Source organism: Adiantum capillus-veneris, chromosome 5 (assembly GCF_014529385.1).
Source record: "Adiantum capillus-veneris isolate H3 chromosome 5, ASM1452938v2, whole genome shotgun sequence".
Classification (NCBI taxonomy): Eukaryota; Viridiplantae; Streptophyta; class Polypodiopsida; order Polypodiales; family Pteridaceae; genus Adiantum; species Adiantum capillus-veneris.
Genome location: NC_140935.1, coordinates 133,471,863 through 133,616,041, shown reverse-complemented (window position 1 = coordinate 133,616,041; position 144,179 = coordinate 133,471,863). Strand labels below are relative to the sequence as shown.

At 43.1% G+C, this 144,179-nt stretch overlaps 3 protein-coding genes, 1 long non-coding RNA gene and 1 pseudogene across 5 annotated transcripts in view; 1 reads left to right on the top strand and 4 right to left on the bottom strand.

Annotated features, from left to right (window-relative positions):
- The window catches only part of LOC147458139 (uncharacterized), a 5,520-nt gene extending 897 nt beyond the window's left edge, over positions 1–4,623 (bottom strand). The window contains exon 1 of the mRNA XM_086511765.1: positions 1–4,623. This exon is cut by the window's left edge and continues 897 nt beyond it. Coding sequence (XP_086367891.1) covers positions 1,710–3,383 — 1,674 coding nt within the window. The 5' untranslated portion in view covers positions 3,384–4,623 and the 3' untranslated portion in view covers positions 1–1,709.
- The window catches only part of LOC147458138 (uncharacterized), a 27,326-nt gene extending 1,373 nt beyond the window's left edge, over positions 1–25,953 (top strand). The window contains exon 2 of the long non-coding RNA XR_015188201.1: positions 24,318–25,953. This is a non-coding gene — a long non-coding RNA (uncharacterized LOC147458138). The remainder of the gene's footprint in view (positions 1–24,317) is intronic.
- A 12,789-nt stretch (positions 25,954–38,742) lies between these two features.
- On the bottom strand, positions 38,743–41,632 carry LOC147458137 (uncharacterized). Its single transcript, XM_086511764.1, has one exon. It carries the CDS (start codon positions 39,538–39,540, stop codon positions 38,743–38,745), a length of 798 nt encoding a protein of 265 aa, XP_086367890.1. The 5' UTR covers positions 39,541–41,632.
- Positions 41,633–50,892: 9,260 nt separating this feature from the next.
- On the bottom strand, positions 50,893–51,859 carry LOC147458136 (uncharacterized; annotated as a pseudogene).
- Positions 51,860–54,291: 2,432 nt separating this feature from the next.
- LOC147458135 (uncharacterized) lies at positions 54,292–110,598 on the bottom strand. 2 transcript variants are annotated; one of them, XR_015188200.1, is made up of 11 exons: positions 110,377–110,598; positions 97,544–97,673; positions 97,342–97,437; positions 96,364–96,448; positions 96,140–96,261; positions 95,971–95,995; positions 95,761–95,844; positions 95,637–95,666; positions 61,539–61,644; positions 54,918–55,027; positions 54,292–54,598 (listed from the first exon to the last, which is right to left on the bottom strand). XR_015188200.1 is itself a non-coding variant. In XM_086512875.1 (10 exons), the coding sequence occupies exons 2-10, from the start codon at positions 97,631–97,633 to the stop codon at positions 54,532–54,534; spliced, it is 705 nt and encodes a 234-aa protein (XP_086369001.1). In that variant the 5' UTR covers positions 97,634–97,673; positions 110,377–110,593; the 3' UTR covers positions 54,292–54,531. The 2 variants fall into 2 exon arrangements, 1 of the variants encoding a protein (XP_086369001.1); XM_086512875.1 differs by lacking the exon at positions 54,918–55,027 and having other exon boundaries at positions 110,377–110,593.
- Positions 110,599–144,179: the final 33,581 nt, after the last annotated feature.

Here is a 144,179-nt window from a genome sequence, read left to right as displayed (position 1 = left end):
CACGTAACTTACCACCAACGATGTTGAACAACTCAAGGGGCCTTGCCCACGCACTACCATCCATAAACCATCTTCTCAGAAGACGCGAATTCCGCACTATTGGTTCCTTGTGGGTTACAAGTGCTCGAGGCCTCGAGAGTCGAAATCGCATCAAAGGGTTGAGAGTTAGTGGACGGTCTTGAGATGTCCTTTGAAAAGAAGACCCGTAACAGGCTATGAGCATCAAGAACCACACTACAAGGCTTTTGCATGCATAGCAATGGATGATACATGGTACTTAGAGGCTAAAGCTTTCGTCAAGGCAATCAAGCCAATCTACGAAGTTTTATGCATCACTGATATGTAGGGCAGCACTATGGGGTTGCTCTATGAGTACGTGGACAAGATTGGAGAGGCTTTTAACAACAATGTCTGTAACAGACTTGGACACTCCAAGTCAAGAATCAATCGTGACAACACCAAATAACCACTTCAAAACAATTCACAGATCACAATAGATTTGCATTGGCCTGGCGGAGTTCCGTGCCTAGAGATATTGGCCCCAAAGACTGGCGCCCCTTTCGGTATTTCTTTTTGTATTAATCAGTTCAAAGTATAAGAGAGTGGCTCGGGATTCACTCTCAGACTCTGCGTCCAGATGCTCTGAGAAGTGAGAGCCCAAGCCACTTATTTAAAGGTTTACAAGGGATGCCAAAAGCAGAGCCCCAAAAGCTTGAAAGCAAAAGCTCTTTTCCCTCTCTCACAAAGAGCTTCTTAAAGCAAAAGCAAATTCTCTCTCTCTCTCTCAATGAGAGCAAAAGCTGAGATTTGCGTCGCTAAAAAATATCCCATTTTTTTTTTTCACCTCCGCGATTTTCGAAAATTGGGGTTTTTGGCAGAAATTAGGGTTGGTAGGAATTTTAGGGTTTTTGACAAAAATTAGGGTTTCGTTGTCCGCCACGTCATCACTTTGTGACATACCCCCCTCTTGAAAGCATTGTAATCGATCGCAATTACGCCTGCAAAATCGACAAAAGCCATAAACCGTCTTAGCAGACACTGACTGTTAGTACCTACGTACTAGGGACACACATCTAGCACATGTATCAAATCGACAGTCACATCACACGACATCACAGGACATCACATGACATTCAATATTCATTCGGATCTTAGACCATGATTTATCGGCAATGTAGCTAGCAATCACATCTAGGTCCAATCGGGACCATAGTTTTTTCATGCGGCAACCATACGTCTCACTCGGGCGGGTATGGAAGCCCGATATAAGCCCGATTCAAACCCCCTGAAGATTCCATACGTGGAATACCATACGACACTAAAAAATTAGTGTATATATATATATATCTCATAACAAATAGCAATTAAAATTAAAACAGTAGACTCTAGAGAGTAGCCCAAAGCCACATAATGCATTAAAACATCATAGAAAATGTAAAATCTAGCTAACTCAAGGAGTCGGGAGCCGAGAAACAGATCAAGATCTCTGATCAATAGATACATCAATGAATCATGATCATACTAGATGGCAAAATATGGAGCCTCCAAAACCAACAAGACTGTGTACTGAGTACTCCAAAATTCAAATGACAAAACATAAATAGAGCCTAGAGGGTGGAGTCCAGCCGCTCGATGCTAAATAGTGAATCCAAAACATAAGTAGAGCTAAGAGGAGTCAGGACCGAGGCTAGAGCAAAATGCAATGAGCTCTAACTCTCATCAAAGGCCACCTCCTCATCATCACCTTCATTATCCTCATCCCAAGCCTCATCCTCAACAACGGAGCATGAAGTCCCAATATCACTGGGCATGCTAATTGGAAGAGACTCCATAACATCATCAGTGCTCTGTGCAATACCCTCCTGAATCTCCTGCAACTCAAGCAAGCGCTCCTCATCCTTCTCTTTGTTAAGCATCTCCAATGTCACCTCCATTCTCTCATAGCCGCGCTCTTTGATCTTGCATAAGAGCCTCAAGTTGGTGTGTATGTAGACAAGCTTCTCGGTATGAGCAGGAAGTAACCTATTTCTTCTCTTGGTGTGAATGAGAGAGAAGGTGCTCCAATTTCTCTCACATGGAGAGACACATGTCCCTTGAGAAAGCACCTTAAGTGCAAGAGTCTGCAATGTGGGCGTGCAAGCCCCAAAAGTCTCCCACCATTTTACACCCTCTTGCATTCTCTTTGGATCCTTTGCAATAGGATGAGCAAATGACTTTCTTTCAGTGAGGAAAGTGTCCAACTCATCAATGAGGGTACCCTGCATGGTCAAATCACCCTTGGTATACTTGTCCAAAAATGTCATCCACCCGTCATGAACCTCACTGTCATTGAATTGCCCTCTTCCTCGCCATATAGGATGCAACAAGTATCCCACAACATGCAATGGTGTGTGCATCATATTCCATCTATCAATGCATAGGTCCTTGATCTCTTGCATCCTTGCCGCATCAATACCTTGCATGTTTTGAATTTGCTCAACCATGCGATCCGTAAGCTCATACACAAGCCCCATGGTGGCTCCTTCCCTATCAACCAAACAAAGTATCTTCAAGATGGGAGCACAAATCTTCAAAATCAACTTGGCCTCTTGCCAAAAGGATGCATTAAACACAATGTCCGAGACCACTATGGCCTTTGCAGTCCTGGATGCCTTTATTTTCACAAATTTTGCATCAATCATAAGCCTACACACACCTTGCATACATCTCTCATCCACAAGACTAGCCAACATGATGAAGTAGTAGGCAAATCGAGTGGCCGATGGCTTCAACAATTCCTTCTTGCTAAGCATTCGAAACAATGCCAAGACAGTGGACTTCCTTGTGACAAATGTGACAACCTTTGTTGCATCTTCAAGAATTTTTGCAATCCAAGGGAGCTTCCCAATTTCCTCAAACAAGAGGTCCAAGCAATGGCATGCACACCTTGTGAAAAAAATGTGTTTCCATTTCTCTTCCACCATTTGCCCGGCCCCAACACGATTAGTTGCATTGTCCATGCATACATGCACAACATTGGAGGGTCCTACCCCAATAATCACATCCTTAAGCTGCTTGAAAATAAATTCTGATGTCTTTGTCTCCCCAGATGTGTCCACAGATTTCAAAAACACAGAACCATGTATAGAGCATGCAAGAAAGTTAATGATAGACCTGCGTCTAGTGTCAGACCATCCATCACACAATTGTGCATCCATGTTTTTTCCATTTCTCGCGCACACCCATGATCTCATGACCAATGCATTTGACCTCATCATGTAACTCTGTGGTGCGCAAAGCATTGTATGTGGGAGGCACATAAGATGGACCAATTTGTCCAATTGCCTTGACCATTTCCAAAAAGAAAGGACTCCACACTTTCCATTCAGGAATGTCCTCTGCATAGAAAAACCTGTGCAAGGCTTGATCTGCTTGCTTGCGTGCTTGCAAGCTAAATGCACTTGCCAAGGGCCCTTGTGCAACCTTCCTCTTCTTGCTCGAGGACCCCACGTTTGATTTGGAAGTCGAAGTCCCAGTGGCACTTACGTGAGCACTCCCTGATGCATGTGTACTCATTGAGCCTGAGGCAGAGGCATTAGCTCCGAAATCATCCACCAAGGCATCTACAAATGCATTTGGGTCCTTCCCATCATTCTGTACATCTACATGCAATCTTGTGACCACCTCTTTGACGTCCTCTGGCACCATGTCACATGGGCCTACACCATAGCCAGAGAGGGACAATAAATGTGCACGAACACGGGAGGGACCGCCGTCCCAAGTATGCCCACAATACTTGCATTTACATGTAAATTGCCCTTTCTTTTGAGGCTTCAATTGTTCTACATATTGCCATTCGGGACGCTTCACTCGGCCCATATGGATTCTGCAAACTTGCAAGGTGCACACTGCAAACCTTGACAAAGTGGAGGCCTCACGAGTAACGGACGGCGTAGGTGAAGAATCAGCCGCGCGCGGGAGAGTGTGTGGGCACTGGGTAGGGCTCTCGGCTCGCGGTCTCGAGTCCTCTCAACTCTCAAGCTTCGATGGGGACTCTATGCAGAAACAGGAACGCTGCAGGTTTTTAATAAATCGTGCAGAGGCGTTTTGGGCCACATTTGAGAAATTGGGGATTTTTTGCCAGCGCGTCAAAAACTGCCCCGCTCCTGTCCGAAAACAGCTACCATGCGGCAACCATGCGCGCACGCGTGAGGAAGCCCGATTGGGCAATCGGACGTGTCTGGAAAAAACTATGATCGGGACCTCATCGATGTCCGATTGACTAACCCCTATTGCAACCATGTCTATTCGAGATCAATCAGATCAAAATGCTGCAGTCATTTCGTCTATCAGTTCCTACACTCAAAAGAAGTCAAGAACAAATCAGTATCATTATCAGGAATTCCATTTCATAAAGTCATCCAGCAGAATACTGTCAGCTCTCAGTATCCCTGAAGCTCAAAGAGTCGAGGCATCTGTTGACAAAGGAGTGGAATAACTCCCCTCTTGTGCATCCTCACTACACCAGATCTCCGGCCAAGCTGAATTTTTGGGTTCCGCTTGGAGTAGACTATGCTAAACCGAAACATCGAGGTAAAGTTTCACAATCCGAGGAGTATCTGCTAGGTCCTCCTCCTCCATCCACTTCGCATCAAATGCAGGAAAGTTCTTGAACTTAACCAAGAACCGCCTTCGGACTTTACCTTTCTTCGTATCCTTATGTGCCAAAATCTGTTTAGGAACAAGGATCTCCTCGTTTTCTTCCACTTCGGGTTGCTCATCAGGCTCCCCATCATCAGATACATCACCCTTGACAGGTTTCAAGAGACTCACATGCAATGCATTGTGAATCCTCCAAGTATTTGGCAGTTTCAATCGGAAGGAGACATCATTTACCTTTTCAGTGATCTGGAAAGGTCCGTAGTATCGCATACTAAGCTTTGGAAAAAGCCTCTCGTTTCCCTTTTTCTTTCGTAGGCGTGCCTTCTCAAAACGTAAGAGAACCCAATCATCCTCCTTCAGTTTCAAGTCGCGATGATTGCGATCGGCTGCCTTTTTCTGTCGTTCTTGAGACTTCTGGAAAGTCTCGCGAACCTTGGCAAAAGCCGTATCCAAATCTTGCGAATATTTATCCGATTCAAATATCTAATCTTTCGTGCTTAGGAAGGATGGAACCTTCGTAGCACTTTCAACAATCTCAAATGGCGTCTTCCCCGTCGAAGAGTGTATCTTGTTATTGTAGGCAAATTCCACTACAGGTAAGTTCTTTTCCCAACTGAGTCTTCTGATCCAACATACAAGACTTAAATAAATCTAAAACCACTGAATTGGCAATCTCAGATTGCCCGTCAGTCTGCAAGTGGAACGATGGCGAGAACTGCAACCGCGTGCCAATGTTCTCCCAAATTGCCTTCCAAAAGAAACTCATAAATCTGGGGTCTCTGTCAGAGATAATCGTCTCGGACGTGCCATGTAATCGAAAAATCATCGTGATCATTCTGTGTTCTCGGGAGATCAAAATGAAATCCATTTCAATATTTTCCCAGGGGCGGGTGGGTATGGGTAAAGGTTGTAACAATTCGTGTGCCTTATGCTTGTCAAACTTGACTTCTGGCATACTGCGCACAAACTCTTCCACATCCTTTTTGAGTCTCGGCCAAAAGAAGTATCTCTCTACCCCTTCATGGTGGTAGCAATGCTACGGTGACCTGTAAAAGGTGGACAGTGGCATTCAGTCAAAACCTTTTCCCGCAATGGCTTTGTAACGCACAACATAGTCTTTCTCATCAAGTAGCCTTCTCGAAGGGAGTATCCAGCTACTGTCTCCCCATCCCGTATCCGTGTGAAAATATCTGCAAATTCTATATCCGTGGCATACTGATCGACCATATCCTCGAAGCTCCTATGATGTATCGCGGAAATAGCTAGAACCAACGGCTTCCGAGACAAAGCATCTGCCACCACATTCTTCTGTCCCTGCACATGGACAATTTGGAAGTGAAACTGTGACAAGATGTTTGCCCACCGCATGTGCTTTTCCGAAAGTTGCTTTTGTGACAAGAAGTAGTGCAAACTCTGATGGTCTGTAAAGACAATAAAATCCGCTCCGAGTAGGTAATGCCGCCAGTGAGTAAGAGCATGGATAACCGCCAAAAGCTCTTTCTCATATATCTGTGCTGTCATCTCCGGCCTAGAGAACAATCGGCTCTCATAAGCAATACATGGCCTTCTTGCATCAAGACCGCACCCAGACTACGACCACAAGTATCACAAAATACTTCAAATGACTTCTGCAAGTCCGGCAAAGTCAAATCTGGTCCCTGTTGCTGAGACAAAGTGTCCCAAAAAAATGTATCTCTGAAGCATATGATCTCTGTGTTCTGCTTCATTCTTGGAGAAAACAATGATATCATCAAAGAAAGTGCCAACAAATAGCATGTACTCTTGAAAAATCCTGTCCATCATCCGGTTAAATGTCGTAGGAGCATTGGTTAAGCCAAAAGGCATCACCAAAAACTCAAATAACCCAATAGTCGTCCGAAAGGCTGTCTTTTAGACGTCTCTCGGCGCGATTTGGATCTGATGATATCCACTCTTCAAGTCAATCCTAATAAGGAACGAGGATCCCTGTAACCTGTCGAGTATATCATCGATCCTAGGAATCGAAAATCTGTTCTTGATGGTGATTTTGTTGAGAGCGCTATAATCGATGCACATTCTCCAAGATCTGTCTTTCTTCAAATCCAACAACAGTGGAGAGCAATACGGTGAAGTACTATGTTGGACAAGACCCTTTTCCAAGAGGTCTTTCACTGGGTTCATAATCTTTTCATTCTGTACTCGGCTCACACGGTAAGGTGGCCGGTTCGGTGGCGTGCTTCCAGGTATCAGATCAATGGTTTGATCTTTAGGCCCTCTAAAAAGCAATCGGCATGAGTGTGGAGAAAAATCTTGGCGTTCTTTTGATCAGGTCAAAACATATTCAACCTTTATTCATCGTTCAGTTCGCTCCCAAAAGAATGAGTTAAGAAACTGAAGTTCATCAAGTACAATCTCTAAGCCCTTCATTTATCAAAGTTGCTTTCTCGGCCTGGTAGTCAACCACGGCGTAGTTCTTGTGGTACCAAGGGATCCTGAGTAGAACGTCGCTCGCGTGCCCTGAACACCCCTGTCATTGCAAACGAAGTTTGCCAATGCTCGGTGTAATGGCAACATCCCATCCGAGTGCTAGTTGAACTACCTCCGCCTGTGGCGTCAGTCTGTCGGGCGTAATTTCCAAATCGAGGCGCCAATTCCAAGTGAAAAGAAGTCGGCCTTGGCTCCTTCAAAAGAGCTTCCTAATCCTTCACTTTGCCCCAAAAGCGGCAAAGTTTGTACTTTCATTAATTAGATTCGGTGCAGGTCCCACGCCATGTGGTGCCAGTTCTGCTTTTCTATCTGCCTTTTCTGCCACGTTCCTCAGCTGCTCTCGAACTCTCAGGCCTGTCGTCGTCTTTATCATTCCGTTCTTTCTGTGTCTTTTTACGGCACTTCGGTGAGATATGTCCCTGTTCCGCGCATCCAAAACACTTCCCCTCTTTGATGAAGCGAGCTCTCTCCTCAGGAGTAAGCTTGGGTCGTGCATCCTTTTTCTCTGGGTTGCTCTTTTTCTTTCTACTTTCATTCCCAGAAGTCTGTTCGGCTCATTGTGTCATGGCCTCATCTGTGGGGTAGGTCAGACTGCCAGAGTGAATGGCAAAGCCCCGCTTCGCATGACTCATCAACTCCTGAATCGAAGCTGACTTCTGTTCCAAGCAGTGATCTCGGATCTCTGAAGGTAGACCCAAGGTGAACCGCTCAATTTGTTCTCTGAACGAGATCTTCTTGAATGAAGAGGCGGGTAGAAAAAGAGCTCCAGAATCTTTCACAATAAGCATTGATTGTATCTTTCTTGGTCATCCGAAGATGGTTCCAAGCAGCTCGTATATCTCGTTCATATTCTTGTGTCAACCAAGAAGAAATAAAAAGCTTTTTAAATTTCAGCCATTTAACTGGCGCAGTCTTGTTCAAAAGAAGCGTGGACCACCAAGTACGAGCATTCCCCTTAAGGTAAGAGGTAGCTCTCCGAATCTTGGAGTGCTCTGAATAGCATCCTCCCGTGAAAGCAATGTCAAACTGCTGTATAAAAGACAAAGCCTTCGAAGCATCTGAGTATCCTGAAAAAGTATCAAACTTGATCGAGTGGCCACCTTTCTTAAACTTTCGGACTTTCTTGCTTTTATCTTCGAGAAAGTCATACTGGTTGGCTTTGTAAAAATTCTTCTTGTTCGCATAGAAGTTTCCATCAGAATCTGAGCTGTCTGTAGACGAGTCCTCAGTAGAACTGTCAGGCTCTGGGCGAGATTTAGCCTTCTTTGCCTTTTTTCTTGCCCTTTCTGAAGCTTTGTTTCTTGCTTCGCTTTTTACCTTTTCTGTCTTCGTCGCTCGAATCTGAAGAGCTAGAAGAACTGTCAGAAGAAGAAGAAGAAGAACTAGGTACTCCTTCAAATCGAACACGCTTCTTCTGTTTCTTTGCCTTATCAAAAGTTGATTGACGACCCAAATATCCCGGGAAGTCAGTGCTTTTCTTCTGCTTTTTGGCTTTCTTTTGCGCGTCATAAGTTGGGCGATCCGTGCATCAACCACCTCTTCTAATTTCTTCTCTGAATATTTCTTGGGAGTAGAAGGTTTCTTGAGAGTGGGTTTCGGGGGTGGTGTAGTGGTTTTCTGCCACTGCTCATGCACTTCCTGAAAAGAAGTCTCGCTCATATATTTTGCAAATTTTGGGTCCTTCGCAAAATTTAAATTCATCTTCGTTGCATCGCCGATCAACTGGCGACGCTCCATCTCTTGCCGCTCCGCCTGAGTAGGCCGAGGCGGGCCATACTCTCTGCCGGATGCTTCGTTGTGATCCCTTCCCGCATCTCCAGATGCAGAGGGAGTCGACTGATGCTTGCGTGAAGCCATAGGTGCCGTGGAAAAAAAATTGGGGATTGGGTTTTCCGTAGAAGAGAAATCGGTCGTGCTTTGATACCACTGTAACAGACTTGGACACTCCAAGTTAAGAATCAATCGCGACAGCACCAAATAACCACTTCAAAACAATTCACAGATCACAGTAGATTTGCACTGGACCGGCGGAGTTCCGTGCCTAGAGATATTGGCCCCAAAGACTAGCGCCCCTTTCGGTATTTCTTTTTGTATTAATCAGTTCAAAGTACAAGAGAGTGGCTCGGGATTCACTCTCAGACTCTGAGTCCAGATGCTCTGAGAAGTGAGGGCCCAAGCCACTTATTTAAAGGTTTACAAGGGATGCCAAAAGCAGAGCCCCAAAAGCTTGAAAGCAAAAGCTCTTTTCACTCTCTCACAGAGAGCTTCTGAAAGCAAAAGCAAATTCTCTCTCTCTCTCAATGAGAGCAAAAGCCGAGATTTGTGTCGCTCAAAAATATCCTTTTTTTTTTTTTCCATCTCCGCGATTTCTAGAAATTAGGGTTTTTGGTAGAAATTAGGGTTTGCAGGAATTTTAGGGTTTCTGGCAGAAATTAGGGTTTCTGCTGTTCGCCACGTCATCACTTTGTGACTATGTCTCCCTTCCTCACTAAAAGTAAGCGACTTTTAAAGTTTATGGTCGTTGATTATAATTTATGTATAGCTTATGGGCACTAACGATATTAGTGGGGATGCCGTGGTATTTAGTCAATACTATGCATGATGAACTGATGGTTATATTGTCTTGTGGGTGGCTACCATGTGTCTATACCCTTGCGCTTTTCTTTAAGGGTGAATCTAGGCTTATCTCGAGGGTCTTTTGCTCTCAGACTTTGCATCTAGATGTTCTGCAGAGAGGTCCCAAGGGTTCTTTATAAACAGTACAAGGGTTGCCTAAAAGTAGAGCCTCAAAAGCACTTTCCCAAGAGCACTAAACCCCAAAAGCTTCAGGTTCAAAGCACTTAATCCCCAAAAGCATTTTCTCAAAAGCTAGCGCTAGAAATTGCAAAAGCAGCGAGTAAAGTTGGTCATGTCACATCATCACTCTTGTGACATTCCCCCCTCTTGAAAGAATTGTAATTGCCTTTAATTATGCCTGCAAAAATAGTCAAAGGACCGAAACTCTCTTTAGTAGATACTGACTCTACATACTCATGCACCAAACTCCACCAATCCAACACTTATACAAAGACATCAGTCACTAATCAATTGCATTTTTGTCGAGGGTCTCAAATACAAATCCTGATCATTAACCGTTTAGCAATCACATCCAGACCGCACTGATTTCTCTCACGGATGTCTTGATCTACTAAATCTTGTTACTATCAGGTTCATATCTTTTCATTTCACATTGCAACCAAGCAAACCATGCCCATGACCATCCCCAGAAGACAGTACATCCACATAGCATGCAATGCACAAAAATCGCGCACTTAGTTCATAATGAACACCATGCTTCAATCATTAAATCTAGCCATCTCATTTTGTCCAAAACTCTTGATACACCTAGATCATTGTGCAACCATCTCATCCTTCCGGAACTCTTGATGCACTCACACTAGTATCCAGTCATCTCATCCAGATCGACATTTTGATGTACTTCAATTCACATTCAGTTCTCATCCACTTAGCCATCACATCCAGACCTCATGGATCTCTAATAAACATCTAGATGCACTAAGTTGAAATCATTCATGAGACAAAATGCTGCAGACATTTCATCTTTCTCTACATGTCTCTGTTGCTAAATGGACTATTTTCTTATGTTCTCGAGTAATTTCTTTTTACTGAAATTAGGATATTTAGAGATGTGCACATGAACCGTAAGGTTAGGAATTGTAGATCTAGTGGAATTATTAAAAGCCATCAGGAATGGAAAACTCTGATGCGTCATATGATGGGTGACATTAAGCATCACGAAGGGGTTTTTCCGTTAGTTCGGTAGGAGAGACCGGGAAACGAATATTCTTGATGCGTCACGTGATGGGGTGACGGGAGCATCGGAAAGGGAATATCTCGTTGGTTTGGCAAGAAATCCGAACTGGAAAGAGGAATACGTGTAAAGACGCAAGCACAAGAATAAAGATGGGTTCTGAGAAGTTTTTTAAGAGAAGCTTTTCTTAAAAAGCGGAATATTTTAACGAGTTTTCCGGGTAGAGAACACGCTTTCCCGCGAGGAATCTATGTCTGCTTTGCATTTGTGTATGTGATTGCATCCAAAAAGAGGAATACGCGTAAAGACGCAAGCACAAGAATAAAGATGGGTTCTGAGAAGCTTTTCTTAAAAAGCGGAATATTTTAACGAGTTTTCCGGGTAGAGAACACGCTTTCCCGCGAGGAATCTATGTCTGCATTGCATTTGTGTATGTGATTGCATCCAGGGACGCTTGGGAAGTGCTGTGACAAGCATTGTTTTTAACGTATAAGGTTTTATTGAGTTTTTGGGCAGGTTCAGACCAATTTTAAAATATGTCGGCCGCTCACTTAATAAGTGGGCAGCCACTTAGAAAATAAAGCAACAAAACCAGCCAGTGAATTCTCGCTGCCTATTTGGGGCAGAACAACAAAAAATAAAAATCCGTCACGATCTCTACGTGGGCAGCCTTTGCTCAGTTATTCTTGCCGTGGCCAGGGAGCTATAAAAGCATCCCATGCCCTCACTCAGAGGAAGGAGTTGCCAGCGCCAGCAAGAGAAGACTCTGCTGCCAGAAGATGCAAGAGATCGCGAGACTACGAAGCACAGAAGTCGCTTTTCCCGCACAAGAGCGACACTGGACAGGTATCTATTGTGGATTTGCCATACGAATTGTTGTCCTGTGTTTGTGTGTGTGTTTGCAAGTACTTCATCGCGAAGGAAAAGCGTGAAGGCTTTGGCCTACGCTTGGGAATTCCAGGAACGGAATTCGGAAATTGTCTACGGAGTCTTGACTCCGAGTACAGACGGAAAAAGGATTGAGAGCTCGCCTCTCGGATTTCCCTTACGGGAAGGAACGACCATCGAGTCAGAGAATTAGAACGGAGGGGTTTTCTCCGGTTCTTGTGCTTGTAAAAAGAGTCTCCCTAATAAAGGATTCTCTTTAAGGGGGTAAACCAGCCCATCTTCTTGTCCCAAATATCGTGTCGAACTTCTCCCTCAACTCTGTTTAGTTGAAAGATTATTTATTTTCATCTTGTTGATTATTTGTGTGCGCTCCCGTTTGTGACAGTGGTATCAGAGCTCAGATTCCTCTCTTTCTCTGCAAAGGATGATGATTCCGAGAAGGAACGGAAAGAACCATGACAAGTCTATCAATAACAAGTCAAGAACAAATCAGTTTCATATTATACGGAATTCCATTTCATAAAGTCATACATCAAAATACTATCAGCTCTCAGTATCCTTGAAGCTCAAAGAGACATCTGTGACTCTAGCCTCAAAAATCGAGGCATCTGTTGACAAAGGAGCGGAGTAACTCCCCTCTTGTGCATACCCAGTGCACCAGATATCAGGCCAAGCTGAATTCGGGGCTCCATTGGAATAGACTCTGCTAAACCAAAAGCTTCAAGGTAAAGTTTCACAATCTGAGGAGTATCTGCTAGGTCCTCCTCCTCCATCCACTTCGCATCCAATGCAGGATACTTCTTGAATTTAACAAAGAACCGCCTTCTCACTTTACCCTTGATCTTTCTGTCCTTATGTGCCAATATCTGTTCTCGAACAAGGATCTCCTCGTTTTCTTCCACTTCGGGTTGCTCATCAGGCTCCCCATCTTCAGACACATCACCTTTAAAAGGCTTTAGGAGACTGACATGAAAAGAATTGTGAATTCTCCAAGTTTCGGGCAGCTTCAGTCGGAAGGAGACATTGTTTATCTTTTCGAAGATTTGGAAAGGTTCGTAGTACCGCATACTAAGCTTTGGAAAAAGCCTCTCCTTCCCCTTTTTCTTTCTCAGGTGTGCCTTCTCAAAACGTAAGAGAACCCAATCATTCTCCTTCAATTTCAAATCGCGACGATGACGATTTGTTGCCTTTTTCTGTCTTTCTTGAGATTTTTGCAAAGCCTCGCGGACCTTGGAAAAAGCCGTGTCCAAGTCGTGCGTGTACTCATCGCCTTCAAAAATCTTATCTTTCGTGCTTAGGAAGGGTGGAACCTTCGTAGCACCTTCAATAATCTCAAATGGCGCCTTCCCCATCGAAGAGTGTATGGTGTTATTGTAAGCAAATTTCACCAAAGGTAGATACTTTTCCCATTGAGTCTTCTGATCCGAGATGTAAGACCTCAATAAATTAAAAACCACTGAATTGGCAATCTCAGATTGTCCGTCAGTCTGCGGGTGGAAAGATGACGAGAACTGCAACCGCGTGCCAATGTTCTCCCGAATAGCCATCCAAAACAAACTCGTGAATTTGGGGTCCTTGTCGGAGACAATTGTCTCGGGCATGCCATGTAATTTGAAGATCTGGGCCACAAACAGTCTCGCTAAGTGATCTTCACTGGAATGAAATGAGCCTGCTTGCTAAATATGTCAATAACAGTCCAGATACCATCGTGACTACTTTGTGTTCTGTGGAGATCAAAAATGAAATCCATTGCAATACTTTCCCAGGGTCTGGTGGGTATGGGCAAAGGCTGTAACAATTTTTGTGCTTTATGCCTGTCAAACTTGACCTTCTGGCATACCAAGCAACTGCGCACAAACTCGTCTACATCCTTCTTGAGTCTCGGCCAAAAGAAGTATCTCTCTACCCCTTTCAAGGTGGTAGCAATGCGGCGGTGACCCGTAAAAAGGCGGACAGTGGCATTCGGTCATAACCTTTTCCCTCAACGGCTGTGTAACGCACAACATGGTTTTCCTCATCAAGTAGCCATCCTGAATGGAACATCCTGCCACTGTCTCCCCATCCCGTATTCGTGTGAAAATGTCTGCAAAATCCGTATTTGTGGCATACTCATCGAAGCTCCTATGATGTATCGCGGAAATAGCCAAAACCAACGGGTTTCGAGACAAAGCATCTGCCACCAAATTCTTCTATCCTTGCACACGGACAATCTGGAAGTGAAAGTGTGACAAGATATTTGCCCACCGCATCTGCTTTTCCGATAGCTGCTTCTGCGACAAGAAGTAGCTTAAACTGTGATAGTCTGTGAAGATAGTCAAATCCGGTCCGAGTAGGTAATGCCACCACTAAGTAAGAGCATGGATAACCGCCAAAAGTTCTCTCTCATAAATCTGTGTTGTCAATTCTGGCCTTGAACAATTGGCTCTCTTAGGCAATGACATGGCCTTCTTGCATTAAGACCGCACCTAGACTACGACCACAAGCATCATAATATACTTCAAATGACTTCTGCAAGTCTCGCAAAGTCAAAACTAGTCCCGTAGTCAATTTCTCTTTAATGTCTGAAAGGCAGTCAGCTGTGGGTCCCCACGAGAAAGGGACTCCTTTCTGTGTCAAGATATGCAAAGGGGAAGCAACCTCTCCAAACTTTCTAATGAACCGTCTGTAGTACGAACACAAGCACAAGAAGCTTCTAACTTCATGGACATTCTTCAAATCAGGCCAATCACGAATAGTCTCTATCTTGGCCGGGTTCATTTTCACTCCTGTTGGTGAGACAATGTGTCCCAAAAAGTGTATCTCTGGTAGGAAAAATTCACTTTTCTTCGCATTAATCACCAACTTGTGATCTCGTAATGCCTGAAAGACCTGAAGCAGATGTTCTCTATATTCTGCCTCATCCTTGGAGAAAACAATGATGTCATCAAAGAAAGTGCCAACAAATAGTCTGTACTCTTGAAAAATCTTCTCCATCATCCGATTAAATGTCCTAGGAGCGTTGGTTAGGCCAAAAGGCATCACCAAAAACTCAAATAATCCAAAAGTCGTCCGAAAGGCTGTCTTGTAGACATCTCTCGGATGTGATCATATCCACTTTTCAAGTCGATCCTGCTAAAGCACGAGGATCCCTGAAGTCGGTCAAGTATATCATCTATTCTAGGAATCGAAAATCTGTTCCTGATGGTGATTTTGTTGAGAGCTCTATAATTGATAATTGATACACATTCTCCAAGATCCGTCTCTCTTCAAAACCAACAACACAGGAGAGGAGTACGGTGAAGTACTAGGCTGGACAAGACTTTTCCAAGAGGTTTTTCACTTGGTTCATAATTTCTTCATTCTGGGCTCGGCTCACACGGTAAGGTGGCCGGTTCAGTGGTGTGCTTCCAGGTATCAGATCAATAGTATGATCTTCTGGACGAGCGGGTGGTAACTTGCCTGGTAGGCCCTCTGAGAAGCAATCGACATGAGTGTGGAGAAAATCTTGGCGTTCTTTATCAAGTTCATACATATTTGTCCTATTCTCATCATTCATCTCTCTCAAGAAGATCGAGTAAACAAACAGACTGGATTTCATTAATTTTGAAATGGACGAAGCTGATAGAATAGGGACAAACTGGCCCTTAAGTTTTACATCTAGTACAATGGTTATGCCCTTCTGTGTAGTCAAAGTCGCTTTTCTCGCTTGATAGTCGACCACAACGTTGTTCTTGTGGTACCAGGGAATTCCCAAGAGGACATCACAACCTTCCAAAGGCATTATGTAGAGGTCCTCATGCCCCAAATACCCCTGACAATGCAACCGAAGTTTGCCATTGACAGGTGTAATGGCTACGTCCCTGCCGTGTGCCGCTAGAATTGCCTCTGCTATTGGTCCCATCTGATCGGGTGTGATCTCGAGCCGCGCCGCCAATTTAGGTGAAATGAAGTTGGCCTTAGCTTCTCCATCAAAGAAGATCAGGGCTTCTTGGCCTTTTACTTTGCCCCAAGCTCGGCAAAGTTCTGTACTCTCGTCTATCGTGCTTGGTCCAATACCCACACAATCTGAACCAGTCCTGTTTTCATCTTGTCTTTTCGTCCACGTTCCTCAGCTGCTTTCGAACTCTCAGGCCCTTCTTCGTCCTTGTCGTTCTGTTCTTTTGGTGCCTTTCTAGGGCACTTCGCGGAGATATGCCCAGTTTCCCCGCATCCAAAGCACTTCCCCTCTTTGATGTAAAGAGCCCTCTCCTGAAGAGTGAGTTTGGGTCGTGCATCATTTTCTTTCTTTTTTGGGTTGCTCTTCCTCTTTCTACTTTTATTTTTCGAAGTCTGTTTGGCCCTTGCATCATGATTTCATCCGTGGGGTAGGTCATACTGCCTGAGTGAATGGCAAAACCCCGTTTCGCATGACTCATCAACTCCTGAACGGAAGCTGACTTTTGTTCTAAGCAGTGATCTCGGATCTCTATAGGAAGACCCACGGTAAACCGCTCAATTTGTTCTTTGAACGAGATCTTCTTAAATGAAGAGGCTTGGTAGAAAAGAGCTCCAGAATCTCTCGCAATAAGCATCCACTGTGTCCTTGTTGGTCATCCGAAGATGGTTCCAAGCAGTTCGTATGTCGCGTTCTTACTCTCGAGTCAGCCAAGAAGAAATAAAAATCCTTTTGAGTTTCAACCATTTAACCGGCATTGTCTTGTTTAATAGAAGCGTGGACCACCAAGTTCGAGCATTTGCCTAAGAGTAAGAGCCAACCCTCCGAATCTTGGAGTGCTCTGAGTAACGCCCTCCTGAGAAAGCTATGTTAAACTGTTGTATAAAAGACAAAGCCTTCGAAGCATCTCTATAACTGGAAAATGTGTCAAATTTAATTGACTGTCCACCTTCCTTAAACTCTCATACTTTCTTGCTTTTATCTTCCAGAAAGTCATACTGGTTGGCTTTATTAACATTCTTCTTCTTTGAATAAAAGCTGTTGTCGTCAGAGTCCGAACTATATGAAGACGAGTCCTCTGTAGAACTGTCAACCACGTGGCGAGATTTAGGCTTCTTTGTCTTTTCTAGCCCTTTTGGAAGCTTTGCTTTTTGTTTTGCTTTTTGCCTTCTTCGCCTGAGTCAGAGGAGCTAGAAGAACTGTCAGAAGAAGAAGAACTGGGTACTCCTTCAAATCGAACATGCTTCTTCGCTGTCTTGCTGATGAATATGTAGACCGACGACCCAAATAACCCGGCAAGTCAGCGCCTTTCTCTGCTTTTTGTCGTGCTTTTCTGCTTTGTTTTGCGCGTCAAAAAGCAGAGCAATTCGTGCATCAACCACCTCTTCTAATTCTTGCTCTGTATACATCCTTGGAGTAGGAGGTTTCTTCAGGGCCAGTTTGAAGGGTGGTTCTGTGGTCTGCCGCCACTGAGCATGCACCTTGTCGAAGGAGGTCTGGCTCATAAATTTTGCAAATTTCAAGTCCTTCGCAAAATTTAGCATTATCTTTGTTGCATCGCTGATCAATCGTCAATGCTCCATCTCTTTGATCTCCGCCTGAGTAGGACGAGGCGGGCCGTACTCCTCGCATGAATCTTCGTTGTGATCTCTTCCCGCATCTCCGGATGCACAAGAAGTCGACTTATTTCTGTCTGAAGCCATAAGTGTTGCGTAAAAAGGATCAGATTTCTCGTAGAAGAGAAATCGGCCGTGCTCTTATACCGGTGTAACAGACCTGGACACTCCAAGTCGAGATTCTACACGACACCACAAGAATACACTTCAAAACAGTTCATAGTTCACAATTTATTCACTGGCCCAACGGAGTTCCGTGCCTAGAGATATTGGCCCCAAAGACTGGCGCCCCTTTCGGTATTTCTTTTTGGATTAATCTGCAACTCAAAGTACAAGCGAGTGGAAGGCTCTCACTCTCAGACTCTGCGTCCAGATGCTCTGAGAAGTGGGAGGCTTGCCCACTTATTTAAAGGTTTACAAGGGATGCCAAAAGCAGAGCCCCAAAAGCTGAGAATTAAAAGCTTTTAAAATAAAGCATATTCTCTCACAAGCCTTGGGAAGAAATAGAACAAAGCTTTAAATAAATAAAGCTCCTTCTCTCTCAAGCATGGTGTAGATTCTACGTAACCAAAAGCTGCCAGCGAATTTCTGTAAAAAGCGCCGCAAAAAGCGGACGTCCGTACAGCCTACCTCGTGTCAGCAGTTCCCCGTTTTCCGGGGGTTGCCATACAGCCTTGCCAGTCAGCATTTCAGCGTCCGTACAAGGCAGCCACATCATCACTCCTTCCTGCAACCGAGAGTCCTTGCCAGTGGGGGTGTGTGTGTACTGGGCAGCCACATCACCGAGTTGTGACAAGACGTCACCGCAAGATGCGGATTTTCAAATCTTGTGACAAGGACGTGAAGTTTGATAACTACACAGGATGGAGAGATATCTCCAAGACACCGTCTTTCATGAGGCAGGTTTAAGTTGCTTTTGCCAACGGAAACTTCACTGAAAAATCCAAGTTGCGTCATGTTGGGATGCATCTCAAGGAGATTGCGAGCAACTGCTGGCTAGCCAAAATTCTGGAAGGTACTCAAGCCAGAACTTGGGCTCAATTCAAAGCTGAATATTATGAACAATTTCTTCCACTTGATTTCGAGAAGGACATTTGGAAGGAATGGGACTGGCTCGCCCAAAAGGAACAAGAGAAAGCCACGGCTTATGTTGACAAGTTTTGGTCGGTTCTTCTGAAAGTTATGCCTTTTATGAAGATTTTCGACGAGGAAAAGATGCGAAAGTTTGAAGCAGGTTTTAAACCACCACTTCGGAAGAGCATGAAGGTGTACCCACGCGACACCCTTCAGCAGATGATGGAGTCGGCAATCATTGCCGAGGATTTACATTCCACTGGTACCTCCAGACGGATGGAACATAGCACATATCGTGCAAGGCAAAGAGCGCTCAGCGGTCTATGATGACCATGGCAACCAAGGCAAAAAGCGTTCCACAGAGGACCCAGATGAGCCTAAGAAGCCAGAGGGTACCGGAAAATGGCTTAAGTATCTCACACCGAACCAAGTACAAACCTTCAAAGAACAAGGAAGGTGTTTCTATTGTGGTGAAAAAGGACATATGAAGCCCGATTGCCCTGTTCGGTAACAACGGCAGGAACAAGCATCTTCGAAGAAGGAACAATCGAAGAAGGAACCCGCTCCATCGAGCTTGAATTCCATTCCTGATATGCAAGGGAATACAGAAACCGAGAAAGGGAAGTGCCAGCTCCTTAAAGGCTGGGGATCTGTGAATAACCAGTGGGTGTTGATCCTCTACGACCCTAGATCGACGGACAACTTCATCTCACTTGAAACTGTAGAACGCTTGGGCCTTACACCGGCTCAACTTGGAACTCCGGTCACTTCCTGATTGGCATTTGAGGGGTTGACCACCAATGTAACTCCAGTGCAAGGACAACTCAATCCTCAGATTGGTGAATACAAGGATAACAAATGCTTTTTGATGGCACCTATTGAGGGATGTGATATCATCTTGGGTATGCCATGGCATTACCATATCCAACCGGTCCAAGATTATGTAGAAAAGACCCTCGCTTTTGAGCATGAGGGCAAGAACATTAAAATTTTTGATGATGTAGGGGATATCTCCATTAAGAAGGAAATAAAGAAGTGCATTTCTGCTTACTTGATTTTCGCACGTGAAAGAGATAAAACTTATGAGGGTTCGCTCTCTAGTTTGGAAATTAAATGTTTTCAATTTCTTGAAAAGTATAAAGATTGTTTCACGGATACTCTACCAAACATGCTACCTCCGGAACATTCGGAAGATCATCGCATTGATCTCGTACCAGGTAGCTCTCCCGCAAACCTACCCCCTTATCGGGTTAGTCTTGCTTAACAAGAGGAAATTTTGAAGCAAGTCAATGAGCTTCTGGAAAAAGGTCTAGTACGACCAAGTACTTCGCCTTACTGCTCTCCAATTCTATTGGTATAGAAGACAGAGGGCACGTTTCGAATGTGCATAGATTATCGATCTCTAAACAAGATCACTATCAAGAATCGCTTTCCAATACCCCGGATTGATGATATTCTCGATAAGTTGCTCGAAGCAAGCATCTTTAGTCACATTGACTTAAAAAGCGGGTATCATCAGATACGCGTAGCCCCTGAAGATGTCCATAAGACTGCCTTTCGCACAACTTTTGGAATTTATGAATTTTTGGTAATGCGTTTGGCTTGACTAATGCTCCTGCCACATTCAATCGAATGATGGATCGAATTTTCAGCCCACACCGAGCTTTCACAGGAGTGTTCTTTGATGACGTACTCGTCTTTTCAAAGATTGAGGAGGAACATCGGAAGCACTTGGATATAGTGTTTCAGGAATTGCGAAAGCATGAGTTGCATGTGAATGCAAAGAAGAGTGAGTTCTTCCCGACTGAGATACACTATCTCGGCCATATAGTCTCACACAACCAAGTGAAAAAGGATCCAGCAAAGATCCAAGTCGTGCAAGATTGGCCAACTCTCACTACGATACATGATGTACAAAGTTTTTTGGGATTGTGTTCTTACTATCGGAGGTTTATCCGAGGCTTTGCTCAAGTAGCACGACCACTTCGTGACCTAACAAGGAAAAAGATCCCTTGTAGGTGGGGATCGAGACAACAAGGTGCCTTTGGTAGGCTAAAGTACCTATTAAGCCATGGACCTATTTTGATAGTGCCAGACTTAAGGAAACCATTCAAGGTTCATTGCGATGCTTCAGGTGATTGCATCGGTGCAATGCTTAACCAAGAAGCCCATGCAGTGGCTTATGAAAGTAGACGACTTAAGGATGGAGAATTGCATGCCTCGATCTACGAGAAGGAACTTATGGCTGTGATCCACGCCTTGTCTACCTGGGAGCATTATCTTCGAGGAGTGGATTTTGTGATCAAAACCGATCACCAGAGTGGAGTTCCGTGCCTAGAGATATTGGCCCCAAAGACTGGCGCCCCTTTTGGTATTTCTTTTTGTATTAATCAATCATCAAAGTACAAGAGAGCGGTCCCAAAGACTGGCGCCCCTTTCGGTATTTCTTTTTGTATTAATCTGCAACTCAAAGTACAAGCGAGTGGGAGGCTCTCACTCTACGTCTAGATGCTCTGAGAAGTGGGAGGCCTACCCACTTATTTAAAGGTTTACAAGGGATGCCAAAAGTAGAGCCCCAAAAGCTGAGAATTAAAAGCTTTTAAAATAAAGCATATTCTCTCACAAGCCTTGGGAAGAAATAGAACGAAGCTTTAAATAAATAAAGCTCCCTCTCTCAAGCATGGCGTAGATTCTAGTAGCCAAAAGCTGCCAGCGAATTTTCGTAAAAAGCGCCGCATAAAGCAGACGTCTGTACAGCCTGCCACGCGTCAGCAGTTCCACGTTTTCCGGGGGCTGTCGTACAGCCTTGCCACGTCAGCATTTCAGCATCCGTACAGGGCAGCCACGTCATCACTCCTGCCTGCCTGCCTGCAGCCGGGAGTCCTTGCTAGAGGGTGTGTGTGTGTGTGTGTGTACTGGGCAGCCACGTCACCGAGTTGTGACAACAGCTTTTGCCAAGGTCCGCGAGGCTTTACAGAAATCTCAAGAAAGACAGAAAAAGGCAGCAGATCGCCATTGTTGCGATTTGAAATTGAAGGAGACCAATTGGGTGCTCTTACGTCTTGGGAAGGCACGCATGAGAAAGAAAAAGGGAAAGGAGAGGCTTTTTAAAAAGCTTAGTATGCGATACTACGGATCTCTGAAAAGATAAATGATGTCTCCTTCCGACTGAAACTGCCCGACACCTGCAGGATTCACAACGCTTTTCATGTGAGCCTCCTGAAGCCTTTTAAAGGTGATGTCCCCGAAGTGGAAGAAAACGAGAAGATCCTTGTTCCAGAACAGATATTGGCACATAAGGACAGAAAGGTTAAGGGTAAAGTGAGAAGGCGGTTCTTGGTTAAATTCAAGAACTACCCTGCATTGGATGCGAAGTGGATGGAGGAGGAGGACCTAGCAGATACTCCTCAGATTGTGAAACTTTACCTTGAAGCTTTTGGTCGGAGATCTGGTGCAGTTGGTATGCACAAGAGGGGAGTTACTCCGCTCCTTTGTCAACAGATACCTCGACTTTTGAATACTAGAGTCACTGATGTCTCTTTGAGCTCAGGGATACTGAGAGCTGACAATATTCTGCTATATGACTTTATGAAATGGAATTCCAGATAATATGATACTGATTTGTCCTTGACTTGTTTAAGTGCAGTAACTGATAGTAGACGAAATGACTGCAGCATTTCGGTCTGAATGATCTCGATAGACATGGTTGCAACAGGGATTAGTTAATTGCGCATCTATGAGGTCCTGAGTGGATCTAGATGCGATTGCTAATTGCGTTGCCGATAAATCATGGTCTGAGATCCGAATGAATGTTGAATGTGATTTGTCATGTGATGTCCTGTGATGTCAAGTGATGTCCTATGATGTTGTGTGATGCGACTGTCGATTGGTACACGTGCTAGATGCGTGTTCCTAGTGTATTGGTATTAATAGTCAGTGTCTGTTAAGACATTTTATGGCTTCTGTCTGTTTTGCAGGCGTAATCGAGGGCTATTACAATGCTTTCAAGAGGGGGGTACGTCACAACTCAGTGACGTGGCTGCCCAATACACACACACACCCTCTGGCAAGGACTCCCAACTGCAGGTAGTGACGTGGCAGGCTCGTACAGACTGACCCGGAAATCACGGCGAAATTTGCAGTGCATTCGGCGGGATGCTGACATGGTAGCTGCGAACGGAAAAGCCCTGCTTTTTATCTACGGAAGGGCTGAACTCTCTTTACGCCGAGGCTTTTTGGGATTTGCTTTATTTCCACTAAGCTTGTGAGAGAGAGAACTTGCTTTTGATTTTGAAGCTTTTGGGCTCTTCTTTTGGCATCCCTTGAAAACCTTTAAATAAGTGGGCACGCCTCCCACTTCTTAGAGCATCTGGACGTAGAGTCTGAGAGTGAGAGCCTCCCACTCACTTGTACTTTTGCAACAAATTAATACAAAAAGAAATACCAAAAGGGGCGCTAGTCTTTGTGGTCAATATCTCTAGGCAGGGAACTTCACCGGGCCAGTGTCAAATCAATTGTGAACTGTGAACTGTTTTGAAGTGAATTCTTGTGGTGTCATGGTAGAATCTCGACTTGGAGTGTCCAAGTCTATTACACCTGCAAGGTGATACATTATGCTGGTATGGGTTGACGACATCATGGTTTCAGTTACATGGTTTCAGCATGGACGATTGCCTCCATTCCAGTACTCCTTGGACGCACCTCCCTATCTCTCACAGGGACAAAGATTACTCATACGTTAGGATTCGGTTCAGCTAGATACCAGGAGGACAAGGATACAACTGATACAGGAGTTGGGCACGAAGATATCTTTCTATAGAGAGCATCTTCTCCATCTCACGGAGGACAGATTTGTGACTAGGCCCCGATACATGGATACACACTTATCTCATGCGATACCGTGTGCTATTGGTGAGATACGCACATCCTTGCATCAGCTTCAAATCGAGACTGACAGATTTCGAGGAGTACCATAAGAGGTCAGAATATGTTGCTTATGCCATATAGAACAAGAGACAAAGCTGCACTACATATGTCATTGCCCGGTGTTCTATGAGATACGCTGCCGCTTTCATTGCCTGTTCAGAGAGGGTTTTGGACCACTTTATAGAGTCATGAGATACAGGATCAGAGATGTCTAGGACTGTTTTTATTCAAGCTGCATAGATATAGAGAGAGCTTGCTGAGGACACCAGGGGAGAGCTAGTCTCAGAGGCGGATCATAGATTTCTTCACACCAGCCATTGGGCAGCCAGAGGAACATTTGTCACAACAGAGTTCAGATCTCACCCACACCAAAGGTACGTTGATTGATCAAGCGATTGAGCTAGCGAGATCCCAAATGCCCACGACCTCCGGGGGCTTCACAGCATTGACGGAGGTTGCAGCAGAGGATCCAGATCACTCTAGCTTGACATGCGAGACGCCCAGTCAGAGTCTTGACCATGGAGGATATCGATGAGATTCGCCAGCGACCGATGAGGGATCTCTCTGATTTTGATCCACTTACCTTTGTTGATTTGTATCACTCATTGTATGAGCTCACCCATTCTCTCTCTCTCTCTCTCTCTCTCTCTCTCTCTCTCTCTCTCTCTCTCTCGCGGTCATTTTGGCCTTTTGAAGACGTTAATATAACATTTCATTTCATCCATCTCTCTCTCTCTCTCTCTCTCTCTCTCTCTCTCTCTCTCTCTCTCTCTCACACACACACACACACACACACACACAAAAGAAGGGGTACCACGTAATCAAAATTACAGGCCCGAAAGCATTACATGAGCCCATAGGCACACAAAATATAACAGATCTGATTTTTGTGCTTGTTTGAAAGTTGGTTTGGACTGATAATCTGTGCATACAAAGCTGAAGGTCTGGTTTTTTTAATTTATTGTATCTCTTGTCAATGAAGGATACGAATTTTGTTTTTTCCGTGATATGATGATCTCATTTCACGGAGAGTACATTCTAGTGACGCTGAGAAGTTTGCAGAGATCTGCCTCTGTCCATGCAACGGACTAATGTGGGCGTAGTGTGGTAGGTTGACTATCAATTTTTTGAATGCATTTTCGAAAATGGGAACTGGTTTGTCTCTTTATTGATTTGTATTTTCTTCTATTTTGCTTGTTTACTTCCGCTAGATCCACATAAGGAATGTGTTATTTATGCAAGAAAGAGTGATTAAATTCTGTCTGATATGAGGAGCTGTATGTTAATAATATGAATATACTTGGAAGTGATTTATTGCAAAATGTTCTGGCCCAAAAAAAAGTGTGATAAGGATTTTTTTGATGTTGATGTTATGTCTCGCCGAGGCCATTCTGCATATATGTAATTATGGAGAATTTGATCTTCATCAAAGCTTCCATAGTACTGGCACTCACGAGTGGATTTCGGATAATCAGTCACATCCTTACTGAAATGTCAAAAAAGTTTTTGGTGATGCCATTCGGGCTTATCAATGCTCTTGCAACGTTCAATAGGATGATGTACTGGATTTTTAGAGAGCACAAGCAGTATGTTGACGCATTCTTTGATGATACAATGTTTTCTACAAGTCCGAAGCAGACCATCAAGAGCATCTAGCATGGGTGTTTAGAGCCACAATGTCATCAGTGTAAAGAGAAATGAGTTCTTTATGAGGGAGATGCACCTGTTTGGGCATGCGTCGCCTGAGGGTGTATTGCCAAGGCAGTGAACGTGGTCTTTGAAAGAGCCCTTGAGACACATCAAGGTACTTGTGTGGTTGACCTCTGTGTGTGTGTGTGTTTGTGTGTGTGTGTGTGAGAGAGAGAGAGAGAGAGAGAGAGAGAGAGAGAGAGAGAGAGAGATGTTGATATTGGTAGTCTGGAGAAGAGCCTAAAAAGGTTTGGATAGCTATCGATTTGACGGAAGAGGAAGAGTCCTTAGATGTCTTATTGATCCACATTGGATATATCTATCCATCATATTCAAGGCGACACTGATCTTGTTGCAGTATTCTATGCCTTTTCGCATATTTTGCATGAAACATGCCATAGACGAGAAGGGAGAAAAGCATAAAATTTTCTGAGTGCCGCAGGGGAATGATCTCCTTTGCTTTGCTTTGCGCCTCTGTTTATTTTGGACTAGTGATCTTGGCATCATAATGCAACCCCCTTCTTAAAGGACATGTCCTTTGCAGAAAAATTAAGTGAAGTTAGCATAATCGTGTCTGCTCAACCCACAAATGTAGAACATTCTTTAGCAAAATTCTGGTTTCTTTTGCTCGCCGCACCGCACCGCACCGCACCTGGATGATGATGTCAGTGTCTGCTGATTGAGCTCGTGATTGCCATTCAAAAGGTACATAGATACAGAAGGGCAAGCAAGCTTGGATGATAGCAAAATATGCAGGACAAGTGGTGGGTGTGTTGGTTCAAATTGGCGGCAAAAGCTTCCTACCGATAAACATTTACTTCAAATGGGAAAACCCAGCTTCCACAATGTTTTGACGGAGTTGAGAACACAAGTCTCCACTATTTTGTATAATTGAATTGTACATTGTAATGTGATGAATTCATTCATGATTTTCAGAGTGCACTGGATCAAGGCACTCTGTTTTGGAGGTATTTCAACTTTTTCCATCTTCATGAATGGGGTTCATTTTTTGTCAGAAGGCCCTACATGCATTTGATATGCGCAAGGGTGAGGCCATTTTTAAAATCTTTTAGCGTGGGGAGAGAGAGAGAGAGAGAGAGAGAGAGAGAGAGAGAGAGAGAGAGAGCTTCCAACTCTCGGACAGATGACCCCATGTGGTTCTTTGTCAACTTTGTGGTCTCTTGGGAACTTCTTCTTTAGATTTTAAAGGTAGGGGCATTCATTATGCTTGAGAAATAACCAGTCCACAATTTTTTCAGAAGTAGGTAAAAAAGAATTGGGGACTGATGCACATATAGGGGCAAGTAGTTCCCATGCTTGTACTTTCTGTGATCGTAGTCCAAGGAGTTGCACACATCCAATTAAGGAGGATTTTGATGAGTGGATGCTTCACACTATGAGGTCAAACTCCTATGAATGCACTCCTAAATCCCTTGTTTTTTAAGGCTTTTTTAAGCAGGCCAATAAAGGATGCAAGTGCTCTACCATATCCATGCCCAATCTAGTAAGCTTGGTGGATGGACGATAAAATTGTTAGGTTGTGGTCTTCAGTTTTAAAAGAAAACTAATTTAACAACCAGTTGCAAGTTACTTATAGTGATTTATGACTAACACCCACATTGTGAACTTCAAAATTAAGGTTGAATTGAAATGATAATCTTTTCAATCTGATGGTTACAAAATGGGAGATTTGAGCATGTGTGGATTTCATTGTTGGTCATTTTGGTAGTGGGCCATGTTGATTGACTACTGTGCCGCTATCATCATTTTGTGGGTCCAATTAGAGAAATATCATCTTTGGGTGCATGAGGAAACCTCCTTCAACAATTTTTTGCTGCATGGTTTTGTAATGATAGCTATTTGCATTTTTCCTTGCACTACATAACTGAAAATGAACAATCAATATTGTGAAAGTTTCAAGAGAGATTACATTTAGCTTAGGGTGAATCAAGTGTTGCATCTCACAAAATTCTTTTTGCTTAGCTGAAATTGTAGGTAAAACCTAGGTTTTCAAAAACATGCTCTAGCAAATTTAAATGGTCTACAGTGAACTTGGAATGTGCTCTCTCTCTCTCTCTCTCTCTCTCTCTCTGTGTGTGTGTGTGTGTGTGTGTGTGTGTGTGTGTGTGTGGGTGCAAATCCCAAGCTTCTACCATCATGACATAGCCACTTGGTTACATTTTACACTCATATACATGCATGCATACTTAAGTACACATCCATTGAGTCATGGTTTTGTCGATTCCTTATACACAAGTTAAATACACATAATGTATACACTAAAATACACGAAAGGAAAGGATTTATCTTATACATGCCACTGTGATTACCCCCCACCCCACCCCACCCCACCTTAGATGGAAATTGAAAGAGAGAGAGAGAATGGAAAGTCAAAGGACACTAGTATTAGTTATATAAGCGGCTTTGGAATTTTATTTTTTCATTCATATTAAATCTTTAGACTTTTCTCTTTTTCCATTAGTTACAAAAATCTAGCAAGAGGTTGATTTTTCGGAGGGTTGATTAGTAAAAATCTTGGAAGATACCGCCTTGGTGATCAAATAGGAAAAGGAAAGGGTTGTCAAATGGTGCACGAGGGAGCCACGTGGCGCGCAAGAGTAGGCAGCATGTACATGCATGTGTCGGCCATGAGCGATCCATGCGACTGGATGAGGGGGAGGGTTGGGAGAGCACAAAAAAATTGGAATTTGTTTATATTGAATGCATTACAAAGTTGACAACAAGGTCATCATGGGTGGTTAGTTAGTGCAAAGGGCTTTAAATATTTTATGCAAACACCGGAGTTCAACTTCGATTGTTGCATAGTGGTTTTACTCCTTGCGTTGCCGCAAGTAGATGAAGCGAAGGACTCTGTGAAGGTTTCACATAATGGAAATGCAGAAAGGAGCAAGTATGTAGAGTATAGCAACTCTTATATGCATGCAATCGCATATATGGATGAATGTTTATTACACAATGAAAAGCCACTATGGCCTACATAAGAGGATGGGAAAGAGTGTGTGTGACTCACCCATGTCTTTGTTTGCCATATGGGATCATAGATCCCCATGCAAAGGTGCCTTGTCATTGAATAAGGGCTTGTTGATTAACAAAAACTCATCTTGGGAAAAATAAATCTTATGATGCTTATCCCTCCCGTAGTTGATATTGAAATTCGAGTGTGTGTGACTCACCCATGTCTTTGTTTGCCATATGGGATCATAGATCCCCATGCAAAGGTGCCTTGTCATTGAATAAGGGCTTGTTGATTAGCAAAAACTCATCTTGGGAAAAATAAATCTTATGATGCCTATCCCTCCCGTAGTTGAGATTGAAATTCCCATCACTAGGGTGAGAGGACAGCACGATAGCAAATTCGCCTAAGTATGTCATCTTGATCAAGATGTGACTTATCAGTTTAAAAATACTAATCTCAAGAACGGAGATGATGGCCTTGATCTTCTCAATATCCGAATTTTTCACAGTGTCCTAAATTTTACTTTTTCTCGCTATAAACGCACCTCAAGATTCAACAAATTTTATAAAGGTAGCATTGTTCAAGATCTTTTTTAGGTGATCAAAGTGATATCTCCCCACAAAGAAGAATAAGCAAAGAGGTCATTCATATAAACTTCTTAGAAAATTCTTGGGTATTCTTTGAAAGCATAACTCATGAGCGCTTGGAATCTAGCCAAAATTTTGATCAATTATTTTGTCTTTGACACAATCCTTTGTCATACAAGGAAATGAGTATTTAACTCTCATGGTAGGCATTGTGTGTGTTCTTGTTTTTAAAAACCTATTGTTTCTTTTTGTAATGCTTTTTTTAATTGCGTCATAAAAAATCAAAGAACTTTTTTTGCCATTTCTTGCTAGCAAGGGCGGTCTTGAGCATTGTGTTCTTGAATTGGAGCCACTAATAGTAATAAGATCCTCTTCTATCTCATGTGAAACATCATAAAAGGTAAATTCAACCTCTTCTTCTTGCCCATACAAGTCATTGATGGAAATTTGTTATTGTATCTTGAATGCAGATATATCCCTTTTCATGTTGGCTCTCAATGTATCACTGACACCATCTAAAGTGGGATCATATCATAACCTTCTCCATCGGAAAATGTAGTAGGAGTGGATTCACTCCCACATGTATCCATTATCGCCAAAATATGACTCCATTCAAAGGGATTGAATAGAATTTTTTGACACATCTATGAAAGGATGATCTTCTAAATTGAACATTGTGATTGATCCTACTTTTTTGAGGTATACATAATTATCCCAAGTTTTGAATTAGTTACAATTCTGTCATAATTTATTTTTCCAATATGACATCTTGATTGGATTTCTTTCCAAAATCCACAATTTCAAAAGTTTGCTAATAGTCAATGCCACAAGAATTGACTATACATCTTCTAGAAATCCTAGTCTTCTTTCCACTTTTCCATCTGCAAGTTGTAGCTTCATATGTGTCTTTCTAGTATTGGGTTTACCCCAACCTCCCTACACTTTCTTGGTGTCATGGCAATTCTAGCCCCCATTGGAACAAATTTTACAGTTTTTCTATTTAAGACTATTTTTGTTTTAGTTTCTCGACATGCTCTTGAGTTAGACCCTTGATTTCCATTTTATCAAAATTTTTATGTAAGTTGCTCCATAGGTTAGTTCTAAGATTTAGTAGTTCTCCCAGTGTTAACATGAACTTTATTTTTGTGGACATTATAGAATGCAAATTTCCAACATCCAAATTCTCCTTGGGTTTCATCACTTTGGTTGTTGTACAAACTAAATACTTTTCTTCAAGCTCACCTAGGAATGATGGTGGGGTTTTAAGAGTAAATTTTCTCTTGAATTTCTCGATTTTCCCAAACCCCAATCTCTATATAAATATCGCATGTCCACTTCCATGGGTGGATGTTCTAAACATAACTTTGCAAATGGTGTAGATCCTAAACTCTAGCTACAATTATTTGAGTCTCTCACTGCATCCTATAGAGGATTATGCCAATCTTCCACCATATCTAGCACAATAAGAGTTGGTTGTCTCATGAACTCAAGCTTTTTTTCTTGTACTTTGTCCGCATTTTCACTAGTTTTTGAGTTACTTCATTTTGTTTTGACTAGTGTAGATGCTCCTTTCTTTTGCATGTCCAAAAGCTTTTGGATAATTTGTTCCAACCTTTGATAAGCTTCAAGCTTATATTGATCTAGCTTGGGCTTTGGGTACTATTTCCGAATTTTGCTCAACTAGTAACCCTACTTGATATGCTTCTAGTGTAGCTTTTATAGGCTCAAATGCTTTGTCTACCCTTGCATGGTCAGTGCATTCCTCTTTCTTGCAAGGATTTGGGGCCATTAGGTATTTGACCTAGAGGGTGCACTCCCCCTTGGCAATGTGAAGCATGGAGAGGGGAGCTCTCCTTGGCTTGACTATGGTGAGCCTGTGCAGGCACTGCTCGCGGCGGCTGTGGTGGTTGTAGACTACGGAGTTGATGTAGGGCTTGGTCTTGTGAGGCCTCTAAATGACCCTCATTATTTTATTGAGGAGGACATGCATCCAAGGGGTTGTCACGGAACTGTGACATCCCCTCAGGGATCAAGAAGGTGATTCACATGTGGTATTGTGAGAGAGGGATGCCGAGGTGTCCAAGTGGTGCCATGAATGCTAAATGGGGACCACCAAGTGGATAAAAAGGATGCAAATTGCTAAGAGAAGCACTCTTGAGCTACACGAGCCAAGCAAACCCCATTTTTTGGTTTTTTTGAAGCGTAGCCTCCCTATAAGAGGGATTTCTGTGAAGTAATAAGGGCTTTTTGAAAGCCAAGGCCTTTGGCCATTTTTTGGTTTTGAACATGGTGAAGAAGGAGAGCAGGAGGAGAGTGCCGTGCACAATTCATGGAGTTCTTGTAATTAGGTTATGTTTGAGCTTGTTGAGGAGTGTGGCGGCTTGGAGCATGTTTTTGTATATGGTGTCGTTTGTTGGGAAGTGAAGCCATCATTGTTGTCATTTTGTGTCGATTCTCCCTTCTCTTCTCTGCTTGTATGCATGCGTTGCCATAGGTTTGTCCCCCTCGAGGTCTCGGTTGTGCAAAGAGGGACAGAAAGAGGTTGTGTGTGTGTGGAAGGCAACGAATTGAGATGTGCGGATAATGGTATGTTCGTGATTAAAGATGTGGAAGAGTTGCTTGGAAGTGGGTGAAGAGTATGTGCGGAGTCAAGATGATGTTCAAGCTTTTGTGGAGTAGCAAGAGGATGTGGATGCTAATACACAGTTGGCCCATGGTTATGATGATGAAGCTACAAGCTCGAGTTTTTTGGGATTAAAGCGAAGAGGATAGAGCGGATGAGTCCCCATCCTGTGGCAAGGAGTCAGAGTCTGATGAGATTGTGCTGGTAAGGGTTAAGGTACCTTATTGTTTATCTCATAGTATGGTAGTGGCCAATGTGAAGGACGTGCAAGTTGAAATGTCTAAACTTGTGGAGAAATACATGCAATCAAAGGTGCTATTCGGATCTATGTTGATGAATTTGTTGATGAAGGTAGAGTAAAAAGCGTGGTTGTAGTGAAAATGGTTCGAAGCTTATTAAAAAAAGATGAAGCCAAGTCTATGGACAACCAAGCAAGTCTACCAAGTCAACAAGAGGGAGATGATGAAGCAAAAACTTCTGATGCTCATGATGTGTTGGATGCTAACCAAAGGGAGGACCAGCTAGGTTTTTCTATGGATTGCACGAGTGATGCCTTGGGTATAGTTTCTTTTGGTTAGGTTTGCAATGCAAATGAAGTCAATTGGGGATTTGATGACCCATTAGGTGAAATGGATGAAGAGACACATGTGCTCATTGATAGAGCTTTGGCTAGGATACTTGTGATGCGAGGGTTTGCCCCTCTACCAATGAAGTTCTCTTTGGATGAGCAATTGACTGCTACTATGATTGTGTTGATAGAAGTAGCTCGGGGTGGGTGCATCACCATAGGAGTTTTGGGTGCACGTGCCGATAATAATTGCAGAGGCACAGACGTCGAAGATGTTGATGACTACGAGGTGTTGGAAGAAGAGAAACTACAGCCCCGAAGAGTATTGTCCAGGGCTCCGCCTTGCATGTACAAAGACAAATATGGATACTTTGTCAAGAGGATGGACCTTGAGGACGAGGACGATGAGAGGCCTAGAAACTTTTGGGTCAAAGAACAACCATGTCATCAGGCCAATTATGTGTGACCATTTGACACCGATAGATGAACCAAAGGACTTCAAAGACGGAGGCCTTGAAGTTTGATAATCGTGGTCATTTGTCTCGAGATTGAAAATCCAAAGACAAAGGCAAGAGCTCTGAAAAGAACAATGGCAAAGGCAAGCTTAATGAGGACAGCAATGACAGCGATTCTACCAACCTACACATCTTCATTACAACTAAAACAAGTCCTAAAATGAGTTTGGTAAGATTGGTCATATCGGCATCACTTTGTACTCTTGTCGACTCTGAAATCTCTGATTTTTGTTACCACTTGTATGTAGAGTTGTTTGGTCACTTTTGAAGCCATGGACGTGTCCGCTACAAAGTCCTAATGCTGCTCATCGAGTTTGGGCTCATTTGGGGTCAATTTGACTCCATATGTCAAAATTGACACATTGTAGTCTTCGAGTTGTTTCCTGTTGTTAGAGAGCTTGCCCTGACCGTTTTCTTGAAACCATCTAGGTACATTGTGTATAGACCTTGTCTATAAGCTGCCGGTGGAGTCAGAATTCAATTTTGGCATGTAGTAAAAACCTAGATTATTAACTTGTGGACCCCCTCGACCCATGCCAGATGGTCATATAATGATATGGAAGTGTTCTACTATCTATGAGCATGCTACAATTCAAGTCTTGTCCAATTCGATTGAGTTGACAGGCCGCTATGGTCGTTTTTGTGTCGTAGGACTCCGTTCACAGTTGGGATTCTAGGTTTTTTCTTGGGTCTAGACCTTTTACCGGACTGCATAGAAATGTTCTTTGATGAATTTAAAACTTACCCCTCATGTCTCGTGTGAAACGGTACTAAAAATGGGTGACTGTGTACTCCGAAAATCACGCACAAAGAAGGTAGAGCTCTCTTCTCCAAGAGTGACTAGTGGAAATGAGGTGATTTCGGGCTATCTTGGATATCTATACTCGGACTTTCTAAAGTACTTTTCCCGAGATGCCCCTGTTAGTCTTAATAGGCTTTGGCACACTGATTTCCTGAGCTGTAGGTATCAATGATGACGGCTGTTGAGATTTAACTCTCCATTGGTATTTTGGTTTTCCGTTCATGAATAGTTGTGGTGGAGGTTTTCGAAATTCAACTTTCCACTGATTTATCGGCTTTAAAGCTTGTGGAGAAGATAAATACTCCTTTGGTTTCCAAACCCATCTAGTGTTGTTTTCTCTTCTGAAAGATGTTTTTCTCTGAGTTGTTAGATGTGAAATTTCTTCAGTATGGTAGATGAGTTTTTGGGCACCCAAATTTGAGACCGATTGTCCTTGATTTGTGCTTTTGGTACCCAAATCTGTTTGACTCCTTGCATGCTACTTGTAGCAGTTTCTTGTCTAGAGGTTGACGTGAATCTATGATTCCCTTGTTTCTTTTGTGGGCGACCTTTTTTCCATTCCTCTTTGCTCAGTGCAATTGGAACTAAGAGTTGTCCTCCTTTAAGTGATAGCTTGAGTTGATTGGTGACCCAATCTGGTACTGCCTTGTATGTTGGCATCCATGAGATTCCAAGAATCATCGTTTCATTCATATGTTCATCTGGTATGCATACAAATTGATGGGGGCATGAAAATCCATTTACTATCACATTCAAGTTGACTACTCCCAATGCCGATATTGGGTTTTGTTGCATCCTTTGATAGCAGATATTTTCAATGCTAAGGACTGATTCGTATCTTTCTTGTAAATGGAATAACTGACTGCATTCATTCAAGTGCCGGTATCTACTAGTGCATTTGTGCTATGATTGTTCAATTGTATTGTGATGTGAAGGTCAATTCCATCTAATCATTCATCATCCGTTGATACTGCATCATTCTATGATTCCCATAGTCTTTCATCTGGTTCCAAAGTGTTGTTGGGAATAGGTACTTGTTGATTTCTGAAAGTAGCTTTCCTCTTGAGTACTTGAAGTTGAGCTTCCTCTTGAGCTTATCAATAACCTGTTGTCGTTTAATCTCTCTTTGCTTTGCTGCATGTATTTTCTCTAGCAAATCATAAGTTAGTGATAAATGGTAATTCTTTAAGCGGTATCCACTAATCAAGTTAGCCATTGGTTCACCATCTATAGTGGACAACTTAACTGCTCCACTTGGAGATACATCTTCAATGATAAACGATCCATTTTCCTTTTTCTTGAATTTGCAAATGTGTTGCTTCAGGAAATAAACTAAAACCAGGCCCCCTTTTTAAAAGATTTTCGTGACTAGATGTGAATCAAAAAATTGTTTTTGCTTCCGTTTTTATGCATAGTTGTGAGCTACAACTGTTAGCCTTTGTTCATCAAGCTTTTCTAAATCTTTAAACCTCTCTAACAATTCATGTCCGGTTCACTCAATATCTTTAGCTACCCTTAGTATTGGAAATAGAAATTCTATCGGTAGTATGGCATCAAGACCATAAACAAGGTTAAAGCGTGTAGCATTTAAAGCTTCTTGAATGAAACTCTATGAGCCCATAGAGCGGCATGTAGATTCATTTCCCAATGAGTTCGTCCTGAACTAACCACTTTAGGTCAATACCGAGCTAAGAATTTGATTCGTGTGCTCAACTTCTCCATTCGCTTGTGGATGATATGGAACGGATTTGTTATAGATAATCATAAATTTATTCAAAAGAATACTCACTTACCTCATTTAGGAAATGAGTTCCCCTATTACTAACAATTTTAATTGGAAGTTCATATCTTGTGAATACATTCTCATACAAGAATGCGGTTGTGGTTCTAGCATCATTCTTTTTGGTTGCCTTAGCCTCTGTCCACTTGGTCAAATAGTCATATAATCCACTGCACTAAGTATGTAGTGCTTCCCATTTCTAGTGCCTGGAAGAGGACCAATTACATCCACACCCCACTTCTCAAAAGGTCCATAGCTTACAATGTGTCTCAAAGGCTCAGGCATCAGATTTCTCTTTTGATATATTTGGCACTCGTGACAGCTTCTACACCAATGCACAACATCCCTATTCATACTTGGCCACATAAGTTGAGAATTCAATACTTTCCTTCTTGTAATTTCCACTCCAAAATGGCCTCCACATCCTTCCTCATGACATGCTTTTAAGCAATCAAAATTTCATCATGGTAGAGAACTCTTCTCATGACACCATCAGCCCCCTTGTGATACATTTTCTCTCCAATCAAGATATACCTCATAGCTCTTCGTGTGATTGCATGCCTTTGTTGAGAAGCCAATCCCTTTCTTGCAAAATCCGTTTGCAACACATGTTCTTCCTCATGGAGGGATTCCCTTCCAAGATACCTTGGCCCTTTAATTATCACCGCATGCACATCCTTTGTGAACACCTGTTCCGCCAACTCATGAGCCCTTACATTCATATTTCGTGGTACATGCCATATTTGAAAGGAAGTAAAAGACTTTAACAACTTCCTCACTTTGAAAAACCAGCCCTTCATGCCTTCTTGATTTACCTTCCAGGTACCTTGAACTTGCCGCACAATCAACATAGAATCACCTTTGATTAACAGCCTCCTTACATGTCTTTTGACACATTCTTCCAAGCCCAAACAGAGGCTTGCATACTCAGCCTCATTATTACTCTTTACATCCACTTCTTGGCTTCCAAACCAGCACTCAATGCCATTTTTATCCACAAATACATAACCAATAGTGCCCTTATTAATGCTCCTCTTGAAAGCCCCGTCAAAGTATAAGGTACCCTCTACATCCTGAAGCTCTGCATGCATAGTTGTGCTTGGTGCTATCGTCTTTTCCAAATCTTTCTTCAACTCACTCCTTGCATGAATCTCTTTAAAGTGAGCATATCCGCCATATTTGCTCTCACACTATCCTCCTTAGTAAAGCTCGTGTCAAATTGTTGCAAGCTAAGTATCCACTTTTGCAATTTAGGACTATCCCCAGGATACCTTAGTGCATGAGGCAATAAACTACATGATGTTAACACCACAAAAGGCTTACAAATAAGATAAGATTTCAGCCTTTTTGTTGCATATACCAATGCCCAAACCAATTGCTCGATCTCATGCCAAGATTTTTGTGCATCATTCTTCACTTTGCTTATGTAGTAAACCGGCCTCATATAAGATTGCTTTTTTCCTTTTTGCATCAATACTGCACCAATAGCATGCTCACCCACACTCAAGCTCAAGTAAAACATTTCATCCCAACAAGGAGGCATCATCAAAGGTAATGTAGATAGCTTTTCCTTGACGTCCTCAAAAGCTGTTTGCTCATGCTCAGTCCAAAGAAAAGGGTCTTTTTGTGTTGCTTCTTACAAAGGGTGCACATATTCAGCAAGCATACAAAAAGACCTTGACAAGTACCTTAGCTTTTGTACAAAACTCATCAATTCCTTTGTACTTTTAGGACTCTCCATCATAAGCAAACATTCCGCTTTTGCAGGATCTGGAGCTATCCCATTCTCACTTATCTCATGGCCAAGAAGTATCACTCTAGCTCTTGCAATTTTACATTTCAAAGGATTGAGTTGACTCCCATCATCATCAATCCTTTTAAACACCATATCAAGATTTTTCACATGAAGCATTCTATCACTGTAAACACAAAAATCATCCATAAAGACTTTTACAAAGCTTCCAAGGTAAGGCCCCAATACTTTGTCCATCCAACTTTGGAAGCTCGCATAAGAATTCATCAAGCCAAAGGGCATCACCCTATAGCAAAACACTCCCCATGGGGTCAAAAAGCTGGTCTTCTTTTGATCTTCATATGCAATCCCAATTTGAAAATACCCACTAAACCCATCACATACCGAATATCTCTCATGACCTGCAACAGTGTCCAAAATCTCATCCTGAAAGGGAAGGGGATAGTGATGCCGCTTTGTTGCCGCATTCAATGGCTTATAGTCCACACATATTCTCCATTTATTTCCCTTTTTTGGAACTATAACCACAGGGGAAACCCATTCTGCATCATCCACAAGGTAGATAAAACCAGCTTGCAAAAGCTTACTCACCTCTATCTCCAATACCTTTCGTTGAATGAATCTCCTTAGCTTTTGAGCAACAGGCTTTGCACCTTCTTTAAGCTTTATTTCATGAACAACACTCTTTGTTCCCCTCATTTGAGCATAATCTTTGGGAAAAAACTTAGGATACTTATCAAACAATGCATCATATGCTTCTCTCTCTCGACTAGTCAGGTCACCTGTAAGCATATCCATTAATTCAGCTTTTGGTACATTCGGCTCATGGTCAGCCCCGTGGTCATTTTTTGATCTCATAGCATTCCCTTTATCACAATTTTCATCATATACATGTATCCCATAAAGATCTACATCAAGATCAAGAAGACTTTGATCATAAACCTCATCGTCAGTACATGTAGAGGATGCACTAGAAGAACTGTCACACATGTCATAAGTGGATGGCGATAAATCTTGATGCACAGTTGGTTCATCATCAATTTCCAGCACCTTACATGTTTTCATATCATATCTAATCCTCTTCTCTTTACGCCTGTCCACAAAGAGGTCAATACATCTCCTGTACCAGTCCTGTCGTGACCTCATAGCAATCAACCAAGGTCTACCCAATATAACTGGATATGCCCCAAGCTTTGCAGGCATCACATGAATGTCCATGATAGCCCTTTGACCCAAAACATTAAGCTCCAAGTAATGAATAACTCCCAAGCATTTCACTCTACTACTATTTGCCATCTTCACACTGAATAAGGATTTTCCTGTGAGTTGCAATCCCAATTGCTGCATTGTTTCCTCTGTCATAATGCACACTTAGGCTCCACCATCCATGTATGCCTTATTCACCCTCCTTCCATGTATCCAAGCATCAACCACAGGCAAAACATCAGTAACTTTATGAAGCTGCACTACATGTGCATTGCGTGTCTTTACCTTCACCCTTCTAACACTAGCTAGTTTATGCCAGTGCCTTCTCATACTTGAGCTCAAATGCAAGAGTTGCCCATATGATATGTCGGCCCTCTTGTTCTTCAAGTCTTCTAAGAGATTGTATGCTGATTGACCCTTCCCAAGCTGAAAATCATCCATGCCTATCTTCCTTCTTCTTGCCCTTACCTTTGCGTGCTTACTACTTTCAGCCTCTTCCATAGGTGCCTTGCCTTTATCTACATCTCTCCTTGGCTTTGTCCTTGCTCTTTCCTCTTTGAAAAGGCCTTCACTCCCTGATTTTTGTGCCCTTGTTCTCTTATTTGCAAAGACATCAACCTCATCATCTTCATCTCCCTCCTCATCTGCCTCCAAAATTCCTACGTTAAATTATGGAGGTGCTTGAGCTTGATTTTGTCCCTGTTGTTGTGCAAGTCCTTGACCTTGGAGAGGTTGCACATTTCCATTTACATTGCCTTCATTACCTATTTGTCTTTGTATGATAGGATATATACCTTGCCTTCATTACCTATTTGTCTTTGTATGATAGGATATATACCTCCTGGCTCTCTCCTTGGTTGATTGCAATTGGGCGATATATGCCCTCTCTCCCCACAATTGTGACACATCACATTATCACCTCTATTCCTTTGAGGCTGTTCTCTTGAGGTCTTCTTACTTGCTGTTGGATAGTTTGCATAGCAAGGTTGAGGTTTCCTATTTGCTCTGTCAATCTTTGAATGTCTTGGTGAAAGGATTTCTGTCCTCTATTGTCCACTCTTGGAGCTTCTACATGGATTTCCCTTTCAACATGCATATTCAAGGGCAAAGGCTCGACCACATTATTTGTTGATACATAACCATCCCTTTGATGTACATTTGCTTCTCTTTTCCTATTTGCCATTTTATGCCTTCTCACCTTCTTTCTCCATTGTTCTCTAGCAACCTTTACTGCCTCATTGTAGGTCCTTGGGTCCTTGAGCTCCACCTTGTTTCTAATGCTTTGATGTAAGACAACCACAAACCTATCTTTCTTCAAAAAATCAGGGGACATTTGATTCTCTTCAAATCCCTTTATGATCTTTCTCCAACAAGCTTCAAACCTGTTTATGTGCACATTGATGTCTTCATGTTCTCCTTGTTGTAGCTTGCTTAGCTCTCTCCACAAATACTCAGGATCATCCTCCTTCTCAAACTCTTCTCTCAAGGCATGAGAAAGAAGATTCCAATCTCCCTTTACACCACCTTCAAGCCTATCTTCATACCATTCACGTGCTTCACCTTCAAGTAGCAAACTCACCAGACGTACCTTGAATGCATCATCGTCCCTATTGCTCTTCAATGCAATCAATTCGATCCTTCGGATGAACTTGTCCACATCTTCTCCTTTCCCACCCTTGAAGACTTCATACCCATCTCCCGCCATAGGCCTTGAGTTGATCTTCAAATGGATGTCAATCTGTAGATCAAAACCCTCTTAGAAGGATTCTCTTCTCCTCTGTGGGGGCACCAGTTTATGTGAAGGATTGGGGGGCTGGCCTCTACAACACTTCAAACCAACACTAAGAAAAGAGGATGAAGAGTATAGCTCTCTCGAGATAATATGGGCTGATCTTCTCTCACTAATTTTCTCAATTTCACACACACTCAACTTCGACTAGCTTCGACTAGCTCCGACTAGCTTCCCTCTACACCGCTACAACTCCCACTACACTCCATTGCACTCAAAGACATCAATGAAGCAATAAAATCAAGGAAAAAAGTGAGAAAAAAACCATGGAAATCTCTGCACTTTTGACAATAACTCAAAGAGCTTCACTTCTTTTCAAACGCCCTTCCATGTGCTAGTAGGGCTTCCACAGGCACTCCCATATATACACATAGCTTGACCAAAACCCACTCAAATCAAGATTAATTTGAAAACCCACAAAGTTCAGCAAAAAAAATCAAAAAATGATGGAAAACTTGGGGAAAACCTTGCCCTTTGATATATGTACAAGCAACGCATTGCAGCACATAGTTTACCCTCGACTAGCTGCACCACAAGGAGCTGCACACACCATAGCCACCATACCTCAAAACAAGATGAAGAGAGGTCAATATGCAGAGCTAAGCACCCATTTTCATCAACCCATTGAGGAGAGACACTCTCAACTCACCACATCGGGCCCTCGACTAGCAAGACAAGCTGCTCTACTCCCAAACGCCTCTATCCCTCGCGGCAATCAAGGCTTCTTGCTGCTAGATCTTCCTCTGTCCAATCCCCCACTCACTCACGACCTCAAGCTGATAAGAACTCAGTTTTGTTCATATTTTTCAAGTACTAAGTGACTCTTTCAAGTTTCGACACGTCTATGTACAAAAACAACAAAACTATGTACCCCGCACAATTGGCCCGCATGCGTAGAGACAACTGGCACACACCGCCTTTGTACAAGCATGCTTTATTTACATAATAGGGATCCAAAAGCATTAAAAAACCCTTTCCAAAGTCCTTGGGGTGGCTTGCATCATTCTGTAAAAACACGTCACAACATGAAGATGGCTTGCGAGTTCGATGAAGCTGGCCTGCGAAGTTAGAGCAGGTGATGAAGGCCTGCAAAGGGAAGAAGCAGCCCTTGGTGAGCAGCAGAAGCTGAAGGCGAACCACCCTCAATGAGCTGCAGAAGCTAAAGGTGGGCCGATTCGATGATGCTAGCCTACAAAGTTAGAGCAGGTGACGAAGGCCTGCAAAAGCGAGAAGATGCCCGGAAAGCTTCCCATAATTGCAGAGCAGGCTTGAGGCATGGCATGTAACAAGCTTGATGCATAGCATGTTTTAGCTCGATACAATATGCAAGACATTGTGTAAACAATAAGGTGTAAACAAGACAAGCTTTAAACCGGGTGGCAGGTGTACTAAAGCAAGAGAAGCCAACGCAGGTATATGCGCTAAGTCCAACGGCAAGCTAGAAAACCAATTGCAGAGGTTCTCTACTCGCATTCCAGTTTACGTGGTGGTTGAAGGCTTCAAGTGAAGAATATTCCGAGGAGCGGATGCTGCAGAATACGCCCATGAGCTGATGTAATTACAGGTAGCTCGTGATGCAGAGTAAACGTCGCTACCACTTACTGTAGCAAGCGCTACCCCTTACTGCAGCAAGCTTGAGGCTTCCCTTCACCATTGTTTGAAATTGTCAGCAAGCCGATGTGTAAATAAGGAAAGCTAAGACCAAGCGGTGCTTGCGCCACGCTCGCGCTGAATGCAGCATGCCGTTTACGGGAGCTTGCAACCTTTCAGAAGATCTAAGGCAAGCAATAGAAGGATAAAAGGCTGAGTGCAGGCAACAGAAACTAGCGAGCCGGATTGAGAGAATCAACTACAATGTAAACCAAACGATGGCGAACTCCCAAGCAGAACTGGGCAAGGCAAAGTGAAGGCGAAGGCTAGAATGGCTAGAAGCATGGGAAAACGCAGAGCATGGGAAAAGAGCAGGTAGGTGGGGAATCCGGCCGAAGGAGAAGGAAAAGGTGAGCAGCACGTGTGAGAGTCCTTCAAGAAGAAACTGAAAAGGTTGAAATTAAATCCAAGGTTTAAAAAGAAAACACAAGGCCTACCCAAAGCCATAAAGCCGGATAAAACAAGCCGGTAAGGCGAGGATAATAATAAGTAATCTAATAGAAAATCCACAGGGAGGAGTGGATATAGAGAAGGTATAGGGAGGAAAGGTTAAGTAGAAGGAGAGGTAAAAGGACTCGAGGTGAGTGCTACGTTATAACATCTACGGCAAAAGCGCCATAAAAACTCATAAATTTCATGAACTTTAAGTGAGCGAAAATTACCAAGAAAAGAAGAAAGTACAAATAGATAAAAAATCTTCTTTTTTTTTGGGGGGGGGGGGGGGGGGGGGGGGGGGGGGGGTAGGGCAGGGTAAGGGAGGGGATGGAAAAAACAAGGGATTAATCAGTAGTGTTAATTCTTTTACAAGGAATGGGGGCTTTCAAATAAGGGTTGGGGGCTATGAACCCAAGGTGGGTACAAAAGGTGAGGATTAAGAGGGAGGTAGAAGATTTATTGGTACAAAGAAGTAAATACAAGCATCTTTTGGTACAGAGAAGTAAATAAAAGCACCAATTGGTACGATGTGCACCATTTGGGGGGTAAATAAATGTTGGGGTATAAAGCCCAATGTGGTCGCCCAGGTAAGTGGGCGGGCCGTCAGGTATGTACACATATTCTTTTGTAAAAACCTAATAAGAACTCACTATACTCTACATATTACAGTAGAGCGAGTTCACCATATCGTCCTGCTCTTCTTCTCGCACTCTCTCTCGTGTCGCACTTCCGCTCGACCTCCTTCAACTGGTATCAGAGCTCAGATCGAGGCTCGGGGCAGCACTGCAGGAGGCTAGAGTCACCAGCTCAGATTCGAGTGAAATTCGACAGGCAAAGACACGGCCCCAAATCTCGTGGGCGAGCCCGAAGGGCTCGGTGTAGTCAGAAATTCATTATGAGGTCATCTCGGCCACCGTTCGGCTTCGACAAAGGTCTGCGCAGGCCATTTTCGACTACGTGGTCTCGACGGGTGCAGATCCGACTCTGCAAATTTGGGGTTTTCGGCCTACGACTGCCGGTACTGAGGATATCGACACTCCCAGAATGTTTATTTGTGGTTGTCTACACATCGAAGGACGGCTCACAGTTCTTGGAGGCGTGTCACATACGACACGGGCGCATCTACACACAGACTGTAGGCAATATCCACTAGTTCATCAGGTAGCTTGTGTTTGCTGCTTGATATTCCAGATTTCATCCTGACATTGCAGGTACTTCCACATGGGATGTATTGTCAGAGATGATGTATGTTTGTTGAGGGTTTGCTGGCTGTGAGTCACGCAGCAAACAACCGCCGCAGCGGTTACAGCATACAGTGGGAAATTTGTGGATGTATGACTTTGTGGGAAGTCTATGTACTGTCAGATTTACTGCAGCCTTTGTTGAGGGTCGAGTGAGGTTTTATTGAGCTGGGGGATTCTCGAATGTTGAGATCCTTTCGGTGATAAGGTCTTGGAGCGATCCCTCAAGCACCCTTAGATAGGCAGCTAGGATGTATTGACTATGAGTTAGACAGTTGGGATTGCATCTTTGCTTTACTGCCGTTGAGGCATTGTCGTAGTCTATGCTTACAGGACAGTGACAGGACAGTCAGAGACAGTACAGGTGCAGGACATGTTTACCCACAGCTTACAGTGTCAGAGAGACAGTGTTTTTTGAGCTGTTTTTTGGTCTGTTTTTTAGTACACCAGAGCCATTTTACAAAGGAGACTCTGCCGAAATTTATGCAGAATCTGAAGCTTTCTTGGTTCATTTGACAGGTTGATATTGGTTCAAAGGTCAGTTTACAGGGGAAACTCTGCCGAATTTTTCCCAGGAAAGTAAACCATTGTAAATCGTAGCTATGGTTGGATCACAGGACACTGCTCTTTACAATATCAAGAAGCTGGATGGAACCAATTTCCCATTGTGGAAGTAGCAGATTTGGCACGTGTTGGTACAAAAGAAGCAGATAAAACCTATAAAGCTCAAGGAGATAAAACCAGAAGATATGGACGAAGATGAATGGAGCGAAATGGATGAATTGGCAATTTCTACCATTATGCTGACTTTGGCAGAAAGCGTTTACTTTAATGTAGCAGACGAGATGTCGGCTTATCAAGCATGGTTAAAGCTGAGTGATCTTTATGAGAAGCAGAGTGCAGCTTCACAGGTATACTGGCTTAAGAAGCTTGTTGACTTGAAGATGAAAGAAGGGACACCTATGTCCAATCATCTGAATGAATTCAACACAATCTATAGTCAGTTGTCAGCTCAAGGTGTCAAGTTTGATGAACCTATTAGAGCTATGTTCCTGTTGATCACATTGCCGAAAAGTTGGGACACTTTTCGCACAGCTTTGAGTAATTCTGCACCTCCAGATGGTTTGAACATAGCAGGTGTAGAAGGAAGTCTGCTTACTGAAGAAACCAATAGAAAGACAATGGACAAAGGCAAAGGAACAGCCTTAGTTGTCAGGGGAAGGACCAAAGAAAAGTACAAAGGCAAGAGTGACATAGAATGCTACCATTGTGGCAAGAAGGGTCACATGAAAAGAGACTGCAAAGAATGGAAAGCAGAAAAAGGCAAAGAGAAAGTTGAAGACCATGGTGAGAAGAACAAGTCCTCAATGAAGATTCAAGAAATAAATGTGACAAACACTGTTGCAGAGGATGACAGTCTAGTGTCACGAGACAGCTACTTCTTGAAGAATACAATGGACTCAGCTCTTCTTACAGCATCTGATGGAAATGCACTGAGTGACTGGATTATAGACTCAGGGGCATCACTTCATGTGTCTCCAAACAAGGAGTGGTTTACCTCTTATGTGACCACTAAAGATCATGTTCGGCTAGGCAATGGGCAGACATGTGAGATCTTAGGTGTTGGAGATGTTCAATTGAAGTTTCAGAATGGCTCTTCTTTCACGCTGAAGAATGTGAGACATGTTCCCGCAATTACAAAGAGCTTGATCAGCACAGGTTTACTTGATGATGCTGGCTACGTCACCACTTTTGGACAGAACATGTGGAAGATATCCAAGGGTTCTATGACAGTAGCACATGGAGTAAAGTCTGGAGGACTTTACATGATTTATGTATCAAATGTCTGTAAAAATGTAATCAATGTAACCGAGCAGCCGAACGTTTCTAGTAGCATAGCCGGTTAGGACATATGTCCAAGAAGGGAATGGAAATCTTGTCTCGTTCTAGTTATTTTCCTGGCTTTTCATTTAATGATTTTGAATTCTGTGAACATTGTCTGTATGGTAAGCAAACACAGCAGCCACATAAGCATAGAAGCAGTAGAAGAGATACACAGTTGGCACTTGTTCATAGTGATTTGTGTGGACCTATGCCTAACCTATCTCTAGGGGGAGCTTCTTACTTTATGACATTTATAGATGATTACTCGAGGAAAGTATGGGTTTACTTTCTCAAGCACAAGGATGAAGCGTTTAGTGTTTTCAAAACGTTTGTGACACTTGTGGAGAATCAGAGTGGCAAGAAGCTTAAATGCTTACGCACTAACAATGGTGGAGAGTATGTTTCAAAGGTCTTTCAGGACTTTTGCGAGTCAAAAGGTATAAAACGTGAACTTACTGCTCCTTACAATCCTCCTCAAAATGGTGTTGCTGAGAGGATGAATAGGACCATACAAGAGAAGGTCAGAAGTATGTTGTCTAATGCACAGCTGCCAAATGGGTTTTGGGCTAAAGCTCTATCAATAGATGTTCATCTTGTAAATAGATCTCCTAGCAAGGTTTTGCAGAAGGATTCAGTGCCAGAGATGGTATGGTCAGGCAAAATGCCCTCATACAAGCATCTCAGAGTCTTTGGCTGTGAGGCATATACTCACGTTCCAAAGGAATTTAGGAACAAACTTGAGCCAGAGAGTAGAAAGTGCATCTTTCTAGGCTATGGTAATTCTGGTGAGATGGGGTACAGACTTTGGGATCCCGAATCCAGAAAGGTTGTCCGCAGCAATGATGTTCACTTTAATGAATCCAAATATCATTCTAAACCAGAGAGGGTTGAGGAGATTAGAAGAGTTGTCTTCCAAGAAGATGGACCTGCACGTGCAAGACAAAATGTCAGGGCTCAAGAGGAGCAAGGACAGGATAGAGTGGAACCACAGGTTGTAGCTGAGCCTGAGCCACCTATTGTGCGTAGATCTGGACGTGTCACGCGACCTCCTGATAGGTTTGTTCCATATATGAACTATGTCATGTTGACTGATTGCAATGAGCCTTCATGTTACAAGGAAGCAGTGCAAATGAAGGACTCCGGGAATTGGCAATTGGCCATGCAGTCAGAGATGACAGCTCTGCATAAAAACCAGACATGGAAGCTAGTTAAATTACCACGGGGCAAAAAGGCTCTACCCTGTAAATGGGTTTACAGGTATAAGATCACCGCTCATGATAGTCAGCCAAAGTACAAAGCAAGGCTTGTTGCCAAGGGCTTTAAGCAAGAACAAGGCATTGACTTTAATGAAGTCTTCTCTCCGGTGGTCAAGATGACTACATTGAGATGCTTTCTAGCATTGGTTGCCATATTAGATTTGGTGTTGCACCAAATGGATGTCAAGACAGCGTTCTTGCATGGTGATTTAGATGTGGAAATTTACATGCTGCAGCCAGAAGGGTTTGTTGAGAAAGGCAAGGAAGATTGGGTATGCCAGTTGTTAAAGAGTCTTTATGGCTTAAAACAATCACCGAGGGTATGGTACCATAAATTCCACAAGTTTATGCTTTCTCAAGGCTACAAACGTAGTGAGTTCGATCACTGTCTATATACAAAGAAGGCTAAGGATGGCAGTTGGCTGATCCTTATTTTGTATGTGGATGACATGTTGATTACTGGGAAGCACTTGGAAGAAATTTCAGCTTTGAAGTCAAAGATGGCAAAATCGTTTGACATGAAAGACATGGGTGAGGCAAATCATATACTTGGTATGCGCATTGAGAGAGACAGATCAAAGAAGTTGATTTGGTTATCTCAAAAAGAGTATATTGACAAGGTTTTGCAACGTTTCAATATGGAGAAGGGAAGGGAAAGGCACTGAGTGTTCCATTGCCACCATATGTGAAACTTAGCAAACAAGATTGTCCTGTGTCTGAGGAAGAACAGGCTGAAATGGATAAGATTCCATATGCGTCTGTAGTGGGTAGTTTGATGTATGCAATGATTGCTACTCGCCCAGACATTGAATTTGCAGCGGGAGTAGTAAGTCGATACATGTCAAACCCAGGCAAGAAACATTGGGAGGCAGTGAAAGGAATATTGGGATACCTGAAAGCTACAAAGAGTATGCGTATATGCTATGGGCGTCAGGAGCTAAGTGTAAAGGGTTTTACAGACTCAGATTATGCAGGTGACGTAGACAACCGAAGGTCTACGTTAGGGTATGTCTTTACATTGGCTGGTGGAGCAGTATCATGGCGTTCTAGATTACAAGATTGTGTTACTCAGTCTACTACAGAGGCTGAATATGTTGTAGCATCAGAGGCATGCAAAGAATCAATTTGGCTTAATCGACTAGTAACAAATTTGGGAATCAAAGAAGAGATGCCTGTGTTATATTGTGATAGTCAAAGTGCTATACAATTGGCTCGCAATCCAGTTTATCACTCAAAGACAAAGCATGTGGATGTGAAGTATCATTTCATCAGGGAAATGCTCGAGGATAAGCAACTTCAGCTTGTCAAAGTTCACACCACAGAAAATCCTGCTGATCTACTTACAAAAGGACTTCCCTCAGAGAGCTTTGCGCATTTTCGCAAGCAGTTAGGTGTAGGGTAGTACATCACTTCTCTACATCTCTTGTATATTAGCTTGTATAGTAGCTTCTCTCACACTTAAAGTACCACATTGGACTTTAAGTGGGAGGTTGTTGGGGTATAAAGCCCAATGTGGTCGCCTAGGTAAGTGGGCGGGCCGCCAGGTATGTACACATATTCTTTTGTAAAAACCTAATAAGAACTCACTATGCTCTACACATTACAGTAGAGCGAGTTCACCATATCGTCGTGCTCTTCTTCTCGCACTCTCTCTCGCGTCGCACTTCCGCTCGTACTCCTCCAATAAAAGCATCAATTGGTACGATGTGCACCATTAGGGGGGTAATATCAAGAGAAGAGAGGCTAAAAGGATCAAGGCAAAAAATGCAAATAGGGAAAAAAAACCCTATTGGAAAGAATAGAAAAGGGGGGGAAGGGAACAAGATATTTAAACAAATTGTCACTCAAAAGGGGGGGGGGGGAGGGGGGGGGGGGGGGGGAGGGAAGGAAAGACAAGTAGGTCAAAGAGGGGTGCGAGAATTGCATGTTAGCAATTTCTCGATATTAGGCACAATTGAGCCAACAATTCAGGGGCTTGGGGAGGTGGGAAAGCTCAATCGTGGTGCCAAGTTGAAGGGTGAGAGGTTTGATCAAGGTATGAGAGAGATTAAGGTTGCGCATAAAAGGTGAAAAGGGAATTTTGACCACAAAGGGGGGGTCTTTTGATTTGGGTTTCTTTATTAAGAGAGAATCTCTCTCATTGTAAGACATAAGGGAGAAGCAGTTAAGAAGGAGAGCATGGGGATACCCTCTGGCTCTAAGTCTTTGAAAAAACCGGGCACAAATAGAAAGGAAGCCATCCAAGGAGCTCTCTCTAATGATATATCTTTTCAGCTCTGAAATGATAAAGGCGACTTTCTGGTGGTGGGGTGCCAAGATTGCCAGGGAATGTAGTTGTAAGCGTAAAGACTTTTTTGAAAGCAATGAGAATCAAGAATCCTTGAATGAGAAAAGGAGGGTCCTTTGAAGAATGAATATCGAGGATGGAAGCTTCTATGGAAGAAATGATAGGGGAAATATTGATATGGTTTTGGAGTGGCGTCCCGTAAATCTTGAGGATTTTTTCAAGATCAAGATAGGAGCCCTGCCAAATGCCAAATGCCAAATGCATCATCAATATACCTTTTGAAATAGAGGAGAGAGGGATGGGAGGAAAGGTTGATACTATCTTCTAAGTGACAAAGAAAAAGGAAAGCATAGACCACCGCAAAATTGGAACCCATGATAGTACCTTTGATTTGTCGCTAACAATTCCCTTGGAAGGAGATATAGTGGTGGTTAAGAACAAGAGAAGCCAAAGAGAGGATGAGGATTGCTTTAGGTGAGGAGAAGTGGTGCCGGATAGAGACGGAAAGGGCAAACAGACCTTGTTGAATGGGAATGCTAGGGTATAATGAATCAACATCAAATGTGAAGAGAAGGACATTAGAAGGAAGGACAAGAGAGGAGATATCCGTGATGAGTGAGAAAGAGTCTTGGAGGTGTTGCCTCTTTGTGAGAAGGATAGGGAGAAGCTGTAAGTGGAGCCATATAGAGGCATGCTCAAGAACATATCCCCTATAGGAGCAAATGGGTCGCCCTACTAAGGAGGGTTTGTGGATTTTAGGAAGCAGAAAAAACGGACAACGTTTGGGTTTAGAAGAAAGAGGCTTGAGGATGAAAACTCGCTCTTTAGAAGAAAGAAGAGCACAATTGGTAAGAATGGAGGAGAGAAGAGAGGAAACAAAAGAGAGGGGAGCTGACGCCATAGGAGTGTAGGTAGAGGAATCTAGAAGATTTCTAGAGGCTTCCTCTTCATACCAAGATTTGGATAAGATGACAGGTCCTAAATTTTTATCTGCTGGCTTAATGATAACGGAAGGAACATTTTTTAAGGAAAGAAGGGCTTTCTTTAGAAAGGAAGGAGGTAAGAAGTGAGTATAAGAGAAAAAGGTGTCAAGTCGTGAAGAAAAAGAGAGAAAATGTTTTTGAGATTAAGGGAGGGAGTTGGTGGGTACCAAGCGGCATTGGGGAGGGAGAAAGGTGTAGAGGGTGGGGAGATTTCTTTAAAAAGAGAGCTTGAGTTGGTAGCTTCTTTCTAAGCTAGAAAAAGATTCTTTTAGAGAGGAAAGAGAAGGAGGGGAGGGGGGAGGCATATACTTAAGGCCTAAACCAAGAAGTTTCTTTTCACAATGAGAAAGCGTTCGTTGTGTGAGATTATGGCAGGCTAAATTAGTGACCTTGTTTTCTAACTCAAAAATTGTTTGCTTTCCTAGAATAATCACCTTGAAAAGAGAAGGGTTAGTAAGAGGAAGCCAATATTTGAGTCTTCTTTTAGCAACACCATAAGGGGAGGGAGTGGAGCGGACTGCAGTGGGGAATCTTCTTTTAGCAACACCATAAGGGGAAGGAGTGGAGCGTGATGTAATGGGAAAGTAGGTAGGTGAGAAGGGAGGAGGGGTCCAAAAAAGAGGGAAAATGGGAGGTTTGGAGAAGAGCAAATGGACCCAGGAAGTAGGGTGCTCAATAGCTACTTCCTCCTCCATTGCAGGTTTTTTGAATATCTAGGTTTTTTAGGAAGATTGGATGAAGGATGGGGAGTTTTAGAGGGAAGTGGCAAGAAGGTGGGAGACGGGTGGCTAGAAATAGGAGGGGTATTTGGGAGATTTGAGTAAAGTTGGGATGGGAGGGGGAAGAAGGCCTAAGGAGGAGGGGTTTTCTTCAAGAAATGTGGTGGAGGGGGGAGAGTAGGAAGCTTTAAAAGGTTTTTTGAAAGGTTGGCAGGGGATATTTCCTAAAGGCAGGTTTATGTTTAGCAAAGGAAGAAGAAGGTTGTGAGGGAGTGGAAGCAAAAGGTTCTGAGGGGGAGGAAGCAAATGGTTTTTTAGGGATTCTACAGCTGCTAAAAGGTGCTTTTTGGGAGAGGAGCTTGCTCATTGAGTGGTGACCTCATGTTCAAGGAGCTCACTAACGGTGTCTTCTTTTGGCAAAGCCATTGCTTCGGCAAAGAGAGTCTCTTGGGATCTCTTTCTAGCATTGTGAGCCGCGGACTCAATAGAAGTGGCCAAATGTGCTTGTAGGATGGAGTTTTGAACAAAAGAGTCTAGTTTTAGGTGAGAAGAATGCTTCCACACAACAAGTTGATTGGCCCATGTATCTGGTAGAATTCTAGGGAAGGATATGGGTGAAAGCTTTTTAACAAGATCTTCCAGACGTTCTTCAACCACCTCATGGAAGAAGTTAAAAAGCTTTTGTAGGTTTTCTCCTAGGAGAGTTTGGGCTTGTATGTAAACATCGGAACAGTCTAGTTGGTATCGTATGTTAAGGCTAACAAATTTGGCATTGAGAAGGGCTTGGGCACTAGAATACAAGGCGTGGTGGTTTCATGCACAAGCTATTTGGAGCTTTATTGTTAGCACGTAGGTTTTGAAGGTGTAGGAGGTGAGATTTTTCTTTAGAAAGCTTGAGATTAATAGTCTTGAATTCTTGTAAGGAACCATACACAATTTTGTCGAACTCTTGAGGTTTGGTGATGGTAGGAAGGGTGGGGAGGGAAGAAGAAGAGGAGATAGGATTTAGTGAAGAGACGTTGTAGTGAAAGGGGGAGGGGGAGGTGGCGAACAAAGAGGAAAAAGCACCAAATGAGAAGGGAGCAATGAGGGGGGGATTGGGGAGCACTCCTCTTTGAGATGTAAGACCGAGGGACGCACCGTAGCTTTTGACACTTTTCGAGGAAGGAGGGGAGAAATCAAATTTCTCCACCGGAAGGTTTGCCGTGAGCCCTTGAAGATCTTCCCTGCTAAAGAGGGTTTTCTTCGAGGAGGAAGTGGGAGTCGAAGTGTTGGGTTGTGCGACAAGCGCAAAGGGGTTTGTGAGGGCGGAGGCCGAAATGAAACCCGGAAGGGTGTCCGGAAAAGTCGAAGTAGAGGATACCTCTTCGAGAAAGGTAAATGCGGTATTAGGTGAGGGGGAGCCGACGGTGGAAAAAACCGGAGCCGATGGAGGGAAAAATGGCAACCGAGCTAGATGGTGAGGGAAATGGGGAGGTTACAAATGAGGGTGTGGGATTGCTATGGAGGGCGGGGGTAGAAGAGGATTCCGTGTTGACGGCATAGTAAGTAGGCAAAGCAGAGAGGTTTGTTTTCAATACATTGAAGTCTCCAATCAAAACTAGTAAGAAGGCAAAGCGGGGAGGTTGATTTTCCGCACTTTGAGTCTCAAATCAAAACTAGTGACGAAAGCCCTCCCCGGCCTTAATAACTAACATGAAGAAAAAGGATAGTAGACACTTATGGAGTGACACCTGCCGGCTAAAAAACAAATAAGGAAGGCTTGGAGAAGTTGAACCATAGCCGAATAATAAAGTAGCTACAGACGGCACTTCTTTGAAGTGTTAGACTACGCTTGCACTTGCTTTGTAGAGTTAGACTAGGCGAGTTAAGTTAAAGGCCGTTTGGCTTGCTAAGTAGAGCGGCCTCCAAAGTTGAGTAAGCGAGGTTGAGCGGGTGATGCCCCGCTATGCTGATTCGATGACGCTAGCCGGTGAAATTAGAGCAAAAGAAGATGGCCGGCGAAATTAGAGCAAATGAAGATGGCCTACGAATTCTGCGAAGTTCGAGCAGGTGAAGATGGCCTGCGAATTCGCTGATGCTGGCCTGTGGAGTAAGAGCACCTGAAGATGGCTTGCGAGTTCGATGAAGCTGGCCTGCGAAGTTACAGCAGGTGACGAAGGCCTGCGAAGGGAAGAAGAAGCCCTTGGTGAGCAGCAGAAGCTGAAGGCGAACCGCCCTCAATGAGCTGCAGAAGCTGAAGGTGGGCCGATTCGATGATGCTGGCCTACGAAGTTAGAGCAGGTGACGAAGGCCTGCAAAAGGGTGAAGATGCCCGAAACGCTTCCCATAACTGCAGCAGCAGGCTTGAGGGATGGCTGTTGTAGCTCGATACAATATGCAAGCCATTGTGTTAACAATAAGGTGTAAACAAGACAAGCTTTAAACCGGGTGGCGGGTGTACTAAAGCAAGAGAAGCCAACACAGGTATGTGCGCTCAGTCCAGAGGCAAGCTAGAAAACCAATTGCAGAGGTTGGCTACTCGCATTCCAGTCTACGTGGTTGTTGAAGGCTTCAAGTGAAGAATATTCCGAGGAGCAGATGCTACAGAATACGCCCATAAGCTAATGTAAAGGTTGGGCATGGATATGGTAGAGCACTTGCATCCTTTATTGGCTTGCTTAAAAAAGCCTTGAGGAACAAAGGATTGAGTGCATTCATAGAAGTTTGACATCATAGTGTGAAGTATCGACTCATCAAAATTTTCCTTAATATTTTAAGTTATGAAAGATTCCTGTCATTTGAGGACCTTCCTTTTTTTTTTTTGGGTTATTTCCTATGCTTATTAGCCCTATCTTTTCTTCCAAAAGCATTAAAATATTATTTTGCTTTAATTTGTCAATGGGTCGCTTTACTTAATTGATTTTATTTTATTTCCTTTTCATTATATGTTTTTTAGTTTGCCGACGTGTACCTTTCACCTTGTTTACATGTAGCCCTTCGGAACATAAAGGCATGCATTTGTGATTATGTGTGTACAATGGACAATACCATTTTATATTAGAACATAGGAAAATGACATGATTGTAAGCACTCATTGAGACCTACTCTCCATAACTCTCATATCCCCTTAAAACTTCAAAGAGCCGTGGTGACTCCTCACCTTGCATTTAAAGGGCAACTGAGTATGACACCAACCACAAGGGACAAAGAAATGCAAGTGCTCTACCCTTTTTTAATGGCTTCATGATATGTAGAAACTTACTATTTCAAGTCTCATGAGCCACTTCAGTATTCATTTTTAACATGTGATATTTCTTTCTTGTCCTTGAGTATTGTAAGATCTCCTTTGCATGTCTTGAAGCAAATTACCTCATAATCCATAGCCATGAGGATGTGTTCGATTCACTCCATATGTGCACTATACAAACAAAAGTCAAAAGTCATTGAGTAGCTAGGGTGAATATCAAATGGTCATAATCCGGTCTACATAGTTTTTCTTGTTAGGTTTCAAATTATAATTCGGAGGAAAATTTTGAATTCAACTTAATTAGCGAGCTTCATCTATTTGCATTCAAAAATTGCCCTTTGAACACTTTCTTAGGTGTAAAGGCGACTCCTCAGATTGTGAAATTAAAACGTGTGGCAATGGTGGGTGCATCCCTCTTAAAATGTTCGCCAATTCTTTTTTACCTACTTCTAAAAAATTTGTGGAGTGGTTGTGTCTCAGGCATCATGGATTTAAAATCTAAAGAAGAAGTTCCCAAGAGACCTCAAGACAAGTTCACAAAGAACCAGATGTGGTTACCTGTCCGAGAGTTGGAAGCCCTCCCCCACTCAATTTAGCACTCTCTTTACACACTAAAAGATTAAAATAATGGCCTCACACTCGCACATATCAAATGCATATAGGTCCTGATGAAATTAACCATAAATTTTATCTATCTCCCTTATGACAAAAAATGAACCCCATTCATGAAGATAGAAAAAGATGAAATACCTCCAAAACAGAGTGCGTTGATCCAGAGAACTCTGAAAATCATGAATGAATTGATCACATTACAATGTACAATCCAATTATACAAAATAGTGGAGACTTGTGTTCTCAACTCCAAAACATTGTGGGAAGCTGGGTTTTCCCATTTGAAGTATCTGTTGAGTAATTGTAGGAAGCTTTTGCCGCCATTTTGAACGAACACACCCACCACTTGTCCTGCATATTTTGCTATCATCCAAGCTTGCCTGCCCTTCTGTATCTATGTACCTTTTGAATGGCAATCATGAGCTCAATCAGCAGACACTGACATCATCATCCAGGAGCGGCGCGGTGCCATGAACGCACTAGTCGAGTCGAGCAAAAGAAACCAGAATTTTGCTAAAGAATGTTTTACATTGGTGGGCAGCACAAACACGATTATGCTATCTTCACTTAATTTTTCTGCAAAAGACATGTCCTTTGAGAAGGGGGTTGCATTATGATGCCAAGATCACTAGTCCAAGATAAACAGAGGCGCACAGCAAAGCGAAGGAGATCATTCCCCTGCGACACAAAACTTATTATGTTTAAGAGTGGGAATAGCTGTAGAAAACACCAGGTGAAGCCTCACATTGGCATTTTAAAACATAAAGTTGAAAAGGAAGTCCTAAGGCCCTTATATGAAGAGACCCATTTGCAAACGGAAAATGCTATTTGAAAACAAAAAGTTGAAAAGAACTCATGAGGCTCTTAAATGAAGGGACCCATTTAAAAACTTAAAAGGCATTCAAAAATTTTTGCTGTTCTCCCTTCTCCTCTATGGCATGTTTTATGTGAAATATGCGAAAAAGGCATAGAAAACTGCAAGAAAGATCAGTGTCACCTTGAATATGATGGATAAATATATCCAATGTGGATCAGTAAGACATCTAAGGACTCTTCCTCTTTTGTCAAATCGGTAGCTATCCAAACCTTTTTAGGCTCTTCTCCAGACTACCAAAATCCACATCTCTCTCTCTCTCTCTCTCTCTCTCTCTCTCTCTCTCTCTCTCTCAGAGGGGCTACACAACATGGACGGAGACTACAGCAGAGGATTTCAGCCATATTCTCTCGACATCCAGAGTGCAGATGAGGATGGATTCCAGTAGTAGTAGTATTTTGGTTCTAGTTCGTTTGTACCCAAAATTGGTAACAGATTCAATATTTCGTAACAGATTGGTCTCATAGGTCATTTTGGCCTTTTGAAGATGTTAACATTTCATGTCATTTCATTTCTCACACATAGAGGTCAACCCTTTGTTGGAATTAGGGTTGTAGAGAAACGCACACAGCTTGAAGAAGACAAAGGAAGCTCAAGGCACACAATAGAGAGTGTATTACTTAGTGTGCAATGGAAAGATTGATAGCCCTAGAGTGATGGGCGTATATACAATGCACGGGGGGAAAAACCTCCTAAAGAGGGAAAAAATGCCCCGGCGGTCCTAGTGTGTTCACACACATCACTACCACATGTATATGGTAACAAATCCCCCTGGAGTGATGCGGTGAACGAGAGCTGGCACATGAGTAAAGGGAAGTGCCATGCCCTGAGAACATGATCAGTCCACAAAGGGGAGTAAGCCCAAAGCTTTGCGGAAAGCTTCGAGCTTCTCACGAGACAATGCCTTTGTGAAAAGATCTGCAAGGTTTTCCTATGTTGGCACATAAGCCAAGCTGATCTCTTCTGCTAAGAGCATCTCCCTGACATAGTGGTAATGCACCTCAATCTGTTTTGTGCGAGCATGAAAAATTGGGTTCCTCGCAACTGCCAATGCGCTCTGACTGTCAGTGTAGATAGTGTTGGCAGTGTCTTGTCCAACACCCAAATAGGCCATAAGGCGTCTGAGCCATATACACTCAACCGTAGCTGTGAAGATTGCCCTGTACTCAGCCTCACAACTCGAAGTGGCCACAATAGGTTGCTTCTTGCTCAACCATGATATACATGAACTGTCAAGCATGAAACAAAAACCACTTGTGGACACAAAGCATGGAAGTCTGGCGGCAATGATCTCCCCTTGGGATAAAACAAGCCAAGATGTAAAGTGCCACTAAGGTAGCGAAAATCCTCTTGACAACCTGCCAATGCTTAGATCTTGGGCTATGCATAAATTTGCTAACCTGTGAGACTGCAAACTGAATATCCGGTCTAGTGTTGCATACATAAATGAGACAGCCAACAACAGTTTGGTAAAGAGTGAAATCAGCAGGATCACCAGCATCATGAAGACTCAATTTCAAACCTATTTCCATGGCAATAGGTTTGCAATTCTCAAGTCCAAATTTAAATAGCAATGTCTCTATGTAACTTTTCTGACACAAGGCAATACCACCATCACACTGCTTAAACTGTATGCCCAAGTAATGATGCAACAGCCCCAAATCTTTCATCTTGAAAGTAGCATTCAAATCAGCCTTAAATTCAGCAATATGTATCTCATTTGGTCCAGTGATCAGCAAATCATCTACATAAAGAACCACAATGAGAAGTACATCGCCCTCACGCTTTACATACAATGTGCTTTCTGTTGGACTATTACGAAAGCCTTGTTTTACCAAATGAGTGTCAGCTTTGTCATACCAAGCACGAGGAGATTGCTTCAACCCATACAAAGCCTTCTTACATTTGCACGCTTTGTCCTCTTGTCCTTTCTTGACAAAACGGCGAGGCTGCGTTACATAAACTTCCTCAAATATGTCACCATTCAAGAAAGCAGTAACAATGTCTGATTGATGTACATCCCAACCAAAATGAGCTGCCAATACACATAGAAAACGCAAAGTAGTCATACGACAAGTGGGAGCAAAAGTCTCTTCATAATCTATGCCTTTTTGCTATGCATAACCCTTTGCGACAAGTCGAGCCTATGCCGATCGATCTCACCATCCGGCTTGCGTTTCAACTTGTAAACCCACTTCGTACCAATGGCCTTTTTGCCAGGAGGCAAATCAATAAAGTCCATGTGTCATTTTCTATGATTCCATCATCTTCTGATTGCATGGAAGTCATCTAATTTTCTGAATTCTGTGCTTCATCAAAAGACAGAGGTTCCTCAACATCATGTAAGCTAGACACAACCAAAGTTTAACAATCTGATGCATAAGATGCATGGCGAGAGCCTGAACGAGTACGACTAGACACAGGTGCATCCAATTTACTGTCACGCAATGTACGCACCAGCCACTTTGGCGTACCTCTAGCCTGCTCATTTTCAACCCTTTCCTCATCAAGTACATCATGTACATCTGCATCCGTAATAGGCTGATCTATAACATTTTCAGAAACCCCTAAAGACTGTACATTTGCCTCATTGGAATTTATATTCGAACTTCCACCACTAAAAAGAGGCAACAAAGTGTCATAAATGTCATGTGAGCTTACATTATTGTCTCTAGTACATGAGAGCAAGGGCTAAACAGAATCTTCCACAAACACTACATCCCGTGAAACCAAAATACGCTTTGTTTGCGGATGATATAACCTATAACCTTTGCTTTCAACACTATAACCAACAAAAATACATTTGACAGCTTTATCATCCAATTTTCTACGTTGTGTTTGTGGCACCAAAGCATATGCCAAACAACCAAAAACATGCATGTGCTCAATAGAAGGCTTTCTATCATGCCATGCTTCATATGAAGTAATAGACTGCAAAGCTTTCGTAGGACACTTGTCTAGTACATAAGTGGCACACATGATGGCCTCAAGCCAAAAAGAATGCGGCAAAGCTTCACATTTGACCATACATCGTGCCATTTCCGTAAGTGACCTGTTTTTCCTCTAGCAACACCATTTTGCTTAGGTATATAAGGCACTGTACATTGGTGTTTTATCCCACGACTAGCCAAAAATGCATTAAATTCATGAGACATATACTCCCCCCCTCGATCGGAACGGAGGGTGCCCATAGTATATTTTGAGACTTTTTCAACCATAGCCAAAAATTGTTTGAAGCACATAAAAACTTCGGACTTCGCTTTAAGCGAAAATACCCATGCATACCTGGAGTAATCATCAATAAAAGTCACGAAGGAAAGGTAATTGCCCAAGGACGGAGTTTGCATGGGCCCACAAATATCACTATGCACAAGTTGCAATCTGCACGTGGCCCTAACAGAACCATCCTTTGAAAACTTCGAACGTTGCATCTTACCCAAAACAAGCCTTCACAAACATGTTTAACAAGTGCTTCAAGAGGCGGCAAAGAAGCAACCATATCAGATTTCTGCAAACGTAGCAAACTGGCAAAATTCAGATGACCAAAACGTGCATGCCAAAGTTTTGCATCTGAAATAGCCCTTGAATCTGCAACTGCATTTGCAAAATTTTGTCCAAACTTGTCATACAAAGTGAGCTTATACAGCCCACGGTACAAAAGCTCATATGCAACAATTTCATCACCAAAACTGAGATTATGAACTGTAATCTGTCATCCACAAATTTAACTAATAGTCCAAGTCTAGCAAGTGCAGATACAGACAAAAGATTCTTCTTGATCCCTGTTACATAAAGTGCATCAACAAGTATGAAAGAACTGCCATTTGCACCAATAAGCACAATCTTTCCAACTCTCTGAACCGGATAAGAGGCATTGTTGGCACAAGTGATTGAATTCCCACAAGGGACAAACTCGAGAGAGGTGAACAATTCACGATGTGAGGTAATGTGCTTTGTAGCACCACTGTTGAAAACCACACATGTGAATCTGCAGCAACTGACATGCATGCACCATGGACAGCAAGATTGTAAGTGCACTCTGCACTAAAAACCCATTCTGCATCAACATCAGTATCACAATCTCCTTTCGCAGAAGACTCAACAATGGCTGCATTTGTAGTGGAACCAGCATTTACAGTGGAACCACCCTCTTTCTTCTTAGCCTCTTTGGCCTTCAACTTAAGACGCTGCTTGATCAAGTGATCATTAGCTTTACAATAATGGCAATGTATCTTCTTTTTGCCCTTATCACCAGATTGCCACACGAAGTGCTGCCAGCAGAAGCATTGGAAACAGAAGTTTGTCACTCGCAGCAGAACCATAAGTAGTAGTTGCATTGTTGTTACCACCCTTTCTTTGAGAAGCAATAAAAGCCTGTTCAACTGCACGTTGTCTAGTCCTGTTTTTTCTGAAAAGTAACTCTTGCAAAAACAATGTGCATAATGCATCAAACTTGACAACTTCAGGATTTCCTTGGGTCGTAAGTCTCGAAGTACTAGCAAAAGTCTGGTAAGAATCTGGTAAGGCATCAAGAACAGTCCGCACAAGGGAACTGTCTGAAATGACTTCACCTGCAGAAATAAGTTGCTCATTGATATCCTTGACACCAGCAAGAAAAGTGTCCATATCATCTTTCTCATGCATAATTTTCGACTCATGCTCTTTAAGCAGCAAAGCAATTTTAGCCTCGTTATGGCTTGCATAAAGACCTGCTAGAATATCCCAAGCTTGTTTTGCAGGTTTTGCTGAACGAATGTGAGGAACAATGGTGCGCTTCACAGACAACGCAATCAATGCATGAGCCTGGGCACCTTTATATCCCAGCGAGATTGTTTTGTCGTGGCAAAACAACTCTAATAGCAGCAATCCTTGCAACAAGACCTGCAACATCCTTAACATCGCCTACATCCTCAGAATCAAGACGTACATCAATGCCTGCACAATATTCTAGACGCCCTTTGACACAAGAACATGTTGCATCATATAAGCCCACATAGGGTAATTGTCCCCATCCAACCTATCCTCGGCAGCAAACATCTTGAACACATCTGTGTTGTTGTCAGCCATGGTAAATGTTGCACCTAATGTGAAAATTACCCGAAAAGAGGAGAAACGAAGCAAGAACAACACATGCTATATAGCACAAACCGTAGAAGACTGTGAGACACCTGTCATGCAGAAAACAGCACTGACAGAAATTTTGCACAAAATGACAAAATTGCCTATGTAGACCTGCCTGTAGTGAAAACGGAGGCCGAAATGAGCCCGAATGAGAAATCTGAGCTGCGAACGCGAACCAAACCTCGCTGAAATCGACCTACGAACGCTCGCCAAACCTCGCTGAAATCGGAGAAAGTGAGCAGGCGTGTGCTAGAGCAGCTGGCGACTAAGCCAGGGAGGACGCAACCTGCTCTGATACCAATTGTTAGAATCAGGGTTGCAGAGAAATGCACACAGCTTGGAGAAGACGAAGGAAGCTCAAGGCACACAATAGAGAGTGTATTACTTAGTGTGCAATGGAAAGATTAATAGCCCTAGAGTGATGGGCGTATATACAATGCACGGGGAAAAAACCTCCTGAAGAGGGGAAGAATGCCCAAGCGGTCCTAGTGTGTTCACACATATCACTACCACATGTATATGGTAACACCCTCCTATTTTGGGATGATAGAAACTATACCACACATGTACCTTGATGTGTCTCATGGGCTGAGTTCAGCCTTTCAAAGACCATGTTCACTGCCTCGGCGACGCACCCTCAGGCGACACATGACCAAACAGGTGCATCTCCCTTATAAAGAACTTATTTCTCTTTCCATTGATGACATTGTGGCTCTAAACACCCATGCTAGATGCTCTTGATGGTCTGCTTCAGACTTGGAGAAAACATTGTATCATCAAAGAATGCGCCAATATACTGCTTGTGCTCTCTAAAAATCCGGTCCATCATCCTATTGAACGTTGCAAGAGCATTGATAAGCCCGAATGGCATCACCAAAAACTTTTTTGACATTTCAGTAAGGATGTGACTGATTATCCAAAATCCACTCATGAGTGCCAGTAAGCTTGTTCTCATGTGCAGACTATGGAAGCTTTGATGACTTTCACATCAGGGAACCTTGAGTCAACAGAAAGCCGCATAGGTGACGCTTGCATGCTCGATCTGGATCTGGATCGTGATATCCACAATGTGTACGAACAAAACCCAGCTGGGAAGCTCAATATTTAGGCTCTGAGGTCAAGTGTTAAGAGATCCTGCCTGTACAAATGAACCAAGACAAATATGCGTCCTAAGAATCCCTAAACAAAGACAAGTTTTTCCTAGCCAGAGAACCTCAAAATCAATTGGTAGTGGGGCAGTAAATAACTTACATAAAGAATTCCTTCAGAAGCTTTCTTGCTCTTCCAAGAAAATCTTGTTAAAGATCAAATTCTCCATAATTACATGAATGCTGAATGGCCTCGGCGAGACCATAACAACACCATCAAAAAAATCCTTATCAAACTTTTTTTTGGGCTAGTACACTCTGCAATAAATCACTTCCAAGTATATATTCATATTATTAACATACAGCCCCTCATAACAGAAAGAATATTTAATCACTCTTTCTTGCATAAATAACGCATTCCTTACTTGGATTTAGCTGGAAGTAAACAAGCAAAATAGAAAAAAATACAAAGAAATAAAGAGACAAACCAGTTCCCATTTTCGAAATGCATTCAAAAAATTGCTAGTCAACCTACCACAATATGCCCCACATTAGTCCGTTGCAAGGACAGGGGCAGATCTCTGCAAACTTCTCAGCGTCACTAGAATGTACTCTCCGTGAAATGAGATCATCATAGATGTCTGCATTGAGAAAACAAGGAGAAAAAAAATTCATATCCTTCATTGACAAGAGATACAATAAACAAAAAAAAACCAGACCTTATGCACAGATTATCAGTCCAAACCAACCTTCAAACAAGCACAAAATGTCACAACTCAGTGACGTGACCTCCCCAGTACACACACATCACACCCACCCCCGGCTGGCAGCAGACAGCTCCCGGAGTTTCCGCTGTTTTGCTGACATGGCAGGCCCGTACAAACGGCCCCGGAATTTGCGGCACATTTTGCGGGATGCTGACGTGGCAGCAGCGTATGGAAAAGCAGGGCAGATTTTTGGAATGCTTTTTGGCTACGCAATTTGCAAGAGAAGGATTGAGAGAGCTTTTGCTTTACTTCACTAAGCCTTGTGAGAGGAAATTGCTATGCTTTATTTTTAAAAGCTTTTTATGGACAGCTTTTGGGGCTCTGCTTTTAGCATCCCTTGTAACCTCTTTATAAGAGTTTTTGGGCTCTCACTTCTCAGAGCATCTGGACACAGAGTCTGAGAGTGAGTCCCGACCACTCCCTTGTACTTTGAGTTGCAAATTAATACAAAAAGAAATACCGAAAGGGGTGCCAGTCTTTGGGGCCAACATCTCTAGGCACGGAACTCCGCCGGGCCCGTGTCGAATCAATTGTGAACTGTGAACTGTTTTGAAGTGAATTCTTGTGGTGTTGCGGTAGATTCTCGACTTGGAGTGTCCAAGTCTGTTACACAAAAACCAGATCAGTTATATTTTGTGTGCCTATGGGCTCATGTAATGCCTTCGGGCCTGTAATTTCGATAACGTGGTACTCCCTTCTTTTGCGCGCGGGCGCGCACACGTGTGTGTGTGTGTGTGTGTGTGTGTGTGTGTGTGTGTGTGTGTGTGTGTGTGTGTGTGTGAGAGAGAGAGAGAGAGAGAGAGAGAGAGAGAGAGAGAGAGAGAGAGAGAGATGAAATGAAATGATATTAACGTCTTCAAAAGGCCAAAGTGACCTATGAGACCAAAAAGTTACAATTGTTGAATATGATACAATGTCTGAGTACAAAAAAGTGTTTTACTGGGAGCTAAGCAGCTAAACTAATTGGCGCTGTGTAGGGGGGATGAGAGCTGATACAATGGGTGAGCTCATACAATGAGTGATACAAATCAACAAAGGTAAGTGGATCAAAATCAGAGAGATCCCTCATCAATCGCTGGAAAATATCATCAATATCCTTGTAGCAGGGCTACAGTGTCACTTTCACAAGACACACAGTTAGTACAGTTGGTCTCGTCTGATTCACACTGGACGGACTCTCGGGGTTGGACAATGACACGTGGCAGGGATACGAACGGTGGTCTATTGGACATCGTGGCCTGGTCACCTACCACTCAGTTTGGGGTAGACTTAGATGGTTGACATTTATGAGCCGTTGGTGGCTCTTTATGGTTGTACATATGAGGAGTAGTTGTTGGGTCATGTTTATCATCTTCTTCATATATGGTCCAGTGTCGTCGTCTAGGTAGCGGTACACACAGCACGTTTTCACCATCCCAGCACATCTGAGCCTCAAAACCCCCATTGTACCTGTGAGTCCTGGGCTGGAGCTGAGTGTGCTGCCACGCCAGAGTCTATATCGGTTCTTTGAGATAGTCGAGTCACATGTTCTGGTCTGCTGTTGTGTCTCTGTGAGCTCAGTTGTTATCTATTGTTCCTTTGTTTTCAGTCTGTTTTGAGTGAGATTGTCACGCACATTGCACCGAGGAGCACCCACTGTAGAGAGCACGACACACTATCGACGCTACAGGTGCTCTCATTTTGGCGATCACGGTGGGACCTCAACTGAAGTCTCACTCTCTGTTGAGGTACAAATCGTGAAGCTAGTTGGTTTTACCTAGCTTCGCCTACTTTGCCTTGCACTGTGTAGTCTGCTGGTCTGGTGCTCTCTCCCCCTGGTCTAACCTGCCCTCGTCCCTGATCTAGTCCTTGCTCGTCCTGGTCTAGTCTTTCCTCGTCCCTGGTCCAGCCTGGGTCTAGTCATTTGCCTGGTCTAGTAGAGTCTAGACCTGTCTTCAGCCAGTTAAAGGTCTTCTTACCCAAAGGTTGGTTGGATTTGTGGTCGCTGCAAGACACATACAAGGCGGTTATTAGAGCGTCAAAGCGCACTACTGAGTCCTCTGAAGTACAACAACAGAAGACGACCCTCGGTACCTAGTAGAAGTCCATCAACCTCACCACCCATACCTCCACATACGACATCACCCATTCCTCCATCCGGTTCCACATCTTCCAGGTCACCTTCCGAGTAAAGCTCTCTCCTATTTTGTTACAGCAGGCTATTGAGCAACGGGCTCCTGAGCAAGAGGCCATGGAGGCGTTGGCCAATGTTTTGGCCAAGGTAAACATCAAGTTTCCTACCTTCAAGGGACTCTCCTTAGAAGATGCAGACGACCATGCAAGGAGGTTTGTATCTCTCTGTAGGGGTCGTGGTCTTAATAGAGAAGATGCTTATTTGGTACTCTTTCCATCTACCTTGGATGGCTTAGCAGACAAATGGTACAGTCAGTTTGCAGAGATCCATTTTGCAACTTGGGCAGCTTTAAGACAACAATTCTGTGCAGCATTCAGGCCAGGTGACTACCAGAAAAGGTTTTGGATGAGTTGGCCAACATGATGCTCCAGCCAGAGGAGACTCTTGCAGAACTTATGACTAAAACCAAGTCTCTGGTTGCCAAGCTTCCCCAGCAACCCAGTGAATTTATGGTTAAGAAGTGGGTAAAGAAAGCTCTTCCCAAGACTTCTCAGCAAAAACTCCGAGAGAGTCTCCGACCCGATGCCACTTTGGAGAAGTTCGTTGCAGCTGCTACTAGGATAGAGGGGGCTAGGAAGCTGTTCACCAATGCCCCTCACATAGAGACCACCTCTGTGTTTTCGGAAAGTCCTGTTGTCACCAGCGTGTGACTACTATCTATCCTTGTTGATTTCTTTCTTATTATCTATTTACTTTCACTTTTTGGAAACACCCCTCGGGAAATCTAACTGCCCTGCATTACATAGCTAGTGTGGAACTGTCCAGAGGGAGTCCAGGCCTGAGGGCAAGAGAGCACTAAGGTTGGACAAGGACTATGGTTAACCAAGTGGGGTCATTGACTAGCCAAAGTGGAATCCTTTGCTACAGAGGCTACATTTCAGTTCTGGATGTGGCCGCAGTGTACAAAGAGGGTCAGATGACCTAGAAAGATACAATGGTAGCATCTCCTAAAATTTAGGGAACTGCTATTTTGGGACCTGAAAATGTGTTGGCGTCATTACCTCCGGAATGACAAGGGGAACATTTTCTACTCTGCCGTGAAGTCAACTGGGCAACTGGTTGGGAGATTTTTAGGCGGCAACCCCGAAACGGGAAAATGCTTGTAAATGTGCCAAGTGGCACAATTCTGTGCACTTTCCTCATGCAAGAGAAGGGGGCGCTGAATTTGCAGAATTTGTCACAGGTTAAGAGCTATGGAGTGCTTGCTTTCCCTCTTATGCACAGTGCGGTGCCAAGAGTGATGCCCTGTACGCTACGCACTGCCCTCTCTCTCCCCTTCGGCAGTATGTTATGCCCCTCTAGTGGGCTCTTCATTTGACCAATGTACAGTTGTGTGGGTTCATGCGCGATTGCCGAGGCAAGAGCCTCTTGCACAGGTACTGGATTAGCTAGCGGCTAATCCCCCCGCAGGTATAGGTGATTCGGAGAGGTTTCACGCTCGAAATCTCGTCCGATTCAAAGGGCAAGTAGCCCTACAGGTGCGGGAGCTCGAGGACTTGCTACGGATGCGACCGGCACGCGAAACGGAGCCCAAAACAGTAAATTACAGCCTGCTGTGTATTTTTGCAGGTTTAGGGTTTTGGCCCTAAACGGACCCTAATACCCCCAGGAGATTCGGGGACGCAAGGGGACCGCTGTACAGGCGATCTGGCGCATTTTCGGGGCTGAAAACAGAGAATTCAGCGTGCTGCAGATTCTCGCCAGGTTTTGCATAGTGCCCGTATGCGTCGGGAAAGTCAGTCAATGCGTGGGAATACTGACTGTGAAGGGTCCTAGTACAGTTATGCTACCAAAATCGGGCCGGAACAGTTGAAATTCAGCCAAGTGTGTGCGGGGCAGCTTGTAGGGATCCACAGCGTTTATTCCCTCTTTTGAACAATAAAGAAATACCGAAAGGGGCGCCTAAGTTAGGGGCCAATCTGGTGTCGGTCTACTCATACAGGTGGAATCTAGCAACCTGTATCCCTCTCCCCTTTGTTGTGTCTTGAAAGTACATGTAAAATAGGCGACTAATAATGGGTGAAAGCTAAATCAAGGTTTGAAGTAAAGTCTACCGCCCTTTTTGGATTGAACAGGCCGGTTACATGGTTCCATCGACGGGATTAAATCACTTTTTCCCATAGAAGTGATCCTTGGTTAGTTTTGGGCTTGAAGACACAGGGGATCATAGACCAGACACATGGAATTGTAATTATGGCTGACAGACCAGATGATGTGACTGAAGAGGTTTCCTCTTCACAGGGTCAACAGACACATGAAGTGGGTGAGTCCTCAAGACCACCACAGACGGATGACGATATATTCAGGACCCAGTTGGCTACTGCTGTGGCTATGTTCACACAAGTAATGCAGAACCCAAGGTTTTTAGCCTTTCTGCAACCTCCTGTTGCGTCTCAGCAAGTTGGGTCACTAGATCATATTCAAAAGCTTGTTAAGGCTCGAGCACAAGTGATTCATACCGCACAGTCAATGGAAACACCATTACACTTGACGGAGAACATGCAGTCTCCACAACCTATGCCTAAGGTGCAAGAACAGGTGGCTGAGATGCCAATCTTTCAAGCTGTACCAGTTCAGCCCGCCACCTTTCAGCAGCCTATAGCTGGTTCTAATGGGCAGGGAAGCAACCTACAGGCTATGCAACAGGTCTTCCCACCACCTTCAGTACACCCTGGCTATTTTGGAGGTGGATCGGTATTCCAGAGCATGGCTGGTCATGCACCTGGAAATCAGTTTTACACGCCAGGAACAGTGTTCGGGGGTGCTCAAACAATGATGCCTAACCCCATGTATGGTGTCACAGGCATGCTACCAAGGTTTCAGAGCACTCAGGGCCAATTTGGGATGCCACACACAAATTTTGGTATGGCTGGAATTACAAATCAGCAGCCAAATATGGCATTTCCAGGACAAGTTAATAGCAGCCAAGGAACACAGATGAACCCTAACAGTGTTCCCATGTTTCAGTCACTTCCATATGACAATTTAACGCCGTTGGAGAGGCCAACTCCGTACAAAGAAGGTGGCAAAGGTGTCTTTCACGACCTTTACAGGGTTTGATGACAGGAAGAAGGCTCTCTCATTCATCCAGCAGTTTGACAAGGCCTATGCAGGGGGAAACTTTACAGAGGCTTCAAAGGTCCGCAAGGCAGCCACTTTCTTGACAGGGAATGCGGGACAATGGTGGACAACTTTATTGCTTCAAGGGCAAGCTCCGTCCACATGGATTTACTTCAAGCAGATTTTTGCAGCAACATGGTTATCTGATTACTTTGGAACAGATGTCATGACAGAATGGCACCAGCTTAATGCTGCTACTTACAAGAATCTGGATGATTACAATCGGAAGTTTTGGAAAGCTCTACTTCCAGTAACTTCCTATAGGTTTGTGCCATTGACAGAACAAATTGAAAAATACTGTTGTGGCCTACCTAAAGGATTGAGAAAGTACTGTACGAAGACAAAAGTCACTACTTTGACGCAGCTCATCGAGGTAGCAAACACTGGCAATGGTTTGCTCAAGGGAGAAGATTGTGAATTTAACACTGGCGTCAAGGCAGGATCAGGCAAGAAAAATTCAGCCAAGAAGCACGTTCCCAATGAGGCTCCTAAAGGGACTCAGGAGTCGGCCAACGCAGGGAAAGATAAAGCTACGGTTGAATCAAAAAAAGGACCAGCAAAGAAATGGAAAAGACGTTTTCCTCGCAAGTCAGAAGAGCAAAAGAAGGTCCTGAGGACAGAGAACAAATGCTTTATATGTGAGCAGCCTGGCCACATTGCTTACAATTGTCCTACAAAGAAAAGGCCAGCTGATTCTGATGACAAGGAAGACAAGAAAGGAAAGAAGCCCATGGCTGGTCTAGTGCCAGATATGGTGGGCGACAAGCCAAATTCAGATGCAAGTGAGCTTTGCAGAGCATGGGGAAAGGTCAGGGATCAAACAGTGCTTATCTTCTTTGATCCAGGTGCCAAAGCCAACTTCATTTCCCCAGAATTGGCTTCAAAGTTGGGAATCAGACCTGAAGAGATGGGGTATACAACAGAGGCAGGTTTGGCATGTCCTGGCCATACAGAGGCTGTGACACCCATCATTGGAAAATTGCGCCTACATATCCAGTCCTATGTAGATGCTGAAGAATTTTACATCATGCCACTGGACGGATGTGATGTGTTGTTAGGTATTCCTTGGTTGTTTCGTGTACAGGGAATCCTGGATGCCTACAACAAAAAGATCACTGTACAGAGCAGGGGAAAGACTCACATTCTGGATGTAAAGCTTAAAGGGGAGTCTATTCCCACTGTATCAGCTTCTGCTATTACTTCTGTAATGAAAAAGCATCTTTCTGCGTACTTGGTTTTTGCATGTGAACTGTCAGATTGTGATGAATCAAATTTATCTGTGCTAGATAAAGAAAGGTCAATGTTTTTACAACAGTATAGTGACTGCTTTTCCGATTCATTACCGTCTCAATTACTGCCAGAGAGACCCGAGGACCATGCGATAGATTTGGTGCCAGGCAGTAGCCCACCAAATAAGCCTCTGTACAGGGTTAGTGCGGCTCAGCAGAAAGAGATAATGGGCCAAGTACAGGAGTTGTTAGAAAAGGGGCTGATTCAGCCCAGTTCATCTCCATTCTGTTTTCGAGTGTTGTTGGTGTAGAAAAAGGATGGCTCATGGCGTATGTGCATCGACTACCGTGCACTGAACAAGAATACCATCAAGAATAGGTTCCCTATACCTAGAATTGATGATATTCTAGACAAATTAGAAGGAGCAGCTATGTTTAACAGGATAGATCTAAAGAGTGGGTACCATCAGATCCGCATTAGATCAGAGGATGTGCACAAGACTGCTTTTAGAACGACGTTTGGCCTTTACGAATTTTTAGTGATGCCCTTTGGTCTCACAAATGCTCTTGCTACGTTCAATAGGATGATGGACAGAATTTTCCGTCCACACCAACAGTTTGTTGGTACATTCTTTGATGACATGATAGTCTACTCAAAGAATGAAGAGGAGCATAGGCATCACTTGGCCATTGTGTTCAAAGAGCTACGCAGTCATAGGTTGCTCATCAATGCAAAGAAAAGTGAGTTTTTTCTGGAAGAGATTCACTTTCTGGGACATTTTGTCTCAAAGGATGGTGTCAGAATGGATCCTGCAAAAGTTGAAGCGATCAAGTCATGGCCAAATTTGAAGACGGTGCATGATGTCCGAAGCTTCTTGGGACTATGCTCCTATTACAGAAGGTTTATCCGAAATTTCGTTGAGATTGCTTCACCTTTACATGCTCTTCAAAAGAAGGCAGTCGCCTTTAGATGGACACAGAAAGAGATTTCAGCTTTTAATCTCTTAAAGGAAAAGATGACTTCGGATCCAATCATTGTGTTGCCAGATCTTAGGAAGTCATTTGTGGTCCAGTGTGATGCCTGCGGTAGTAGCATTGGTGCAGTGCTAATGCAAGATGGCAGGGTAGTAGCCTATGAGTGTAGAATTTTGCAAGGGCCAGAGATGACCATGCAGGTCTATGAGAAAGAGTTACTGGCTGTGATTCATGCGCTCTTAAGTTGGAAACACTACCTGCTAGGTGCAGATTTCGTTGTCCAAACGGACCATCAGACCTTGCGATACTTCTTGACACAGACAAAGTTATTTGAGAAGCATATGCGATGGGCAAATATCTTGTCCATGTTCCATTTTCAGATTGTGCATGTGGAAGGCAAGAAGAACGTTGTGGCTGATGCCTTGTCAAGGAAGCCACAAATTTCAGCTATGTCGATTCCTTATCATCATGAACTTGATGATATGAGAGAACAGTATGCAAATGATGAAGATTTTGCAAGGGTCTTCGAGCAACTAATGGATGGACAACGCCATGAACACTATCTTCTTAAAGATGGGTTCATGATGATGCATGGCAAATTGTGTGTCACAAAGCCATTGCGACGCAAAGTTATGGAAGAGAGTCATGCCCCACCGTATGCAGGGCATCGTGGTATCGATGCTACAGTTAAAGCGGTTGAGACATTATTCTACTGGCCTACATTGAGAAGAGATGTAGATGCCTTTGTGCGAGAGTGCCTAATTTGTCAGAAGGTCAAGTTTGATAGGCAAAAGGCACCAGGGTTATTGCAACCACTACCTATTCCAGATAAACCATGGGAAAGTATTGCTATGGATTTTATCTTTGATCTTCCGAGAACGCAGACAGGAAACGATGGTATTTGGACCATTATTTGCAGATTCAGCAAACAGGCTCATTTTATTCCTGTTAGGAAGAAGATAAAGCCAGATCAGATGGCACGCTTGTTTATGAGCAATATTTTTAAGTATCATGGCATGCCACAGTCGATTGTTAGCGACCGTGATCCACGCATGACAAGTTTGTTCTGGAGAGGCTTGTTTGAGAATATGGGCACCACGCTCAAATTCTCTTCGTCATTTCATCCTCAAACAGATGGGCAGTCAGAAGAGGCAAGTTCTATTGTCCTAGATCTGCTGAAGTGCTATGTGTCATAGCATAAAGGAAAGTGGGAGCAGTATTTGCCATTGGTGGAGTATGCATACAATAATACAGTGCATTCATCAACTGGCAAGGCACCCTTTGAGATAGTTGAAGGTGGCAAGAAAGTTCCTCCCATACTGCATACAAAGGACAAGATATTTAAAGCAGATAAGTATGTTCAGGACATGGATGAAATGTACAAGAAGGTCAAAGTGGCCTTAGAAAGGACTCAGGCAAAGCAAAAGAAAGCAGCTGATCGTCACCGTCGTGAAGTGGTATATTCACTTGGTGATTGGGTGCTTTAACGCTTTGAAAAGGCAAGGTTAAAGAAGATGAAGGGCAAGGAAAGACTGTTTCCAAAGCTCAGCATGCGTTACTATGGGCCTTTTCAAGTATGCGACATAATCAGTGATGTTGCATATAGGCTGAAATTGCCTGACAGTTGGAAGATTCACAATGCGTTTCATGTGAGTCTTCTCAGACCCTATGTGGGTGAGGTGCCAGAAGATATGCCAGCTGAAGATCAGCCGGAAGTCGAGGAACTTGACGAGATCTTGGTCCCTGAACAGATTTTGGCACACAAAGAAAGGAAAGTGAAAGGCAAGGTTGCTAGGCGTTACTTAGTAAAGTTCAGAAACTATCCACCAATGGATGCTAAGTGGATAGAAGAAGGTGAACTTGCAGAATCACCAACTGTGTTATCACTTTACCTTGAAGCCTTCTGTCCAAAAGTTTGGTTAGTGTTATAGAAGTGAGTATTTCTTGTCAGTTTGTCAAGGATACAGTAGTTGCTTCTATTAAAGAGTACATGTGTAACTGCATTCTTAAACTGTCGGTTTGGGTATGCTCGAAAGTGTTACGGGATCCAACGTGTACTATAAGACAGTGGCAAAATGTGCAGCTACCATTTTGTCATTGGAAAGTTAGTGACTCAAAGCAATGGCACAGTGCGAAGCTACCACTATGTCATTGGGACAGGGTTCACACGCAGGCAATACATGAGTCGACGAGGTGTTGAATACACCAGGGTTGACAATGAGCATGTATGTGTCGTACATGTGTTGACAGGTATTGAATACATCAGTGTTGACCGTGAGCATGTACGACATAGATGCAAACGAGGACGTTTGAGATTTCAAGAGGGGGGTATGTCACCAGCGTGTGACTACTATCTATCCTTTTTGTTGATTTCTTTCTTATTATCTATTTACTTTCACTTTTTGGAAACACCCCTCGGGAAATCTAACTGCCCTGCATTGCATAGCTAGTGTGGAACTGTCCAGAGGGAGTCCAGGCCTGAGGGCAAGAGAGCACTAAGGTTGGACAAGGACTATGGTTAGCCAAGTTGGGTCATTGACTAGCCAAAGTGGAATCCTTTGCAACAGAGGCTACATTTCAGTTCTGGATGTGGCCGCAATGTACAAAGAGGGTCGGATGACCTAGAAAGATACAATGGCAGCATCTCCTAAAATTTAGGGAACTGCTATTTTGGGACCTGAAAATGTGTTGGCGTCATTACCTCCGGAATGACAAGGGGAACATTTTCTTACTCTGCCGTGAAGTCAACTGGGCAACCGGTTGGGAGATTTTTAGGCGGCAACCCCGAAACGGGAAAATGCTTGTAAATGTGCCAAGTGGCACAATTCTGTGCACTTTCCTCATGCAAGAGAAGGGGGCACTGAATTTGAAGGGGAAAGGGGCTGTTTTTGCAGAATTTGTCACAGGTTAAGAGCTATGGAGTGCTTGCTTTCCCTCTTATGCACAGTGCGGTGCCAGGAGTGATGCCCTGCACGCTACGCACTGCCCTCTCTCTCCCCTTTGGCAGTATGTTATGCCCCTCTAGTGGGCTCTTCATTTGACCAATGTACAGTTGTGTGGGTTCATGCGCGATTGCCGAGGCAAGAGCCTCTTGCACAGGTACTGGATTAGCTAGCGGCTAATCCCCCCGCAGGTACAGGTGATTCGGAGAGGTTTCACGCTCGAAATCTCGTCCGATTCAAAGGGCAAGTAGCCCTACAGGTGCGGGAGCTCGAGGACTTGCTACGGATGCGACCGGCACGCGAAACGGAGCCCAAAACAGTAAATTACAGCCTGCTGTGTATTTTTGCAGGTTTAGGGTTTTGGCCCTAAACGGACCCTAATACCCCCAAGAGGTTCGGGGACGCAAGGGGACCGCTGTACAGGCGATCTCGCGCATTTTCGGGGCTGAAAACAGAGAATTCAGCGTGCTGCAGATTCCCGCCAGGTTTTGCAAAGTGCCCGTATGCATCGGGAAAGTCAGTCAATGCGTGGGAATACTGAATGTGAAGGGTCCTAGTATAGTTATGCTGCCGAAATCGAGCCGGAACAGTTGAAATTCAGCCAAGTGTGTGCGGGGCAGCTTGTAGGGATCCACAGTGTTTATTCCCTCTTTTGAACAATAAAGAAATACCGAAAGGGGCGCCTAAGTTAGGGGCCAATCTGGTGTCGGTCTACTCATACAAGCGCAATCTAGCAGCCTGTATCCCTCTCCCCTTTGTTGTGTCTTGAAAGTACAGGTAAAATAGACGACTAATAATGGGTGAAAGCTAAATCAAGGTTTGAAGTAAAGTCTACCGCCCTTTTTGGATCATACAGGCCGGTTTCACCTGTTGATCCATTGACTTCTTTACATAGGGAACTTGAAGCCCTAAAACTACAACGCGCTCTTCAAGAGGAGAAATCAATCTCTCTTAGACAGGAGAAACCACCACATCTTGAGGCTTTGGATCAAATCAAGAGAGAGCTAGAAGAGCTTTGGTCTCAACAGGAGACTAAAGCTATGGTATGGTGCAGCTCGTGTCGCTCTCCAGGACATCCTCCACAGGACTGTCCCCTTCGGGCTTATTGCCACTTCTGCAAAAAGTCTGGGCATGAAGACAAGGATTGCTACTATATCAAGGGATTGCGGCAAATACAACAAAGTCTAGGTCCTCTTCAACAAGACATAGCACCTGCATCCAACATGGTTTCACCCTATGGCCGTCAAAACCCGATGCCACCTCTGCTGACAACACTTCCTATGCAAGGTATGTACAACAACTTTGCATCCCCCAACTTTTATCATGCTAGTACTCCTTCAATTCCCCAAAGTTTCTACACGTCAGCGGCCGGCCCCATGCAACAAGCGCCAAGACCACCCCGGCCCTCCAATAGGCTAATTTTGTGCTACAGGTGCGGGGAGTATGGACATTATTAGAGCAAATGTCCGTTGCCAGAAGGGTCCCCTCCTTGCGGACACTGCCCTAAAGCTAAGGATCACTATAGTAAGGACTGCCCAAAACAACGTGCATCCACATCTGCAAGCACAAGCCAGAACCAGCAGGAGTTTACATTCCCAAAGGTTAACCTCATCACAGTAAGCACCATTCCACAGGCCCCGCCTTCCACTCTTGTAGTTGCCTCTCGAGATGGGTTGAAGCAGGTGGAAGGGCCGGCTGGTGTGCTCACACGGGGCGCAAGAGTTGCTCTTAGTCTCAGCCTCCCTGGGGGTCCAATTTTTCCGTCTCCAATCACACAAATGAGTCAAACTCCCTTAGTAGCTGACAAACCAACAAGTAGTGCCAAGAGTCAACCTACCTCTCTTCTATCAGACATTGATGGTGCTTTCATGGAAGCAATAGAGGACTTGCGGAAGCTTAAGATACCAGCACAAGATCTGATCAAAAGAGAGAAGCCTACAACAGAGTCTATCTTGAAAAACACCTTTCAGCAAGCGTCATTGTACAACATGCTTCGACTTGATGCAAATTTTCGAAGTGACACCCTTTCCATCATCCAGTCTCTGTATCCTGGTGCAGGGCCTAGTGGCGGGCACCTACCTGTGCAGCCCTTGGAGTCCTACATGATTTCTTATCCAGCTGCTCCCCTCACCGACTACAAAAGTCCTCGTCTCACTGTGTCTATTCTTGGGCATCATTTCTTAGGCGTCATAGTGGATGGTGGATCGGGAATCAATCTGATGCCAGAAGCCTACCCGCCCTGCTCCATTCACCATTACATTGGCGGACAAGAGGACAGTCTATCCAGTGGGCATATTAGATAAGGTGCCTCTCAAGGTACAAGACTTCACATGTAGCTTAGATTTTGTGGTGGTCAGTCTTCCCCAGGTGGAGGGAGGATTTTCTTTGCTTATTGGTAGACCTTGGTTGCAGCATACTAAGGCACTTCATGATCGGGGAAACGACACCATGTGGATACATACTCCTGGCTCCCCCATGCCACCAATTCGACTCGAAGGAGGTATGGATCCAGTGGTTCATTGTCAGTACAGTCCAACCCCGACCCTGAGCAGCCCATCCAACCTGACGGGTCTAACGAAGACATGCTGCAATGGTTGGAAGCTACCACATCGATGCCGTGCTATGTGGTCTCTATTCAAGCCTCACTTGTGCCTATCACACTCTCTCTCCCAGCTCCTCAGGCGGACACCAGTGTCCCAAGTCCTACAGCAGAAAGTGTGCCAATCAAAGAAGTAAGTATGTTAGGCCTTGATGCCTATGATTCAAGTGTTCCCCTGATGGAAGTTGTCGGCCTTGGTGAACCTATAACACATCACTGAAGGGGGAAGAAATCTCCTCTACATGAGCTCGCCAATGTTCCACCTCTTCTTCTAACATCTCCCGGGGCTGACGAACCGCTCACTCAAAAGCACTCTGCTATGTCTGTGTCTGAAGACTTCCCCTTCGGGGAGCTTACACTAGGATGGTTACAAGAGGAGTATGCAGAGTTTCCAATCGATCAAACACCAACCCATGATGTCTTGAAGCTCCAAGAGGCAGCTCACTTTTCATCTTCCGAAGCACCCTCCCCAGTTACACCTCCTAACCCGGTCAAAGAAGTCAACCTGTGCGAGTCTTTGGGGCCTACAGGGTGTCGGTCTCGTGTGCGCAGTGACATTCTAGTCGTTGGAATCTGTGTTCTCTTTCCTTCTCAGTGCTCTGTGTAAAGTTAACAGATAATTGAAATAGTACCGCCCTCTACGTTGTACAGGCCGGTTATATGGTTCCATCAACAGGATAGTCACTTTTTTTTCAAAAAGTGCAGCGTGGATTGTTGTGGGTGAAAGCAACACAGAGCTTGTCGTTATGGCAGAGAAGAGAGACCAAGTACCTGAAGAGGGATCTTCCTCACATGGCACAGAGAAAGTTCCTTCAACTCTTCAAGAAGAGGACAGGTTGTTTAGAGCTCTCAACTGCGTTGCTGCATGGACATGTTTCCGCAGTTGGCTAACAACCCAAGGATGCATGAGTTCTTACAGGCTCCGACACAGGGTTTTCAGCCTCCTACACAGGGCATGACTGAGCCGTTACAGGAAAAGGAGATTTCCAATGCGCAGAGGACTCATGATGCTCAAGGGAAAGCCCATGTGGTTGAGCAACTAGCGGTGTCGAATGATCCAAAGCAAATTGCTTTAGCTGGACAGGAACCGTTTGTGAATGGTCAAGGGAGCAGTGAACAGGCTATGCGTCAGATCCTTCCATTACCTAATACTTATCCTGGCTATTTTGGAGGTGGTTCAGTGTTTCAAGCTATGGCTGGACCTTCCACAGGTTATATGCCAGGGAATGTGTTTGAGACAAAGCAAACAGGTATGGGTAACCCTATGTACGCGAACATGGGTGTCCAACCAAGTTTTCAGGGTGCCTGGAACACAATTTGGTATGGCTGGTTTTTCGCAGCCATACGTACAAAATGCAAATATGATAGGTAAAACAGTTGATGCGAGTGCTGGAATGAACAATCATGGAGCACCACTGTTACAGGCACCTCCTGAGAGACCTGAGGATCTTGGGCTGGAGCTAAGTGTGCTGCCACGCCAGAGTCTGTATCGGTTCTTTGAGATAGTCTAGTCACATGTTCTGGTCTGTTGTTGTGTCTCTGTGAGCTCAGTTGTTATCTATTGTTCCTTTGTTTTCAATCTGTTTTGAGTGAGATTGTCACGCACATTGCACCGAGGAGCACCCACTGTAGAGAGCACGACACACTATCCACGCTACAATCCTCCATGGTCAAGACTTTGACTAGGCGTCTCACATGTCAAGCTAGAGTGATCCGGATCCTCTGCTGCAACCTCCGTCGATGCTATGAAGCCCCCCGAGATCGTGGGCACTTGGGATCTCACTAGCTCAATCACTCGATCGATCAACGTACCTCTGGTGTGGGTGAGATCTGAACTCTGTTGTGATAAATGTTCCACTGGCTGCCCAATGGCTGGTGTGAAGAAATCTGTGATCCGCCTTTGAGACTAGCTCTCCCCTGGTGTCCTCAGCAAGCTCTCTCTATCTCTATGCAGCTCGAGTAAAAACATTCCTAGACATCTCTGGTCTTGGTATCTCATGACTCTAGAAAGTTTCTAGAACCCTCTCTGAACAGGCAATGAAAGCGGCCGCATATCTCATAGTACACCGGGCAATGACATATGTAGTGCAGCTTTGTCTCTGGCTCTATATGGCATAAGCGACATATCCTGGCACTCCAAGCTGATGCAAGGATGTGCATATGTGGCCCATAACACACGGTATCCCATGAGATAAGTGTGTATCCATGTATCGGGGCCTAGTCACAAAGCCGTTGCTCTCTATAGAAAGCTATCTTCGTGCCCAGCTCCTCTGTCGGATGTATCCATGTCCTCCTGATATCTAGCTGAATCGAATCCTTACGTATGAGTGATCTTTGTTCGTGTGAGAGATAGGGAGGTGTGTCTAGGGAGTACTGGAATGGAGGCAATCGTCCATGCTGAAACCATGTAACTGAAACCATGATGTCATCTACCCATACCAGCATGATGTATCACCTTGCAGTGCTAGTTGTCGGGAGGACTCAAGGGCTAGCTGAGCATATCTGTCTCTACGGAGATCCATAAACTGTGCATAAAGGAGACTGATCTAGTAAGTGCCTCGACGACGAGGGGAGGGGCAGCTATCTTGGCTAGAATAATCTCATGTCGCACTAAAGCCTTAGCCCGAATCATCCAAGAAATCATAGAGACTAAAGGCCTCTCCATCCATCATTGCTACCAGATCTGCCCTTTGTTCGAGGTTCCTGAAACTGAACCTACAAACACATCCTCTCCACTCCTCCCAAGGTTGCATAAGCTCTGGTCATTCTAGTCTCTACTGCTCTCCTCGATGAAAACACCAGTCTACTGAAGGCTACCCCAAGATAGGTGTATGCATCTGTATACTCCACTATCTCCCGACCATATATAAATGTGGGTGCTGACCTCTTGACCCAGTGAGGTGTGGTGTTAAACACCATAACCTTGGTTTTGCCAAGGTTAATAGACAATTCACTATCATGGGCAAATGTATGTAAAGCATCTAATTGCGGTTGCATCCCCTCTGGAGAGCTAGAATCAACACAACATCATTAGCATATAACAATAGTGGGATCCATGTCCCTGCCAACTGTGCTCCTCTATCACCATCCGTTTCAATGTAAGCACAAACCTCATCCACATACATACCAAATAATGTAAAGGATAGTGGGCAATCTTGCTTCACCCTAGTGGAGTAAACCGAATCAAAGCCATGATCCCCCAGATCAACTCTGTGGGTGCCCCCATCTCCTACAATCTGCGCATCACTCTAGCTCTGGGCTCTGTGTCGCAAGCTTTGCGGAAATCCACAAAGCTACAATAGAGCCATCTCCCATGTTATCTCCCTCCTCGACAATGGCTTTGAGTGTCAGAATGTGATCAAGAGTAGAGAAACCCCTCTTGAAACCTGCCTGTCCTGCAGCAAGTGCACTTCACTCAACTGCTGCTCAAGGATAGATGCATACAGCTGTGCCAATGTGTGTACAATTATGATAGTGCCGTAGTTCCTAGGCTCCATAGGGTGCCCTGACTTGAAGATAGGTACAATAGTAGGCAAACTCCAAGTATCAGGTAGGCCCTCACACATAGCTCGGTAGAACATCACTGCTAGAAGCTCTGCAAGCAGATCTCTGGCATGTATAAAATACTCTGCTACTAGGCCATCATGATCATATGCTCTCCTGGTACTCATCATGTCAATGGCCTTCTTTACCATTCGGCGGTAAAGAAAGCACGTGTGTGGGCATGGCTCTGGAGGATCCGGAGGAGGTGGCTGCCCCGAAACTGTGTATAAGGATGATGCATAGTGACCCCAGACCTCCGTGGAAGTGATGGCTCGAGGGGGCAGTGCCCATGGGAAAAGGGGAGGGGGGGGGGAGAGAAGAACAAGAACAAGAACTAGAGAATTTTAACGTTGTAGGAAGAGAGAGAGAGAGAGAGAGAGAGAGAGAGAGAGAGAGAGAGAGAGAGAGAAATGAAATGAAATGATATATTAACGTCTTCAAAAGGCCAAAATGACCTATGAGACCATCAGATAGAGAGAGAGAGAGAGAGAGAGAGAGAGAGAGAGAGAGAGAGAGAGAGAGAGAGAGAGAGAGAGAGAGAAATGAAATGAAATGAAATGTTATATTAACGTCTTCAAAAGGCCAAAGTGACCTATGGGACCAAGAAATTACAATGCGGTGGATCTGATACAAAGTCAGAGTAACAAGATGACAAAATGACAAAATGACAAAATAAAATACTATGGAATCCTAAACTCCTAGGTGTGGACTAAGCAGCTAAACAACTAGCTGGGATAGCTAGATCAAAGGAGATCCAGCATCGGTCGCTGGCGGATCTCATCAATCTCCTCCATGGTCAGTAGTTTGACCGCGCGTCATGCATGTCGAGCCAAAGTGACCCGAATCCTCTGATGCAGCCTCCGTCGATGCTGTGTAGTCCTCCGCAGTCGTGGGCGTCTAGATCTCCCTAGCTCAATCGCTTCGTCGATCAATATGCCTCTCGTGTAAAGCGACGGGCTCTGCTGTGGTAGTAACTTCTCCGGGTGTCCAGTGGCAGCTCTAAAGAAGTCTGTGATCTGTCTCTGAGACTCGCTAGCCTCTCCTCTCATCAGGCTCTCTCTGTGTCTGCGCAGCTCGAGCAAAAACAAACCCAGGCATCTCTGATCCTCGTACCGCATGACTCTAGAGAATGGTCCAAAGCCCTCTCTGAACAAGCAATGGAAGCGGCCTCGTATCTCGTAGTAGACGGGGCAGTGGCATGTGTAGTGCAACTCTGTCTCAGGCTCGATGTCACACAGGGGGCATGTCCTGGCCTCTGCTGGTATTGCGTTGTATCTCCTGGTCTCGATCCGCAGCTGGTGTGAAGATGTGCGTATCTGGCCAATAGCACATCGTATTCCATGAGACAAGTGGGTGTCCATGTATCTGGGCCTCGTCACAAAAGCATCCTCCGTAAGCTGGAGGAGATGCTCTCTGTAGAAAGACATCTTCGTACCTAGCTCCTGTTCTGGCTGTATCCATGTCCTCTTGGTGTCTAGCTCAGTCAAATCCTAGCGAATGAACCTGGTTATCTCGGACTGTGTAAGAGTCAGAGAGGGCGCATCCAATGAGTATTGGAAGGGGGGCAATCTGTCTATGTTGAACCCATGCGCCTGAAACCATGATGTCATCTCCCCGTACCAGCATGTTGTATCTCCCTACATGGCTAACTGTCGAGAGGACTCAAGTGCAAGGCGTGCATATCTGTCTCTGGGAAGTTCCCATATGCGGTGTATGAAGGAGACAGATCTGGTGAGCGCCTCAACCACCAGTGGGGGGGCAGCTAGCTCTGCTCGTACAATAGCACGTGGTACTGAAGCCTTGGCTCTAATGAGCAGCGAGATCATAGAGACCAGAGGCTTCTCCATATCCCCCCATCCATCACTGCGGCTTGCCCTCCCATGATGATCCAGTGAAGGTTCCCAAATCTCAGCTCCATAAAGCAATGCAGAAGCCACCACGGTGTCAAAGAGCCAGAGCTTCGTCCGAGGCTCCTGAAACTGAACCTGTGAACACATCCTTTCCAATCTACCCAATGTTGCATGGGCTCTGGTCAATCTAGTCTCTGCTGCCCTCCTTAATGAAAATGCTGGCCCACTAAAAACCACTCCAAGGTAAGTGTAAGCATCTGTATACTCCACCTTCTCCTGGCTGTATGTGAAGGCGGGTGCTGACCTCCTAATCCATTGTGGGATGGTATTAAATACCATGACCTTGGTTTTACCAAGGTTTACGGACAAACCACTTTCTTGGGCAAACCTGTGCAAGGCATCCAAGTGACGTTGCATCCCCTTCGGAGAGTCGGAGATCAACACAATATCATTAGCATGTAACAATAGTGGAATCCATGTCCCTGCCAGTTGTGCACCTCTATCACCATCTCTCTCAATGTAGTCAAAAACCTCATCTACATACATACCAAATAGAGTAGGAGAGAGCGGGCAGCCCTGCTTCACCCCAATAGTGGAGTAAACCGGTGTGGATAGACCCTCTGGGGTGCGTACATGCCACACTACTGACCTGTATAATGCCATGACCCCCCAAATGAGCTCTTTGGGTACTCCCATCTGCTGTAATATGCGCATCAATCTAGCTCTGGGCACTGTGTCAAATGCTTTGCGGATATCCACAAAGCTACAGTAGATCCGTCTCCCATGCGCTCTGCCCTCCTCAATGATGGCTCTGAGTGTCAAGATATGGTCAAGAGTAGAAAAACCCCTCCTGAAACCTGCCTGCCCAGCTGCGTGTATCCCCTCCCTCTCTGCCCATCTACTCAGCTGCTACTCAAGAATAGATGCGTACAACCGTGCCAATGTGTGTTCAATCATGATAGTGCAATAGTTCCCAGGCTCCATAGGGTCTCCCGACTTGAAGATAGGTACAATAGTAGATAGGCTCCAAGTATCAGGCAAGCCTTCACACATGGCACGGTTAAACATAATTGCTAGAAGCTCTGCTAGTAAATCTCCGGCATGCGTGGAATGCTCAGCCACTACGCCATCATGATCATATGCTCTCCCAGTCCTCATCCTGTCAATGGCCTTCCTCACCATCTCAGCGGTGAAAAAAGCACATGTGGGCATGGATCGGGGGGGTCGGGAAGGGGGGCCTTCTCAGGAACTGTGTACAAAGATGATGCATACTGGCCCCAAGCCTCTGTAGAAGTGATGGCAGGGGGGGGAGGGGTTCATGAAAGAGCCTCCATGCCTCACGTGAGTCCTGACTCAAGAATAGCTGGTATAGATCATGCTCTAGGTGAGCCAAAAAAGACCTCTTCTTCCGTCGCACTAGGCGTCGGAAGTCAATCTGTGACTGCCTATGAGTGATGTCCCCCAAAAGCACCTCCTTCTAAAGTCTAGCTCTAGTGTCCCGGCATTCCTCATCATACCAGCTGTTCCGGGGCATGCTTCCCGAACGGCATCTCTGCTCAGGCTGGGTATGTGGGGATGCCTCTGCTGTTGCATCATGTAGTGTCTGTGTCAGTATAGTAGTAAGCTCCTCCAGAGGTCGCCCTGGATCCTCTGTGCACAAGCGTCTGTAGATCCCATCTATGTATACAGAGTCCATCTCCCGTGTAAAGGTGTAGCGAGTAGGGGCTGCTGCCCGTCGCCTATGTGCTACACTAAACTGAAAAGAAATGGTCAGCGACACAAGAGCATGATCCACTGCCACACCAACAGGTCTCGGTCCAACCGTAAGGTCCTGGATACTAGAGATGAGGCTCGGTTGTGCCATGACATAATCCACTGTGCTGGCTCCATGTCTGTGTGGAAAGCACGTAAAACCCCCGGCAGCGGGAAATCTCCCTAGGCCATTCAAGATGGCCAATCCATGTGCAGTCCCCATGTCTATCAAGTGTCGTCCATACTCAGTGTGTTCTCCATCCTGTGATAGTCTCGATAGGCCCGTCTCTGCAACATCCAACTCTCTCAGCATCTCCTCTGAAGTGTCATAAAATACTGTCTAATGATGGGTAGTCCTAGCATTGAAATCCCCTAGAATGATGATGTCACCATCTCTAGAGAACTCCCATATGTCATCATCCAGAATAGAGAAGGGGGACTATCCTTTGGGTGGTGCATAAACTGACGTACTCTGGGGAAAGTAGCAAATAGCAATGTAAAGATATATGCCTGTCTCTGCTTTCAATCTCACCCACATGTACCTAGCTTGCTCATCCCTGCGGGCTATATGTATCAATGGCTGCAACTCCTCCCTGAATAACACTACCACTCCTCCTGAGCCCCGCCCTCTGTGCTCTGATCGTCTCCCCTTTCTACAGGCTGTCTCCCATCTATATCCACTAATATGAGGCATAGATTGCCCCGGTGCCTGATGTGTCTCAGAGTAGAAGACGATGTCTCTTCCCGTAAAACTATCCTCAAAGGCACCCACATCAAGGCACATAGATCCATTACAATTCCAGGTGGCAACTTTGAGTGTGGTCCCATAGGTCTCGTACCGTCATGTGGAGCGCCGCTCTATAATCACCACTCGGCCATCTCTGTAGAAGGCCGTCTTTCCCTTCCCCCTTGCCGCTTGAATCTCTGGCATTACCTCTCTCATATGCGCCAGCTGTGTGAGAGTGAGGTCATCTCCAAGGAATATGCCCGTTTTCTTTAGTGTAGGGCGCTTCTTCAAGAAGTCCCTTGCCTCCATGGATGGGAAACGGATGATTAAAGCTCTCCCCTTTGAAGTCTCCCCATTGCCTTGTGGTCTTCTTCCCTACCCTCCATACCTTTGTATAAGTAGCCTCACTACCCATCATGCGGAGAAGTTCTTCAACTTCCCCTTCCACATCATCTCGGTCTTTTAGACCGGTTACTCTTATATGCAATGCTCTAGTTTTCCTTCGCTGCTCTTCTTCTAGAGTCATGTTGATGATTGTAGGAGTGGGGACGGATGTGGTTTCTTTCCCTTTCCCTTTCTTAAGCGACTTCTATCCATTTCTCGGCCTCATCCGCCTTCTTCTGTGTCTTCGTGATCACATCCATCCACGAAGACGTCTTTACCACCTTCTGTTTCTCCTCTGTGATCATCCGTACCTGCTCCTCGATGACCTTGATCTCCTCTATCACCGAGGGCTGAAATTCCCCTTCTTCCAGTCCATTGCTTACTCTATCCACAAGTTCTCGCTTGAGAGCTGTGACCTCTTCTCTAAGTGCCTCTGAATCCGCCTTAAATGCTTGTGGCTTTGCCTGCAAGTCTGTTGACCACTGGGTCAACAACACGACATAACTCAAGTTTCGTACCAAAGTCTTATCTTTTGCGAGTTATGAAATGCTGCGGATTATGGCTATAAACGTCATTTGTAATGAGTAGTTATTTTAGTTTCAGAAGCCGGGGTGCAATGGCACTTCCAGATTGTAAATACAAAGCCATTTGACCCTTTCAACCCCATTTTTGGTTAAACCTAAGGTAGCCTTAGTATATAAGGTACCTAGGTCATTTTGTAAAAAGACTTTTTCATAATCAAAACTTAGCGCTGCCGTCTACTGTGTGTGAGAGAGAAAGAGAGTGAGCGTGAGCTTCATCCTCTCGCTACGCCCGGCTCGCTCAACACATTGGAGATCCGATTGCACCATTGTTGTAGGCTCGAGGAGAGCTACGCGACAACGCCTAGCATTCCACGTGAGACGAAGCGCACACGCCGACGCATCTACGAGCTATTTGTGGCCGTAAGTGTATCAAACGATGTCTGTTTTCTGCGTGCTAGTAGTCTATAGAATCGTGGCGACATAAGCTACGCATAGGTACTCATAAATTTCAGTTTCGAGCACTTTGAAAATTCTACTCTGTCATCCTACGCGTTTTCTGCAGATGGGTTTAGAGTGAGGGTTTTGAGTGTAGAAGCTTAGGGACAGGTGTATCCTAGTGAGGGGATGGTGTTCCTTAAGTTTCGTACGAATCTGGTATGATTAGGTGAGTTACCTTCCGTATGTGTGTATGTGGCTAAGTGGTGTAGTTGAGAGCAATGAGGTTCTTGATTGTGGTTTAGTTGGCCTTCCGGAGTGTTGTATGTGTAGAATGGTCTCAGCCTGACAAGCTAAAGAGATTTCCTCCGTGTGCCTATCGTGTCATCTGTGTCCTCGATTGACATTATGTTGATCTAGGTAGTGTTTGCATGCACTTCATGGGTGTGTGAGTCGCTCCCGTCCAACATTGGCGCCGCTACCGGGGACACAAGGACCTAAGTAGGTTTCCTACTAACACTCGTGTGATGGTTGCTTGATTTAGTTTCGGCTAAAGAAAGCGTTTTTCTTAAGTGGATCCGGAAGAGGATATTCCGCGATCAAGTGGATAGCCAGAAAGCGTATGTCTTGCCGAGGGTCTGCGATTAGATAGGTTTAGTTAGGATCTGTGGATTAGAGTAGTTGGTGGTGGTCGAGTGATTTGTGAGGTGATAAAAGCGTTTACTAGTCCGTGTGTGACAGTGAAGCGTTTTTCTACTCATAGATGCAAAACCCCATATGATTGTAAGAGTAGCTTTAGGTAAGTGATCCGATTCTGATCTAGAGCTATTCATCACTGAATTATTTGCTAAAGTGCTTGATTGCATTTGAAATCACGGAAAAGTGTGCTTTTGAGGGTAAAAATGCATTAAACAAGCTTTTGTGGATATTTTTGTATGACTGATTGATACTGTGCATATAAAAGAGCATTTGCAAGGGTTCTGTGAAGAAAACCTGCAATTCTGTAAACATAGACATCCTACGCGTAGGATGTCTCAAGGGGGTTCTGGAGACCAAATTTGAAAATTTCGACTGCACAAGTAGGTTCAGAGGGTAGGTTTTACCCTATTTTCATATTGACTTGGGTGTTTTTCCCTATTTTTGTTGACCAAAAGCCAAAAGGCGTAGTCAAAAAACGTAAAATTTCAGAAAAGGCTTAATTAAATTGAGTGATTTTTGCATGTTTTTGCAATTGTGAAGCATACTTGCACTTTCTGAGAGCATAAGGAAGCATCAGGGACACTTCAGTCTCAAAAAATCAGCAGTAGACATCCTACGCGTAGGATGTCTACAGGGTGATCTGGACACTTTTTTGAAAATCAAAGGTTACCAGTGTGATCAGAAGGTATGTTTTACCCTATTGTCACCTGGAAAGTGGAAACTTGACCATATCTTGACAGGATAAGGCCAGATAGACTGAAATTGCCAGACATCCTACCCAAATTGTACCCAAGGCATAATTTTTCAAACCAAACCATAGGGTGACTTCATGTGCATGTTATACATAATGTTTTGAGTGCATGTGAGAGTTTTCAGCTCATTTGGGTCAGTGAAAGTGAAGATTGAACAGACTTTAGCGTTTTTGGACAGACTAAAGGCAAGAATAGCTAGTTTTGGGGTCTTTTGAGATCCAAACTCAAATCTAAGCATACCATTGGGTTGCTGACATCAAGGGGAAGCTATGGGACAAGTCTGGAGTCAAACAGGCCAAAAAGACATCCTACGCGTAGGATGTCTTCTGTGTGATTTTGGACTCTAAACAAAATTTTGAGCCTTAGGCAAGCCTCCTAGGCAAATTTGGTCCAATTTGGAGTTGATTTCACTTGGGAATTCATCAGAACGGACATCAGGCTTTTGGAACAGATTCTTGATCATTTGACCAACCTATAGGTGTCAGAATCAAAAAGTAAAAATAGCTGTGAGTTTAGCACATCAAGGGAAAGCTACAGTGCAAGTTTGGACAAAATTTGAGCAGTTAGACATCCTGCGCGTAGGATGTCTCCAGCTTGATTTAGGACTCCAAACCAACTTATGAGCACACCACTGTGATCAGCACATCAAGGAGAAGCTGGGGTGAAAATTTCAAGTCATTTTGAGCAAAAAGACATCCTACGCGTAGGATGTCTCAAGGCCATTTTTTACATCCAAATGAAATTCTGAGCATACCATTTGTTGCTGGACTTAAGGGGAGTCTCTGGACCAAATTTTGTTAAATTCTGAGTTTATAGATATCCTACGCGTAGGATGTCTCTAGGCCAGTTTTAGGGTCCAACTTTAATTTTGACCATACAGAAGTGTTCACAGTGTCACAGAGATGCCAAATCTTCTTTTAAAATTGAATTTGGACTCATTTTGACCAATCTAAACTGCATTTCACTATTTTGGCCATAACTTTCACAAACGGTATCGGATCGGAAAAGTTTTTATATCAAAACGTAGCCTGAGAGCGACTCTACAGAACTTAGAGCAAAACTTGAACTAAATGTAGTCAACTTTGAAAAAAACGTCGTTTGAGGCCTCAAAATTCATCCGCAAGTTAGGGGTGTCTGAAAGCGACAATTTGCGAGAATTGTGACGAAACGGTTGCGGTTTTGGACATAGTTTCGACTTTTCCCTAACCAAAGAACTTGAACACAGTGGAGTAAGTCTACTTGAACCAAGCAAAAGCTCTTAAGTCCAGAAATCATGTCTACCCTAGATTCAAACGCAGCTTACACAAGCTTGGAGATCACGACGATAGAGGAATATCCTCCCACAATGGATCTTCCAAACTTGCAATTGATAAAGACCAATCTTGTTGAGAGAGTTTGGATGATTGGTCATGAGAGTGAAGGACTATATAGATACATTGACGACAATGGGGTCAATCTTTATAGGTGCTCAGATCCATATCTAGAAGAGAACGGATTACAAGCTCTTATATGTCTACACATACGGAGTCGACTGTCAATGGAGATCTATAGTTGTCGACAAGTATGGACGAGAATACAGAGTTGTAGAAAGCACAAATCCACAGACTGTACTAGAAAGAGGTGGATATTTGGTCAATGAAGGACCACAAATGCCTCCACCAAACACGAGAATTCCTATAGGAATTCCAAGAAGAGAGCCACCAGGATTCCCTTCAAGAGTGATAACGAGAGAAGGATTGGGAGAGTCTCTGGTTAGACTTGTAGACAAATGATGAGTTAGACCATCCCAAGTCCAGAAATGGGTAAACAGAAAATACTCCGGAGATAAAGATCCGAGAGATCACGTAGCGGCTTTTAGAAGAGTGATTAGAGCAGAAGAAGTTTCAGATTTTGCGACACAGTTTGCGGGATTTGGATTGACTCTAGAAGATGATGCAGCTACATGGTTCGACTCGGTGGAAAAATGGGAATTTGAGACCCTAGATGAGTTGTTTGAGGAGTTTATTGAAGAATTCTCGCCAAAAGGCATTGCTCACAACAAGGTCTCGCAAATCCATAGATTCAAACAGAAAGAGGATGAATCAGTACGCAACGCATCATTACAGCTCAAGAGATATGTTAAGCTCGGTCCGAGAGCAGAATTACATACGCAAGCACGATTAATATTGATCTTTATCCAGGGAATGAGACATGCGGGCCTTCAGAAGGATCTGCATATGATAAGGAGGATGACACTAAACGAGTTGATCAAAGAAGCTCTATATCTAGTGGATAACTGTGAGGCATACAAAGAAAAGGACTTAAAGAGTCAAGGAGATGACACATCCTCTCAGCACAGTGTTTCACAGATAAGTGAGTCCATTGACAAGCCAACGGCACCTATTAATCAAGAAAAGCTTATCGACGACTTGGTCGAGAGGTTGATTCCTCTTGTAAGGTCTGATTCGGGAGAGCCGAAGTGGTGTGAAATTGAGAGAAAATGGACGAACCATATGGGGGAAGAGTGCTATTATAGCATGGAAAATGCTAGGGAGAGGTAGGTACAACCTGTTCCAGAAGCACCTACTCCACTTAGATACATTACGGGGAATGCGCCAGGACCAATAGGAGTTTTAAAGCCACATCTTGTCTTAGGAAAACAACCTCCGTTGCCAGGTGCTAGAATGCAGGTAGACATGAGATACATGCCAATGATGGGAAGCATCAAATAAACCAACGCTAGTACCAGCTACAATGTGGTATAGCAACCAAAGTGAGTACTACCCTTCAGAGCAACAAAATGTGAGAGAAACACATGGAGTGGTGAGGCCGGTACAACCTCCACCTCCTGGGTTTCAGTCGAAAGAAAGAAGGTATGAAATGGACGAAAGGACATTGCGATTCATTGCAAATAGCGGCTTATCCAGGTCAAAGCTTGCTTATAGCCAAGAGAAAATGCTAAAAGAATCTCCTCAACCAGAGACAGATTGTCACAAAAGTCGTGACGACCACTTGGTCAAACAATGTCCTCGTACGGAGATCACTGAAGTAAATGCCTATTGTCTTGAGTGTTGCATCACTCACTTGATCCCCAATTGCCCAAAAAACCCAAACCAAATCAGGAAAATCACGACAAATGTATCAGGGATTGTTCAGCTACCTAGTAGCTCAAAAAATGAAAATGTCGTACCAGTTCAAGTGGTTACGAGAGCACAAGCTCAAAAGAAAGCTGATGAGAATCCAGAGACAAAGAACACGGAAGTGACATGAGTCCAAAGACAGATGATGGACCAAAGACAGACGCACCTAGTCAGAAAACCAAGAGCAAACGAAATAGTTGGAAAGCTAGAAAGACTAGGATGAAAGCACGCAGGGAACGAGAGCAAAAATCCCTAGCTGAGAAGCTTACCAAAGCTGAGGAGAAGATAAAACAACATGAGGAAAAGGAGGCACCTTCTCTTACACAGATGGTTAAACCTCTAGAAGAACCATCCACGGATGAGAAACCGAGAAGTGCTAGTTCAGGAGGATCTGTGTTGGCAGAGAAGGTTAATGAGACATTAGATACCCTCTTGAAAGCCTATGATGTGAGGCTCAAAAACAACCAAACCCAAGAACAAAGGTGGATGACATATCCCAATGCGGAACTAAAAAAGCAAAGGTTTGAAATGTGCCTGAAAATGATTCAAACAGTCCAAGCTTTACTAGAACCACCAGTTGCAAAACCTGAGGACGTGATCCGTGTCATGCCTACACAAGTAATCCCACCAAACCAGAAACTAAAAGAACCAGATTCTAGTCATGAGCACAGACCAAACCTCAAAGACCCAGCATTAGAACCAAGGACAGTACTGAATACCACGGATAACTCTTCCGAGGGATTTACCCAAACTATACCTGAGGATTGTAAAGAGATAGATGGTCTTGACGAATTGTGGAAACAAGTCAGAGAGGCCAATGAAGCCGATGACCTAAGAAGACGAGTAGACAAGACTGGTGATGAACGAGGAGTATTTCTACCACCAATAGAGGAATTTGAGACTGGATCTCAAATGAATCTAGACGTGAGATCGTATTGGGGCGAAAAAGGATCTGTACAATCTATGGATAGTCAACCCCATTCGCTAAGAACACTACCGTCCTACATGGGACAGTACGAGACCAAGTCAGATGTGGTTGTAGTCCATCACAGAGACTGTCTCCCAACAAAGCCATCGATTCAAAGGGGCTAGTAGATATTCTACCTACCCCAGTCACCTGTAAAATAATGTTAGCCGAGTTGCTCAGAATAAGACCAAACATGTGGGCTAATGTGGGTAAATGTCTAGAGAAATTTGGTGTAAAAACCCCAATGACTCAAATCGAGGAAGGCATCAAAGAGCTTGAAATGCCTCAACTAAATACTAGGCCAGTTCCATTAAACAAGGTAGGCGAGTATTACGAGGGAGAAGATGGAAACACCACCCTTCCTGTGGAATTCAATGGTATAAAAACCATGGCAATCCTTGACAGTGGAGTTGGTGTGGCCATTGCAACCAAAGAGGTTTGGAAAAATTGGGGAAAACCTGCCTTGATATCGACACGAATGACCCTGCAGCTTGCAGACGGACACAAGGAAAAGCCCCTAGGACTACTAGAAAAAGTACTTGTTACTTCTTGTGGCATTGAATATGAACACACTTTTGCTGTTGTTGACTTTGGCAAAAGAACAACTATGACATCATTCTGGGAAGACCATTCATGCGACAATTGAAAATGGTCCAAGATTGGGGTTATGACCATATATATACCTGAGACATATGGAAACCATAACAAAGGTAAACTTGAGGGACCATAGCTATAGGGATGTGACGAGAACACCGGTTGAGGAGTTTGATTCCGCCACAGTAGCAGGATCAGAACTTCCAGCTTCGTTAGGTAAGCCTAAAGAACTGTGGATGTGTGGAGCTTCACAATGTGGTAGCTTGAAACATGAGGAATGTATCCTAGAGCGGCTTATAGAAGCGGGTTATAGAGGATAGGGACTATATCCCATTTCCTGAGGAAGAGTTAGAGCCTTTTGGATGGGAACACATCTTGGCTACTCTGGACGTGTGCGCCGTGGAGGATGCTCCCACAACAAAGTTTTGTGATGAAAATGGCTATGATGTCGTTCCTTATTTTGCAGTGAGTGTAATCCAGGAAAACGAAGAGATCCAGACATCAACAAGCTCTCGAAATAAGGAGCAAACAAGGAAATGTGGAGAATCAAAAGATGAAGAAGACGACAAGTTCTATGACTCTGTAGAACACTTCGAGCTTCAAGAAGATCAACGACCCGGGAATCAATGTCATCGCTACACGAATAAAGTGCATCAAAAGTGGATTCCAAAGTCCTCCGTGAAGACACAGCCACCACAAGCATCCTCATACATGGCTCCTAATAAGGATGCAAAGACTCAGCTAGGAGGAATACGACCAGAGCAACGAGCTAACAATGCTCTAATCAATGGGCTAGAAAAGTCCTCCAAGAAACTACCACCCACGAGCAAACAGACAGTAACTTTCCACTACCAGCCAAAAAATCAAGGGAAAGTACAAGAAGTCAACCTTGCTGAGGATAGTAGCGATAGTGATAAATCTTACGACATCCCCTATCATCAACTCAAGCCATCACTATCACCAACCCCTTCAGCAACAACCATGACAGGTCAAAAGAACAGCACAACAAGTCAAAGCCAAAAAGCTCGACAAATCTGGATACCAAAAAGCCAGATCGGCCAAAAACAGATATGGATCAAGAAGACAAAGATCTCTAATGACAAATCACAAGATCCAACACCAAAACAAAAACAAGAAAAGCGTGCACGAACGGGTAAGAATATCACAAAGTTGCAAGCTTTCACAACTCAAGTTTGGGCTCCAAAGAAGTTGATTCAAGCACAAAAAAGTCAGGAATTCATTTGGATTCCAAAACAACCACAGTATCAACTTTCAAAGCCTAAATCCCTTCCCCAACCGAGCGTACAAGGGCTGAAGCAAAGACCACTGTCGACTCACACAACAAAAAGGTGGATCCCAAAGAAGTCTCTTCAAACACAAACGAAGCACGGGCAAGTATGGGTTCCCAAACGAGCGTCAACAACAAAACAGCCAATAATCACAAAGAAATGGGTCCCAAAGAAGAACAACAAAACTGCTGTCAGTGCATCGTCGCTTGAATTCTTACAATTCTTCCTACGATTACAGTACAGTTAGAAGAGAGCAAGTCGCTTCAATCAAGCAACGATACAGGAGCTTCAAAGACCATTACATTGCTTAGAATAGGAAGCCTCGCCAACAAATGCCAATAAGCAAATTGCTTATATCCACATCTTGCACAACATAAATCTTTTCCATGCATTGACTGTGTATGCATAATAGGGCTACATTACAAGGCCTGCATTGGCACGACTTTTAATGGCCCAAGCACAACGCATACCCTTTGCGATACCCTGTCGTAAAGGATGACTCCAAATAGAAAGGGGGGAGGCATTCTGAATGCGGACCTAACATTATGACTATTAGAGAGCAATGTTTTGTGAGATGCATTGAATTTTTGCGTTTTATTGTAATAATTTTTTGACGAAATTTAGAGTATATGCCCTCATAGTAGTGTTACAGAGGAGTATGGGGACAAAATCCATATATGAGCCCCTAGGGACATGTGTATAGTGTACATAGCATTTAGATTTCTATTTGAATGATTTTTCTTTTGTTAAGTTTTTTTTTAAGATTTTCTTTGTTTATTATTAAGAAAAAATAAAAAAATCCATAATCCACATGAAGAAAAGACTGACGAGAGGCCTGAGCACTACAAAGAGAAGAAGGTACAGGAAAACGATGAAACTTCACGAAGTATGTCTCAGCAGCCACTACAACAGCCGAAGAACTTGTCACAAAACAGTGTCAACATGCAACCGACAAGTCATACAAGTCAGAGTCGAGTAGCTAAGCCACAAAATGAGTGAGGTGTTAGTCCCAAAGCTTCAAGTAATATTCTCTGGGGTCTAAGCGTCTTAGCTATTCTAGGTACTACTCAAGCTGGAAGAGTTGAGCATATTTACGTTGTGTCGGTCATGCTGGTATAGGTGAGCAAAAGAGTCGAAGTCTAAGTACTTAAGTCTGGTAAAGTGAAGGAGAAGGTCCAAAAGACACTCACGTACTGCGCACAGTGAGATACGAGTGGAGAAACTTCTACATCGAAAACCCTTCTTGGAAAGGTGGAAGCTATTGAGACATCTTATGATGTCACATGTGCTACATCTATTCCTCGAAACACCCATCATCTCCTTCTTTCACATTGCATGCTTTTGTTGACAAATTTCTCATATGCATATAGAGTGTCCCATAATTGGCACTTGCATTAGGCACTCTTTCCGTGTTTCACCCAAGCACTCACCTTTCATGAACATGTACTTCACGTTCAACTGCTCAACTCCAATAAGAACGTATACCAAAGGCATTTTTTTCCCACCGGGTTTTTTCCCTTTGGTCATCCAGGTTTTAGACCCTAATCTAAGGACACCTATCACCATCCTCTTGTATATATTCCTTCTACATCAACAATAAGGAAATGCTACTCAAATCAATTGACAAATGAATTGGAGCACCAATTTCAGATCATAGCATACTTCTCCTCAATGGCGAGTCGAAGAATGGCCTACAATGACAAAGCTGCAGACAACACTAACAACATGATTGCACAGGAACAAAGAAGTCCCCAATGAAGAAGAGCAGACATAAAAGTAATCAGAGGATCTCAAAAGATGAATGGTTACGATGATAGACGTCCGCTCTAATGGATCATAGTTCTTGTTGTGGTTCGACAAAGATACAAGCAGTGCAACAGATGAAGCCAAAACAACAGCAAAGTGTTGACCGCTGGGTCAACAACACAACTTAACTCAAGAACAAAGAAGTCCTCAATGACAAAGAGCAGACATAAGGGTAATCAGAGGATCTCAAAAGCTTGTCCTTGATAATGCACATCGAATGCTCGGCAGGGTTTGAACCTCAAATTAGAATAATTAAGTCCTGGATTCGGCCTGACAGACAGACTTTGCATTGGAGTGCAACTTGGCCTAAAGAAGTTAAGGGTTTAGCCATACAATTTCTACAAAATCCTTACAAAGTTGTCATTGGCTCACAAGTTCAGAAAGCCAATCACTCAATTCTACAGATTGTAGAAGTTGTTTCTGAGAATCACAAATACTCCGAATTGACAGATTTGCTGGAGCAGTGATGGAAGGAGCTTTCTCTATCCACGATGATAAGAGTCAAGTTAAACGACATTGAGTTCTTTTTGAATTTAGATCTGGCAGTAGACCTATAATGACAGAAACAGATGCTGCAGCTCGGAGCGTGGATGTGAAACACATAAAGTTCGTCATCAATTATGATTTTCCTGAATCATGTGAAGACTATGTACATTGGATTGGACGAACAAGACAAGCTACTGCAAAGGCTATAGTCTATACTTTCTTTCCAACAACAAAACGACAGCAAAGACCACATCGCCATCGACAATCAGGTCATGTCAGGGACGACATGAACGCGGAAGGGGGGAATGTTGACCGCTGGGTCAACAACACAACATAACTCAAGTTTCGTACCAAAGTCTTATCTTTTGCGAGTTATGAAATGCTGTGGATTATGGCTATAAACGTCATTTGTAATGAGTAGTTATTTTAGTATCAGAATTGTAAATACAAAGCCATTTGACCCTTTCAACCCCATTTTTGGTTAAACCTAAGGTAGCCTTAGTATATAAGGTACCTAGGTCATTTTGTAAAAAGACTTTTTCATAATCAAAACTTAGCGCTGCCGTCTACTGTGTGTGAGAGAGAAAGAGAGTGAGCGTGAGCTTCATCCTCTCGCTACGCCCGGCTCGCTCAACACTTGGAGATCCGATTGCACCATTGTTGTAGGCTCGAGGAGAGCTACTAGACAACGCCAAGCATTCCACGCGAGAAGAAGCGCACACGCCGACGCATCTACGAGCTATTTGTGGCCGTAAGTGTATCAAACGATGTCTGTTTTCTGCGTGCTAGTAGTCTATAGAATCGTGGCGACATAAGCTACGTATAGGTACTCATAAATTTCAGTTTCGGACACTTTCAAAATTCTGCTCTGTCATCCTACGCGTTTTCTGCAGATGGGTTTAGAGTGAGGGTTTTGAGTGTAGAAGCTTAGGGACAGGTGTATCCTAGTGAGGGGACGGTGTTCCTTAAGTTTCGTACGAATCTGGTATGATTAGGTGAGTTACCTTCCGTATGTGTGTATGTGGCTAGGTGGTGTAGTTGAGAGCAGTGAGGTTCTTGATTGTGGTTTAGTTGGCCTTCCGGAGTGTTGTATGTGTAGGATGGTCTCAGCCTGACAAGCTAAAGAGATTTCCTCCGTGTGCCTATCGTGTCATCTGTGTCCTCGATTGACATTATGTTGATCTAGGTAGTGTTTGCATGCACTTCATGGGTGTGTGAGTCGCTCCCGTCCAACAAAGTCCTCTTTCTCCTTCTTCCATTGCACGCTTTCATTAAGAAACATTTGAGAGAGAGAGAGAGAGAGATGAAATGAAATGAAATGTTATACTAAGGTCTTCTAAAGGCCAAAATGATCTATGAGACCAAAGAGTTACATCACGTTGGCTCTAATACACCATTTTGTGTCTTTCTTCGAAGATACACACCCACCCATTCTCTCAAAGAGCTTCCAATGTAGAAGTTGTCAGAACTGATTCTGCAACAAAGATATTCTAATTCAAACATTCCACCAGCCAAACCAGAATTAAATGGTGTCATTTAACCACCCCAGAATGGCCCTTCTGTGTCTCTGTTCTCAAGCATCAATATGATAAACCCTCAAGTGGATGCCATGGCAAAAAAAGGGCCTTCACAAAATAAAAATGCAAATCGACAATTTACACTCGTGCTTTTAATACCACAACAGTCATAATCTGCAAAAATATAACTCTCATGGCAATCCGGACCAATAAACTGCTTCTTGATTGCTTGTATGTGCAACCAGTATTAGAACATTTTCAAGACAATATTAAGTCTCTTGAGCTCTGACCAAATGCATTTTTTTTTTAGTTTATTGGATTTGAAGCAGATAAAAAACAAATCATATTATCAAGAACAAAGAGAGATTATGTTCTAATGATTACCATAAACAGAGAACATGCTGTTCATAACACCTGCAAACAAAAAGCACAGTAAATAGTACCTTACGTTGGAATATCAAAACTTTGAAGTTCATCACCCAAATAGTCTAAACATAAGATGTTTTACCCATGAACAGAATAACATATCTCAATATTTTCACTTTTGTCGTCTCCTGCAACGCCCAGATGACACCCAAAAAGATCAAGAAGCCTGCATATAAATAATGAACGTGTCACAAGTACATATGATAAATGATGTACCGCACCCATTGTTCTTATGCTAATTGAACCAGGGCAATATAATAAATAATGAGCTTGAAGGAGTCTACTGCAGTACCAATACAAAGTCCGCGAAGAAACCACTGTTTTTGATAATCATCGAGAGCAAAAATCCAAAAACAGAGAAAGAGCAGATGGTCACGAGCTTATGATGGTGGTATCCAGCTACTAAACAGCAAGGCGAACACAACAAGAAAAAAATGTAGATACGCAAAGAAAATACTTGCATTTTTGGCAATACATAATACAACGATCAAAGCAGCAACAAGGCAGGCTGCAGCAATTCTTGCTGACAAAAGATCTGTCGAAGCGAGAACGAGTACCATCCCCCAAAATGATGATCCAAGGTCTGCAAAACATGACAATAGAGCAGATTAAAAGCATGAAACTTTTGCGAGGTCAGACTAACAAATACTGTACAAACGATGTGCATCAAAGTCAAAGCCAATACATCCAGCAGGCAAAATTATCCAGGGCAGCCCGCCACGAGTGATTGTTGCACCACCTTCATTTGCATCAACCTTGATTCCCTCAACCTGCCAAAATTGCCCTTCAAGTCTCAGTCACATGCAGTCAATTAGCATCATTGCAAATCAATCCTCTTTCCAGAACACTCTGAACCTTAAGGCACTAAGCCTTTTCAACCATTATTGTCACTTCCTAAAGTACATGACTGATGGAAAAACTGCCCTTCAGCAAGTAAAAGATTTCCAGTCAACTGTAAATTGACGTAAAACTGCCTGCAGCTTTTGTGCAAAATGGGATAAACGTAGAAATTTACATCTGACACAAACAAAATTGGCCCTCCCCTATTACACAGCAAACACAAAGAAATTGCCCTGTTGGCCTTGTTGTAGGTGAGTTCTTAATATCATACCAGGGTAAGAATTTTCCTGCACTCCTTAAGAAGCCATGATACAGCAACAATGATCCTAGATTATACTGAAAAATTCAGAGCAATGGTCGAGTGACGAATGTTATTTGTGCTGAATATTGTACAGCCTTGCCCAGCGGTCTTTAATCCAAGTCTCTTCTCTCAACCACCCAGTGAACTGAAAAACTGTTCAGCAGTTCTATGAAGAAATGACTTTCAAAACACACATTAAACTACCTAGTCAATAAATAGCCTACAACAAACAAGTTTTCCTTCAACGTATTCCGGTCAATAACGCATTTAACAAATATTAAGTAAGAAACAATTACAGCGAATTATTATGGTCCACTAATAGAATACTGGCAATTATAGTTACAGTTCCATTGTAGCTATCGCATAATGAAGGCAGCATGAACATTGACGATATGTTTGGCTACAAAACTCAGTACAGCCATTAATGTACAGTTAAATAATGAGCAATAAAGCCTTTCACAGGTTGTGGGCATAACATTGAAGAATTCACCAAACCAAAAACTCTTTAAACAAAACCCTCACCTTGCCACACGTAAGAATACAAGCTATGGCATGGCTGGCTTCATGCAAGAAAACTGTTATCAGCTTGAAGGGAGTCAAAACTGGTGTCCTCCATAACTGAAAAAAAAATGAAATGCCACACCGCAAAGGCATTGCTTCAGTGTAACAAGGTGAAGCACATACTCAACGAAAGAAATAGACAATGCTTAATAGGTCAACTTACAGCAAGAATCGCAAATATGAAGGCACCAACAGTTGCTATGAACACAACCTGGTTATGATTGCAGCAGTCTTGAAGCTCCCAAGTAGACATTGCCAGATTGTAACTCGTGGATCAAAGAACTTTTGTTCCGCTGCAAAACAAAATACAGGATGCCTGCTAAAGTGAGTTTGTTCTGTTTAGCCTTTTTGTCTATTTAAGAAAGAGGTGAAGGGGGAAGCCCATCATATAATACAGACAAGGACTTTGCTAATATGAAGTCTTGATTTGCATTGTGCTTAAACACAAGCACTTGATGTGCTACATATTCAAAACCTTCCTAGTTTGAGAGTTTCAGAAATTTTAGCCCAGGGAAATGATATTAAACAGTATTACCTTGTAAATGTTATGCAAGTCATTGGTTCTTCCTTACAATAAATGTCCCCACCAGAACAGTACAATGTGGAAGCGTAGATATGCCAGTAGCAGACATCCACGAGAGAGAGAATAGGGAGATTGACACACCAAGCTTGGGATTTCTCCCATTAACTCTAGCCAGTTGGCTACAAAGTGATAGACCCCAAGGGATCTTATATACATGCCACAGAAAGTCATCCGGCCCAGCCCAAATATATTATGTCAAATACATAAAATGACTAACTTAAAAAATAGGCTATAAACTCGGCACATTCACATGAATTGCATAACTTTTAACATCCCCTCTGCAACTCATAGGGACTGAAGTTGATGATAAATAGTCGAAGCAAAAGCGACCGTGGATACCCCAACACTCAGAATACTGGATACGGTCCTATAAGGCGAGAGAATGAGTCGAGCTAGAGCTCCATCGAATGAGGGAACCCAAATCTGAGTCCGCCAGTGCGTGACGTGCAGTGAGAATCACGGGATGCTGCTGTGCCGGCAGCTTTTCAGTCCAGTCATGAGAGCAGTTTACGTTTTGGACGCCGCTGTAGCTTTTGGGGGCGCCATTTTTTGAAAGCAGTTGCTTATGGGCCACTTGCCTTTAAATATGGGACCTGGGGGAGCTCCTCACTATTGGTTGCAAACCAAAGCTCTCCCCGGCTATTGTACAATCAACAGAGAGTACCGCAAGGGGCACATGACTTAGGGGCCACCGCATCTGAGTGGAGAACTACGCTCTAGGGTGTCTTCGGCTCTTCGCCTACAGTTTCAGTTATCTCTTTCTAGTTTCCCTACTTGCTATGTCAATTCAAGCATGGTGTGTCGTGTATTTCGCTGGCCTGTCGGTGACTTGCCGATTATAGTGGTATCTGAGCACCAGTAGACTTTACTTCTGTGGAGAGTTCGATCCTATTTCTACAACCACCATGAATGCAACAGAAGTTCCTCCAAATTATGAGGAAGAGTACGCATACGTGGAAGAGGAAGTTGAAGTCAAGAAAGAAGTTTAGGCAAAGGAAGAAGCATCAATGCATGAGGAGCAAGTGGTAAATGGGGAGGGCGAGCGAAAAGGGAATCCTAAATCAGTTACACATGCCGATGAGACTAAGGATGAGAAGCGGCAATAGGAGGTCTAGTTTCTTATGCAGCATCTTCTTCACGATCCTCGCTATGCCAAACACATGAAGGCATCACTGATGGATACAATATCTCGGCAGCGGAGAGGTGCTATCGAGGCAAAGACATCCAGCATAAGAAGGGATCCAATCTTACAAACAATCCGCGTCTAATTCGAGGAGTGAGGAAGCAAGTTTAGAAGCAGCAACGAGAGATCTGATTTCTCTGACACGGCCACCATAGGAGTTTTGGGTGCACGTGCCAATAGTAATGGCAGAGGCACAGACACCGAAGATGTTGACGACTACGAGATGTTAGAAGAAGAGAGACTTCAGCCCTGAAGAGTATTGTCCACGGCTCCGCCTTGCATGTACAGAGCCAAACATGGATACTCTTGTCAAGAGGATGGACGATGAGGACGAGGACAATGAGAGGCCTAGGAATTTTGGCACAGCATTTGGGTCAAAGTGCAACCATGTCATCAGGCCAATTATGTATGACCATTTGACACTGATGGATGAACCAAAGGACTTCAAAGACGGAGACATTGAAGTTTGATACTTTCAAGGCCTAGAGATGCGACCAAAGGACTTCAAAGATGGAGGCCAGAGCCTTGAAGTTTGATACTTTTTCAAGGCCTCAAGATGCAAACAAGGCGTTGGATTTTGTACAGTACTTTGATGCGGTGCTTCCCAGAGGCAACCTTACTGAAGCTTCCAAGGTTCAGAAAGCGGACTCATTCATAAAGAGGAATGCTCACACTTGGTGTCATGAGACCGGCACCACATGCCAACGGAAAAGAACAAACTGAACAGCTTTAAGCACTTCGAATAACAAATGAAGAGAAAGAGAGTGCACGACACACGAGACGAGGAGAGGCGGAGTTCTACCCCAAGAGAGCACTAGCCCCAAACCTTGGCCCCCCTTTCGGTATTTCTTTATATTGCTTGAACTTAGTACAATGCCGGTACTCACGCTCTGCACCTTCACCTGGAAGAGTGCTAGAGCATGAGCCCTCTGTGGCATACCAAGCAGCTGCGTGCAAAATCGTCACGTCCTTCTTGAGTCCTGGCCAAAAGAAGTATCTCTCCACACCTTTCAAAGCGGTAGCAATGCCGCGGTGACCCAGAAAAGGTGGACAGTGGCATTTTGTTAGAACCTTTTCCCCTAACGGCTGTGTAACGCACATGGTTTTCTTCATCAAGTAGCCACCTCGAACGGAATATCCCACTACTACCTCCCCATTCCGTATCCGAGTGAAAATATCTGCAAAATCCTTGTAGTCGGTCAAGTATATCATCGATCTTAGGAATCGGAAATCTATTCTTGATGGTGATTTTGTTGAGAGCTCTATAATCAATGCACATTCTCCAAGATCCGTCTTTCTTCAAATCAACAATATTGGAGAGCAATACGGTGAAGTACTAGGCTGGACAAGACCCTTTTCCAAGAGGTCTTTCACTTGGTTCATAATTTCTTCGTTTTGGGCTCGGCTCACACGATAAGGTGGTCGGTTCGGTGGTGTGCTTCCAGGTATCAGATCAATGGTATGATCCTCAGGACGAGCGGGTGGTAACTCGCTTCGCAGGCCCTTTGAAAAGCAATCGGCACGAGTGTGGAGAAAATCTTGGCGTTCTTTATCAAGTTCAGACATATATACCTAGATATACCTAGATGAATCCAAGATTGGCCTGATTTGAATTCTTGGACATTCTCCAAATCGGGCCAATCACGGACATTCTTCTCATCATTCATCTCACTTAAGAAGATCGAGTAAACAAACACACTGGATTTCATTAATTTTGAAATGGCCGAAGCCGATACAATAGGAACAGACTCGCCTTTAAGTTTTACATCAAGTACAATGATTCTGCCCTTCTCTGTAGTCAAAGTCGCTTTTCTCGCCCGATAGTCGACCACGGCGTTGTTCTTGTGGTGCCAGGGAATTCCCAAGAGGACATCACAACCTTCCAAAGGCATTATGTAGAAGTCCTCATGCCCAAATACCCTCGACAATGCAACCGAAGTTTGCCAATGACAGGTGTAATGGCTACGTCCCTGCCGGGTGCCGCTAGAACTGCCTCTGCTAGTGGTCCCATCCGATCGTGTGTGATCTCGAGCCGCGACGGTGAAATGAACTTGGCCTTGGCTCCTCCATCAAAGAAAATCAAGGCTTCTTGGTCTTTCACTTTGCCCCAAGCTCGGCAAAGTTCTATACTCTCATCAATCGTCCTTGAGTCAATACCCATGCAATCTAGAACCATTCCTGCTTTCATCTTGCCTTTTTGTCCACGTTCCTCAGCTCCTCTCGAACCATTAGGCCTGTCATCATCCTTGTCGTTCTGTTCTTTCGGTGCCTTTTAGGGCACTTCACGGAGATATGCCCAGTGTCCCCGCATCCGAAGCACTTCCCCTCTTTAATGTAAAGAGCTCTCTGTGAAAGAGTAAGCTTGGGTCGTGCATCCTTTTCTTTCTTTTCTGGGTTACTCTTCTTCTTTCTACTTTCATAGTTCGAAGTCTGTTCATTCCTTTGTGTCATGATTTCATCTGTGGGGTAGGTCAAACTGCCACAGTGAATGGCAAAACCCAGTTTCGCATGACTCATCAATTCTTGAATGGAATCTGACTTTTGCTCTAAGCAATAATCTTGGATCTCTGTAGGAAGTCCCAGGGTAAACCGCTCAATTTGCTCTTTGAACGAGATCTTCTTAAATGAAGAGGCTGGTAGAAAAGAGCTCCAAACTCTCTTGCGGCGTCCAAAGCATCCTTCTTGGTCATCCAAAGATGGTTCCGAGCACTTCGTATGTCACGTTCCTACTCTCGAGTCAGCCAAGAAGAAATAAAAAGCCTTTTAAATTTTCAGCCATTTATCTAGCGCTTTCCTGTTCAATAGAAGTGTGGACCACCAAGTTTGAGCATTAGCCCTGGAGTAGGAAGTAGTTGTCACAAACTGATGACGCGGCACACATTTGGCTGACTGCTGCAGACGGGAATGCTGAAATGGCATGCTGATGTGGTTAGCCGTACGACAGCCCGGGAATTGCAGGAAAAGCTGACGCGTGGCCTGCTGTACGGATCTCCGCGTTTTGCAGCAGTAGGAAAGCAACGCTGGTTTTTGCTTTTTCCTACGCAAGGAGATTGAGAAAGAGAGAGATTTTATTTTTGCTTTATTGCCAAGAATGGCTTGAGAGAGCTTGAGAGAGAAAAGCTCTTCCTGCTTTATTTTTCAAGCTTTTGATTTTTCAGCATTTGGAACTCTGCTTTTAGCATCCCTTTGTAACCTTTAAATAAGCAGGCAGGGCCTCATAACTCAGAGCATCTCGACACAGAGTCCAAGTGTGAGCGCCTGCCCGACTCTTGTACTTTGAACGCAGATGCGGTGGGCGAACATCTTGTCACACTTTCACTTCCAGATTGTCCATGTTTAGGGACAAAAGAATGTGGTGACAGATAATTTGTCTCGGAAGCCGTTGGTTCTGGCGATTACTGCGACACATCATAGGAGCTTCGAGGATATGGTCGACCAGTATGCCACAGATCCGGATTTTGCAAACGTTTTCACACAGATACAGGATGGGGAGACAGTAGCGGGATATTCCATTCGGGATGGCTACTTGATGAGAAAAACCATGTTGTGCATTACACAGCCGTTGAGGGAAAAGGTTATGACAGAATGCCATTGTCCACCTTTTATGGGTCACCGCGGAGTTGCTACCACCATGAAAGGGGTAGAGAGAGATTTCTTTTGGCCGAGACTCAAGAAGGATGTGGACGAGTTTGTTCACAGTTTCTTGGTATGCCAGAAGGTCAAATTTGACAGGCATAAAGCACAAGGATTGTTACAACCTTTGCCATACCAACCCGCCCCTGGGAAAGTATTGCAATGGATTTCATTTTTGATCTCCCGAGAACACAGAGTGGTCACGATGGTATCTGGACTGTTATTCCAGTGAGGAAAACAGTCAAGCCGGATCACTTAGCGAGACTGTTTGTGGCCCAAATTTTCAGATTACATGGCATGCCTGAGACGATTGTCTCCGACAGGGACCCCAGATTTACGAGTTTGTTTTGGAAGGCAATTTGGGAGAACATTGACACGCGGTTGCAGTTCGTGTTATCTTTCCACCCGCAGAATGAAGGGCAATCTAAGATTGCCAATTCAATGGTTTTAGATTTATTGAAGTCTTATATCTTGGATTAGAAGACTCAATGGGAAAAGTATCTATCTTTGGTGGAATTTGCCTACAATAACATGATACACTCTTCGACAAGGAAGGCGCCATTAGAGATTATTGAAGGTGCTGCGAAGGTTCCACCCTTCCTGAGCACGAAAGATAAGATTTTTGAAGCTGATGAGTATACGCGCGACTTAGACACGGCTTTTGCCAAGGTCTACGAGGCTTTGCAAAAATCTCAAGAACGACAGAAAAAGGAAGCGGATCGCCATCGTCACGATTTGAAATTGAAGGAGGATGATTAGGTGCTCTTACGTTTTGAGAAGGCACGCCTGAGAAAGAAGAAGGAAAAGGAGAGGCTTTTTCCAAAGCTTAGTATGAGATACTACGGACCTTTCCAGATCTCTGAAAAGATCAATGATGTCTCCTTCCATCTGAAACTGCATGACACTTGAAGGATTCACAATGCATTTCTGTGAGTCTCTTGAAACCTTTCAAAGGTAATGTGCCTAATGATGGGGAGCCCGATGAGCAACCCGAAGTGGAAGAAAATGAGATCCTTGTTCCTGAACAGATTTTGGCACATAAGGACACAAAGAATAAGGGTAAAGTAAGAAGGCGGTTCTTGGTTAAATTCAAGAACTATCCTGCATTGGATGCGAAGTGGATGGAGGAGGAGGACCTAGCAAATACTCCTCAGATCGCGAACCTTTACCTTGAAGCTTTTGGTTTAGCATAGTCTATTCCAAATGGAACCCAAAACTCAGCTTGGCCGTAGATCTGGTGCAGTGGGATGCACAAGAGGGGAGTTACTCCGCTCCTTTGTCAACATATGCCTTGATTTTTAGCATACTAGAGTCACTGATGTCTCTTTGAGCTTCAGGGATACTGACAGCAGACAGTATTTTGCTGTATGACTTTATAAAATGGAATTCTTGAATATGAAACCAATTTGTTCTTGACTTGTTTTTTAATGCAAGAACTGATAGACGAAATGACTGCAGCATTTTGGTATAATTGATCTCGAATAGACATGGTTGCAATAGGGGTTAGTCAATCGGGCATCTATGAGATTCCTAAGTGGATCTAGATGCGATTGCTAACTGCATTGCCGGTAAATCATGATCTAAGATCCGAATGAATGTTGAATGTCATGTGATGTCCTGTTATGTCGAGTGATGTCCTGTGATGTGTGATGTGACTGTCAATTGGTACATGTGCTAGATGTGTGTTCCTAGTGCGTAGGTACTAACAGTCAGTGTCTGCTAAGGCAGTTTATGGCTTTTGTCTGTTTTGCAGGCATAATCGAGGGCGATTACAATGCTTTCAAGAGGGGGGTATGTCACAAACTGATGACGTGGTTGCTTGGTGCACACACATTTGGCTGATTGCTGTGGACAGGAATGTTGAAGTGGCATGCTGACGTGGCTGGCCATACGACAACCCGGGAATTGCGGGAAAAGCTGACATGTTGCCTGTTGTATGGATCTCCGCGTTTTGCGGCAGCAGGAAAGCAGTGCTTGTTTTTGCTTTTTCCTACGCAAAGAGATTGTGTCACGTTTGTGACTTAACTACATTACAATACTTACTCGTTGATGCAAATACGCGAAGTGCCATGCCAAGGAGGACCTACGCTTGGATGGTTGCGACTCTTCACTCAAAGGACATGCCTCTTCGCCAAAAGCCACACTCCTTCGACGACTAGTCACACCCCTTCGCTCTACGGGTGTGACTCTTCGCCCAATGGTTGCAGCTCTTCACCGAAAGGATGTGTCTTTACGTCTAAAGTCATGTCTCTTCACCAAGAGACGTGTCTTTTCATTTGTGTCTATTCGTCTCCTATATAAGGAGCCCTTGTATCACACATTCAATCAATCAAACAAAGAGTCTTCTTAAGTCTTTCTTTGAGTTCAGTTCAGTTTCTTAAGTCTTAATCATGAGTTTAAGTACTTAATAGAGGATTAGTACCTAGAATCCTCACAGTGGTATCAGGGCAAATTTTTTCCTGGGACCCGAAGGTTGTGAGCCTCTCACCCTCGCTGCGACCCTCTCCCCCCCCCCTTCCCAGAGTTGTATGGAAGAAGGAGAACGAATAAAATCCCCAAGATTTTCCCCTCCTTTCCCCCCGCACATGTGTTAAATTACCACTTTCGGGCAACACTAGTGTAATGCAAGATGCTCTCTTAAAGTCTCGGAGGTTCAACATGGCATTGATGGCAGTGCCGTGTGACGCGTGGAGGTACTCAAACTGGCCCCCCCATGTCTCTTTTACCCTCTCGGAGCCTCTCCAAGTGATGCACCCCTTCAAAAGGACACAACTTTTAAAACATGCCCTTTCACATGGAAATGACCTTTTTCTTTTTAAAAAAAGTGACCTTGGACTTTTTTAAAAAAACCTAACCATTGGGCACCCTCTCCTACCTCAAAAAACGGAAAAAAATAATAATTTTTTTTTCCAGCCCCCCTCTTTGACACGCGAGTATATCAGCCCCTCCCCTCTTCGATTGCGCGCAAGAAACCAACCCCCCTTCCCTTCCTTGGGTGCGCCTCATCACCAGCCAGCCCCCCCCCCCCCCCCCCCCCTTGCGCGTGATGTGGGCTCGTGGTGTGCTCTCGAAGGCGGATTTGCATGGCTGTCCAGAAATTACAACAGCAAAATACTTCAATTTTCAGCACCGAATGATCTTCTTCTTCGCCACTTTTACCTCCCAAGAGTGATGGTTATCAATCTCCCTTTCTAATGCTTGAGTACTACATGCTTTTTCAGCCCCCTCTCCGGTGAACAGTTTTCATTCCCCTCAACAAGAAGGAACCCCTTTCATTGGCGTCCGAGCAAAGCCTTCCTTTTCATTAACGGTTCATGCTCGAGTATGGACTCTCACCTCTCATTGTGGAAGCATCGGGTAGCCGCCTTGGAACAAGACATCTCCTCACTTACAGTGAAATTGGAGGCTCTCCGACAACAATTGCAACAACCTTTTGGTATCAAACACTTTTCGACGGTTTCTCAGCAATCTATTTCTCACCCTCAGCATGTTTCTTCAGAGACAACCCAACACAAACTCACTTTGCTTGAGCAACAACGTGCTCAGAAACAACGTTCTTTGCAGCATGACTGCTATAACAAGCCTCAACCTCAAAATGATCATTGGCAAAAGCAACAACATGAAGCTTTCAGAAGATCTCCCCTTGAAGAGCATTCAACCTCTTCGAAGTGGGCTCACATAGTGGCACATATTTCCGACCCTAGTCAAGTACTCGGTCGTGAACGCCGCAACGTTGGACAAGTTCCCCCCTGCGAGCCATGCCATGCTCCTCTTACTCTGGAAGCCTTAATACCCGCTGATAAAGCTGAAGATTCAAGAGATTTTAGTTCATGTGTGGCATCCCAAACGCACACAACTTCTTTGGTTGTGGTCCAGGCAAAAACAAAAGCCTCGTCACCGCCCTTGCAGAATGAAGTCTTTGTTTCTGATGAGATAACTGATGCTGTGGTGAATGATAATTCTTCAAACTTGAAGATACCAATTCTTACCTTCAATGATACAATGGATAAAACGGATACAAAATCTTGCAGCAGGACTTCAGTCCGCTGCAATTGAATATTTGGACACAACTTGTCTCACAGATAAACCTTTACAGATGGACGTACCTCCAAACACTACTATGTCTCAGTCTACAACATCCCTTCAGGAGGATTTTACTGTTCCAAATAAACCAATGGAATACCTTACAAATTTCCAACCAGTGGTCATCACTCAACAGAAAACGCAAGTCAGTTTACCAATTTCACTCGAAGCAGATACAGATTCAATCTTTTATTGGACAAAGCTCGAAGTTACAAATGACTTTGACAAAAGCACTAATCAAGTTGCAGATGTGATACTGATACTTTTGAAAAAGATGAGACAAGTTGCAAATATGATCAGTTTTCAATTTGGTAAAATAGTCATGATCATAACAGTGCCATGACGTGGTAATTAACAAAAAGAGCTTTGGATGCAGAAGCACAACAACAATACATTTTCTCCTCCCGAAGTTTCTACAACTACCCTGAGTTTTATTTTAAGAGGGAGAGAATGTCACGTTTGTGACTTAACTACATTACAATACTTACTTGTTGATGCAAATACGCGAAGTGCCATGCCAAGGAGGACCCCTACGCTTGGATGGTTGCGACTCTTCACTCAAAGGACATGCCTCTTCGCCAAAAGCCACACTCCTTCGACGACTGGTCACACCCCTTCGCTCTACAGGTGCGACTCTTCGCCCAATGGTTGCAGCTCTTCGCCGAAAGGATGTGTCTTTACGTCTAAAGTCATGTCTCTTCACCAAGAGACGTGTCTTTTCATTTGTGTCTATTCGTCTCCTATATAAGGAGCCCTTGTATCACACATTCAATCAATCAAGCACAGAATCTTCTCAAGTCTTTCTTTGAATTCAGTTCAGTTTCTTAAGTCTTAATCATGAGTTTCGGTACTTAATAGAGGATTAGTACCTAGAATCCTCACAGATTGAGAAAGAGAAAGCTTTTATTTTTGCTTTATTGCCAAGAATGGCTTGAGAGAGCTTGAGAGAGAAAATCTCTTCCTGCTTTATTTTTCAAGCTTTTGCTTTTCAGCTTTTGGGGCTCTGCTTTTAGTATCCCTTTGTAACCTTTAAATAAGCAGGCAGGGCCTCATAACTCAGAGCATTTGGACGTAGAGTCTGAGTGTGAGCGCCTGCCCGCACTCTTGTACTTTGAACTCAGATTACTACAAAAAGAAATACCGAAAGGGGCGCCAGTCTTTGGGGCCAATATCTCTAGGCACGGAACTCCGTCGGGCCAGTGTCGAATCAATTTGTGAACTGTGAACTGTGAACTGTTTTTGAAGTGGTTATTTGTGCTGTCGCGGTAGATTCTTGACTTGGAGTGTCCAAGTACGAGGTTTCTTGAGTACTGGTTTGGAGGGTGGTTCTGTGGTCTACTACCACAGTGCATACACCTGGTCGAAGGAGGTTTGAGTCATAAATTTGCAAATTTCGGGTCCTTCGCAAAAATTAACATCATCTTTCCTGCTTCGTCGATCAGTTGTCGACGCTCCATCTCTTCAAGCTCCACCGGAGTAGGCCGAGGTGGGCCGTACTCCTCGCGAAGAATCTTCTTCGTGATCTCCTCCCGCATCTCCAGATGTAGAGGAAGTCCACTGATTTTTGTCTAAAGCCATAAGTGCCACGTAAAAAGGATCGGATTTCCCGCTAGAAGAGAAATCGGCCATGCTCTGATACCACTCTAACAGACTTGGACACTCCGAGTCGAGAATCTACCACAACACCACAAGTAATCACTTCAAACAGTTCACAATTCACAATTGATTTGACACTGGCCCGGCAGAGTTCCATGCCTAGAGATGTTGGCCCTAAAGACTGGCGCCCCTTTCGGTATTTCTTTTCGTATTAATCTGCAACTCAAGGTACAAGCGAGTGGTAGGCTCTCACTCTCAGAATCTGCGTCCAAATGCTCTAAGAAGTGGGAGGCCTGCCCACTTATTTAAAGCAAGGGATGCTAAAAGCAGAGCCCTAAAAGCTTCAAAATCCAAAGCTTTGTAAAAATAAAGCATGCTCAATCTTTTCTCTCACAAGGCTTGATAAAAATAAATAAAGTAAGGCTTTAAAATAAAAGCCCTCTCTCTCTCTCCTCTTGCGTAGAAAAGCAAAGCAACTTTGCGTAGCCAAAAGCTGGGCCAAATCTGCTGTAGAACTGCCTTTGCTTTTTCCCGTACAGTTGCTGCTGCAAACGTCCGTACACTGCCACGTAGATGGTTCGCAAACTACGCCGCAATTTCCGGATGTTCTGTACGGCAGTGCCACGTCAGCATACCCTGCATTTTCCGGAGGTCCACTGCCACGGGGGAGTGTGTGTGTGTACTGGGCAGCCACGTTACCAGTTTGTGACAGAGAGAGCACAGCGGAGGTCCGAGCCAGGATGCTAAATACAATTTGGAAAGAGAGAAATAAGCATTGCCGAAGCAAGCACAAAAAAGTAATAATCATGACATGTTTACTTTGCTAAATACAATTTGGAAAGAGAGCCCCAAAAGCTTTGTAAAAATAAAGCATGCTCAATCTTTTCTCTCACAAGGCTTGGTAAAAATAAATAAAGTAAGGCTTTAAAATAAAAGCCCTCTCTCTCTCTCCTCTTGCATAGAAAAGCAAAGCAACTTTGCGTAGCCAAAAGCTGGGCCAAATCTGCCGCAGAACTGCCCTTGCTTTTTCCCGTACAGTTGCTGCCGCAAACGTCCGTACACTGCCACGTAGCTGGTCCACAAACTGCACCGCAATTTCCGGATGTTCTGTACGGCAGTGCCACGTCAGCATACCCTGCATTTTTCGGAGGTCCATTGCCACCGGAGAGTGTGTGTGTGTACTGGGCAGCCACGTTACCAGTTTGTGACAAAGAGAACACGGCGGAGGTCCGAGCCAGGATGCTAAATACAATTTGGAAAGAGAGAGATAATCATTGCCGAAGCAAGCACAAAAAAGCAATAATCATGACATGTTTATTTTGCTTTATACAATTTGGAAAGAGAGCAATAATCTTTGCCGAAGCAAGCACAAAAAAGCAATACTCCTATACATTGACACAATCCCGTTCGCATGATAAAACTTCAAGGAATTTGAATCAGATCACATTAAACTTCTTTCAAAATTGCAACAATCTACCTATTTACCTGCACATCTGAAACCGAAAGGTGACAGACAACAAGCTATACAAACATAGCGGCAAATGTGCTAGAATCTATCCACAAAGAAGGCATCGATAGACATAATGAATCAACTTTCTTCATTTAGAATTGGTGCTTAATGTAAGACTGCCCAAAATATGTTTTCGGAATTATACGACCAACTAGTGGAAGAGTGAATCTTTCACGAGACATAACAAATTGCGTTCTTACAGAGGAACATAGTTATCTTGTGCTTTTGTTTCATTTACACAATTCTGTTTTCCTATTTTCGTTGGGTTTCATTGTGCAATGTTTTGGGTCGCACTAGCCATTTTGGTCTTCTCCATCTCTCTCTCTCTCTCTCTCTCTCTCTCTCTCTCTCTGTGTGTGTGTGTGTGTGTGTGTGTGTGTGAGAGGCGATTCCGAATAAGGTGCTTACCTGGGACATCGAACAGAAGGTAGCTATTGGTCGCCGGCTGTCGGAGCTGGCCTCTTTTGTGTGGCGCTCCTGTCTTCGAGAGGCTAGCGAGAATCGTAGGAAAGCAATGGCGAACTAGAGTGAGCACCCAGTTGATTATTCTGCCCTTAGGACCAGTTCTCTCCCAGTCAAAGGACTTTGTAGCTAGGTCCCGGCCCCCCACTTTAGCCGTGTGGAAGGCGACTCTTTCATCGTGTGGAACGCCTCCGACTCTTTCAGCACACGCCAGCCAATTCAATTGACTAGTCTCACATTGTCACATGATAGACTCAACATCTTGTCGATGATTCAAAGACCTCAACTATATCTAAGAAGGGCAAAGGAAATGAGATCTATGGTGGAAATGAGCTAAGAGTCACATGTACAAAGGAGGTTCGTTGATTTTGTCAACGCCTTAGTACCCGAGTTTATTTGGGTGAGGACCATCGAGATCAACTCTTGTCAATTAGTAAACTCGGGTAATTTAGTAAATTCGGATGCCCGAGTTTACTTTTTTGCAAAATCTTGAAAGGGGGCTTGCGAAAGTGAAGTTCTGTTTGCAAGCACATGACGTTGCTTTCTCTCCTTCAAGCTTGCACACACTACACCACTCCTCTCAATTTTCAAGCATTGTTACTTCCATAACCTCTCCTATGTAGTGAGCGTATCTGGTACTCCTACTCACCATGGATTGGCTTTTCATAAACGATGGCCTTGAAGATCACTCCGATGATAGCACAAGCTAGGATGAGCCATGCAATACTTCAAATGTTGAGCCAATAGATGTGTTTGTCGTTGATCCTTTCCAATATTTGTCACCAACATGTTTCTCTTTTGATAGAGCAACTTACAACTTGATGATAATGGATCTACATGAAGGAATCTACATACCCTTGGATACTTTGAAGCATTACGACACAAGGGGAATGCTAGATCTTAAGAAGTGGCGAAGAATACAAGAGAGCCTTTGTTTGCACAAATTGAAGGTGGGTTGTTTGGACTTTGTTTGAAAGTGGAACCCAAGCTACAAATTGCTTGGGTTATAGAGGAGTCACCTATAGAAGCTTTCAAGGTAAAGTGGTGTATTGATGTCCATCAGCATGGAATACCTATGCATTGAGGATTGGGAAAGCATTGTTAGGTATGCTCATTGCAATGAAGGTGGAGAGCAACATAGAGGAGTCGCCTATAGAAGCTTTCAAGGTAAATTGGTGTATTGATGTCCATCAGCATGGAATACATTGTTAGGCATGCTCATTGCAATGAAAGTGGAGAACAACACAGAGGAGTCACCTATAGAAGCTTTCAAGGTAAAGTGGTGTATTGATGTCCATCAGCATGGAATACATTGTTAGGCATGCTCATTGCAATGAAGGTGAAGAACAACACAAAGGAGTCGCCTATAGAAGCTTTCAAAGTAAAGTGGTGTATTGATGTCCATCAGCATGGAATGCCTATAGCTTACATCAAAGCAGTTGTCAATTCATGGGGATGCATTGTCAAAGAGAATTCTCATGGTGTCAACTACTTAATGCAAGGATTTTGATCTCAATAAGCCAGCAATGTCCATAATCAACACAAACAAAGATAATGTGGATACATATAATGATAGAGCACAAGGTCGAGCTAGTGATGGCATGATCGTCAAAGAAGCATACACCTTCCAAAGTCAAAGTGGACTATATATGCCATAGAGGAGGAACGCTCAAATGAAATGCATTGATAAGCGATTGAGAACATAAAAGAAGCGTGGATGATCATTCAAGGTACAAGGTGGAGTTCATAGAGGAACGTGAGGATGTTTGCATTATTTTCAATCCAATCCATCAAGGACATGTTGCAAGGTCAGGAAGTGATCTATATCGTTTTTCAATTCACCCGCATGTCATAAAATGTTGCTTGGATGACTTATTTGATGTTGGAAGATCCCAATGGAGATTCAATTGTTGTCATATCGAGCTCGCATTCAAAATACTTCTAAGCATTAATGTGAGTAGTATTTCTAGTAAGTATAGCAAAAATGTGAAAAGTTATGGCACATGTCGGTTGCTTGTGCAGATAGAACGAGTAATGACGATTGGGCAGCAATGTATATGGAAGATTTAGCCTCAGGAAACCAACATGCAAACCAGTTGATAGGTACCTAGCTACGATTATAGGCCTTGATAAATTCTTGCACGTAGGTGTTGTGTGTCCAACCTTATAATATAAGTGCCATGGATCTAACAAATAGACCAATCATCTTAGATGGATGTTAGAGATAGCTATGTACTTCTCTCAAAATAACTCGTGCGCAATGGGCAATTGATAGTAACTTCAAGACAAATGCTACCCTTGTTTGCTGGTATGCTTCCCAATCAGCTTGGTGTGGGTATTCCAATCTGGTTTATGTTGTGTACGTGAGATGTTGGTGGGGGGCACCATGCGATTATAGACTCTAGGGCTATGTACTTCTCTCAAAATAACTCGTGGGCAATGGGCAATTGATAGTAACTTCGAGACAAATGCTACCCTTGTTTGCTGGTATGCTTCCCAATCAGCTTGGTGTGGGTATTCCAATCTGGTTTATGTTGTGTACATGAGATGTTGGTGGGGGGCACCATGCGATTATAGACTCTAGGGCTAGCACTTTGCAAAGTGTTCTCTAAAATGGGGTATGTTTGCCCACACTTATTATTGATAGATCACAACAAGAACTAGAAGCTTAACTCAATGTAGAGGAGGACGATCCACATTGTGTTACCATGTATGTGGTAGTGATGTGTGTGAACACACTTAGGACCGTCGAGGGATTTTTTCCCTCACTAGGAGGTTTTCCCCCCCGTGCATTGTATATACGAACAAGAACTAGAAGCTTTATTCAATGTAGAGGAGGACGATCCACATTGTGTTACCATATATGTGGTAGAGATGTGTGTGAACACACTTAGGACCGTCGAGGGATTTTTCCCCTCACTAGGAGGTTTTTCCCCCTGTGCATTGTATATACACCCATTACTCTAGGGCTAACTTAACATTCTATTGTGCATTAAGCAATACACTCTCTCTTGTGTGCCTTGAGCTTCTTCAGCTTCTCCAAGTTGTGCGTGTTTCCTAACAACACTAATTCCAACAATTGGTATCAGAGCAGGTTGCATCCTCCCGGGCTTAGTCGCCAGCATTGCCAGCACTTGCCTCCTCACTCTCTCCAATTTGGGTGCTCAAAATTTTTATTCGCGCTCATTTCGGCATGTGTTTCCACTACAAGCAGTATTGCGCTGGCAATTTCATCCTTTTGTGCAAAAGCTATGTCATTAATTTTTTTTGCAAAACAAGTCACTTACAGTCCTCTTTGGGTTGTTCTATATAGCATGTGCTAATTCTTCTTCGTTTTCCTCTTTTCGATTAGTCTAGATGCAGTCACTCGCCATGCATGACAACAACACGAATGTTTTCAAGATGTTCACTGTTGAGTATAAATTGGATGGGGACAATTACCCAATGTGGGGTTAAATGATGACACATGTTCTTGTGTCAAAGGGCATTTGGAATGTTGTGCAGGGCATTGATGACGTTTGCCTTCTATGGATACAGACTCTATTGAGGATGTTGTAGGTTTTGGCACGTCTATTGCTGCTAGAGCTATTCTACCTACAGCTAAGCAGGCTCGTTGGGATGTTAAGAGATGTGAAGGCTCATACATTGATTGCATTATCTATGAAACACACAATTACTCCTCACATTCGCTCAACAAATCAGCAAAACAGGGTTGGGATACTATGGTTGATCTTTATGCAAGTCACAATGAAACTAAAATTGCGTTGTTACATAAAGAACTAGAGTCAAAGATTAGAGTCAAAGATTATGCAAGAGGAAGATGGCATGGACACTTTCCTTACTAATATAAAGGATATTAATGAGCAACTCAGTTTTGCAGGTGAAGTCATTTCTAACAGTTTACTTGTGCAGACTATTCTTGATGCATTGCTTGATTCCTACCAAACTTTTGCTAGTACTTGGAGACTTACAACCCAAGGAACCCCTCAAGTTGTCAAGTTTGATGCACTATGCACATTGCTATTTCAAGATTCACTTTCAAGAAAGAATAGGACTAAACACCGTGCATTTGAACATGCTTTTGTTGGAGATGTTGCTTATGTTCCTCCAAGGACATGGAGTAGATGATGATATCATCAAAAAACACTCTAGTGAATATGTGATAGGGTCTAAAATTTTTCTCCATTAGTTGATTGAATGTGACCGGTGCATTAGTCAAGCCAAAAGGCATGAGTAGATATTCATAAAGACCAAACATTGTGCGAAAACGCGGTCTTTAAGATATCTTCATCGACTATCCTTATTTGATGATAGCCACTTTTAAGGTCAATCCTACTGAAGTAGGTGGATCCTTGTAGCTTATCAAACAGATCTTCTACCCGAGGCACAATAAATCTATTTTTGATAGTGATATGGTTTAGTGCTCGATAGTCCACACACATACGATATGTACCATCTTTCTTTTTCACTAAAAGGACTGGAGAACAAAAGTGAGAGGAGCCAGGTCTCACCATTCCTTTGTCAACCAATTTTTGTACTTGCCTCATCTTATTGAGCTTGAGAAACTCGATTGGGAGGCTTGTTAGGCGGTGAGCTTCCTAGAAGGAGCTCAATGCGATGGTCATCATCCCCTCGTTTTGGAGGTAAGTCCATAGAAATATCATCGATGAACACACCTTGGAATCCTTTCAAAAAATTAGACAAGTCTAACTCTTCTTGATCCCTACCATTTACATTTGATGAAGGATTAGGATCTTATAGAGAATCTTTGATAAAAATCATGTACACAAAAACAGAGCTCTTCATTGATTTATCAAAAGTAGGAGGATTTATAAGTGGTATAGTATGACCACACTCACTAGCATCTATATACATGTTCTTTCCCATGTAGGTGAAGTAGATTCTCCTTTCAGGGAACTTCATGTTGGCAGCCATGCGATCAAACCATGGTGCCCTTAGGATAGCATCCTCATGTCGGAAAGGAGAGATGAAAAAGTCTTCTTTGTGGACATAGCTTTGGACATGAAGCCTCAACTTCCCAATCAAGGGAGTAACGGAGGCTTGTTGTCCCTTAAAAGTTGTGTCATCCATTATAGTATCTCCCATCTCGAAAGCTTGAATTCCCAACTTGGTGGCCAACTCCGCTGATATGAAGCTGTGAGTAGAGCCAGGGTCAAACAAGATAAAGACATCATGCTCCCTTACTTTTCCCCAAGCATAGGAGAGAGATGATCCTTTGCAATGAGAATCCTCTTTTGAAGCTTTGATGGTGGAAACCCTAGGAGTTTCATTGCGAGCATTTTTCTTGAGGCAAGAACGATAGCCATGTACTTGCTCCCCACACTTAAAACACTTACGGTCCTTGCAAAAAGCTTCAAGCTCTTCAGGAGAGAGTTTGTTTTTGACTTTGTAAACTCCCTTCTCCTTGGACCAATTGTTGTTGTTTCTGTTCTTGGAAGTGCCTTGGGAAGAATTTTGGGCATTGGTTTTCCCCTTTGCATAATTTTTTATCTTTGTTTTCCATGGGCTTGACATTCCGTCTAGCCCCTTGTTGGAAATTGATGCGTGAAGCAACCACGGTGTGATGGATTACTTTGGTGATAGAACCAAGCTGTTGAGAGTATTCGGTCATCTCTTCAGGTAATCCCACACAGAATTGTTGCTTTTGCTTGGTGAAGTCTATCTTTTGGAAGACAGTAGCCTTGAGATGTAAATCCCAAAACTTGTCTACATATTTCTGGATAGACTCATGAGAGAGAAGCTTCAAACTTCACCATTTGGTGAGCACTTTGTCCTTTTCATCACTTGCAAGGAATTGCTTCATGATGGAAACTCGTAGAGTTTTCCATGTCTTTGGGGCTTCGTCGTTGCCACGAAGGCTAGCTCACCATTGACGAGCTGATTTTTGGAAGTGCATAGCTACATGGCGTAGCTTGGAGGACTCCGTGAAGCCCTCGTCTCCAAAGGCTGCATCAAATTGTTGGATGAAGGCCAACACTTTGTCGGTAGCACCAAAGGTGCCATCATAGGTGAGAAACGAGATACTCTTTCCTCCCTCCTTGAACTTCTTGAGCTTTTGTGACCTTCGCCATGCAGGGTATGATTTGGGATGTCGTTCCCTCTTGTATCCTCTAGGAGAATAGCCATAGCTTTCATTGAGAGAGGAGGAAGGTGAAGAAGAAGGAGAAGAGGGTGACCTCTTTCTTGCCCTTTTCTTCTTGTGTTTCCTCTCTTCTCTTTTGGAGTGACGAGGAGAAGGATTGTGTGTTGATCTTTTCCTCTTGGGAGAAGTGGTGATCGTTAGATCACCGTCTACGTGGAGCCACATCTTCAGAGGAACTTAAAGTTTCATTGCTTTCTTGCTCTTTTGATTCCTCTTCTCGTATGGGAGAGAGTCTTCTTTTGGGGGTCTCTTCAAGAGGCCTCCTAAGCTCTCTCTCCACTTGGAGAGGAAGAGAAATCCCATAAGCGCGAAGTTGTTGAGTAGCTTCGGCTTGCAAATCAGGGTTGCCCATAGCTTGCTGCAACCTAATAACAAGATAATTGACAAACATGGGGGCATCATCATTAGCACCTTCATATGCAAAATCAAAGCTATCAATGTTCATTCTACTCTCTTATTGTCATCCATGTTAACAAAATTAGTGTACTTACTTAGTGTATGCTTTGGCAATTCAAAACCTTAGTTGCCACTCCTCTTAGCCTTTGAAAAATGGCTCTTAAGTATTACACCAACGACTCGAAGTGGTTAATTATAGAGAGTAGTGGAGTGGGTCTAATATTGCAGAATTGCCAAGGGCTAGCTCCTTTTGGACTTCTTATGGCTCAATAATGGTAAAGCCATAGATAAGTCTAAAAAGACCCCATTATTAAGTCCAAAGCTCTCGAGGTGTGCACCATATCCCACATAGTAGGCTCAACAAGACCAATAATAGATCTCACTCCCACTTACCCTAATATAATCAATAATAGATCCCACTCCCACTTACCCTAATATAATCAATAAACTCAGTCATTTATAGGCTACTTAAGGACCTCTCTTCTTAAGCAAGAAAAGAGAAACCAAATGCTTTGATACCAATGTAATGGAAATGGCCTATTAACTTTGAGAGTAGCAGAAATTAGAGAAGTACTTTTATGAAATTACTTTATGAGCATAGCGGGTGAACATTGTTGATGGTAGCAACATAAACATAGCATTTAGTTAACTTGGCACGAACAATACTTTTGCAAGAGAGAGAGTTTAGAGAACATGACAACAGTTGAGGATGGGATTTATGTGGAGCCAATCCCCCCTCCAATAGGCATTTGTATTATTCTCCCATCAAGAGAGACTTGCTACAATACAATCTTTGTGTTTTCTGTGACCTAGGTGATTCAATGAAGATGGAAAGCTTCATGAATCACGAGCATAACAAAACTTTGTGGAAAGAATTAACTATCCCAAGCCTCTTTCCCAAGACCTCAAACACCTTCGAAGGTGAAGAGAGCTAGCAAGGAATGAGGGTAGGGAAGAGGAAGAAGAAACATTTCATAGGAGAAAGAATTAGTTCCTCACTTATCATCACTCTTCTTGCTATCATACATAATAGCATAGTAATAAAGATGGATAAGATGGCAAGCTTAAACATTGAAACATGGCTCTTGGTTGGATTTGCATTCCATAGCAAAAAGTGTTGGTGTAGGCTCTCAACCTCTCTACTTGCTTAAAGAAGGAGAGGGAGCTCTTGCACTTTGCACAATACACAATGAGAGTTTGTGTGTGTGGTAAGTGTGGGTGATTATACCCCTCAAGAAACCCCCTAGCATGCTTTGGTCGATCCCCCCTTCTAGCTCATGCTTGAAGCTCATTGGACCCCTCCAGGCCTAGCCAATCACAAACAAGAGTCATACCAAGCAGCAAGGGTAGCCTTTGGACAAGTGTCCCCCTTTCCCCTTTGAGAGAGAGGGCTTGATAAATGCTAAAACAACTAAATTATCATTGGATCCCTTGGAAGGCCAACCAATAGGCTTTAGGCACACCATGAGGGTAACCTTGCTAGGGGCTTGACATGTGTCCTACTTGCCTCTTGGGCAAGGGGTGCCCTTTGGGAGAGAGAGTGGTCAAGCAACTACCCCCCTTCTTGCATGGATCTCCCCCTCCTTCTAGGGATTTACTTTGACTTTTTTGCCACCTCAAGCCCCTCAACCTTGGGCCCAGTTCTCACCACAAGCACAGACTTTAAGCCCCTCAAGCTTGAGCTTGGTTCCCACCCACCTCAAGCAGAATACTAGCATCTCAAGCATAGCAAGAACCTCAAGCATCTCAATCATCAAGCATCTCTAGCATCAGGCATGACAAGCACCTCAAGCTTGAGTTGGGTTCCCACCTCAAGCATAGCCCTAACTTACCTAAGGTCAAAGGACTTTTAACACTAACTATTGGAGGTCTTCAATGAAGCTAACCCTAAGGTTTTTATGCTCCATTGGTTAGCCTTGCTCTTTGACATACCATCTCTCATTTGGGCCCCTTTACCATTGGCCCCGTGTTGAGATAGATCTATAAGCACATGTCTATATCCTAACCCTTGTTCCCATTTATTCTCCCACATTAGATGATTAGTTTAATATGAGAAAATCATTTGGGTTGGTTAGATATTAGATTTTATGACACAATTGCACATAATAAGATCAAATGATGTGTTGGGCTAGTACCACATATAATTCATGAGGAAGAGTCGTGCCTCAATAGGCATAAAATCCCTAATGCATATTAACATTTTTAAGGCATATAAGCTCTCATGAATATGTGTATAAATCAATCCATTCTATATAAACCAATCATTATACCATTTGATACGAACCATTAAAACAATGAAATAAATTCATGCATCTACTATTGCTACCTCATCAAGTGTATGTGTATTAGTGCGAGTGTGGTATGCAAAAATCAAGCGTTGATAAGTGGGACTTAGAGATGCTTCATAAATCTATTTACATTCTTCTAGAAAGTGATTCTTAACTTAACCAAATACCTGTTATACAATGTGCTCGTGCGGATGGTTTGAGATTATGATCAATGATAAACTCTGGAATTAACAATTGTTCATCATCTTTAAGAAAGGAGGGTCTTCCAAAATAGGTGCAGCAGGTAGATTACCCTTAAACTTACGCAACAATTTAACATGAAAGGAATTATGTAAGCACCACTGATGTGCAATGTCAAGTTTGTATGCGTTGGGATTGATGACTAGGATGATCTTGAAAGGACAATAAATCTAGCTACCAACTTTACTTTAGGATGCTTCTGAATATTATTCAATTGACGTTTTTTAATGCAAAACCAAACGTAATCATTTAAGTTAAACTCAACAAACTTGTCCTTTTTATTAGCTTTTCTAGTGTAACATGCTTGAACTTTTTGAATTGCTGCAGTGGATTCTTCTAAAATGTGAGCATGATATTGTGCAAGGATTTTAGCCACAAGAACATCACTAGAGCTATGGTCGTTGTGGGAATAGGAAACTTACAATCTCAAAAAGAGCCTTGTTCATGGAAGGGTGTGGGGTGTTGTTGTAAGAATATTGGAGGAGAGGGAGGTGCTTGTCCCAATTGGCCGTATCGTCTATCGTGTAAGCCCTAAGAAGGTCAAGGATAGTACTATTCGTAGCCTCAAGCTATCCATTGCTCTTGGGGTGGAAAGCAGACGTGAAGTCCATCATAGAGCCTAAATTAGTGCACATCATGGACCAAACATGATTAAAAAATCAACCATCATGATCAAAGAATAAAACTTTGGGAAAGCCATCGTAAAGGAAAATGAGATTAAGAAATACCTTAGCAGCTTGAGGTGCATTTAAAGTCTTCTTACTAGGGATGAATTATGCTTGCTGACTGAACCTATCTACTATGGTCCAAATGATGTTTTTGTGTGAAGGGATAGATGGTAAACATGTGGTAAAATCCATGGAAATTCTCTTTCCAAGGGCTTGTTGGGATAGGTAAGGGCATGAGAAGCTGAAGAGTTTTACGGCCTCTTAGCACATGGACATATCGAGAACAAGCAGAAAAACCCAAATTAGAAAATCCGAACGACTCAACCATTGAAGAAAGTAGGAAAACAAAGCACAACAACATGATGTAGTAGACAACTAGTGCTAAAATCCGCCCTTGTTAATAGATTAAAAGACCAAGTCAAAGAGTCCTATAAGGCAAAAGCGTATGGTCAAGCCGAGAAGCACAAGAATATAAAAGCCTTAAGGCCACATCTTAGAATGTAGATGAAGTATAGCCTCAACACTAGAACCAAACATATAGGAAGGAATGAAAAAAAAACATAAATTCTTGCATAATACACACAACATGCCTGCATCCTGCTCCCCATGTTACAAAGTGAATGTCTCACTGCTACACTTGGGCACGGGTTTTGTTTTGCAATGGAAATGGTAGCATTATATTGAGTAGTGAAAGCCGTTTTTTTGGCTCTTTGTAATTGCCACAGTGAGTTACCTCACCCTACCAAAATCACCCAAACACTGTGGCTATCCCTACCATTTCACTGTACATAGGCGTGCGTGAGTCACGGGACTTTTCCCATATCTTCTTAAAAACCCTCAGCTAGCTAGTCACTGGGCTAGGTGAGCCAAAAAAAATAAAAAAAAATAAAATAAAATAAAAGTATATTATGGCCTCTTTGTGTGTAAATATTTCATTGTATATATGGCCTAAATATAGGGATTTTTAATAATTATTTTGGTATTTTATTTAAATATTTCTACTTAGGTGTGTGTTTTATTAAACCTATGTACACCTTCTTTCATCCTCTTACACCATAATTATATTTTATTTTATTTTATTTTGCCAATATGTACATACTCTAACCTCATATTTTTCCTTTATACAAATCACTCCCACATTTTCACCCTCACCCTGGTGAAAACAAAAAATTGATTTCTACTCATTGGTTACTTTTATTATATTATTTACTTGCATACCTTTTCCTCTTTCACCCAAAATAATTCAAGGAGGGACCATATCATATGATTCCAATATCTTTCCATATCCATAACTCCTCCATATTTTTATTATTATTTTTACTCATTATTCTAACACCATGTGCTCATTGAGCTAAAGTCCATGAATAGTCCATACACTAGTCCCACCATGTATATATTTCTTATTTCACCAATAATCCTCCTCCATGCATGGGTCAAGGGCAGCTTGAATGCTTTGTATTATAATATGACAAAGGAGGGGCTCACTCTTGGATGCATTGTACAAATTCAACAAAGGAGGGGACCACTAAAAGACTTTTGCAGGCATAAAAAACAAGCTTTTTGGTGAGAATTTTGGCACCTATCTCCACTCCGAATTTGGAGCGGTGGTCAAAAGAGAAAATGTAGCCCACGCTCTGAATAATCACCCCAAATTTTTTCATGATTTTTGGAGCTACCAGCTGTGAGCTATGATTTTTTTAGTGGACCCCAGTTTTCCCATGCTATGCAGCCACACTCTCTCTTCCACTTTATCATTTTCCTCTTTCACACACACTTCTCCACTCATCATCCCCATCTCTCTCACCACTCCTCTCTGCACACTACTCACCTTCTCCTCAACCTTGAAGAATAAGAGAAACCATGGTGAACTCATACCTCCCACACACAATTCCATTCCAAAATTGACCACCTAGTCTCATTTTTCCTCCTCCAAATTACCCATATCTATCAAAAAACCACAAAATTCAGCCTCTTCTCTTAAAAGATAGCATCATGGTGGTTGATTACTCAGCTTCAATTACCTTGTCTCTCAAGGAAGGTCAAGAGTGGAGAAAAAATGTACCGTCAAAGCTAGTGGACTGTCAACAAGCGTCAAAATTGGCCCTACTCAAGACACTTGGAGCATCAACCTTGTAAGAAATCCACCTTTTCTTACCTCTTAAGAGTTCTTCTTCCTTATTTGTATCCTACATGGATACTCCCATTGTAAATATTCAATTCCATTTGTAAATTAATACTAACTCTACTAACACTAACCCACTATGAAAAGTCCTATCACCTCCATTTCTCTCCTCTCTCTTTCCCCACCAACTTCTTGATAATTCCAAGCAAAAGAAATTAGATAAATTGTTGAAAATCTAACCCAACCATGGTTAGAGGAGTAACCCTAGCCTTCAAAATTGCTATAAAAGGAGGGTGTAGCTAGCATAAAAGGGGGGAGCCATAAGCAAGAGCACTATGCTATAGCTTGAGAAGCCAAGCTCAACCTCTCTAGAAGGAGCTCTTGAGTGGAAGCTCATTGTCTTATGCATGTGCATGTGTTGTAATAGGGGATTAGCAAGGGAAATCTATGCCATTGTAAGAGAGAGAGTGATCATTCAATTGAGAGTAGGAAATCTATCATTTAGTGTAAGCCCAACATTCGCTGAATCAAGGAGGGTGGATTTGGACTAAGCTTGGATACTTTGTCTCCCTTCCAACGTGAAGTAATGGACAACAATGATGTGTAAGTGTCTTGGTGTTTTTTTTTGTTAAGTTCTTGATAGCTTGTCTCTGGTGTTGTCATCAATCTAGCCATAAATCCCACATACTGTAAGAGGGCGACAGGGTTGAGAGGACTCCCCTGGCCTTAAGACAGTGATTGGGGTGGCTTTTCTTGTGATGTGTTGTGGTGAAATTTACGCAAGCTATGTTGAACAAGTACTAATCTCACTTTGATTTGTCATGACAGATTTGTAAGAAGGTATTAATGCAACAAGCACCCCCTCCCCCTTTCTCTCTCTTTCTTAAATATATAGTTGTGTTTGCTTGATCATTGCCAATACGTTTCAAAGCAGCCCGAGCACTATCTCTCTCTCTCTCTCTCTCTCTCTCTCTCTCTCTCTCTCTCTCTCTCTCTCTCTCTCTCTCTCTCTCGTGTTTTAGTGTGTGAGAGTATTCCATTGGTGTTAGGGTTAGTGTAAATTCCTTGCTTGTTTGTGGGTTGCTCTAACGATTCTCCTCTTTTGCGTCCTAGTTCGCTCTTAAACTAGGTGGTGCCCCTTGTGTAGTTGGGATTTGGCGGTGGGTTTGTTGTTTTGGTTTGTGTTGTGTTGTGCCCCAGCCCCATTGAGCAGCACGGGAGCCTTGAAGGGTGTCTAGAGGCCACTCTTCTTGTTGCCCGCCCCGGACCGCCTCAATTTTGGTGCCCCCATTGAGGAACGGCTTGTGTATTTTTGTGTAGAATCAACCTTTAGCATAGTCAAGTAGTTTGCATGAATCACGAAGCTTTGTATGATCCCTTCATTCCCATTGCAACGCAAAAGGTACACATAATTGTTAGTACTAAGTTGCAATTTCAACGTGTCATTCGTAGAATTTTAGGTCCTCTTAGGTTGGCCGAGATAAACGCTTCAGTAAATCCTTTTATTTTGCCTCTCATTAGGTACGACCTTAGTTTGGACGTCTATATTTTTGTTTTGTTGTAAGCATTAGGACATGCATAGGCCATGGATAATGGCCCAGGAATAGAGGTTTTTCCCTTTCATTTTACTCCACACATTAGAATAAACGTTGCAATTAGTAGAAAGATCCATTTTCAACAACGAATGGTGTTCATGTTTGGTGCCCAAAGAGCAGGAGAAATTCTTGCATCACCAAACCCTGTCATTCTACCTCTCATCAACTACCACACTTCTTTTGATGTACATGTGTTCATTTTATTTTAAAATGAAGTGCAGCCCGGCAAAGTAGTGTGTATGTTTGTTTTTTCTTTGTCCAAGTTGTTACAAGAAACAAGAAAACGATCATTTGTTCTAACTGGGAATGTGTGTGCAGTGAAAGTTCAATCCTTAGAGATCTAGCTCTATTACCAATTGAGTTGCAGGAGCAAGTAGTAAGGCGTCTCCCTCATAACAAGAGGGTGGTGAAGTTAAGACGGAAGGTCCTACGCGTTGATTCCATTTTCCTCTTGTTGTTGGGCACTAAGGAAGACCGCGCATTCATCCAACTAGTGTGTGCCCTAAGATTGGTAAATAGAGTGAAATTTGGCGTTTGGCGAGTGCATTTCACCATTGAGGAAGACTCTTCAGGAAACTTGCGGCCAGAGTTCATGCTTCATAGACTCACATTTGGTGAATTTTTCCCTCATTTGCATCTTATTAATAGTCTTCCTTTTGCTTTCAACAAAGGAGATAGGGAGCTATTCAGAGCTTGTCTTAATAAAGAGAGCATAGAGAAGATTGCAAATTTGTATAAATTCTCATCCTTCTCTACTTTCTATGACACTTTGTTCATAGAGACATTGTAAATCTCTTTATGCTTTTGAATGATTTAACCATAATCCTAAGGAGTTTTTGTCCAGGAATTTTGTAGCACAAGTGGAGTCTTTAAATCTTGCAAACTTGATTGGACTTGATGAGGATGTTCTTTATGAAATTGTGAGAAGGTTGCCTCACTCCGACTGTGTGGAACTCGAAGGAAAGGAGCTCCTAGTCAATTGCTACTTTCTCACGGCCTTCGACGAGCATGAAGATCTAGTTTTTATACAAACCGCTTGTGCATTGGGAATTGTAGAGCAAGTGCAATTTATCACTTGGGACGTGGTTGCTCTTTTGGATCCAGAAAAGGAAGTTCTAGAGATTTCTGTTTATCGCCTTAGCTTTGAAGAATTTCAACCCTTCTTAGAGCTCATCAATAGTCTACCCTTTTGTTTTGATCAAACAAATCGAGACCTTATTGAAGCTTGGATAGCTGAAGAAGAAAACCTAGAGTGGTATTTTCTCACTTCTTCATTTGCAGGCGAGTGGTTCTAGATCTCTATTGTATCCCTTATTGTAACTCGTGTTGTAATCTTTCATAATAATGGAGAGCCAACGCCAAATGTCTGGGTATCCTCTTTTCTTTGGAGAGCCTGGAGAGGATGCAGAATTATTTTTAGCAAATTTCAAGATGTCTTGCCGTATCAAGAGGATAGTAACCGATCAAGAACGTGTAGAAATGTTTGAGGTGGTCCTTAGGAAAGATGCTAGTACTTGGTTTGACTCTTTGCCTGAGGAAGTTAAGGGGAATTACACAGAAGTTTTGAATCGTTTTAAGAGATACTTCTTTGATCCCCAAAACACTCAAAAACTATGGCAAGACATTGTTTCTCATAAGCAAAAAGACTTAGATGACTACTACTTGTACAAGCAAGAGTTTCTACGTCTTTGGGCTCTATGGATACGAAATGTTGCTAACCCTGGTGATGGTGCAGAATTTTTAAAGAAGGAGAGGTTCATAGCCGGACTCTTTCCTGACCTTAAGGTAAAAGTTGAGGCGGGTGCACCTGCTACTTTTGATGCAGCTGAAACTAGGGCTGCTGAGAAGTATAGGAAACTCAAGTGCTTAAGGGGAGAGGTTCCAATAGAAGGTCTTAGACCCAAAGGTAAGTCACAAGCATCAACATCGAGGGAGCTTCCTGAGGTAACGGCGGAAGTAATTGAGAAGTTAAACGAATCTTTAAGCAGCCTGTCAATTCACCTTGCACAAGCTGTAGGTCCAAAGGGACAAGCAAAGAAGTCTGAAGAGCGAGATCCACGACCTAGGAGAGTCTTGCAATGTTGGAATTGCGGAGAGTCTGGACATGGGATGTATAATTGTCCTTGGCCCCGTGGGGAGCCAGGGAGGCCTAACTTGAATTACCCAGTGATGAATGCAGGTGAAGGAACTGGTCAACAACCAAGGCTTCTACAAAGGCCAAATGGACCAAGACCACCTCCACAAGGGGTAGAAGGAGTTCCACCTTTGCCAGATCCAAATGTGCATGTGGTAGAGGTGACAAATTCAAATAAGGTTGACATGGAAGCCAATGGAATTAAGCGTGGCCGAGGAAAAGGTAAAGAGAAAGAAGGAGTCACATCACAGAGTGACCATGGACAAGGCAAGAAGGCAAAGGAAACCAAGGAAACCAAGGGGACTCGACGTCGTATCAACCTCCAAGACTTCCCTCTTGGACATGGTATGGCTCCGTACAACTTGTTGGAAGACATGAGAGGTAAGGGTCCTGATATTTCATGGCCTCAATTTCTTGCATTATGTCCACAAGTTAGGAGGGATTTAACAAGGGCAGTTAGCACTAGGAGAAAGGTAAAAGAGAGTGTGCCTGTTGTAAAAATTGCACAAGCTGAAATGAATGAGGACATTACACCGGTGCTAGACTGTTACATCAAAGGGAGATTGGTTAGGAAAGGTCTAGTGGATGGGGGTGCACAAATTTGCATCATGACAGAGGGACTCATGCAAAAACTAGGCATGCACATCCATGAGACACCTGAAATTAGGGTCAAGATGGCAAACAATAGCAAGGCTAGGTGCGTAGGCATTTGTAAAAATGTTTTTGTGGAGGCCTTTGGCATTAAGAAGGCAGTGGATTTCTATGTCATGTCTACCAAGGGAAATGGTTACCCATTTATCCTAGGAAGACCATGGCTAATGAAAATGCGAGCTTTGCAGGATTGGGAGAGTGGAAAGCTAATTTGCAGGAATGACAATCACAAGAAGGTTGTCTTTGACATGAAGGAGCAACGCCAAGAGGAGCTCCATGAAGAATCATCTCAAAGTGAGACGGAAGAAGGTTGGACCGATAGCACTTCAGAAGAAGAAAGTAGCGGCAGCATTACTGAAGAGGAGTCTTCCATCGAAGTCATGGGGGTAAGGTTTAAGCCAAGCAACCAAGAGACCTCTTGTCAAGGCTTGGAGGAGGTAGGTCCTCAAGAGAACGAAGGTGATCAAGATGAAGGGATGCTGGAAGGTATGCTATCAACAACACTTACAAAGAATGAAAGAGAGGAGTTCAAATGTGTGCTAAGGAAGTTTCCTAGGCTTTTTGCTAAAGACTACACCGATGTGCGTGGAGTAGATGCTGTTCAACACAAAATTGAGTTGAAGCCAGAGGCCACACCTAAGGCTCAGAAGCTACGAAGGCTAGGAGTCATCAAGGAGCAGGCTTTACTCAAGGAGGTAAGAAAGCTTCTAGCAGCAGGGTTCATTTATCCAGTGGAGAATTCAGAGTGGGTCTCTCCTGTTGTTGTCACTCCTAAGAAGAACGGCAAGTGGAGGGTGTGTGTGGATTACCGTCCCCTCAATGAGGCAACAAAGAGAGATCACTTTCCCCTCCCATTCCAGGATGAGATACTAAATGAGGTAGCTGGTCATGAGAAGTACACTGTGTGCGATGGTTACTCAGGTTACTTTCAAATAGGGATTGCACTGGAGGATCAATTGAAAACAACCTTTATCACTCCTTGGGGTTGTTATGCTTTTAGAGTCATGCCATTTGGTCTGACAAATGCTCCTGCAACATTCCAACGTTTCATGAATATGGTGTTTCAAGCATTCTTTGGAAAGTCAATTAGGGTGTTCATTGATGATTTCTGTATTTATAGCTCAAAATCATTGCATCTACAAAGGGTAGAAGAAGGTTTAAAGAAGCTCTACGACATGGGAGGTCAACTCAACCCCGACAAGTGCCATATAGGTGAGGATGAAGTAATCTTGCTTGGTCATAAAGTTTCTTACAAAGGCATTGAAGTGGATCCTTCGAAGGCAAAGGCTCTTATTGAGCTACCATCACCCAAGAGTCTTAAGGAGGTCATCTCATTCATTCAAAAGGTGAAGTATATGTCACGCTTCATTCACTTAGCCTCGGAGTTACTTCACCCTTTGCAAAAGTTGACACAACAAGTAGAATTTGCATGGTCTGATGAGCTTGAAGAGTACTTTTGTAACATTAAAGTCATTTTGTCAGAGCTACCAACACTCATGCCTCCTTGTTGGGAGTACACATTCTTTGTTAGCTCTAGTGCTGGGAAAGAAACAATTGGTGCTGTGTTGCTACAACAAGATCCCCACAGTACAAGGATGCGACCCATCTACTTTGCTAGTAGGGTCATGAATGCTTTGGAGAGAGACTACACAGAAGCAGAACTCATGATGCTTTCTCTCATGTTTGCGGTGAGAAAGTTTAGATCCTACCTGCTACCAAAACCTTTTGTAATTCTCACTGCAGAAAATTTGTTTCCTTGGGTGTCATCTCAAATGAATCTTAGTACTAGGATCTCAAAGTGGATTATGGAGTTGCAAGAGTTTCAATACTCTTTCAAGGTAGAAGATAGTGTGCGTGCACAATTGGCAGGGATTCTCACTTATAGGGTGCATGAAAAGGAGATTAAGGTGCCTGAAGTAAAGACCCTACCATTGCCACCACCAAAAAGTATTCCTAATGCTTTTACTTTGTTCTTTGATGGAGCTTTTCGTCGAGCCACAGGAAAAGCAGGGGGAGGGCTAGTGTTGCTCAACCCAAGTGGAGAGGTGGTCATGAAAGAGAAGTTCAATCTACCAAGTTCAGCTAGCAACAATGAAGCAGAATATGACACTCTACTTCATGGTTTGAAGATGTGCATTGGCCAAGGGATACAACGCCTCATGGTAAAGGGAGATGCACTTCTCATTGTTAAACAGATTTTAGGCATTTGGGCATGCAAGAACGAAAGCCTAAGGACAAAATTTCATGCCATTCGTAGATTGTTTAATTAGTTTGAAGAAGTGCAACTATATCATATTCCTAGGAAACAAAATGCAGATGCCGATTTACTTGCACAACAAGCAGTTACATGTGTTGAGAAAGAAATGCAGGTCATCATGGTGGCAGCAACTGTCAAGCAACCAAGATACCAGGGATTGGAGTCATTGACTCCCATTATTGTCTAATTTTGGAGGGTGAGTTTCCACCAGACTTCACAAAAGCTCAGAAGAGGAGACTCATGAAGAAGGCAAGCGTATATCTCTTCCTAGAAGGATCCCTCTATCAAAGAGGGAAGGATCAAGTGTGCAGACGAGTACCAACTATCAAGGAAATTCCAGCCATTCTAAAAGGTTTTGCATGAAGAGGCATGTGGTGGTCATTTTGCCCAAGAATTAACTGTGAAGAAGATTTTGCTTTCGGGGTATGTTTGGCCAAGTTTGCATGTGGATGTTCAACATTGGTGTAAAAGCTGTCACACTTGTCAGATAAATGGAAATAGAAGGTTGGTGCATGGCCCGAGGCAAATAGTGCTTGCAAATGGACCCTTTGAAAAGTGGGGCATTGATGCTATGGGTCCTCTGCCTAGGACAAAAAATCGTAAACTCTACATTCTAGTGGCTGTAGACTATATGACTAGGTGGGTGGAAGCACAAAGTGTGGCAAAGGTAAATGAGAAGACAGTAGCAAATTCGTCTACACTCACATTTGTTGTAGATTTGGCACACCTTTGGAGATTGTTTCTGATAATGGTCCAGGGTTTAGAAAAGGATTGCTCACAGAAGTTTGTGAAGAGCTTCACATTCTACATCGTCATAGCACACCATACTACCCACAGTCAAATGGTTTGGTGGAGAAGGCTAATGGTGTCATTGCAGGAATCATTAGAAAGATGGTGCAAAACAAGACAAAATTATGGGATGACTTCTTGGATGGTGCCTTGTGGGCGTATCGAACCACATATAGGGAAGCCACGGAGTTCACACCATTTCACTTGGTCTATGGTCAAGAGGCTTTACAGCCAATTGAGCTAAACATTCCAACAATGCGACTTCATGGCAAATCAGCACAAGATGATCAAGAGGTATGGATGGATCGACTTCTTACGTTAGTGGAGCTTGAGTGGAAAAGAGAAGCAGCATACGAGTGCTACAAGAGGAAAGCCACACAAGCGAAAGAAACGCACGACAAGAAACTGAAGGACAAAGGCATCAAGGAAGGAGAGCTTGTGCTAAGGTATGACAATCGACTTGACAATCGTTTTGATGCCAAGTTTGAAACTAGATGGCAAGGGCCATACATAGTCAAGAAGGCTTTCAATTCTAGTTACTATCAGCTTATGGACTTGAATGGTAAAGAGCTCTCCAGGAAGGTAAACGGGTATCGCTTGAAGCCCTATTTGAGTCGCCTTCTACCAAAGGATCTACCAAAGATCTGTCCAAAGGCCGCTGTCTCATGTAAGTATTGTTACATGAAGCATGAGTGTAACTCCAGCCAAAATTCTGAGGGGCCAAACAATGAAGATCTCGTCAAGGACTCTGAAGCACTCTCTTTGGAAAAGATGCTCTATGATGGTACATGAATATACCATCATCCAGGGGGAGGGCTAATGATAGCCGTTTTTTCGGCTCTTTGTAATTGCCACAGTGAGTTACCTCACCCTACCAAAATCACCCAAACACTGTGGCTATCCCTACCATTTCACTGTACATAGGCGTGCGTGAGTCACGGGACTTTTCCCATATCTTTTTAAAAACCCTCAGCTAGCTAGTCACTGGGCTAGGTGAGCCAAAAAAAATAAAAAAAAATAAAATAAAATAAAAGTATATTATGGCCTCTTTGTGTGTAAATATTTCATTGTATATATGGCCTAAATATAGGGATTTTTAATAATTATTTTGGTATTTTATTTAAATATTTCTACTTAGGTGTGTGTTTTATTAAACCTATGTACACCTTCTTTCATCCTCTTACACCATAATTATATTTTATTTTATTTTATTTTGCCAATATGTACATACTCTAACCTCATATTTTTCCTTTATACAAATCACTCCCACATTTTCACCCTCACCCTGGTGAAAACAAAAAATTGATTTCTACTCATTGGTTACTTTTATTATATTATTTACTTGCATACCTTTTCCTCTTTCACCCAAAATAATTCAAGGAGGGACCATATCATATGATTCCAATATCTTTCCATATCCATAACTCCTCCATATTTTTATTATTATTTTTACTCATTATTCTAACACCATGTGCTCATTGAGCTAAAGTCCATGAATAGTCCATACACTAGTCCCACCATGTATATATTTCTTATTTCACCAATAATCCTCCTCCATGCATGGGTCAAGGGCAGCTTGAATGCTTTGTATTATAATATGACAAAGGAGGGGCTCACTCTTGGATGCATTGTACAAATTCAACAAAGGAGGGGACCACTAAAAGACTTTTGCAGGCATAAAAAACAAGCTTTTTGGTGAGAATTTTGGCACCTATCTCCACTCCGAATTTGGAGCGGTGGTCAAAAGAGAAAATGTAGCCCACGCTCTGAATAATCACCCCAAATTTTTTCATGATTTTTGGAGCTACCAGCTGTGAGCTATGATTTTTTTAGTGGACCCCAGTTTTCCCATGCTATGCAGCCACACTCTCTCTTCCACTTTATCATTTTCCTCTTTCACACACACTTCTCCACTCATCATCCCCATCTCTCTCACCACTCCTCTCTGCACACTACTCACCTTCTCCTCAACCTTGAAGAATAAGAGAAACCATGGTGAACTCATACCTCCCACACACAATTCCATTCCAAAATTGACCACCTAGTCTCATTTTTCCTCCTCCAAATTACCCATATCTATCAAAAAACCACAAAATTCAGCCTCTTCTCTTAAAAGATAGCATCATGGTGGTTGATTACTCAGCTTCAATTACCTTGTCTCTCAAGGAAGGTCAAGAGTGGAGAAAAAATGTACCGTCAAAGCTAGTGGACTGTCAACAAGCGTCAAAATTGGCCCTACTCAAGACACTTGGAGCATCAACCTTGTAAGAAATCCACCTTTTCTTACCTCTTAAGAGTTCTTCTTCCTTATTTGTATCCTACATGGATACTCCCATTGTAAATATTCAATTCCATTTGTAAATTAATACTAACTCTACTAACACTAACCCACTATGAAAAGTCCTATCACCTCCATTTCTCTCCTCTCTCTTTCCCCACCAACTTCTTGATAATTCCAAGCAAAAGAAATTAGATAAATTGTTGAAAATCTAACCCAACCATGGTTAGAGGAGTAACCCTAGCCTTCAAAATTGCTATAAAAGGAGGGTGTAGCTAGCATAAAAGGGGGAGCCATAAGCAAGAGCACTATGCTATAGCTTGAGAAGCCAAGCTCAACCTCTCTAGAAGGAGCTCTTGAGTGGAAGCTCATTGTCTTATGCATGTGCATGTGTTGTAATAGGGGATTAGCAAGGGAAATCTATGCCATTGTAAGAGAGAGAGTGATCATTCAATTGAGAGTAGGAAATCTATCATTTAGTGTAAGCCCAACATTCGCTGAATCAAGGAGGGTGGATTTGGACTAAGCTTGGATACTTTGTCTCCCTTCCAACGTGAAGTAATGGACAACAATGATGTGTAAGTGTCTTGGTGTTTTTTTTTGTTAAGCTCTTGATAGCTTGTCTCTGGTGTTGTCATCAATCTAGCCATAAATCCCACATACTGTAAGAGGGCGACAGGGTTGAGAGGACTCCCCTGGCCTTAAGACAGTGATTGGGGTGGCTTTTCTTGTGATGTGTTGTGGTGAAATTTACGCAAGCTATGTTGAACAAGTACTAATCTCACTTTGATTTGTCATGACAGATTTGTAAGAAGGTATTAATGCAACAAGCACCCCCCCCCTTTCTCTCTCTTTCTTAAATATATAGTTGTGTTTGCTTGATCATTGCCAATACGTTTCAAAGCAGCCCGAGCACTATCTCTCTCTCTCTCTCTCTCTCTCTCTCTCTCTCTCTCTCTCGTGTTTTAGTGTGTGAGAGTATTCCATTGGTGTTAGGGTTAGTGTAAATTCCTTGCTTGTTTGTGGGTTGCTCTAACGATTCTCCTCTTTTGCGTCCTAGTTCGCTCTTAAACTAGGTGGTGCCCCTTGTGTAGTTGGGATTTGGCGGTGGGTTTGTTGTTTTGGTTTGTGTTGTGTTGTGCCCCAGCCCCATTGAGCAGCACGGGAGCCTTGAAGGGTGTCTAGAGGCCACTCTTCTTGTTGCCCGCCCCGGACCGCCTCAATTTTGTTGCCCGCCCCGGACCGCCTCAATTTTTGTGTTGTGGTGAAATTTACGCAAGCTATGTTGAACAAGTACTAATCTCACTTTGATTTGTCATGACAGATTTGTAAGAAGGTATTAATGCAACAAGCACCCCCTCCCCCTTTCTCTCTCTTTCTTAAATATATAGTTGTGTTTGCTTGATCATTGCCAATACGTTTCAAAGCAGCCGGAGCACTATCTCTCTCTCTCTCTCTCTCTCTCTCTCTCTCTCTCTCTCTCTCTCTCTCGTGTTTTAGTGTGTGAGAGTATTCCATTGGTGTTAGGGTTAGTGTAAATTCCTTGCTTGTTTGTGGGTTGCTCTAACGATTCTCCTCTTTTGCGTCCTAGTTCGCTCTTAAACTAGGTGGTGCCCCTTGTGTAGTTGGGATTTGGCGGTGGGTTTGTTGTTTTGGTTTGTGTTGTGTTGTGCCCAGCCCCATTGAGCAGCACGGGAGCCTTGAAGGGTGTCTAGAGGCCACTCTTCTTGTTGCCCGCCCCGGACCGCCTCAGTAGTTTTCGCCAGCTTGTGCTCCTAGTTTACACTAAGTTCACTTCAGCTTTACTCCAAGTTCATATCCACTTGACACCACCAAAATGCAATGCACATAGCTTGTAGAGTTTACATGTAGTTCACAACGTGTTCATGTGTGTCCAAGTTTACACCTAGTTTACATCAAGTTCACATTTGAGATCAACGGTTGTAATTTTCACTAACATGCAATGCAATTTTCAACCATAGATCCCCTTTATAATTGTGATTTCAATAAGTAACGAGGCTCCTCTCCCCTCCATTCCATGGCCACTTATTTGAAAAATGGTATGCATGAAGTTGTGATAAGGAACTAGCTAAACCTTTTAGGGTTAAACTCTAGTTTTTGTTTTTAAATGCATCTAAAATTCCTAACGAAAATTTTTATGCAATAATTTAAGATTTATCTTCTATATTCGAAATCATAAATGAAATTGTTGCGATACAAGCATTGTAAAAACAATGCCCATGCTGGCAAGACCTCCTACGCATCTACAAAGAACAAAGAAAAGCATTAAATCCAACCCCCCAAAACTCGTGCATGCAAGAAGTTGTAACTTCTTATTGATGTGTAACTTTTTCATCACATTGTATCAAGAGTGCTTACTTACAACGCTATATATCTAAGGCTTTTTTTTGTTGGATTTTTGCATGCCATGTCTATAAAATTTTGTGTTAGTCACACTCTATGCCAATTTTTTGTTTTTGAATTTCTAGTCCAAGTGGTTGGCTCAAACCACTTGTTGGTGCTCTAGAGAACATAGGTAGGGTGCATGTCTTGTATGAGCTCTCTTGATTTAGTGGCCTAGGCCCCTCTGCTCCGATTTTTTTACCTCAAAAATGTGCTTGTGGCTACAAGCACAAGGGCTTCATGCCAATACACCTCTTGCTACATTACTTCATGGGAAGATGGATGCAAATGTATCACACTATGTCAGATAGATTGCAAAAATGTTTTTGCTTGGTCTCATCCAAGCACCAAAGATGTTTTTGCAGAGATACATTAATAGAGTAAATCATGGAATAGTGTCTAGAAAAATGCTTTCCTTAGGGTAGAAAATCCCTATGTGGGTTGTTGTGTCAAGATATGTGCTCATGGGAATTTAGCAATCCCCAAAGCTTATGTTTTTTAAAGACCTTGAGAGCTTGTGGTTCTTGTTTCCCACGTTTCATAAGACTAACATGTTGCTTATTCATTACTCTTGCTACACAATGTACTATAGTAACACCAACTATGGCATCCAGGAGTCATCCTACCCAGCACGGTGATGAGGGCTCTAAGAGAGATATCACCAAATCTTTCATCCTACCCAACAAGGTGAGGAGGGATCTAAAAGATGTGTTGGTCTTTGTGCGCAATTGGGTTGAACTTTAAAAACACGGCTAAGACCATGAGATCATGTCATTCAGCTGCCAAATATGATTATTACAGAGGAAGGCCTTTAACTTGTGTTGTGACGAATTGAGAGGCGAGTATAAACTTAATGCTCCCCTACTAACAAAGCCATATGATGTATTAAGAAAGGACGGGTACAAACGGCTTGCTTGGTCATGAAGGAAAAGAGAAAGTGACCCTTAGCTATGATCACCTCCACCCTGTTAAGATTTCCTATTGTGACTTGGTACCCCCTTCTATGGTCACCTTCTGTAATTCCCAGTCGTGACTTTGTTCCTCCCTTGTTGTGGCTCTAGTTGTGATCTTTTTCCCTCTTGTATCTTTTGGAATCACCCTTGTATCCCCTTTGTGTATAAAGTCATGGATACACCAATTGTTCAATTACTTAATGGAGCACATTGTTTTGCCTATGGTGCCTTGCAATTTTTGATAGGGCATCGTCTAGGGAGGATGCCACTAAAGAGGAGCCATGGCCGCTTGGGGACGTGCAGAGAAGGTGAAGAAGAGGAAGAGAGAGAGAGAGAGAGAGAGAGAGAGAGAGAGAGAGAGAGAGAGAGAGAGAGAGAGAGAGAGAGAGAGAGAGAGAGAGAGAGAAGCAAATCGACACCTCAAAAAAATGCTATGTATTTTATATTGTTTTTGAAAGCCTTTACAACATATATATGAAAAGTTAGCCATGCACTTTGCCATGAAGACTCCACTAAACTGGAAGTATCTCTGCATGCTATAAGGCTACGTTCCCACGTGCTAGACACAAGATTAGGGCTTGAAAACCCAACAATCCTCCCTCAAGCCCGAACTTACCGTTCTCATGACACTTTGAGTTTTTGGTGAACTCATCAACCGTGAGTTTTAGATTCTCTCACAACCAAGGGTTTTCGATACACCCATAACCTGGCACTAAGGCAACGCACCCCCCCTCAAACACATAGGGTGTAGGTCAAAATAGCTACCATCCAATGGAGTTTTTGGTTTACTTCCATACTTTTGGTTTAGGTTTACCCAATAACCTCATGAGAAATGGCGTACAAAATGGGACTTGAATCAAACAGATTTTGGGAGGTCTTACCACTGATATGTGGCAGTGTCTATAACCCGTACAATTTCAACATGATAGGAACTGACAATTGACAACTTATAGGCTAAAACAAAGCTTTGACAAAACATAAATGACAGTGTTAACCATAAAACCATAAGCCTATGACACTAGATAGTAAATACTATTTGCAAAGTCTTGTACCACATTCTCGAAGAAAATATTTTGAACTTTTGGTGGTAAAAAATCTACTGAATTTCAAAAGCTTTTGGAGGCTTGGAAGCAAAAAATTCTCCAATTGATGATGTAAATTGACCGTATCATTAGATTTCTTAATTGTCCACCTAACTTTTGGTGTGTATGTGAACTTTTGTGTGTGGGTACCCTATTAGGTCGAGCATATCTATTCTTGTTTTGGAGAATCTCCCATGTGCAAGGGATTGCCTTGTTGGCTAGCCTAAGTCAAATAGTCTATTCTTGGGGAGGGTTGGTAGTCTATTAAAAAAATCTAATTTTGGAATAGGGACCAATAGTAGACGTGAACTTTGTGACCAATTACAGTGAATTGCAATTTTTGGGTCTGAACTGCCGCTACCATCCGACCTGCTCCATTCGGTCTACATATCGGTCCTCCTCCTCCGACCAGTTACGTACATATATCTCCCCCACGCCACCACCGTCTGGCCAACACCACCCGATCAATTGTCTTTCCACCTTTGTCTCTAGCCAGCCAGTCCGGGTCTGCCCTTAGAGGCCCCTAGTTCCACATGGCAGTATCACCAAGGCACTCCCTTGGTCCTCATCCTTCCAGGATTAGATTCCGGCACTGCCAAGCATTTGAGCACCCAAAGGGAGAGTAGAGCATAGAAAGGGGTGCCATCCCACATCAACAAACAAAAAAGAATGAAGATCTTGGATTGCATTTGCATTCATTAAAAATACAAAGATGATTCTTGTCAAGGGGAGGAAAGTGGTACCATGCAACAAAAGCAGATGATGGTAGAGAAGGAAGAACAAAGGTCAAAGAAGCGTAATTTCTCAAGGACCATGATAGTGGTAGATCATTTTGCCTTCACCACTTACAGTTCATACATGTTGGAGATAGCTTCAAGCGGATGGCTCAACTTGGTCTTGGAATTGTAGACATTGGTTTGAAGGGAGGAGTTTCTTTCATTCTGTCTCTTGGATTAGACGCGTGTAGAAGGCTCTTGGATTAGAGACTTGCAATAGTCTTATAGATTGGAGAGATTCTTTAGCTCGTGGATTGGTTGGGGATGTCAGATTATTGTGCTCATGGATTGTAGTGTTACGAATGTATTGTGCCATTTGTTGTAGCCCAAACCCCAAGGGGAGGGTTGTTAGGATTTGTGGCCTTTGGCCTACACTTATGCTTCTTTGTGTGAATACTCTCTGGTCTACTAGGATGCTTACATGGCATTGGGCATGTGTATCCCATGTGGTAGCATGTGGCCACTTTCCACCTAGGATTGTTGACACAGTGGATGATGTATTATTTGATGAATTCACCCACGAGGTCATCTGTCATATGCCTATATAAGAGGCATTTGTACACACTCATTGTAAGGTTCAAGTAGAGCATAATCTAGTTATCATTTTGAAGTTTTCATTGAGTCTCTCTCTCTCTCTCTCTGTGTGTGTGTGTGTGTGTGTGTGTGTGTGTGTGTGTCTTTAAGTTTTACACACACACACCATGAACTCCACTCTCTTGCACCCACCTTGATCCTATAGTGTCTAGGGAGGATGCCACCGAAGAGGAGCCATGGCAACTTAGGGACATGTAGAGAAGGTGAAGACAAGATGAGAGAGAGAGAGAGAGAGAGAGAGAGAGAGGGGGGGGGGGGGGGGGGGGGGGGGGGGGGGGGGGGGGGGGGGGGGGGGGGGGGGGGGGGGGGGGGGGGGGGGGGGGGGTGGGGGGGGGGGGGGGGGGGGGGGGGGGGGGGGGGGGGGGGGGGGGGGGGGGGGGGGGGGGGGGGGGGGGGGGGGGGGGGGGGGTGGGGGGGGGGGGGGTGGGGGGGCGGGGGGGGGGGGGGGGGGGGGGGGGGTGGGGGGGGGGGGGGGGGGGGATGGGGGGGGGGGGGTGGGGGGATATATATATATATATATAATATATATATATATATATATATATATATATATATATATATATATATATATATATGAAAAGTTAGCCATGCACTTTGCCATGCAAGACACCACTATATTGGAGGCATCTCTGCATGCTATACGGCTACGCTCCCGCGAGATTTTCATTATGGTGATTTTTATAAATTAAAATTGTTATGTTGGTTGCCTTTACTCTTTATTTCATAGTGCTTGATAGGGGCTAAAAAGAGTTCATAGTGGTTCAAAGTGATCAAAGAGTGCTTTGAAAGCGCATAAAAAATGGTCACATTGTAATTTGAAAGTGTTTCAAGTGCTTAAGAAGTGGTTTCAAAGTGTCTCAAGTTAATTGAAACATATTAGGAAATTGCTGCACAGTGGTTTTGTAGTGCTCAAAAAGTGATTAAAAATACTTAGTCAATACTTAAAAGTGTTTATTTGGTGCTCATTAGTGTTCAAAAGTGGCACAAAGTGGTTGAAAGTATGGCATATATGTTTTTAAATGTTAAAAAAGTGCAAGGTACCACAAAGAGAATTTCAAACTCAACATATCTAAGTTTCAAAAGAGAAAAGGGGTTACAAATCATCCTCAAAGGGCATGCTAGTATAGATGTTCTCAAACACAACAATGACAAGTTGGTATACATTGGACTCACCATCCATAGGGCACATTGGAATCCTTAGGCATCTAATTAGGTGAGAGTAAACTATAGTAGGGTGCATGTCAATAAGAAGGGTATAAAAGGTCATCATGCCCCCTTACTTTGTCAAAGGTGACCTTCCACAACATATGACATTTTTTGGATGCGGTTATGTTAGGCATAACTTCCATCTGATGTTGTCAATCACTTTTTCTTAGTGCACTTCAGAATGTAGAAGTACTACAAAGTATTTCCATCAAGAAGTTGCTCAAAATCACAAAATCAAGAGAAACATCTACACCTTGAAGCATACATATCTCCTTTAGAGTATCCATTCGTAAAATGTAGAGATTGGGAGCCATTAGTACCATGTAGTCCCATGGGTTCTCTAACTATGTGTGCAATCTTGATTTCCCAAAATACGCAGTTGACTTGCTTTGGTGTCATGAATCATTGTTTGCTATTAGTTGCATTGAGAAAGGCCCCCACACTTGATGCATTGTCCAAGATCCATCCATCTGCTTTCAATTGCTTGTGCATGCACGAGTCCCATCATGCTCTCCTTTTCACAACTTGATGCACAAAATTGTGCATCAACTCAAAATTGGTCAACTTGAAATACCCGACAACAAAGTAGAATGGATAACTTGCTCTAAACTATGAAGCTACAATAGAAAACCATACACAATATCACTTACCACTCCAAACTGGGTGTTTCAAATTATGCATTAGAAAAGTGTTTTCACAAGAAAAAAGTGTCATGTAACCTACATCTAAAATATAGAAATGGGTGGTTTTCTTAACATCAACAAGTGTTTCAACACATATGCAAGATGTGAAGTAGTATGCTAACTTGACTTGAGTTCCAATGCGTTGAGTTGATTGCATTCTATACCTTGAAGGTGTAATTTTCCACAAAATCCATAATTGTGACCACAACATCGTCAACGAAATTCTCTTAGAATTCTTTAATTTGGTTAGCTTGCCACTTATAATTATGTTTGATGAAAGTAGCTAGCTTGCTTTTGTGAAACTCTCGGGGCTAAGTTTTTTGACACATGCATCTTTACTTTTTCTTTTTGGTATTCGTCATCTCCTCTTGTGTATCAATATCAACAAAAACCTTGACTATCCATAGTGAGGAGCCATCTTAATCTTCATTTGGACACAATGCAGACTTGTTAGAGGCTAGGTCAATCGAATTTGGACACGATACAAAATCCCACAGGCCTTCTTCATGAGCATTAAGTAACCATAAATTATTCTTCATGAGGTATCCTTTCACCTTGGCAAGTGTGAAAGCCCTTCCCACTAAGATTGGCTAGGCTCTCTTTTCCCATGGTACAACTCTATTGTCTAGTTACCTTGTACAAACTAGTCTTGCTTGGTTGGCCTCATCAAAGAGTATTTGGTAACTTGTAGTTACCTAATATTAATAGTTTCAAGAGGAGGTAATAGAGGATGACAAAAAGCAATAGTGAGAGAAAAAAATAATACTGTAGAAATTAGCAAATGTAATTTGAAACTAAGACCAATTAAAAATGCCCAGGTTTAGTGGAAAAGCATATCAATGACTTGAATTCCCATCAATGCCACATTAGAAAAGTAGATGAAATACAATGTGAGTATTTTTTGTTGAACTTATAAAAATGAAAACAAATGAGGAAATATTAAACAACATACCAAGCAGGGAAGAAGACAGTTCAAAGACCAAGTGTTAATTAACAATAAATGAAAGGAAAAGAAAACATTACAAGGGGTGCAAAGAATTTAGATTCTTCGTGTTTCTTTCACGTATGTTTATTTCTTGCAATATAGGGGGCGAGCTCACAAGATGTCAAATCAAGCAGTGCTTGTGGTATTATATAGATACTAATGAACATTTTTTCTAGTGTTCTTGTTATATGTAAAGTCCTATAATGGGTGAGTGCTTCAAAATGAAGTTTTCAACAAAAGGCTTGAAGAGTAGGACATCGTTACACATCTTGAAGGGACGCTTTGAGTGTGTTCTATCTTTCTTCCTTTGTATTTGTTGTTGATGTCTATGTACTTGCATCTGTTCATGTAGCACATGATGGAATATAATATGTATTTGTTATATGCTACCTCTTGCTGCTTGCATTGTCCTGTGCGAGTAGTAGTATGTGGTTCTTCTTGTCCTATTGTGCACAATAAGAATCATGGAAGTATGAGACAAAATAAAGAAGCAGAGAACGTTGTAGGAAAGTCTCTATGTAGATGAATTAGATTAACTAAAGATAAATTCACCTATAGATTGGGCTAGGTTGTTAATGTAGGCATATGGATCAAAGTGCTTGAATAGTACCACGTAAAGTTCTTTGTTGTGATGTCATGTACTTTCTATGCTGTGATAAGTTCTGCAAGGTCAATGCCGTAGTCGTATTGCAACATTTCTAGAATATATGGCTTGACACTTGTCTTTGTCCGCACTAGGTGATTTGTATCGTCAACAATCATGTGCTCCTTAGAGACGTCAATATCTATACCCAATTTCTCGATGATCTCCTCAATAAGGTCTCTGTTAGTCACTTGTGCTAGTCTATTCCTATATACTTATATAAAACTAAAGAAGTTAGTGTGTGAATGAAACTAACATGTTGCTCGTTTGATCCCCATAGAATTATCCTTTGTGGATTTGTCTACATACCTGCCCATGAATGCTTGCAATCTAGGGTAGTTTGAGAATCCCTCCATATATGCTCCTGGGTGACAGTTTGCAAGGTTGAGCAAAGAGATTTGTCGATCACACTCACATAGACTCGCTCCTCTACTCTTGTTTTTTTTGGGTGCGATGTTATTTCTAAAAAGGTCAAAAAGTCTTTGCAGGAGAAATGGGGAACCATCTTCATATGTCATGATATACATTCAAAGCATATCAGTTAGTAGTTATTTTCATATACCTTACTATTGTTCATTTTGTTGACAGAGGATGTTGGTATGCAATAGAGAAGAAAGATTAGGATGTTGCAAAGTAAATACTAGAGAGCCTAGAAAGAGCACAATGTGATTTTATTATTTTGGGAAAAAAACAAGAACAACACAATGTGATCTTATTGTTTTAAGAATAAGAAAGAAAAACACTTTAGAATATCTAGAAATCAATACTAAACGTGAATGACGCTAGTATAATGCGAGTTTATTCATTTAAAGAAGAGAACAATGAGGACATTACTTAGTGATATATACATTGTTGTACCTTTGTATTGATAGATCTATGAGGACAAAGTCGAGAGGATATAAAACAATCTTATAGATATATCAATAAAATTTTTAGAAATGAATTTCCAGGAATAATATGTACATTTACTCAAGTGTGACACACTCCTTGGATAATTTCTAGTGGAATGGGCTTAAAAGTTGCAAGGGTTGGCATCGTAAGAATTTTCAAGTTCTATTGGTCTGTGATTTGTAATAGCATCACATAAGCAAGACCTAGTGCAAAAGAGTCTCTGAAGATGAGTAGACTTTGTTGGATATTGTTGTGCCGAATGTGTCATGTCCAGTCATGGCATCTGCCAATGTTAAGGTGAATGTGGATTTATGATACCATGTCCCATTGATTGAAGTCCTTTTATGATTTTTCAATGAAGAGTGATTGGTTTTCTAGTGCAATGAATAATAGCAGCGATACTATTAACTTGTCCTTCAACTATCTTTGTTACATGGTTAATTGTGCATGTTGTCCATGTTCTTTGTGATCATGCAGTTGGCGCTTATGGAAATACAGAAAATCTCATTGAACCTAGGTTCATGGAGCCATTGTTGGAGGATGTTGATGTCTCTTGCATTGAACTTCAACTCGACCTGTGTGATTTCATTTTCATTGTACAACTTGTTTAAGGCAAGGCTGTTGTACTCTCTATGAGTGCAAATCACTATAGTGGAATTGTTAATATAGTCATGAACATCCTTTTCATGTAGAATGCATGCACCCATAGTGGTCTCCATCTCTTGAACTGTGGGTGTCCTTTCACAATAATGATTAGGAAGTTAAGTAACTTCGGGATCGGTGGCATGTCTGACAGAGCATGACATGCTTATGAAAGGTGGCATGCAACTAGTGGATAGAGCTTGTTATGTGGCATGCGTAACATATTTCCATTGCATGGGTACATACCACTCGAGGTAGCTAGGTGCGGTCTCCAAGTAAGATAATACACTTGTTGCAAAAAGGATCTGCCAACCTACCCCCTATTATCTACCTCACAACAAGATCAAAACTTGTTTTTATGAGCATGGAAAACTTGTCAATGATTATCACGTTTGCCTCTTTTATATCGATATTTTTTTCATCAATCTTGTGAATGCATAGTGGATAGACTTGAGTTCTTCTTGGTATTTTGAACTAATAATGAGTTGTGGATGCTATGCTGCAGAATCTAGTTGATGCCACTCTAATCGATGCAAAAAGTACAATACTCTTATCTTTCCTGACGTATCTGTACATAAAACACCCAACCAAATGTATTTTACCTCTACTTGGTGTTCCTATGACAATGTGCAAACCATTTGTGGTAGCTAGCAAGTGGTCGTATCTATTTTGTTGCTCATCCATATGTTTTGAATTGGCAACACTTGCAAACTGTGGTAGTTTAACCAACGACTTCAGGCGATGGTGTTCTGTGATCAAGACATTGTTTGTTAAAGTTGTTATTGTTTCATTTACTCTTCGCAGTGCAGTCTTTTGAATGACCATTTGAAAAATTTGATCAACGTGGTTAGAGATCATCCTTTTTTTTGTGTGTACTCTGTAATGTACATCTCCAGGTCCTCGTTGCTCTGAATTAGGTTCCTTATCTGGCACTCCATGAATAGGACATTGATGTATTCTCATGTGATATTAGTTTGGCCTCTGTACAAAAGCATGTAGAACAAAGCAATACATTGCAAAAGAATGCCTCTGTGTGGTTTTCAAAGTGATAATTTGATGAGTCTATTTTGATGTATTATGGTTAGATGTCTAATGAGATTGGACCTTGTTTTTTTTTACGTAGAGGAATTTTGAATAACATGATTCTTGTGGTATTCAAAGAATGTTAAATGTTCAAGCACGATTGGTTTGGCACAATAAAAGTCAATGGGGTCACAGTGCATGACAACATTGTGTGATTTGGACAAGATGTGTTGCCTGAAATCGGGAGGTGAGGAGTCTATGTAGTGAAAAAATTCACTTTTTTAAAT

What these genes read in the sequence shown, in the direction of transcription:
- LOC147458137 (XM_086511764.1), bottom strand. Translation starts at nt 39,540, where the DNA reads ATGGCGGGAGATGGGTATGAAGTCTTCAAGGGTGGGAAAGGAGAAGAT.
- LOC147458135 (XM_086512875.1), bottom strand. Translation starts at nt 97,633, where the DNA reads ATGTCTACTTGGGAGCTTCAAGACTGCTGCAATCATAACCAGGTTGTG. An exon ending in TCATATTTGCGATTCTTGCT is followed by an intron (nt 97,438 to 97,543) that starts GTAAGTTGACCT and finishes TTTTTTTTTCAG; the next exon opens with TTATGGAGGACACCAGTTTT. An exon ending in TATTATGTATTGCCAAAAAT is followed by an intron (nt 95,996 to 96,139) that starts GCAAGTATTTTC and finishes TATCAAAAACAG; the next exon opens with TGGTTTCTTCGCGGACTTTG.